This window comes from Physella acuta, unplaced genomic scaffold (genome assembly GCF_028476545.2).
Source record: "Physella acuta isolate Inbredline_101_S28 unplaced genomic scaffold, ASM2847654v3 ptg001974l, whole genome shotgun sequence".
Classification (NCBI taxonomy): Eukaryota; Metazoa; Mollusca; class Gastropoda; family Physidae; genus Physella; species Physella acuta.
This window is the reverse complement of record NW_026733479.1, coordinates 7,378-151,556: the sequence shown is the minus strand read 5'-3', so window position 1 is coordinate 151,556 and position 144,179 is coordinate 7,378. Positions and strand designations below refer to the sequence as shown.

Genomic DNA, 144,179 nt, shown 5'->3' with positions numbered 1-144,179 from the left:
TACAAAGCTACACTGAATAAGCAAATAGAGCTAAATAGGTACCCTATACCTAACATTGAGGAAATTTCTTTGAATTTGGCAGGAGGAGACAAATTCACTGAATTAGACTTTAGTCATGCTTACACTCAACTAGAACTGCATCCAGATTCAAAAGTCTATACGACAATAAACACACATAAAAGACTCTACCAATATGAAAGACTATGTTTTGGCATATCATCTAGCCCTGGAATTTTCCAAGCTGTCATGGACAGTATTTTTAAGGATATTCCAAATGTTTGTGTGTACTTTGACAATGTGTACATAACTGGTAAGAATGACACTGAACATCTTAAAACACTTGATAAAGTATTGAAAATTGTTGGTGAAAAAGGTTTAAAGATTAACAAAGATAAATGTCAATTCATGCTGACAGAAATTAGTTTTCTTGGTTATATATTGAGCAAACAAGGCATCAGACCTCAACCTGAGAAAACAAAAGCTATTAAAGAAGCACCCAAACCTGAAAATACCCAACAACTAAGAGCTTTTTTGGGCTTGATAAATTACTATGCAAAGTTCATAGGAAATCTGTCTGGTAAACTATCACCACTGTACAAGCTGCTACAGAAAAATGCAACTTGGCACTGGGGTAAACAACAAGATACTGCTTTTAATACAGCAAAAGAGGCTTTGTCTGCTGACACCTTACTAACTCACTATGACCCAGGGAAAAGACTTGTATTGACATGTGATGCTTCACCAGATGGTGTAGGAGCAGTCTTGTCCCACATGGATGAGAAGGGTGACAGACCCATTGCTTTTGCCAGTAGATCTTTGAACCAGGCTGAGAAAAATTATTCTCAGTTAGATAGGGAAGGCTTAGGCATCATTTTTGGTGTTAAGAAATTTCATAAGTTTCTGTTTGGTAGGAAGTTCACCATCTTTACAGATCATAAACCATTGCTAGGTTTATTTGGAGAAAACAAAACCCTACCTGAGCATGCCTCACCAAGGATTCAAAGATGGGCTATCACACTAACTGCATACAATTATGAATTGAAATACAAACCTGGATCTGAGAATAGTGCAGATAGTCTTAGTAGATTACCTTTAAAAAACCAAAGCCTGAGCTATGTACCAGAAGATGTATTTGTTCTCTTCACTATCATGGATAACTCCAATATAAATGTGAATGATATTAAAAGAGAAACACAAAAAGATGAGTGCTTAATAAAAGTATATGAGTACTGTAAGAATGGTTGGCCTGAAGAGTCTGTGAATGATGACTTAAGGCCATATTAAATAAGAAATAAAAACCTTTGTGAAGATAATATAAAAGATGGAGAAGATGCAGTCCATTATCAGTCAGAGTTGCCTAAACAAAGTATTTGTAACTTAATAAATGATTATGGTGATATGGCAAATTCAAATGTTTTAAAGAGAATACATTAGTAAGAAGGAATGTGATCATCAAACAACTTTGCTAACATCATTAGCACTTACAGAAACTAAAAGAAACTAAAAGGGTAACATCAAAAGAAAAAAGATTTTTGCCATTTAATACACCCTTTTCAAATACTGGATCACAGTTGCAAAGTGATATGGTCCAGAATATTACTCATAAACAGTATTTTTGGTTACCAGGAAAGCACTATCAGATTACCTGAGAAAATTGATCAAGCAAAGAAATCTATGTCAATTAAGGATCTGAATAATAGCATAATACTTTCAGATGCCAATTCAAAAAGTAAATCATGACAGAACACCCATTGAAAGAGAATTTGGTGTTAATGAGAATGTGTATCTGAGAAATTATGGGAGAAAGGAAAAATGGATACCAGGTCAAATTGTTCAATGTACAGGACCTGTGCCTTATAAAGTTAAAAATAACTTGTGCAGATAATAAGTGTGAATCTGTCAATCCCACCAAATCTGAACAGTTCACACCAACTCAGTTTGTTTCACAACCAAGTTCTGTCGATATGAGTGAACCAAGTTGTCTGGAGTCAGAAAATGTAAATTCTGGAGTTAATGATTTAAATCCTAGACCTCCTGAGATAGAGAATCCAGATGGTCAGAATATTGAGTCACCAAATCAAAAGCCACTGAGAAGGTCAAGCAGGACAATCAAGGTCCCAAATAAGTTAGACCTATGATTCTAAAGGTCAAAAGGACTTTGACATTATTGTTTTGTATTTTGATTATGTTGTAGCATATTGTGCATTGTTTGTAAGGATGTAATCTACCATAGTGTTCATGTTACAATATAATTGGTGATTTTAGGATACTATCAATTGTTCTATTGAGAGATGTGTTATTGTGTTCTAAGGGTAAAGGGATGTAATAGATTGAAATAATTGTGAGGTCAAGGGAACTCACTCTTCTGTATTAGTTATATTTATAATATTGTTATCTTGAGTGATGTCCCTTGGGTACTTCCTTCCGTCCTCTCGGTGTATTACCATCGTGGTAGTTAGACCCATTAAATGTGTTATATACAACCACAGGCTTCTGTCGTCAATCTATTATAGATTTCACCTAGTTTTGTTGCCTTTCCATATTAATAAATTGTATGGTCAGCAAAATGTCAAACAGCTTTTACTAAGTTTTACTGTCCATAACCAGTCAGGTACCAGTTAAAGCTGCTTTGAATTTGAATCAGAGACAACCTAAAGGATTAAAATTTCAACTCAAGATCTTTTGCTTTAGCAAATGTGTTCACAAATATGTAGTACCACTATAAGTCTTACATTTGCAATTATCTATCATAGCTGTAAAACATAATGATAAAGGAAGAATCAAGAATATGGGTTTTTGTCAATTCTAGCCATACCAGCATATAAATGTAGACCAGGCTTAGTGAAGCATGGCTGATAACTAACCATCAACCACAAATACACCAAACTATAATCACTTCCTGTTTCCTGGTAATGTGTTGTTATTGGCCATGCAAGTTTATGAACATGTTGTAATTGTTTATATATTACAAAAGAAAAAGACTGTTGCTGATCAGATGCATTCCAGATATTTGATGTTTTCTATAACTTTATAAGGATAGGCAGCTATAGCAAATGAGGTTAAGGGAAATGTTGAGTTAAGTAAACTATTTGATAATTGTAATGACAGAGATACCATCACAGCAACAAATGTAATTAGGTTTGTATGACAAATTAATGAATATCCTATAAATAATAGCAAAATGCTGAAGTGGTCGTCCATAAAAGACTTTGAGGTGGTGGGAGAGCTTTGGACCTTTGTGTCAAGTGGGAGGGGGTTCAGAAAGTAAGATGGCACTTCTCCATGTTCAACAAACACTCATGTTAAGAAACTGAATTTAAGCCTTTATTTGCATTATTAACAGTTGTTTTATAAATTGTTATAAAATAATTCATCAATATGCCTACATTGAATGTTGGAAAAACCCATAGGTCTAAATATTTTATGAAAATCGCTGCAACAGCGAGGGGGTGGGGGGGGCTTTGGTTTACTTTTTTGGGGAAGGGGGAGGTCTGGCATCGTTGTGACATCGTTAATAGATGACCCGATAGTCAGAGGTCGATCTAGATTGATAAGGCCTATATGAAAATGTTGATGTTAATTAAGCTTTACTTATTATTACAATGGAATATAGCCTAGTAGTTTAATTATATTAAATAATATAACATCCCCTTGCACCACAACACCCTGACTATACTAATCCAAATTAAAATTAAAATGTTTGGTAAATTACTATTATATTATTAGTAATTTTGTGTTTAAAATTCTAGCCTTAGTAAAAACCGGAAGTGATTTTTACTAATTTCACTAATGTTATAAAATATTCAATTTTGGTTCAAAAATATGCTTTCTGGCAACACAAAGTGGAACCACTTTTGGAACCACTTTTCCAGTCTAGGAAAGAAATATTCCTGAAAAACTACAAATAAGAAAAATAATCTTGACTTTAGGTAGAACAGAATGTTCAGCAAACATTTACATAAGTATTACCCCTGATTTAAACAAAAGGATCGTAGCGCACAGGCTTCTGCGATTATAGACATTTGCAAGTCTTCACATGTCTAACTATTTAGTATTTAATTCTGCTACTGTTTGTTTATTTAAATTAGTGTCAAATAGTTTTTCAGTTATCTTGGAAATATAAAGTTGACAAAGCTTTGTAAGAGTTTTGATAACTATAAAGAATTTCAGAGTTTTTTTTTTGCATTTCCTTTACTATTGAAATTCTGTCGTTTTTAAATACGTTTGAGAACTGAGCCAAACGTTATTTCCCTTGATTATTTTGATTTTTTGCAAAAGCGGAGTAACTAGCGCTAATCAATAATCAATATAAAGCTCTTTCTAATGATTTCAGTATTACAAGATTTTGTTTTTTACAAGCTTTTATTTAACTCACTTCCTCTGTCGTCAGTCTGTCGACAGTCTAGACGGAAACGCAGGAGTGAAAATTCGGACAGTTCTACTTGACCGACACGATTCACAGTTGGCACGTGGGTCAAGACATGAAGACAATGCAATCTGAAACTAAATTTGACTTAATTGGATGCCTAATTGATTTTTTATGAATTAATTAAAATTTGGACCGAATTAGTAGGCATGTCTAGCCAACCACACCACACGCGTCATCAATAGCTGCGCCATCACGACCACGTAATGGCTGCGTTCAAAAACCATTGCGCGCCTACTGAACGTGATATTCAGTAGGCGCGCAATGGTTTTTAGTCATGTAACTCTATTGTAGATAAAACATGTAAAGTACTGAAAAAAAAATTCATAAAAAACGTTTTAATAACAAGCTTTTATGTAATGATGCACTAAAAAGTAGAAAATAAATTATAGACTACTATTTAAATAACTATAAAGAAAAGCGTGGGTGTCTTCCTTAACATTAGTAAAGGTATCCAATAGATACTAAAGTGACCCACGCTTTTCTTTATAGTTATTTAAATAGTAGTCTATAATTTATTTTCTACTTTTTAGTGCATCATTACATAAAAGCTTGTTATTAAAACGTTTTTTATGAATTTTTTTTTTTAACTTACAATTGAGGATTTGTGGTATGGATATGGTACTCTAATCTTACAACTCAATTTGGGGGGGGGGGGGGGAACGTCAAATGGAGATAAGCTTTCTCACATACCGTTTGCTTTTTGTACATTTAAAAATGTATTTTTAAGTTTTATATTTGTTTTATTAAAACTCGCATTGTGTCTAAATTAGTTTTAAAAAAGTGAAAAGGTAAAATGCTTAATTATACTGGTTATCGAATGTTAAATTTTATGTAAATATAAAGTCGGCGCTTAGCGAACTATCAGTATATTTTTTGTAAAGATAGCGTCAAACGGTGATCTCGATTTCGAACATGAAATAAATGTGTTATATTTCCAACTAAAATTTAGTCGCAATAATTGTAAAAAAAGTAACAGGAAATTTTGTGATTAAGATGAATAATAAGCTGTGTTAATTAGCTAAATCTTTGTAATATGTCATATTTATTTATTCGCTTCTTTTACTTTTTTTCCCCTAAGGATTATTTATGATGTTATTAACTTAAATTGCATTACATACAACGGCCTAGCTAAATGTTGCTGCTGGTGTTCGAACCGTGTGTATTATTGCCTCTGTTTACATGTTATAATTTATATGAAAAATATATACTCTAACCAGTCCGTCCCTTGGAAATTTAATGTGCAATCCTCTCTCCTCGGGAAAAGTACCCCACCCTTAGGAGAATGTCCGAAAGATACCCTGCTTGATAAATACCCATTGTGTATTTATAGATTTAACATATTTCTGTAAGGAATTGACCATGTATCGCTCCCTCTTCGTCAGCTTCGCCCTTGATTCTATACGTTAAGATCACCACGCACACATTCAGATTTAAACACACCACTCACACATATTCAGATTTAAACACACCAATCACACACGTTCAGGTTTAAACACACCAATCACACACATTCAGATTTAAACGCGCCAATCACACACATTCAGATTTAAACACACACACACACACACAAACACACACACACACACGCAAACACATACACACATTGAGGTTTAAATCATTAAAATCAGCACGCACACATTCAGATTTAAACGCGCCAATCACACGCATTCAGATTTAATCACACACACACACACACACACGCAAACACACACACATAAACACACACAAACACACACACACACACGCAAACACACACACATAAACACACACACATAAACACACACACACACGCAAACACACACACACACACATTTAAGTTTAAATGCGCCACTCGGCTTTTAAGTGGGTAAGTCATACAATTTAAAACAACTTAATTAATAAGTAACAACCGTTTTCCTCTTTGTAGTGTAAACACGCCATGGCCATATTTAGCCTTTGGACAGTGACAAGATAACGGGCCATTTCCGTTTGGGGGTGGTCGAAAACACCTCATGGTCAGGTTGAACTAGTTTAACAGTTCAACTTTTCCCAGAAAACGGAGATATTTTTATCAGGTATTTAGTTCCTTGTCTGAAATCTGCCGGGTTTCGAACGCTAATGTAAATAGATTTTAAAAATTGTCTTATTTTTTTTTACAATTTTTTATTTAACTTGATTCCTCGTCATATGCCCCTTTAAGGGTGGTAAAGTGCGAACGTAATGTTCACCCACTTCTACGCAGACTGCTTTAAGGTCGAAATACAATTGTATGTCCAGCGCTTTTTTTTTTTTTTTTAAAGCAGAGGTTTATGAAGAGGGCGTTTAGTTAAGTTTGGACATAGTACTGAGCAACCGTAAAATCTTTCATAAGTAACGTTTCAGGAAGATAAAAAAAAAGTTCTCTAGCTGTAGTGGTAAAAACATGTATGAAAACACACGTAAAGTGGATCTTAAACTGAGTCCGACCGAACCCTAGGGGATCGTTGAAAGTCTCAGGAGCTCGGGGGAGGTCAAGACACACCAGACTCAAACGATTCACGATCGGAGTTTGTTAGCGCGGGCGATTTAACTGTTAAGAAGGGTTCGGCGAATGCGCTTATGATTATGAAACAGGTGGGGTTCGGTACATCCAAATAGACTAAGACCCACAGCTTTAGAAAAAACTTTAGAATGTTACATGTATGAAAACACCAGACTATAATTGTGGTCACTGCAGATCTTAAGTCAGCCCTGGTGCTGTTGGTCTTGCTGGAATCATGGTTCCATTTCAATAGCTGACTAATACGGATTTTTTCTCTTATAATGCACCACCCGCACCAACCTCAGCATCCTCAAAAACCGCAACAGCTACACCAACCGCAACAGCTACACCAACTGGACCAACTTTGACATTCGCAACAGTCTCAACATCGTCATCAAACGCACCAACTGCACCAACTACAACAGATATACCAACCTCACCAACCTCAGCAAATCCAGCAACATCAGCTGCAAAAACCACAACAACCGTAACAACAACACCTATCGCATCAACAGCATAAACCGCACCTACATAGCTATGCAACCGCCTCAACAATAAAAATAAAAAACCCTAAATATCGCAAACAGATCTCAATAAAGCAGTAGGGTATCACTTTTACCAGTGCCCCCCCCCCCCCCTTTCACCCCCACCCCCCAATATCTATAGCCCCCACGGAGAAAATAGTCTGGAAAAAACACTGGTCCTGAAGCCATTTTAGCTACGGTAGTTAGAACACCTGTAGCCGATGTCTCTGCGACATATTGTGCAACATAACTAATGTTGTTGTATAACAAATACATTTTAATCTAGGCTTAATTAGAACTCAATTTAATTAACCCATGCGTTTCGCCTCGTGTTCATTACGTAACTCCACGCAAACATTTAACAACGTGGATTTGTTTTTCTTTTTTTTTTAAATTAGGTCTCTCTAGGTCATTAATCACCGTAAGCCGTGAAATGATGACGCGGGCATAATGCCGTGTGAGGGCAGATGGGGTAAAAATGAAATGGGCTAGCTGTTGATGTACCTCGGGGCAGAAAAAGTGGGGTTTGTGTCGGGTCCAAAGTCCGTCCGTGTTTTCTAAACAACGGCGGGCGCTTTAGGTTTGTTTATAAACAAATTAGCGGCGGGGAGTGGATGCGCTTATTGTCAACGTCACTTGCAGCAGCGGCTCTCAAATTATTACCGCCAGTGCACGGTGAAGATAGGTGGCGAAGGTGGTTCTCTTAACTACACCACTACTCGATATTCATATGTAAGGAGAGTGTATTTATTTACATATCTAAAAGTAAAATAAAGTACCCCTTCGAACTTTACCGTCCACGAGTTCACCTGTTACTTTAACCTCGGCATATGAAAGGGATAGTGTGCTCAGCACTATGCCCAGCCGCCTTTACTCTCCCTAACATGAATCAGGTACCCATCAGAGCTGAGTGGACTCCGGACCGAGTTCCGAACCCGAGACCCACCAAGCGCCCTACCACTCGACCACGCCTTCCCTATTTCATCTGTACCCTGAACGGAATCATGACCTTAACTACAACACTACACTGCCTATCCTTGCTGGAGATAAAAGCAGTAGCCTAACTCTTTATCGATCTCTGGGATATCAATACCAACACCAATAAAACGGTAATTGTAATTCTAGAACTTAAATTGGCATAAATAATCAATAGACCTTTGGCAATTAAAAGCCTTTTATGTAGTTTTATTTCATTCGGTAATTAATACTGTAATTATATCGTAAAATTAAGTAGCTGTAAAAAGAATGTAATTGGTGTTTATCAACGTTTAGTTTTCTCGAGTTCTAGTATGAACTATTAAATTTGCATATACCTGAAACTACTTGTAAATCTTTGTTAATAATAATGATAAGGTCACTGCATGACTTTTGTCGAATTCAAAGAAAAGTCAGACCAAATTCAGATCAGTGTTCACTTTTTAAATTTCAGGTGTAGTCGTATAGACCTCCCTTCATATACCGAGGTATAAACAGGTGAACTCTACTTCACTTACCACAAAGACCGTCAGGTTCGAAAAAGGAACTTTACTGTATAATCGTGAGTGGTAAGTTCTGCGTCGTTTGTGTGTTTTATTTAACTGGCCTGGTTGTCGATGTGGAAGGGATGTCCATCTGAATATATCACCCCTACATATATGAAGGATAGTGTGGCCAGTTCTATACCTAGTCGCTTTTAGCTTCCGTAGCGTGAGCCAGGTACCCAATAGAGCTGAGTTGGACTCAGAGACGTCCTATTGACACAATTCGAGATCCGAACTCTAGATCACTGGGCTAGAAGTCTGTAATTAGCTGTCCGTGTTCTTTTTACAAAACATGATCAAAAAGGTGTGTTAGTGTAGGCGTGTGTATGTTTGTTTGTGTATGTATGAGTGTACCTGCATGTGTTTCAGTTCCTTGTGCATGTTAATGTGTGTTTGTGTGTGTGCGTGTATACTCCCATGGGTCCATGTGTTGCAAGCTGAGATCCACTGAAGCACTGTCAATCCCTTCCTCGTACTGTTTTTTGCTTGCTCATCATATTTTATTTGCATGAAGGAAGGTGTTAACCAATTGCTGATACGACAGCGGTAAATGCTTGATACAGCGACACCATCATTTCTACATTACCCCTTTTAATGACGATAAAACGACAGCACTAAATTCTTGCATTAACCTTTGACTGTATTTAACATGAATAACAAAACGACGCCCTCTTTACACTTTAGCTTATCCATTTATCTTTTAAAACAATCCTAGTTAATCTCCAAGTGTTAAATTACTTTTTGTTTAAAGTACAGAAGGTTTTAATCTAATCCTTTAGTTGCCAAAGTTACACTTAAATTCTTTTTTTTTTAAATGACCCAGATATCAGACCAAACGTCACGCAACCCATCCCATTAGGGTCAAATGTTAACGAATGTATTCCTCTAATTCAATTTTCAAATAAAACATACTGTATTAACCTATTTAAAAAACTCATTACATTTAGCACGAAAGATTTGAAATTTCTAGAAAGAATACTCCCTCCCCTTCCCTCTCTCCATTAATCTTGTGCGGCCTTGAGACACGGCAGTTGAAATCAGGGTCGGAGCTGGTTGCTTTCCCGTCCCCGGGGGGAGGGGGTTGTTCACTGGTTGACCCAGGCTATTGATAGAGACAGACAACCATTGCTCAGTGGTTGACAGCTAGGGTTGAATGAGAGCTAGCTAGAAAAACATTCAGTGTTAATCTACATCCTTGTGGCGTGTTCTTGAAGTTGTTATGGGTAGTATGTGTCGCAAATGTAGCTAGTGTTACATGTGTAGCATATGTAAAAATGTTGTATATGTAACGTCTAGCACACGGGTTCCCAACCTGGGGGTCGCGACCCCCCTGGGGGTCGCGAAGGTCTTTCTGGGGGGTCGCCAACTGGTATACTAAACCTTAGTAATTTGAAACAAAACATAAATATTTAGAAGAATTTTTTAAATTCGGCTTTATTAACACCACTGGAAATGTATTAGAGAAGAAACAAAGCGCACTGTACAAAGTTATACTCAGTCACCAATCTATGAAATCTTCAAAACTAAAACGTCATTTGAGACGAGTCATTCGGAACACACAAAAAAATATATGGAGTTCTTTCGTCCGTAAAAAGCCAGTTGCAAACGACAGAGACTTGATCGAACAGGAAGTTTTCACCAGCGTTAGTGCAAGCATCAAATGAAGTCGCGATAGAAAATGCCAAGCAAAAAAAAAAAAAACAATAGGATAAATTCTCATCAAACGCTGCATGTATGTAATAGTTAAATAACACATTTTTATTGAAATTAAGCTTTCACGATTATTTGTTATTCAAGTTGATAAATCAACAGACGTGAGTTCGTGTTCGCTGTTGCTGGTCTGTGTCTATATTCATGCGGATGATAGTAAAGAAGAGTTGCTCTTTTGTGAAGATAGCATGGAGAAAATAAATACCTTTTTTGAAACTGGATTATTAAAATGTGTTAGAACGGCTGTGGGGGATGGTGCGCCATCTATGTTTAGCTCAAAATCGGGCTTTCAGAAAACAGAAAAGATTTAGCTCCATAAACACTGCCCTAACGAATCGACATCAAGAGTCCATTGCTAGTATAAGTCGTAAATTATATAAAATCTGGAGCCTTCAAAGAACTGAGCAAAAACATTAATATAGATCACGAGGTTCTGCTCTTCTACACTACAGTACGCTGGCTGTCAAACGAAATGTTGTAAATTGTGTTTTTGAATTCAAATCTGAAATCAAATTGTTCTTGGAAGTGCAAAGGAAACAAGACTTTTTGGTATACTTAAAACGACATAGAGTGGTTGGAGAGAGTATCATACCTAGCAGATGTGTTCGAACATCAAGATAAGCTTAACCCGAAGCTTCAGGGGTATTTTTATCAAAGCTGCAAAATCGGTAAAGAAAATAAATCTTGGAAATATTGTAAATTTGAGAAACTCTGCGGTGTGGTAGATGAATTCCCGATGAATTACAAGATGAATTCTTTGATTTGCAGAATGATTCCAAGTAAGATGAAAAACTGCAGACACAATTTTGGTGTAGTATTCACCATTTATAGTACCCAAACGTAAAATTCATTGACTTTTCGAGAATATATTTTCAACACTATTCTTCGATTAAAAACAAAATTAAGATAATTATAATGACATAGGTTGGCGTTAACAAAAAATTTTTTTAATTAAAAACTTAACCACGAAGGTTTAGTGAATAGTATGCAATTTTACTCATGTCATTAAAACAGTTATCAAGAGTAGTTCATATTGAAAGTCTACTAGAAAATCTTATTTTAGTGCTTATTAATTTCCATACTAATTTCGGCTTTTTAATTCTATGGGGGTCGCGGGTCACTTACTTTTTATAAAAGAGGGTCGCCACTCAAAAAAGGTTGGGAACCACTGGTCTAGCATGTCTATCATATCTATCATGTGGCATGTCTATCGTGTGTAACATATGTAGGTTATGTGGCATATCTAGCATATGCAGCGCATTTAGCATGTGTAGCAATGTAGCATATGTAGCATATGTAGCATATGTAGTAATTGTAAAATGTGTAACCTATCTAGCATATGTAGCATATGTAGTATGTGTAACATTTGTAGCATGTGTAAAATTTGAAACATATATAGCATATGTAGCATGTTGGTGTTTATTGCCAGAGGTGATGTAGTCCAACGATGAACGCTAATACACACACACACACACACACATACGCGTACACACGCAGGCACTAGCACAAGCATATGCACACACACACACACACACACACATACACACACAGTCACACTTATGTCATTTGTAACGGTCTTCTTGTTTCCAAAAATTAAAACCCCTACACCCCCTCCCCCACATGGTTATACAACTTCCCTCTAGGTCACCTTCTTACTGCCCACGCGCGCAAAAATAAAAAACCGCTAATACAGTTCCTTGATAATTAATAAGTGCGTGATTTGTGTTTGTCGTTTGAAAATGGAACAGCGACAATGGAGAGAGAAGTGTATTTTAGTGGCTAAATAAAGAAATAAAATATAGTTAAATGTCGGTCAGAACCGTACTAAATACAGATACATTTTCTTAGAATTACTAACCTAACCTAGAATAACCAGCCTAGTCTAATATGTATTTGCGTTCTGTTTCTTTCCCTAACCTTAATACTCCATCATAATCTCATCATCTTTTTCCTTTTGTGGCATAAACACATGGGGTAGATGAAGTAGAGTCCATCTGTTTCAATGACCTGAAATACAAGGGTATCATGTGATCAGCACTATGCCTACCCACCTTTGTTTCCTTAACGTGAGTTAGATACCCATCAGAGATGGGGGACTCAGGGACGTTCTTCTGGTTTGAACCAAGGTGCGAACTTAAGACTTCTGGATTAGCAGTCTAGCACTCTATCGCTAGGCCACGCGGTCCCTCTAATTCTCCAGTACAATATTGTTTTGCCGAGCAGGAGGAAATTCAAGTAGATTCAACATCTTGTTATATACTAGCCTTACCAGATCTACTGTCACGGGTAAAACAGCTAAACTACAACAGTTAATCTGCATTGTTAAACCATAACAGTTAACTTTAACAGTTAAATCATATCGCTAAACCACGCACGTTAAACAATACATGTAAATCGATCATCAAAAAATAATTATTATCGAAAAACTCACTAATAACCGAATACATAAGTTATACTTTATACTATTTAAAACACACGTTATTAAAGTTAAATATATAGCTTGGATTCGAACCTCTCTCTTCTGAGTGGGTTAACGTCTATCTGAGTTGTATCGTTGCCCCAGTTATACAGAACCACTCGAGAAGATTCGACAAAGCACTTTGATTGTTGACGGCTTGACTGCCCTGAAGTTTTAATCTGATCGCCTCGTTTAGGCGTTTGTACTTTGTACTGAAAAGTGTGTTTTCTTTCGTTGGGAAGTATTGCAAGGCAAGCTTGTTCATTTAAAACGGTGTAGCTAGCATTCGGTGCGAGGTTTTTCATCGTGAGGCTAGATGATATACATAGCTACCTGCTTCATATAGCTAGCTACCTGCTACAAATAGCTACCTGCTATACATAGCTACATGATATAGGCCTACGTTGCTGCCTGCTATAGCTACCTGCTATACATAGCTACCTGCTATACATAGCTACCTGCTATACATAGCTACATGATATATACTGCTGCCTGCTATAGCTACCTGCTATACAAAGCTACATGATATACATTGGTGCCTGCCTTAGCTACCTGCTATACATAGCTACATGATATATACTGCTGCCTGCTATAGCTACCTGCTATACAAAGCTACATGATATACATTGGTGCCTGCCTTAGCTACCTGCTATACATAGCTACCTGCTATACATAGCTATCTTCTATACATAGCTAACTGCTTCATATAGCTACCTTCTACATATAGCTACCTGCTATACATAGAAACATCCTATATATAGCTACATGATACAAAGCCCATCGTATGCTACACAAGGCTACCTGCTATACATAGGTATAACAAAAATGAATTATATTATTAAACGATGAAATATTTTTCTTCGACGAATTCTATGTGTATTGTGTATGACATGAAAAAAATCGTAATTAATGGTCATTTGTGTAATTAGGTTAAGAGGTTAATTTGATGCTGCATATTCTCCTGACCCCGTTTACATTTTATTTGCATATTTATAAATGCATCGCCGGCTCTAAAAGTAACGAGTCTATCTGTCTTGCAAGAGTTAACCAACGAAACATACACCTGGCCAAACAAGGGTTAACAACATCAACACTGGGAGGTACGAAATGACAAGGGGAATTGGGGGGGGGGGGGTTAAAGCTTTAAAACAATAACGATAACAGTCGTTACTTCCGGACGAGGCCATAAAATCGTTTGGAACACAAAGGGTTAAAGCTCGTAAAATGTGAACCCGTACCATCAACGCGGCCCTGAATTAGCATAGTGGCTGAACGGCGGTTGGAGGGTTACCAATAAAGCAAATCACGTGTTAGGCTCATTTGATTTTTTTAGATACAAAACAGGACTGTCATGGTGGTCTGTTCACCTTTATCACGCTTCAGTGATCCTGTAGTATATTATATGACTTTTTTTTACAAAACGTTATATTATATGTCCTAACCAAGCCATACGATCGTTCTACATAGCGTTTTATTGTCTTACAGATTGTCTCGCGTATGTCCTTTAGGACATTGTATAACTGTCGCAGAAAGCTTAACGATTGTCCTCTATAATGTAGTGTGAACTGACCTACTTAGTCATACGAGTGTACGAAAGTGCGACAGCTGTCCTTATGGGAGTCCCAACACTGTGGTACAAAGCGCCCTACAGCTATTATACAGCAGAGGCGTAGCGAGGGGGGGGGGTGTGCATATGTCCCCGGGCGCCGACCTTAGGGGGCGCCAACATGGGTTGAAAAAATAAAAATAAATCGAAAGTTTGAGGGGGTGGGGCTAATCGAAAGTTTGTCCCCGGGCGCCGGGTAGGCTCGCTACGCCTCTGTTATACAGAGCGTCCTACTATTGTCGTATATAACGTTCTACAACTGTCCTACTGAGCATTCTACATTAAACTACATTTGTAATATCGAACGTCCTACAGCTTTCCTCTAGAACGTCCTACAAAGGTCTTATAAAACGTCTAACAACTGACCCAAAAGAGCGTCCTACATTTGTCCTTTAAGACGTCCTATACCAGTCTTATGTAACGTCATACAATAGTCCTCTATAACGTCCTACAACTGTCTTATAAAACTTTCTACTAATGTCCTACAGAGCATATTAAATAGTCCTACATAACAAGCTACAACTGTCACTAAATAGCCCCCCCCCACACCTACCCCCACCTCCCGCCTAACCCCCCCCTCCCACACACACCCCCACCCCCATGAATAAGTTCCCTATTGCAGCAGTCTACAGCCACATTACCACACCTAAAACCTCCCCAGATATTGCTCTTGTGTCAGCCTACAGCCCACATTACCACACCTAAAACCTCCCTCAGATATTGCTCTTGTGTCAGCCTACAGCCCACATTACCACACCTAAAACCTCCTTCAGATATTGCTCTTGTGTCAGCCTACAGCCCACATTACCACACCTAAAACCTCCCTCAGATATTGCTCTTGTGTCAGCCTACAGCCCACATTACCACACCTAAAACCTCCCTCAGATATTGCTCTTGTGTCAGCCTACAGCCCACATTACCACACCTAAAACCTCCTTCAGATATTGCTCTTGTGTCAGCCCACATTACCACACCTAAAACCTCCCTCAGATATTGCTCTTGTGTCGGCCTACAGCCCACATTACCACATTACCACACCTAAAACCTCCCTCAGATATTGCTCTTGTGTCGGCCTACAGCCCACATTACCACATTACCACACCTAAAACCTCCTCAGATATTGCTCTTGTGTCAGCCTACAGCCACATTACCACACCTAAAACCTCCCTCAGATATTACTCTTGTGTCAGCATACAGCCCACATTACCACATTACCACACCTAAAACCTCCCTCAGATATTACTCTTGTGTCAGCATACAGCCCACATTACCACATTACCACACCTAAAACCTCCCTCAGATATTGCTCTTGTGTCAGCCTACAGCCCACATTACCACATTACCACACCTAAAACCTCCTCAGATATTGCTCTTGTGTCAGCCTACAGCCCACATTACCACATTACCACACCTAAAACCTCCCTCAGATATTGCTCTTGTGTCAGCATACAGCCCACATTACCACACCTAAAACCTCCCTCAGATATTGCTCTTGTGTCGGCCTACAGCCCACATTACCACACCTAAAACCTCCCTCAGATATTGCTCTTGTGTCGGCCTACAGCCCACATTACCACACCTAAAACCTCCCTCAGATATTGCTCTTGTGTCGGCCTACAGCCCACATAACCACATTACCACACCTAAAACCTCCCTCAGATGTTGCTCTTGTGTCAGCATACAGCCCACATTACCACATTACCACACCTAAAACCTCCTCAGATGTTGCTCTTGTGTCAGCCTACAGCCCACATTACCACATTACCACACCTAAAACCTCCCTCAGATGTTGCTCTTGTGTCGGCCTACAGCCCACATTACCACACCTAAAACCTCCCTCAGATGTTGCTCTTGTGTCAGCCTACAGCCCACATTACCACACCTAAAACCTCCTCAGATATTGCTCTTGTGTCAGCCCACATTACCACACCTAAAACCTCCCTCAGATATTGCTCTTGTGTCGGCCTATAGCCCACATTACCACATTACCACATTACCACACCTAAAACCTCCCTCAGATATTGCTCTTGTGTCAGCCTACAGCCCACATTACCACATTACCACACCTAAAACCTCCCTCAGATATTGCTCTTGTGTCAGCCCACATTACCACACCTAAAACCTCCCTCAGATATTGCTCTTGTGTCAGCCTACAGCCCACATTACCACACCTAAAACCTCCCTCAGATATTGCTCTTGTGTCAGCCCACATTACCACGCCTAAAACCTCCTTCAGATATTGCTCTTGTGTCAGCCTACAGCCCACATTACCACACCTAAAACCTCCCTCAGATATTGCTCTTGTGTCAGCCTACAGCCCACATTACCACATTACCACACCTAAAACCTCCTTCAGATATTGCTCTTGTGTCAGCCCACATTACCACACCTAAAACCTCCCTCAGATATTGCTCTTGTGTCGGCCTACAGCCCACATTACCACATTACCACACCTAAAACCTCCCTCAGATATTGCTCTTGTGTCGGCCTACAGCCCACATTACCACATTACCACACCTAAAACCTCCTCAGATATTGCTCTTGTGTCAGCCTACAGCCACATTACCACACCTAAAACCTCCCTCAGATATTGCTCTTGTGTCAGCCTACAGCCCACATTACCACATTACTACACCTAAAACCTCCTCAGATATTGCTCTTGTGTCAGCCTACAGCCCACATTACCACACCTAAAACCTCCCTCAGATATTGCTCTTGTGTCGGCCTATAGCCCACATTACCACACCTAAAACCTCCCTCAGATATTGCTCTTGTGTCAGCCCACATTACCACACCTAAAACCTCCCTCAGATATTGCTCTTGTGTCAGCCCACATTACCACACCTAAAACCTCCTTCAGATATTGCTCTTGTGTCAGCCTACAGCCCACATTACCACACCTAAAACCTCCCTCAGATATTGCTCTTGTGTCAGCCTACAGCCCACATTACCACATTACCACACCTAAAACCTCCTTCAGATATTGCTCTTGTGTCAGCCCACATTACCACACCTAAAACCTCCCTCAGATATTGCTCTTGTGTCGGCCTACAGCCCACATTACCACATTACCACACCTAAAACCTCCCTCAGATATTGCTCTTGTGTCGGCCTACAGCCCACATTACCACATTACCACACCTAAAACCTCCTCAGATATTGCTCTTGTGTCAGCCTACAGCCACATTACCACACCTAAAACCTCCCTCAGATATTGCTCTTGTGTCAGCCTACAGCCCACATTACCACACCTAAAACCTCCCTCAGATATTGCTCTTGTGTCAGCCTACAGCCCACAATACCACATTACCACACCTAAAACCTCCCTCAGATATTGCTCTTGTGTCAGCATACAGCCCACATTACCACACCTAAAACCTCCCTCAGATATTGCTCTTGTGTCGGCCTACAGCCCACATTACCACACCTAAAACCTCCCTCAGATATTGCTCTTGTGTCGGCCTACAGCCCACATTACCACACCTAAAACCTCCCTCAGATATTGCTCTTGTGTCGGCCTACAGCCCACATTACCACATTACCACACCTAAAACCTCCCTCAGATGTTGCTCTTGTGTCAGCATACAGCCCACATTACCACATTACCACACCTAAAACCTCCTCAGATGTTGCTCTTGTGTCAGCCTACAGCCCACATTACCACATTACCACACCTAAAACCTCCCTCAGATGTTGCTCTTGTGTCAGCCTACAGCCCACATTACCACATTACCACACCTAAAACCTCCTCAGATGTTGCTCTTGTGTCAGCCTACAGCCCACATTACCACATTACCACACCTAAAACCTCCCTCAGATGTTGCTCTTGTGTCAGCCTACAGCCCACATTACCACATTACCACACCTTAAACCTCCTCAGATGTTGCTCTTGTGTCAGCCTACAGCCCACATTACCACATTACCACACCTAAAACCTCCCTCAGATGTTGCTCTTGTGTCGGCCTACAGCCCACATTACCACACCTAAAACCTCCCTCAGATGTTGCTCTTGTGTCAGCCTACAGCCCACATTACCACATTACCACATTACCACACCTAAAACCTCCCTCAGATATTGCTCTTGTGTCGGCCTACAGCCCACATTACCACATTACCACACCTAAAACCTCCTCAGATATTGCTCTTGTGTCAGCCTACAGCCACATTACCACACCTAAAACCTCCCTCAGATATTGCTCTTGTGTCAGCCTACAGCCCACATTACCACATTACCACACCTAAAACCTCCCTCAGATATTGCTCTTGTGTCAGCATACAGCCCACATTACCACACCTAAAACCTCCCTCAGATATTGCTCTTGTGTCGGCCTACAGCCCACATTACCACACCTAAAACCTCCCTCAGATATTGCTCTTGTGTCGGCCTACAGCCCACATTACCACACCTAAAACCTCCCTCAGATATTGCTCTTGTGTCGGCCTACAGCCCACATTACCACATTACCACACCTAAAACCTCCCTCAGATGTTGCTCTTGTGTCAGCATACAGCCCACATTACCACATTACCACACCTAAAACCTCCTCAGATGTTGCTCTTGTGTCAGCCTACAGCCCACATTACCACATTACCACACCTAAAACCTCCCTCAGATGTTGCTCTTGTGTCAGCCTACAGCCCACATTACCACATTACCACACCTAAAACCTCCTCAGATGTTGCTCTTGTGTCAGCCTACAGCCCACATTACCACATTATCACACCTAAAACCTCCCTCAGATATTGCTCTTGTGTCAGCCCACATTACCACACCTAAAACCTTCTCAGATGTTGCTCTTGTGTCAGCCTACAGCCCACATTACCACATAACCACACCTAAAACCTCCCTCAGATATTGCTCTTGTGTCAGCCCACATTACCACACCTAAAACCTCCCTCAGATGTTGCTCTTGTGTCAGCCCACATTACCACACCTAAAACCTCCCTCAGATATTGCTCTTGTGTCAGCCCACATTACCACACCTAAAACCTCCCTCAGATATTGCTCTTGTGTCAGCCCACATTACCACACCTAAAACCTCCCTCAGATGTTGCTCTTGTGTCAGCCTACAGCCCACATTACCACATTACCACACCTAAAACCTCCTCAGATATTGCTCTTGTGTCAGCCTACAGCCCACATTACCACACCTAAAACCTCCCTCAGATATTGCTCTTGTGTCGGCCTATAGCCCACATTACCACACCTAAAACCTCCCTCAGATATTGCTCTTGTGTCAGCCCACATTACCACACCTAAAACCTCCCTCAGATGTTGCTCTTGTGTCAGCCTACAGCCCACATTACCACATTACCACACCTAAAACCTCCCTCAGATATTGCTCTTGTGTCAGCCCACATTACCACACCTAAAACCTCCCTCAGATGTTGCTCTTGTGTCAGCATACAGCCCACATTACCACATTACCACACCTAAAACCTCCTCAGATGTTGCTCTTGTGTCAGCCTACAGCCCACATTACCACATTACCACACCTAAAACCTCCCTCAGATGTTGCTCTTGTGTCGGCCTACAGCCCACATTACCACACCTAAAACCTCCCTCAGATGTTGCTCTTGTGTCAGCCTACAGCCCACATTACCACATTACCACACCTAAAACCTCCTCAGATATTGCTCTTGTGTCAGCCTACAGCCCACATTACCACACCTAAAACCTCCTCAGATATTGCTCTTGTGTCAGCCCACATTACCACACCTAAAACCTCCCTCAGATATTGCTCTTGTGTCGGCCTATAGCCCACATTACCACACCTAAAACCTCCCTCAGATATTGCTCTTGTGTCAGCCCACATTACCACACCTAAAACCTCCTTCAGATATTGCTCTTGTGTCAGCCTACAGCCCACATTACCACACCTAAAACCTCCCTCAGATATTGCTCTTGTGTCAGCCCACATTACCACACCTAAAACCTCCTTCAGATATTGCTCTTGTGTCAGCCTACAGCCCACATTACCACACCTAAAACCTCCCTCAGATGTTGCTCTTGTGTCAGCCTACAGCCCACATTACCACATTACCACACCTAAAACCTCCCTCAGATGTTGCTCTTGTGTCAGCCTACAGCCCACATTACCACATTACCACACCTAAAACCTCCTCAGATATTGCTCTTGTGTCAGCCTACAGCCCACATTACCACACCTAAAACCTCCTCAGATATTGCTCTTGTGTCAGCCCACATTACCACACCTAAAACCTCCCTCAGATATTGCTCTTGTGTCGGCCTATAGCCCACATTACCACACCTAAAACCTCCCTCAGATATTGCTCTTGTGTCAGCCCACATTACCACACCTAAAACCTCCTTCAGATATTGCTCTTGTGTCAGCCTACAGCCCACATTACCACATTACCACACCTAAAACCTCCTTCAGATATTGCTCTTGTGTCAGCCCACATTACCACACCTAAAACCTCCCTCAGATATTGCTCTTTTGTCGGCCTACAGCCCACATTACCACATTACCACACCTAAAACCTCCCTCAGATATTGCTCTTGTGTCGGCCTACAGCCCACATTACCACATTACCACACCTAAAACCTCCTCAGATATTGCTCTTGTGTCAGCCTACAGCCACATTACCACACCTAAAACCTCCCTCAGATATTGCTCTTGTGTCAGCCTACAGCCCACATTACCACATTACCACACCTAAAACCTCCTCAGATATTGCTCTTGTGTCAGCCTACAGCCCACATTACCACACCTAAAACCTCCCTCAGATATTGCTCTTGTGTCGGCCTATAGCCCACATTACCACACCTAAAACCTCCCTCAGATATTGCTCTTGTGTCAGCCCACATTACCACACCTAAAACCTCCCTCAGATATTGCTCTTGTGTCAGCCCACATTACCACACCTAAAACCTCCTTCAGATATTGCTCTTGTGTCAGCCTACAGCCCACATTACCACACCTAAAACCTCCCTCAGATATTGCTCTTGTGTCAGCCTACAGCCCACATTACCACATTACCACACCTAAAACCTCCTTCAGATATTGCTCTTGTGTCAGCCCACATTACCACACCTAAAACCTCCCTCAGATATTGCTCTTGTGTCGGCCTACAGCCCACATTACCACATTACCACACCTAAAACCTCCCTCAGATATTGCTCTTGTGTCGGCCTACAGCCCACATTACCACATTACCACACCTAAAACCTCCTCAGATATTGCTCTTGTGTCAGCCTACAGCCACATTACCACACCTAAAACCTCCCTCAGATATTGCTCTTGTGTCAGCCTACAGCCCACATTACCACACCTAAAACCTCCCTCAGATATTGCTCTTGTGTCAGCCTACAGCCCACATTACCACATTACCACACCTAAAACCTCCCTCAGATATTGCTCTTGTGTCAGCATACAGCCCACATTACCACACCTAAAACCTCCCTCAGATATTGCTCTTGTGTCGGCCTACAGCCCACATTACCACACCTAAAACCTCCCTCAGATATTGCTCTTGTGTCGGCCTACAGCCCACATTACCACACCCAAAACCTCCCTCAGATATTGCTCTTGTGTCGGCCTACAGCCCACATTACCACATTACCACACCTAAAACCTCCCTCAGATGTTGCTCTTGTGTCAGCATACAGCCCACATTACCACATTACCACACCTAAAACCTCCTCAGATGTTGCTCTTGTGTCAGCCTACAGCCCACATTACCACATTACCACACCTAAAACCTCCCTCAGATGTTGCTCTTGTGTCAGCCTACAGCCCACATTACCACATTACCACACCTAAAACCTCCTCAGATGTTGCTCTTGTGTCAGCCTACAGCCCACATTACCACATTACCACACCTAAAACCTCCCTCAGATGTTGCTCTTGTGTCGGATTACAGCCCACATTACCACACCTAAAACCTCCCTCAGATGTTGCTCTTGTGTCAGCCTACAGCCCACATTACCACATTACCACATTACCACACCTAAAACCTCCCTCAGATATTGCTCTTGTGTCGGCCTACAGCCCACATTACCACATTACCACACCTAAAACCTCCTCAGATATTGCTCTTGTGTCAGCCTACAGCCACATTACCACACCTAAAACCTCCCTCAGATATTGCTCTTGTGTCAGCCTACAGCCCACATTACCACATTACCACACCTAAAACCTCCCTCAGATATTGCTCTTGTTTCAGCATACAGCCCACATTACCACACCTAAAACCTCCCTCAGATATTGCTCTTGTGTCGGCCTACAGCCCACATTACCACACCTAAAACCTCCCTCAGATATTGCTCTTGTGTCGGCCTACAGCCCACATTACCACACCTAAAACCTCCCTCAGATATTGCTCTTGTGTCGGCCTACAGCCCACTTTACCACATTACCACACCTAAAACCTCCCTCAGATGTTGCTCTTGTGTCAGCATACAGCCCACATTACCACATTACCACACCTTAAACCTCCTCAGATGTTGCTCTTGTGTCAGCCTACAGCCCACATTACCACATTACCACACCTAAAACCTCCCTCAGATGTTGCTCTTGTGTCAGCCTACAGCCCACATTACCACATTACCACACCTAAAACCTCCTCAGATGTTGCTCTTGTGTCAGCCTACAGCCCACATTACCACATTACCACACCTAAAACCTCCCTCAGATGTTGCTCTTGTGTCAGCCCACATTACCACACCTAAAACCTCCCTCAGATATTGCTCTTGTGTCAGCCCACATTACCACACCTAAAACCTCCCTCAGATATTGCTCTTGTGTCAGCCCACATTACCACACCTAAAACCTCCCTCAGATGTTGCTCTTGTGTCAGCCTACAGCCCACATTACCACATTACCACACCTAAAACCTCCTCAGATATTGCTCTTGTGTCAGCCTACAGCCCACATTACCACACCTAAAACCTCCCTCAGATATTGCTCTTGTGTCGGCCTATAGCCCACATTACCACACCTAAAACCTCCCTCAGATATTGCTCTTGTGTCAGCCCACATTACCACACCTAAAACCTCCCTCAGATGTTGCTCTTGTGTCAGCCTACAGCCCACATTACCACATTACCACACCTAAAACCTCCCTCAGATATTGCTCTTGTGTCAGCTCACATTACCACACCTAAAACCTCCCTCAGATGTTGCTCTTGTGTCAGCCTACAGCCCACATTACCACATTACCACACCTAAAACCTCCCTCAGATGTTGCTCTTGTGTCAGCATACAGCCCACATTACCACATTACCACACCTAAAACCTCCCTCAGATGTTGCTCTTGTGTCAGCCTACAGCCCACATTACCACATTACCACACCTAAAACCTCCCTCAGATATTGCTCTTGTGTCAGCATACAGCCCACATTACCACATTACCACACCTAAAACCTCCCTCAGATATTGCTCTTGTGTCAGCATACAGCCCACATTACCACATTACCACACCTAAAACCTCCCTCAGATATTGCTCTTGTGTCAGCATACAGCCCACATAACCACACCTAAAACCTCCCTCAGATATTGCTCTTGTGTCAGCCCACATTACCACACCTAAAACCTCCTCAGATATTGCTCTTGTGTCAGCCCACATTACCACACCTAAAACCTCCCTCAGATATTGCTCTTGTGTCAGCCCACATTACCACACCTAAAACCTCCTTCAGATATTGCTCTTGTGTCAGCCTACAGCCACATTACCACATTACCACACCTAAAACCTCCTCAGATATTGCTCTTGTGTCAGCCTACAGCCCACATTACCACACCTAAAACCTCCTCAGATATTGCTCTTGTGTCAGCCCACATTACCACACCTAAAACCTCCCTCAGATATTGCTCTTGTGTCGGCCTATAGCCCACATTACCACACCTAAAACCTCCCTCAGATATTGCTCTTGTGTCAGCCCACATTACCACACCTAAAACCTCCTTCAGATATTGCTCTTGTGTCAGCCTACAGCCCACATTACCACATTACCACACCTAAAACCTCCTTCAGATATTGCTCTTGTGTCAGCCCACATTACCACACCTAAAACCTCCCTCAGATATTGCTCTTTTGTCGGCCTACAGCCCACATTACCACATTACCACACCTAAAACCTCCCTCAGATATTGCTCTTGTGTCGGCCTACAGCCCACATTACCACATTACCACACCTAAAACCTCCTCAGATATTGCTCTTGTGTCAGCCTACAGCCACATTACCACACCTAAAACCTCCCTCAGATATTGCTCTTGTGTCAGCCTACAGCCCACATTACCACATTACCACACCTAAAACCTCCTCAGATATTGCTCTTGTGTCAGCCTACAGCCCACATTACCACACCTAAAACCTCCCTCAGATATTGCTCTTGTGTCGGCCTATAGCCCACATTACCACACCTAAAACCTCCCTCAGATATTGCTCTTGTGTCAGCCCACATTACCACACCTAAAACCTCCCTCAGATATTGCTCTTGTGTCAGCCCACATTACCACACCTAAAACCTCCTTCAGATATTGCTCTTGTGTCAGCCTACAGCCCACATTACCACACCTAAAACCTCCCTCAGATATTGCTCTTGTGTCAGCCTACAGCCCACATTACCACATTACCACACCTAAAACCTCCTTCAGATATTGCTCTTGTGTCAGCCCACATTACCACACCTAAAACCTCCCTCAGATATTGCTCTTGTGTCGGCCTACAGCCCACATTACCACATTACCACACCTAAAACCTCCCTCAGATATTGCTCTTGTGTCGGCCTACAGCCCACATTACCACATTACCACACCTAAAACCTCCTCAGATATTGCTCTTGTGTCAGCCTACAGCCACATTACCACACCTAAAACCTCCCTCAGATATTGCTCTTGTGTCAGCCTACAGCCCACATTACCACACCTAAAACCTCCCTCAGATATTGCTCTTGTGTCAGCCTACAGCCCACATTACCACATTACCACACCTAAAACCTCCCTCAGATATTGCTCTTGTGTCAGCATACAGCCCACATTACCACACCTAAAACCTCCCTCAGATATTGCTCTTGTGTCGGCCTACAGCCCACATTACCACACCTAAAACCTCCCTCAGATATTGCTCTTGTGTCGGCCTACAGCCCACATTACCACACCCAAAACCTCCCTCAGATATTGCTCTTGTGTCGGCCTACAGCCCACATTACCACATTACCACACCTAAAACCTCCCTCAGATGTTGCTCTTGTGTCAGCATACAGCCCACATTACCACATTACCACACCTAAAACCTCCTCAGATGTTGCTCTTGTGTCAGCCTACAGCCCACATTACCACATTACCACACCTAAAACCTCCCTCAGATGTTGCTCTTGTGTCAGCCTACAGCCCACATTACCACATTACCACACCTAAAACCTCCTCAGATGTTGCTCTTGTGTCAGCCTACAGCCCACATTACCACATTACCACACCTAAAACCTCCCTCAGATGTTGCTCTTGTGTCGGATTACAGCCCACATTACCACATTACCACATTACCACACCTAAAACCTCCCTCAGATATTGCTCTTGTGTCGGCCTACAGCCCACATTACCACATTACCACACCTAAAACCTCCTCAGATATTGCTCTTGTGTCAGCCTACAGCCACATTACCACACCTAAAACCTCCCTCAGATATTGCTCTTGTGTCAGCCTACAGCCCACATTACCACATTACCACACCTAAAACCTCCCTCAGATATTGCTCTTGTTTCAGCATACAGCCCACATTACCACACCTAAAACCTCCCTCAGATATTGCTCTTGTGTCGGCCTACAGCCCACATTACCACACCTAAAACCTCCCTCAGATATTGCTCTTGTGTCGGCCTACAGCCCACATTACCACACCTAAAACCTCCCTCAGATATTGCTCTTGTGTCGGCCTACAGCCCACTTTACCACATTACCACACCTAAAACCTCCCTCAGATGTTGCTCTTGTGTCAGCATACAGCCCACATTACCACATTACCACACCTTAAACCTCCTCAGATGTTGCTCTTGTGTCAGCCTACAGCCCACATTACCACATTACCACACCTAAAACCTCCCTCAGATGTTGCTCTTGTGTCAGCCTACAGCCCACATTACCACATTACCACACCTAAAACCTCCTCAGATGTTGCTCTTGTGTCAGCCTACAGCCCACATTACCACATTACCACACCTAAAACCTCCCTCAGATGTTGCTCTTGTGTCAGCCCACATTACCACACCTAAAACCTCCCTCAGATATTGCTCTTGTGTCAGCCCACATTACCACACCTAAAACCTCCCTCAGATATTGCTCTTGTGTCAGCCCACATTACCACACCTAAAACCTCCCTCAGATGTTGCTCTTGTGTCAGCCTACAGCCCACATTACCACATTACCACACCTAAAACCTCCTCAGATATTGCTCTTGTGTCAGCCTACAGCCCACATTACCACACCTAAAACCTCCCTCAGATATTGCTCTTGTGTCAGCCCACATTACCACACCTAAAACCTCCCTCAGATGTTGCTCTTGTGTCAGCCTACAGCCCACATTACCACATTACCACACCTAAAACCTCCCTCAGATATTGCTCTTGTGTCAGCTCACATTACCACACCTAAAACCTCCCTCAGATGTTGCTCTTGTGTCAGCCTACAGCCCACATTACCACATTACCACATTACCACACCTAAAACCTCCCTCAGATATTGCTCTTGTGTCGGCCTACAGCCCACATTACCACATTACCACACCTAAAACCTCCTCAGATATTGCTCTTGTGTCAGCCTACAGCCACATTACCACACCTAAAACCTCCCTCAGATATTGCTCTTGTGTCAGCCTACAGCCCACATTACCACATTACCACACCTAAAACCTCCCTCAGATATTGCTCTTGTTTCAGCATACAGCCCACATTACCACACCTAAAACCTCCCTCAGATATTGCTCTTGTGTCGGCCTACAGCCCACATTACCACACCTAAAACCTCCCTCAGATATTGCTCTTGTGTCGGCCTACAGCCCACATTACCACACCTAAAACCTCCCTCAGATATTGCTCTTGTGTCGGCCTACAGCCCACTTTACCACATTACCACACCTAAAACCTCCCTCAGATGTTGCTCTTGTGTCAGCATACAGCCCACATTACCACATTACCACACCTTAAACCTCCTCAGATGTTGCTCTTGTGTCAGCCTACAGCCCACATTACCACATTACCACACCTAAAACCTCCCTCAGATGTTGCTCTTGTGTCAGCCTACAGCCCACATTACCACATTACCACACCTAAAACCTCCTCAGATGTTGCTCTTGTGTCAGCCTACAGCCCACATTACCACATTACCACACCTAAAACCTCCCTCAGATGTTGCTCTTGTGTCAGCCCACATTACCACACCTAAAACCTCCCTCAGATATTGCTCTTGTGTCAGCCCACATTACCACACCTAAAACCTCCCTCAGATATTGCTCTTGTGTCAGCCCACATTACCACACCTAAAACCTCCCTCAGATGTTGCTCTTGTGTCAGCCTACAGCCCACATTACCACATTACCACACCTAAAACCTCCTCAGATATTGCTCTTGTGTCAGCCTACAGCCCACATTACCACACCTAAAACCTCCCTCAGATATTGCTCTTGTGTCGGCCTATAGCCCACATTACCACACCTAAAACCTCCCTCAGATATTGCTCTTGTGTCAGCCCACATTACCACACCTAAAACCTCCCTCAGATGTTGCTCTTGTGTCAGCCTACAGCCCACATTACCACATTACCACACCTAAAACCTCCCTCAGATATTGCTCTTGTGTCAGCTCACATTACCACACCTAAAACCTCCCTCAGATGTTGCTCTTGTGTCAGCCTACAGCCCACATTACCACATTACCACACCTAAAACCTCCCTCAGATGTTGCTCTTGTGTCAGCATACAGCCCACATTACCACATTACCACACCTAAAACCTCCCTCAGATGTTGCTCTTGTGTCAGCCTACAGCCCACATTACCACATTACCACACCTAAAACCTCCCTCAGATATTGCTCTTGTGTCAGCATACAGCCCACATTACCACATTACCACACCTAAAACCTCCCTCAGATATTGCTCTTGTGTCAGCATACAGCCCACATTACCACATTACCACACCTAAAACCTCCCTCAGATATTGCTCTTGTGTCAGCATACAGCCCACATAACCACACCTAAAACCTCCCTCAGATATTGCTCTTGTGTCAGCCCACATTACCACACCTAAAACCTCCTCAGATATTGCTCTTGTGTCAGCCCACATTACCACACCTAAAACCTCCCTCAGATATTGCTCTTGTGTCAGCCCACATTACCACACCTAAAACCTCCTTCAGATATTGCTCTTGTGTCAGCCTACAGCCACATTACCACATTACCACACCTAAAACCTCCCCAGATATTGCTCTTGTGTCAGCATACAGCCCACATTACCACACCTAAAACCTCCCTCAGATGTTGCTCTTGTGTCAGCCTACAGCCCACATTACCACATTACCACACCTAAAACCTCCCTCAGATATTGCTCTTGTGTCAGCCCACATTACTACACCTAAAACCTCCCTCAGATATTGCTCTTGTGTCAGCCCACATTACCACACCTAAAACCTCCTTCAGATATTGCTCTTGTGTCAGCCCACATTACCACACCTAAAACCTCCTCAGATATTGCTCTTGTGTCGGCCTACAGCCCACATTACCACACCTAAAACCTCCCTCAGATATTGCTCTTGTGTCGGCCTACAGCCCACATTACCACACCTAAAACCTCCCTCAGATATTGCTCTTGTGTCAGCCTACAGCCCACATTACCACACCTAAAACCTCCCTCAGATATTGCTCTTGTGTCAGCCTACAGCCCACATTACCACATTACCACACCTAAAACCTCCCTCAGATGTTGCTCTTGTGTCGGCCTACAGCCCACATTACCACATTACCACACCTAAAACCTCCTCAGATGTTGCTCTTGTGTCAGCCTACAGCCCACATTACCACACCTAAAACCTCCCTCAGATGTTGCTCTTGTGTCAGCCTACAGCCCACATTACCACACCTAAAACCTCCCTCAGATGTTGCTCTTGTGTCAGCCTACAGCCCACATTACCACACCTAAAACCTCCTCAGATATTGCTCTTGTGTCGGCCTACAGCCCACATTACCACATTACCACACCTAAAACCTCCCTCAGATGTTGCTCTTGTGTCGGCCTACAGCCCACATTACCACACCTAAAACCTCCCTCAGATGTTGCTCTTGTGTCAGCCTACAGCCCACATTACCACATTACCACACCTAAAACCTCCCTCAGATATTGCTCTTGTGTCAGCATACAGCCCACATTACCACATTACCACACCTAAAACCTCCCTCAGATATTGCTCTTGTGTCAGCATACAGCCCACATTACCACATTACCACACCTAAAACCTCCCTCAGATATTGCTCTTGTGTCAGCCTACAGCCCACATTACCACACCTAAAACCTCCTTCAGATATTGCTCTTGTGTCAGCCCACATTACCACACCTAAAACCTCCTTCAGATATTGCTCTTGTGTCAGCCCACATTACCACACCTAAAACCTCCTTCAGATATTGCTCTTGTGTCAGCCCACATTACCACACCTAAAACCTCCTTCAGATATTGCTCTTGTGTCAGCCCACATTACCACATTACCACACCTAAAACCTCCTTCAGATATTGCTCTTGTGTCAGCCTACAGCCCACATTACCACATTACCACACCTAAAACCTCCCTCAGATATTGCTCTTGTGTCAGCCTACAGCCCACATTACCATACCTAAAACCTCCCTCAGATGTTGCTATTGTATCAGCCTACAGCCCACATTACCACACCTAAAACCTCCCTCAGATATTGCTCTTGTGTCAGCCTACAGCCCACATTACCACATTACCACACCTAAAACCTCCCTCAGATATTGCTCTTGTGTCAGCCTACAGCCCACATTACCACACCTAAAACCTCCCTCAGATATTGCTATTGTATCAGCCTACAGCCACATTACCACACCTAAAACCTCCTCAGATATTGCTCTTGTGTCAGCCCACATTACCACACCTAAAACCTCCTTCAGATATTGCTCTTGTGTCAGCCTACAGCCCACATTACCACATTACCACACCTAAAACCTCCCCAGATATTGCTCTTGTGTCAGCCTACAGCCCACATTACCACACCTAAAACCTCCCTCAGATATTGCTCTTGTGTCAGCCTACAGCCACATTACCACATTACCACATTACCACACCTAAAACCTCCCTCAGATATTGCTCTTGTGTCAGCCCACATTACCACATTACCACACCTAAAACCTCCCTCAGATATTGCTCTTGTGTCAGCCCACATTACCACATTACCACACCTAAAACCTCCCTCAGATATTGCTCTTGTGTCAGCCTACAGCCCACATTACCACACCTAAAACCTCCCTCAGATATTGCTCTTGTGTCAGCCTACAGCCCACATTACCACACCTAAAACCTCCCTCAGATGTTGCTCTTGTGTCAGCCTACAGCCCACATTACCACATTACCACACCTAAAACCTCCTCAGATATTGCTCTTGTGTCGGCCTACAGCCCACATTACAACACCTAAAACCTCCCTCAGATATTGCTCTTGTGTCAGCCTACAGCCACATTACCACATTACCACATTACCACATTACCACACCTAAAACCTCCCTCAGATATTGCTCTTGTGTCGGCCTACAGCCCACATTACAACACCTAAAACCTCCCTCAGATATTGCTCTTGTGTCAGCCTACAGCCACATTACCACATTACCACATTACCACACCTAAAACCTCCCTCAGATATTGCTCTTGTGTCAGCCTACAGCCACATTATCACATTACCACATTACCACATTACCACACCTAAAACCTCCCTCAGATATTGCTCTTGTGTCGGCCTACAGCCCACATTACAACACCTAAAACCTCCCTCAGATATTGCTCTTGTGTCAGCCTACAGCCACATTACCACATTACCACATTACCACATTACCACATTACCACACCTAAAACCTCCCTCAGATATTGCTCTTGTGTCAGCCTACAGCCACATTACCACATTACCACATTACCACACCTAAAACCTCCCTCAGATGTTGCTCTTGTGTCAGCCTACAGCCCACATTACCACATTACCACACCTAAAACCTCCTCAGATATTGCTCTTGTGTCAGCCTACAGCCCACATTACCACATTACCACACCTAAAACCTCCCTCAGATATTGCTCTTGTGTCAGCATACAGCCCACATTACCACACCTAAAACCTCCTTCAGATATTGCTCTTGTGTCAGCCTACAGCCCACATTACCACACCTAAAACCTCCCTCAGATATTGCTCTTGTGTCAGCATACAGCCCACATTACCACACCTAAAACCTCCTTCAGATATTGCTCTTGTGTCAGCCTACAGCCCACATTACCACACCTAAAACCTCCCTCAGATATTGCTCTTGTGTCAGCATACAGCCCACATTACCACACCTAAAACCTCCTTCAGATATTGCTCTTGTGTCAGCATACAGCCCACATTACCACACCTAAAACCTCCCTCAGATATTGCTCTTGTGTCAGCATACAGCCCACATTACCACACCTAAAACCTCCCTCAGATATTGCTCTTGTGTCAGCCTACAGCCCACATTACCACACCTAAAACCTCCCTCAGATATTGCTCTTGTGTCAGCCTACAGCCCACATTACCACACCTAAAACCTCCCTCAGATATTGCTCTTGTGTCAGCCTACAGCCCACATTACCACACCTAAAACCTCCCTCAGATATTGCTCTTGTGTCAGCCTACAGCCCACATTACCACACCTAAAACCTCCCTCAGATATTGCTCTTGTGTCAGCCCACATTACCACACCTAAAACCTCCCTCAGATATTGCTCTTGTGTCAGCCCACATTACCACACCTAAAACCTCCCTCAGATATTGCTCTTGTGTCAGCCTACAGCCACATTACCACACCTAAAACCTCCCTCAGATATTGCTCTTGTGTCAGCCTACATCCCACATTACCACACCTAAAACCTCCCTCAGATATTGCTCTTGTGTCAGCCTACAGCCCACATTACCACACCTAAAACCTCCTTCAGATATTGCTCTTGTGTTGGGACTATGCAAAAAAAAGCGAGAAGACGTCCGGGTCACGCTGACCCAGTGTAGTGTAAGCTAAGTCTATAGTAAACACCACATCTTATCCTTTTTGTTCGATAAATAACAGGAGATTAATTTCTTCAAAAAAATTTGAGAAGGGGGCGGGGGGGTGGGGGGGGGGGAGAGAAAACATTTCACACAATTTCTTTAAAGGTAATTTTTTTTGGCTATTTCTCCCTTGAGATCAACAAACAACATATTAAATAGTTCTTGTATATTAAGTTATTTGATCGTTAATCTAATCCCGACTTCACTGTTGATTTAACCTTGAACTTTTTTGGAAACCTTCACAATACTAGAGCTGCATGTTACCAGCTTTTTAAATCTCTGGGCACACAACGATTCAGTATCTTCATCATCATCATCATCATCATCATCATCATCATCATCATCATCATCATCACCATCACCATCATCATCATCATCATCATCATCATCATCATCATCATCATCATCATCATCATCATCACCTTCACCATCACCACCACCACCACCACCACCATCATCATCACCATCATCATCATCATCGTCATATTTTCTCATTTGTGCCTAAGACACATTGGGCAGATGAAGTAGAGTAAATCTATTTCAATGACCTGGACATACTAAGGGATTATGTGGTAAGCTCAGTTAAGTACCCATTTGAGCTGGGTGGACTCAGGGAAGTTTTCCTGATTTGAACCCGGATTCGAACACGAGACTTTCTAAGTAGCAGTCTAGCTAGCTCTCGCCTGACCTCGCCGCCAGTAGCCTTATGTTAATTTTCCCAATATAATTCCCCACCCCCTCCCAAGCAAATACATAGTACATAAAGTCGCTGTATAATTTCACCATCTTGAGTCGGGGGGGGGGGGGGGGGGGGGAAGCCCTGATTTTAATATGGTATACGGGGAGGTAACTCGGTTGGTGAGTAAATTACCAGACTTCCGTTTGTCTGGGCTCTACATTATGGTGTTCGTTACACGTGATTCTCCCTAGACAGTTGGTCAAGTCTATGGTCAATGATAATTGGTCATGTATTTGGTCAATGATTGTTGGTCATATATTTGGTCAATGATTGTTGGTCATATATTTGTGGTCATTTTTAGTTGGTCATTTATTTGTGGTAATTGATAGTTGGTCATATATTTGGTCAATGATTGTTGGTCATTTTTTTGTGGTCAATGATAGTTGGTCATATATTTGTGGTCATTGTTAGTTGGTCATATATTTGTGGTCATTGATAGTTGGTCATATATTTTTGGTCATTGTTAGTTGGTCTTCCGCTTTCGCTGGGGGCCCCACTCAAGCGCCTGGAGTGTCACATTTAGGTGAGCCTTTCGCAGTATGTGCCCCACCCACTTCCTCCTTCCTATTTGCAGTGACAAAGGCTGCTGCATTGTCTTTCTCTGTATTTCAATGTCCGGGACTTTGTTCGTGGTCATTGTTAGTTGGTCACATATTTGGTCATTGATAGTTGCTCATATATTTGGTCATTGTTAGTTGGTCATATATTTGGTCATTGTTTGTTGGTCATTTTTTTGTGGTCAATGATAGTTGGTCATATATTTGTGGTCATTGATAGTAGGTCATATATTTGTGGTCATTGTTAGTTGGTCATATATTTGGTCATTGTTAGTTGGTCATATATTTGGTCATTGTTAGTTGTTCATATATTTGGTCATTGATAGTTGGTCATATACTTGGTCATTGATAGTTGGTGATATATTTGGTCATTGTTAGTTGGTCATATATTAGTGGTCATTGATAGTTGGTCTTAAATTTGGTCATTGATAGTTGCTCGTATATTTGGTCATTGATAGTTGGTCATTTATTTGGTCATTGATAGTTGGTCATATATTTGGTCATATATTTGGTCATTGATAGTTGCTCGTATATTTGGTCTTTGATAGTTAGTCATATATTTGGTCATTGATAGTTGGTAATATATTTGGTCATATATTTGATCATTGATAGTAAAGCACATTGGTCATTGATAATTGGATACATATTTTAGTCATTGAGTAATATGAAGGGCTCTAGTAATAGATGTATGGTCCCTAAATAATTATTATTTCTTTAAATAAATCGAGTAAGTTTTATTCTGTCTCTAATAGGGTCTTGTAATTATCATACAGTTGCAACAAAGTGATTGAGTTTTGAGTGAAAATATGCCACCCACCCCACCCACCCCACCCCTTAAAGTGTGACAAGGCGATATGAGGACAAATTACCTGGAGTGTTAAATGTTGACCCGGGCAACATATTACCTGCAGGCAGGTGTGTCAAGTTACCTAGGCAGGTAAACTTTCAGGCTACATTATTGGGGATCAGAGGTCAAGTTACCTGGGCAGGTAAACTTTATGACATCATCATTGTGGGGTCAGGGGTTGGTGTCACTCTAATGTCCTATTGTATGTTGGGTGGGGTGCCAACGTATGTCATTTGAAGTGTGGGAGAGGTTGTCAATATATGTCACTTGAGGGTTGTCAATGTATGTCATTTAAAGTGTTGGAGAGGTTGTCAATATATGAATGTGTATGCATGTAAACATTAATATGTCAATAAAAATGTGGACAAGGTAGCCAAAATGTTTCATCGAAATGTTATAGAGGTAGCACGTTATTGAAGTAGCCAGCCCAAAAATATATTATTATATACAAGAAACAGGAAAAATATGTATAAGTAAACAGGAGAGATAACTCCCACAAAACTTCGTTTTTCCAACTTGTTTTTTGTTTTTAACAACAGCATAGCCATTATCGCGTACTCAGCAACTTTGAAATTTTCATACATGTAAAAAAATGGGATCAAAATATGAAGATAAATATTCAAATATTTAATCTGATGACCTTGTGATTTCAAGTAATAATTTCTTTTCAAAAGAAACAAAAAAAAAATTAATGATTTTAGTAACATTACACGAAATATGATATCCGTTGTTTTCATAATAAACAATTTTATACATTACCTGTGAGCCTTTTGTTTTTATTTCCTGAACTGGTGTTTTTATAATCGTCTGTAAAACTCTTAAAAACAAAAACAATTTATTTTCGTTAACCCGAACAATTCATAATAGGTTCGGATTGTTTATCCGATGATTTATACTTACTCTCTTCCAAGTGTGTATATATATATATATATATATATATATATATATATATATATATATATATATATATATATATATATATATATATATATATATATATATATATATATATATATATATATATATATATATATATATATGTGTGTGTGTGTGTGTGTGTGTGTGTGTGTGTGTTTGTTTGTACACGAGTGTGTATGATAAATCGTCAATTTATAAATCACTAGTCTACCCTAGCCGTACAAAGCACAAAAAACATGTGACGTAACGTAACAGTCACAGGTCACACTCTGTCTTCGGGTACTTAGATCTTAGACCGGAAGTTCTTTTTCTTAGTCGTTAGACAACCCAGGGTCATTAGGAAACCAGGGTCATTAGACAACCCAGGGTCATTAGACAACCCAGGGTCATTAGACAACCCGGGGTCATTAGACAACCCGGGGTCATTAGACAACCCGGGGTCATTAGACAACCCGGGGTCATTAGGAAACCAGGGTCATTAGACAACCCAGGGTCATTAGACAACCCAGGGTCATTAGACAACACAGGGTCATTAGACAACACGGGGTCATTAGACAACACGGGGTCATTAGACAACCCGGGGTCATTAGGAAACCAGGGTCATTAGACAACACGGGGTCATTAGACAACCCGGGGTCATTAGTAAACTAGGGTCATTTATAAACCAGGGTCACTCGTAAACCAGGGTCATTAGTAAACAAAGGTCATTAGTAAGCCAGGGTCATTAGTAAACCATTGTTCTAATTTGTAATCTACTTCGCGAAATTGAAGTGTTTAAACTGAAAGCATTTACACGCGTGAACAATTAATGTATTTCAATTCCGCGAAACGCCAGCGATTCACCTAACGACAATGTGAACTACATTTCCCCTTTTTTTTTTTAAACCAACTCGTTGACGCATCTTCATGTTGCTAATGTATAAACTAAATACAGCATCTATATTTAGGAGGGCGTGAGGTTCAAAATTACATCCCCCAAGATATTATTGTTCTATTTGTGGAACAAGAAGGAAAAAAAAGAACAACTGCTTATGGCTAATGACGCAAGCTGTGCCCACCATGGCGTGCCCAGCTTCCCATTGCTAAGCCGGTAACTGGATTAATTGCTAGCGTTATCTCCAGTCAGCTGAAAGTCATACGACGTCACTGCTCATGGGATTTTCCCGATGCAAGTCGAATGACGTAGGAGAAGGTTCCTGAGTTTTGACGGGTGTGAATTATCGATGTCCATGAACCTTCGACATTTATCTCGTTGTTGGTTTTTTTTTTTGGACAAAAAGTTCACATGATAAATGAAAGCTATTTTTAGAAAATCTTTACGCAGCTGGACTATAAATAGACATGTTCCATAATAAGGTGCAGTTATGTAAGGTTTGTATAAACTGAAATATACGTTATTGATTAGAGAGCGGTATAGAAAAACGCGAGGTACAGAAGAAATTAAAATATTAGCGAGATACGGAAGAAAGTAAAAGATTTGCGAGATACGCAAGGAATTAGTAGAAAGACTTGTGACAACAAGACGGACAATATATTCTACTCAATCAGTAGGTCGATGCACACTTCCGGGTTTAGGGAATGTACAAGTCATAATAGCAAGAGGTATCTTGGTACAGGTTTTGTCATAGAGGTTTTATTGTACGGGTTTTGTAATACATGGCATAGGTTTTGTGGTGCAGGTGTCATGGTAGGTGTATAGGTTTTATGGTAAAGATTGTTTAGCATAGGTTTTGTGGTATAGGTTATATGGTACACGTTTTGTGGTACATGTTTTATGGTACAGGTTTTGTTGTAAAGGTTTTATGGTAAAGGATTTTATGGTGTAGGTTTTATGGTACAAGTATAATGGTACGGGTTTTATCAGCGATTTTCATCGGTATATGTTTTTCGAGGTTAGCCTCGCTTTAAACACACAGCATCAAAAACTTTTAAAATTAAAAATTACACGACTGAAAAATAAAAATGCATTTCCATTGTTTTCTTGAATTCATCTTTGTGTTGCTTGGATTAATGACAACATGTTTACATAATTAAAAATCAATTCACTAAATTTCAGCCAGCTTCCTATTTTAGTGTCTGTAAAATTAGAGAAACAAATTGACAGGATGTTTTTTTTTATTATTCAAATCGTAACCGCCAGCCAATCCTAGTGTGATGCAATGGGATTTTGGGATTTTCCAACCGGGGGGGTGGGGGGGGGGGGTAACAAAGACAGTTACAATGTTACAATAACGACATGGGTTAGATATACCAACAGGATAGAAGACACCACTCAGGTCATGACAAGGTGTCAAAAGTTAAACATCGTGTATTTTGTATTAGCAGAAACCCTAAGGGGACTAGACTAGTCCGCTTAGAAAACAGACGGCACGTCATAATGCTGTAGGTCAGTGGCGTCGCTAGGTCGGGTGTCACCCGGTGCGGCACTTCGTGGTGTCACCCCCACCTCCTCAAGAAACAAACTATATATCTATTTATATAAAAATTACTATATTTGTTCTCAAAACTATTAATGGGACAGGCAAAAAAGCATTTATCTTCTGAAAATTTGGTAATTTTTTTGCCTTGGTGACACCTCCCCCCCCCCTAAATGGTGTCACCCGGTGCGGCCCGCACTCCCCGCCCCGTCCTCACTACGCCTCTGTTGTAGGTAAGGGGGTCACCCATAAATGACGTCACGCTTTTTTACGATTTTTACCTCCACCTCCCCGCCGTCACACATCGTCACAAAAAGTCAGACCCCCCAACCTAAAATGACGTCACACCTCAGCCTACAACCCCCTCAAAATTGCAGTTGAATTTTTCTTAAAACATCGATATTTTTCCAAAATCTTATCTGAACTTTGTCAAAATAGAGAATTTAATCAATACCTATTGCAATTTATTAAAACAATTTTCATTTTCTAACATTCCTTTTTTATAATGTAAAAGTGTGACGTCGCACCATCTGAACCCCTACCCCCTCCCCCTCATCACACACCGTCTCAAAAGTACGGACCGTCCCCCCCTCCCCCCTACGTGACGTCATTTATGGACGACCCCTAAGCATTAGTACCCAGTTGTAGGTAACCGTTAATGAGTAGTTCTCAGCTGCAAAACACTTTGACCACGTGATCTGACGTCATGTGTTTACATCGCCTATGGAAGAACCCAGATGTTCTCCAGTGTGTGAGCGATGCTTCGTGTGTTGCTTTCCTCATCTGCACTATTAAAGGTCATCCGTAACGACGTCACGCTTTTTAAAACGACCCCCCCCCCCCTCCTCCCCTTACTATCCTCACACATCGTCACCAAAAGCCATTCTATCCCTAAAATTAAATCTCAAATTAGCATACAGCCTTCAAAAAATTGCATTTATTTATCTGAGAAAAAATAAAAACGTAATTTGTTTCTAAAAATAGTTTTTGATCTAGTTCAACAATCAGTATACTGAGAAAAAAAAAAGGATGGGGTGACACCATGAGGTACCGCATCGGGTGATACCCGACCTAGCGACGCCACAGTTGATTCTGAAAAACAGATACGCTGTATCTAATTTTTTTTAAAAATTGAACCTGTATATCTATAACTGGATAAAACATCCGTGTTTCAAGCGGATACCATTTTGATACAAAGAATAACACAAGCTACATAAAACCTGTACACATTTATTTAACAATCAAATCCGGACTAACCGTGTTCATTGAAATAATCAAAGTGTCAAAGCCACGTTCGATCTTTCATTGTGTAATTAACTTATCAGTTCATGTACCATATCCTCACGTGACCGCGTGGTCTAGTGGTAGAGTGCACGACTGCTAACTCTTACCCAGTACAGATCCTAGGAGTTCACTCAGCTGTGAAATATACCTGGCTAATGTTGGGGAAAGTAAAACCGGCTGAGCAGGTAAACCACCATAATCTTTTAAATGATGTTTTCCTGTTCGTGTCCAAGACACATATAGCAGATGAAATAGAGTTCATCTGTTTCAAGGACCTTCGCATACAAAGGGATAGTGTGGTCAGCACTATACCAAGCCGACTTTGTTTCCTTAACGTGAGTCAGGTACCCAACATAACTGAAATGGGTGGACTCAGAATCGTCCTACAGACTGTAATCTGGGATCCGAACTGGAGACCTTCGGGTTAGCTATCTAGTTCTCTACCGCTAGGCCACGCCATCCCCTCTCCTTCTAAACAATGATCTAAATAAAAAAAAATAATAAACAGCCAGGTCAACTATACTTCACTTGCCCTACAACCAATTGAATAGCTAACTACTCTGCCACTATGCCACGCCATCCCCTATCCTTCTAAATAATGATGTAAATTAATTTTTTCAAAAGCAGGTCAACTCTACTTCACCTGCCCTTCACCCATTTGAGTAGCCAACTACGGAGTTACGAAAAATATAAAAATAGCTCTCCGCGAGTTTTAAGTGCAGACAAACCATGACGCTTGCAGATCTGGCACCCCGGTACCAGACTGCCAAGATACGTATTGGCAGAGTATCAGATGAAACGGCGTTTCCAACCAGTTCTGGCTGGAACATAGCTTGCTTGACCTTAACCTAAACCCTAGCCGTAAACCTTGAATCTGACCTGGACTAGCAGTTAGAGAATGTATAAGAGGCGTAGCGAAAGGGGGGGGGGTATATATGTCACAGGGCGCCGACATAAGGGGGCGCCAAAATGAGTGCAAATTGAAAATTTGAGTGGTGGGGTGCAAATCGAAAGTTTGAAGGGGGTGGTGCAAATTGAAAATTGATAAGTTGCTCCCAAGGGGGGCGCCAAATTGAAAGTTTGTCCCCGGGCGCCGGGAAGGGTCGCTACGCCTCTGGAATGTACACCTATGTAGCAGGTACGGCGTATGAGTATTCCTGTGACTAAAGATGTGCTATAGACGCCAATCATTGGAATCTTCTGCAGGTAAAACTTGAATGTGACTTGGCCTAGCGGTCAGAGATTATACACATATGTAGCAGGCACTCTAGCGGTAGAGAGCTGGACTGCTAACCCTTAAGTCTCGAGTTCGAATCCAGGTTCAAGTCAGTAGACCGTCCCTGAGTCCACCCAACTCTGATGGGTACCTAACTCACGTTAGGGAAAGTAGAGGCGGCTGGGCATAGTGCTGACCACACTATCTCTTCATATGCCGAGGTCACAGAAACAAGTGAACTCTACTTCACTTGCCCCATAGACCGTCAGGTTTGAAAGAGGAACTTTACTTTTAGCAGGTACTATGTATACCTGCGACTACAGCTGAGCTATAGATGCCAATCACTGGAATCTTCTGCAGGTAAAACTTGAATGTGACCTGGCCTAACGGTCAAAGAATGTACACCTATGTAGCAGGTACTATGCATACCTGCGACTGAAGCTGAGCTATAGATGCCGATAACTGGAATCTTCTGCAGGTGAACTCGTCTGATTAAATTATTGCCAAATGCCAAACTCTCACATACAAGATGTACCTTCCTCTCTTTACGTTGCCAAGCAACCAAGGACGCCGTACACAAATTTAAAAAGAACATTCCCCCCCCCCCCCCCATTTGGCAGTGTTTTATCTGATTCAATCGAACTTCTTTTTACGTTGTTAATCTGTTTTCTAATATTAAGTCAAATGTATTATTGAATGGTTAAAGTAAAGTACACTAGACGCAATAAACAGCAGCCACTGGTGTAATGTGTGGAGCAGTAATTACACACTATTGTGTGTGTGTGTGTGTGTGATGCAGGCAATGTGGGGCGAGGCTGGTAGAGCGCTCTAGTGCTAGCCCAAATGTCGCGAGTTCGAATCTTAATCCGGACTCGAGATTGCAGGACGTCCGTGAGTCTACCCAGCTCTGATGAGTACCTGACTTACGTTGGGGAAAGTAAATACGGCTGGGCGACGTGGTGACCACACCTTCCCTTCATATCCCGAGCTTAAGACACATAAACTCTACTCCATCTTCCCTAAGAAACGGTAGGTCTGAAAGAAAAACTTTACTTCTATCTATAGTCAAATCAGTAGAATGTCACTGAGTCCACCCAGCTCTGATGGGTACCCAACTCACGTTAGGGAAAGTAAAGCCGGCTGGGCATAGTTCTGACCACACTATCCCTTCATATACCAAGGCCACAGAAGCAGGTGAACTCTACTTCACCTTGCCCTATGGACTGTTAGGTTCGAAATGGGAACTTAACTTTTCCTACAGTCTATCTTCTTCATTAATTAGATTCTTAATTAATTAGATTCGTCATTAACTAGAAGCCTAGTTGTACAACATGAACCGCTGTTGTTGGTTTCAAATCTTTTCTCTCCGTACAACCCACGCCACAGCCGTTACGGTGTGGCTATTTTTAGACATGAGTAACCGCAACGCCAAACTGTCGTCCTTTTCCCGGTCGTTTAAATTAAAACTGATTCGTCTCGTTACGTATTGAATGCATAAACAAGAGGGATATGGACATTGATCGATTAGCTTGATTGATTAGAACTCGAATTTGGTTGTTAAAAAAAAGAGGGGGGAGGGGGCTATAAACAGTGTTTCTTTTAGACTTTCTCCAGAGGTGGGGGTGGGGGCTTGAAACTTTCGGGGTGGGGGTGGCCTAAATTTTCCGGATTGGGGGGGGGGGGGCGGACAATGGTAAAAGCATATATTTTCTATATAAATTCAACTTAGTTTGGGACGGGTAGCGTGTTTGGGGGAAGGGGCCGGTCCTCCTTCCCTCCCCCCCCCCAGAGGCAGCCTAAAAGAAACAGTGGGGCCCAAACCACTAATAAACCTGCAGAGTTTCTTTCGGGCATTTCTTCCAGAAACCTTTCCCCATCCCTTAGCACTTTATCGAAATAACCGAGTTAACGATTTCCTGTGACGTAGTACACACGTCCAAAACTGTTGGTCGCGTCCAGTCACTCAGATGCGCATGCGTGACAAATAATACGATCTTGTCATGGAGACTGGTAGAGATGACAGTAAATTATCAAAGTACTACTGATGAAAGAACATGATATCTGTTCGTGATAATAGTTAGAGCGGTGGTTCTTAACTTTTTTTAGAAGTACCGATCCCCATCAGTTTCATATGATCATTCACCGAATCCTTCTTAATAATTATATCGCCCGCGCTGAAAAAAATCCGATCGTGAATTTAATAAGTCGGGTGCGTATCTTGACCTCTGCAAATCCCCAAGACTGACTCACCGAACCCATGGGGTTCGATTCAACACAGGTAAAGAACCGCTGTTAAGTAAATGTCGCGTCCCACTACTCAATTCCCCCCACCCCAACTATCCATCCATCTCATCCCCCTCCTCCATCCCAAACAGTCATGGGCTGATTTTTATTGAACTATGTTGATGAGTACACGTCAAGCGTGTTTTGTAAGACAGCAGTACAAACCTTAAGATTAGCTCTACCCAGCACACAAGCCAATTGTGTTACATAAGGTAGCAGTACTCACCTTAAGATTTTCCAAGAACGTAATCAAAGTGTGTTAAATAAGGGGGTGAAATCAAGAATATGTACACTGGCATTACACCGATATGGGATCCAATATCGCATTAGTATAGGAAAAAACAGACCACATCGTAGAGTAATATTGTAGGCAAGAATAAAATGCCGCCGGATTGAACATGAACAATGATAAAACAAGCACGATAAAAACAGTAACCTGTCGCCTACAAATAAAGACCGCCACTGGTTTAGACCTAGGAACTTCAAGACTTCCATACTTTGAGAACCTTTCCAGAAACACATTTGTAAAACACGCGGTACTTTACTGAGCCAGGAAATTCTGCTTCTCCCCCCCCCCCTTAAATCCCCTCCCTGGCATGACGTAACTCAACGCACCGTGACCTCCCCCTCACCCACCTGTCACGTGGGTTTCCATGGGAGCGAAACAAACAAGATAACCCCTCGTGCTATCCTGCTCCCTAATCCTGGGATTTTCCCCAAACTCCGGCGTTTACATCCACATTCCGTTACAAAATATTTTTTAAAGCCAATGAACCGAAGCATTGAGGTAATGTCTACAGTTTCATAAACTAACGTTGTCTAATATCTGTAAAAATAATCGGGGTGCTCAAAATTCCCCCCCCCCCTCCACCCTATGCACTCACTGGCTCCGGGGATGTGCGGCGAGTTTATGACGCTCCTCGTTCAAACTTAGTCAGGGACCGGTGCGGTTTCTGAACGCTTTGATGGTGAGGTGCGGTTTATTTTCTAAGCCTAACTGCGTATCAAATATCGTTCCATTTTATACATTAGGTTTTTTTTTTCCACACCAGTAGTAACTGTTTCTTTCACGCAACTGTCCTCGGGAGAGGGTCGTCTATCCCACTTTCCCCCGGGATGAAATAAAAAAACAACAACATGAAATAGAAAACAGTGGCGTAGCCAGGATCGTCTCAAGGGGGGAGGGTTCCAATTTTTACCCGGGGACAAACTTTCGATTTGCACCCCCTCCCTCAAACTTTCGATTTGCACCCCCCTTATACTTTTTATACGCCTACGCCACTGATAGAAAATATACTACGTAACCATTCTTATTTTTGCCCGCTTCAAGTGCCGCCCACCCCCGGAGAAAAAGGTTTGAAAGAAACCCTAGGCAGGATAATACACTGTTGAATCGAGGGGAATTAATGCTAGACTTCTAATTAACGAAGAATGTAGATTTTTAGAGGTTATGTAAAAGAAAGCTTCCCCTTTCAGACGGCTAATGAAGTAGAAATCAAGTTTCTTGTCCGCGGCATATGAAGGTATAGTGTGGTCAGTCGCCTTTACTTTCCTCTTTACGTGAGACAGGTACCCATCCGAGCTGGGTGGACCCAGTCCTGCAGTCTCGATCCGGACGGAGATTCAAACTCGAGACCCTAGGGCAAGCAGTCAAGCGCTCTACCATCCGACCACACCGTCCCATAACCAAACTATAACTCTAATCCAAATCCTGAAGTTGACATGACTTCTCATCCTATACCTAACAACAAGCCATCCATGGAGAAAAAAAAAACTTCTATCCTTTACCTTACTGCTGCCTCGTTTTATCTAATAGATTCTATGTACCGAAAAATGTTAACATAAAAAAAAAAAATTAAAACAACATGCCTAGATAATCCGGCACTCACATTTTTCAAATACCCCTCACACGGATTGAGCTAAGTAAGAAAAGGTCATGCTCGTGCACCTAGCAGCCGAGACACACGCCGAAAAAAAAAAAAAAAAAAAAATTCCATATCAACTTTCGGAGGACCCTTTCCACTCCGCTTGAGCGGGCTATTTTTAGACGCCGGTGACGTCACGAGTTATCGGCGGCCTAATTATGAGGCTGACTATTGACTCGACATGCAGGCCTATACAACAGGCTCGGTGCACTTTTAAAACTAAATAAACACGACCTTGAGCGGTTATCCTGGAATATATGAGGGGGTGGGGTAGGGGTAGGGGGGGGGGGGGCATAAGAGCGGGGTGGGTACTCCAAAATAACATCTGTCAGAGACGCATTAAATGAAATGGGCCACTGATGTAAATCTTTAATATCTAAACTACACAGCTATTGTTTATTGTTTTTTAGGAGTCCATAAATGACGTCTCGGAACTTTAAGCCAATTTGTTATCTAAACCCTTGAACCAAATATCAACTTGTTGCAAAAGTCAGTTCTAACCCCTCCCTCCCTACCCCACTTCCTCACTCTCAATAAAATGACGTCACACTTGTTCGTACTCACTTATGTTTTTTATTCTTTAAATTTGTCATTAAGAATTAGAAATACAAAAAAAAAAATGTTACATAAGTCTACTAAAACCCACGCTACACAGCACAAAGTAACTTAATTCTGACTCCCCCACCCCCCTTCGTCCCCGCCCCTCTAGGTATTATGACATCATTTTTATACCCAAACCCTAATCCTGACTTATTGCACGCCAAACAAATCCACCATTCAGACGATATTCGAAGGGCGAGTATCGCCGATAATCCCTAACCTAACCTAACTTAACCTTATCAGTAATCCTAACCATAACCTTAAATTTTAAAAATAAAATCAGTTCCGATAATTTATTCTATTTGAAAGCACTGCTAATCTAAAACACCTGCCCACTAAAGATTTGTAAAAACTTAATAGATCTAAATTTAACAACGTTATCACAAACAAACAAAACAAATTCTTAGAAAAACGTTACGTCCGCTAGTTCGGAAATCAACACACCGATTACCCGGATTAGATAACAGCCTTGCTAATTAACAATTGTAAACCTATACCCTTGATTCCAATACGGATACGACCCCTAACCCCCCTCCCCCCTTCTACTAATCCACGCATGTACTACTGTTCCAAGAAACGCCCCAAAACCTGTCTTGTCACGGTCGACTGAACCCAGCCAGAGAACCCAAGGCTGGAACGGCACCATAACTATTTCTGTCCTGTAACTATACCGGTCGTCAGACCAGGTTGCGAAACCCCTCCCCCCCCCCCTTCCCCCACACCCTTCCAGTCCACTACTCCCCATATACACCCCCCCCCCCCCCACACACACACACACAGGGGAAAAAGTGCGGGTGTCGACAGGTTTTCGCAAGTGTTCACAGGTACTGGGTCAGTCACGTCACAGGCCGTTACTGTCGCAGGTCATGTGATAAGGATTACGTCAAGGTCACGTGGTTCCCGTAAAGATGCTCGAATATTGTGTACCTGTGTCACAGCTGACTACTGCGCAGTTGGGTGGCACAGTGGATTGTGGTGGCACAGTGTATTGTAGTAACACAGTGGATTGTAGTGGCACAGTGGATTGTAGTGGTATAGTGGATTGTAGTGGTACAGTGGATTGTAGTGGCACAGTGGATTGTAGTGGTACAGTGGATTGTAATTGCACAGTGGATTATAGTGGTACAGTGGATTGTAGTAACACAGTGGATTGTAATGGCACAGTGGATTGTAATGGCACAGTGGATTGTAACGGCGCAGTGGGTAGTAGTGTCGCGGTGGATTGTAGTGGTATAGTGGATTGTAATGGCACAGTGGATTGTAGTAACACAGTGGATTGTAGTAACACAGTGGATTGTAGTAACACAGTGGATTGTAGTAACACAGTGGATTGTAGTAACACAGTGGATTGTAGTAACACAGTGGATTGTAGTAACACAGTGGATTGTAGTAACACAGTGGATTGTAGTAACACAGTGGATTGTAGTAACACAGTGGATTGTAGTAACACAGTGGATTGTAGTAACACAGTGGATTACAGTGGCGCGGTGGATTACAGTGCTTAAAATAGCCAAGTGGATTAAATTTGATAAACACGCAGTTCGACATATTTTGTAGTACTATTATGGATAGGACAAAAGTACATTTTTGTCACAATGTTAGGCGGGGCGATATTGTGACCGATCAATATTGTGAAAGGGAGAGGGGGTGGGGTGGGGGTCTACAATTACAGGCCCTAATGAACGCTCTACTTGTTTCTCGACTTTTCGATTTTATATATATATATATATATATATATATATATATATATATATATATATATATATATATATATATATATATATATATATATATATATATATATATATATATATATATATATATATATATATATACAGAGGCGTGTCCAGGTTTTCGTTGTAGGGGGAGCGAAATAGCAAAAAAAGGCGCCGAATATTTAACACGTTCTATATAGGTTATATATATATATATATATATATATATATATATATATATATATATATATATATATATATATATATATATATATATATATATATAGCTGTATGTCATTAATTCGCTGTGATGTAAAATAAATTGAAAGTAGCACTCTGAAGAAATAAGAAAAAACACACAATGTTGGCCGACAAAACAAAAATTGTATCAATCTAAACAATATATATCTATATATATATATATATATATATATATATATATATATATATATATATATATATATATATATATACTACAACCAAAAACAATGAACGTAACGTAACACAATCTGTTTTGTATTTCTTGGAAACAAAATTTCTTACATAATAATTCCTGGGGAATTATTTAAGACAAGGGAAATAGGGGAAATAATCACTCTCTTAATATAATATACAAATATGTATATATCTACATATTTAATTATAAATGTCAAAACAAATAAATAATTACTTTAGAATATAATGAAATTGTTTAAGACTATTCGTGTTTACAAAATATTTTTGTCTATAATCAGAATTTAATATATCGTCATCATAAATGCTAAAAAATTACAGCATAATGAAAGTTTTTAAAATCAGAGTTGGCATAAAAGAACTCTTTTCGATAACTAGAAAAACATTCGGAATAACAGCCTACATATAACTAAATATCGGTCTTTCAGTTCAGTACATACATTTTGATTAACTACTGCTTCTTTGTGTTCTTTAAAGATCATTTTTTTAAACATAGTGATAGGTATAGATTAGATCACTGTATTGATCACACACCTTTTTACTGGTAATTTCAAAAACAATATTCACAGAGTTTTACGTTTAAAAAACTAATTTTCTGGCAGCATGGTACTATGGTACATCACTACGCGTTTTTCTACATGTACTTAACAGATCAGTTCGGGTGGGTTGCGGGGGGGGGGGGGGGATGTGTTCAACTTCATTCACCACTGTCCGGTCACTTTAGGTCAATTATCCAACCCAGTGTGACGTTAATGTCGCTCTACACAATTGTGGTGGTGAGGTGTTTTTAGATGACTGTTCCTAACATACAAATATATTACACAAATATATATTACACAGATATATATTACAGAAATAGATTTAAATAAGTAGCAGTGGTATTATGACAATATTTTTTTTACAGAGGGGTCCATGGGGGAGGGGGGGGGGGTTGTAACTGTTTCATATAATTTGTAATCGTAATCACTATCGCCCAAACTGTTTCTGTATTGTTATTTTTTTTAAATTAATTACACGATTCAAACTGTATATATAAAGTAATTATGTGTGAAGTTTTTTGTATAACATTTTCTAATTCAATTATTCGTAAGCAAATACATTATACAGTTGCCTTAAACACCCCTCTTGCCAATTGGTACTACCGTTGAGGTTTTTTAAACATTGCAATACATCGTAATGGTTATTTTTAGAATGGCAAACTGATGCAGCTGTTAATACGTGTTGTAAACGTAGACACTACTAGACTAGAACAATAATGCTAAATATTGCTGCATGAAAAGAAATCTTGTGATTTACATAGATGTGCCGACCAAAAATATTTTTTTAACAAATATCATTGTTTAAAACTTTGAATTTAAAAAGTTTCCAAAAAAAGGCGCCACTTTGCTGAAAATGGCCAGAGGGGGAGCGGCGGCTCCCCCTGCTCCCCCCCCCTGCGTACGCTACTGTATATATATATATATATATATATATATATATAAAACTATATATAACTATATATAACTATATATATATATATATATATATATATATATATATATATATATATATATATATATATATATATATATATATATATATATATATATATACACACTTTGTACTGTGTGGCAATGAAGAGGGGTATGTGAAGTGGTAGTGTCACATGTGTGTGAGTGTGTGCGTGTGCGTGTGTGCGTGTGTGCGGGGGTTATGCAGTGCCCAACGTAATCGCCATGCACTACTCGACACTGCGCCAGCCGTGTGACCTTTGACTCACCGGTCACGTATCTTGTGACGTAACGCGCCCGTCCACTACGACACGGTGTTCTAATCACACACATTCCGGCTCATTACACACACAGTAGTTTGCCGTGTCCTGTACTTTGGGGTACACGGTTTCAGTACTTTTAGCTTAGCCAAACATCCCCAACCTTTTACCCCTACCCATCTAAAAATCGATTTATTATTAATTAGGTTATGTTTATAATCAACCTGAGAATGAAAATTGTTAGTCAGCTGTAAAAAAAAATTGCTTAATGGGGTAACCTAAGGCTAATCAAACCATACTTTTTTAATTTGTTTTGATACAATTAAATTACACGCAAAAAAAAGAGGGGGGGGGGGGGTTAAATTTCCGTCTAGACGACATAGCGCATAAAACCTTGAAGCTTATTTCGTCTAGCGCTTTTGAAATTTACATACACACCTCTAGAGGTAAGGCTTAGACGACTGTACCACGTCAGAGAGAAAAAAAAGGCGCATGATTAAAAAAAAAATTGTATTTGTTTTCTGTTTCGAAAAACGCTTTTCCGTTGACGGAAAACCCATTTCCGTTGACGGAAAATGCCTTTCCGTTGACGGAAAACGCCCTTCCGTTGACGGAAAACGCCTTTCCGTTAACGGAAAACGCCTTTCCATTTCGGAAAACGCCTTTCCGTTGACGGAAAACGCCTTTCCGTTGACGGAAAACGCCTTTCCGTTGACGGAACACGCCTTTCCGTTGACGGGCGTGTACGCGGTACAAGGAAACGTGTCACTATAAAGCCTGTCACATGGTGTACTTTTAAAGTCCCTGGAGCCCATTGTAGGCCAAGACACGGGCTGTGTACGGATGAATAAACAATCAACAAGTTTACGGTACCACGATGAAAACAATGACATCAACACACACCTTTAGGTTTCGGACCATGATGTACATCAATAAAACAGTTTTTTTTTTTAAAGTACCCTTATGATCCGTGGGGCAGTTGAAGTAGAGTTCACCTGTTTTATTAGCCTCGGCATATGGTCCGCACTGCAACCAGTCGCCTTTACCTTTCCCAAAACATCAGTCAGGTACCCTTTCCATCCATCGAGTAGGTGAAGTAGAGTTCATCTGTTTTATTAACCTCGGCCTATGAAAAGATAGTGTGGTCGCCTTAACCTTTCCCAAAACGTCAGTCAGGTACTCCTAGAGATGGGTGGTCAGCAGTTGAACGCTCTACTGTTTGACCACACCCACCCCACAACACGTTTGTGTATAAGTAAACGTGTAGCGTAAAAGTATGGCTAAGAATAGAAACATTTATTATCAGAATTAATTTTTTTCGTTCTTATTGCTTTACTCCTGTCAAGTACATGTAAACGTGTCTATTGCTGAGGAAGACGTTATGTAAAACCACCTTTGGGGGTATTTTCTAAAATACGATTTGAAATACAAAACATTCAACTGTATACTTATCAGTATCGTTATATCAGTATCGCTGAAAACGATACCTAACCTTAGTGTTAACCCTATAAAAGTAGAGAGTTATGTATCAGTCAGAGCTGGGTGGACTCAGGAACGTGCTACGACTCTAGTCAGGAACCCGAACACGTGACTTTCGGGTTAGCGTTCTATCGATCTACCTCTGGGCCACGTCGTCGCGTTATCCCTATACTCAACCCAAACTCAAAGTAATGAGCAGTCACTTTTTTTATTTTGGTCAGTTTTAATTAAGTGGATGGTTTCTTTTTTTTTTTGCTATTTCTATTTTGCAGTCGTCTGTAAAGTTAAGTAACCTTTCGATCTTTGAAGGTCCACAGAGTAGGTGAAGTAGAGTTCACCTGTATCTGTGACCTCGGCATATGAAAGGATAGTGTGACCAGCCTTTTTTCCTAACGCGAGTCAGCGTAGTGGATTCAGATCGGAGCCCGAGATCCGAACTCGAGACTTTTGGGTTAGCAGCGCCAACGTTACAGTCATCATTACAGCCACACAATTCCAGCTGTGTAGCTTTGGTAACCCAGATTACATCAAACCACACCAACACCAACCAAAAACGAAGGCACAACCATCTACTTTCAATCTCGTATCAACAACCAGTGATCTCGTAATCATTTTCAATACATCTAAAAATATAATCTAAAACATGTCACATCACATTATCACCTCCATCCAACGTCACATTGCATATCGTCACAAAACACCCCGCCCCCTTTTCCTTCCCGAAAGACGTCATCTATATTCATCACCCCCCCCCCCCCCACCCATTAAAACAAATAAATATTTCTCCCAGTCGTCGGTGACCACAACCTAAATTTGATTTTTTTATTCTCTTTAATCTGAGGAGGGAGGGGGCTGTATCATGTTTAATATAGGGCGGTCCCCTGACTGATTAAATCAACAAATCGTGCGACAATTTCTTTTTCATTTTTTTTATACACCCCATAGAATTTCAAGAAACCAAATCCGCTGTGACGCCCGCCCTAAAAATAACACCCCCCCCCCCCTCGCCATTAGTGTTAAAAAAGAAGGAAAAAAAAAGCCCGAACTAGGTCATCCGCCATACTGTCCTACTTTACCCTACCAGACTGAACTATCGAATTAGTGCGACCCGGATACACCACGCGCGGACTCGAGACGGCGTCCTAGTTCGGTCGATCGATCTTACGTAACACAGATGGTCTTACGAAATAGGTCAGCTGATGTCACCTACATTACATACGTGTATATATATATATATATATATATATATATATATATATATATATATATATATATATATATATATATATATATATATATATATATATATATATATATATATATATATCAGTGTTAATGTGGGGATATAATATAATAAGGTATGTATGTATAACAAACATACATGAAGGTAAAATGGTATGTACCCTCTACTAATACCCACGCTGAACACCGCATGTGTTTTCTAGGTTACCGTCTGCTGTCAGGAGACAAGGCCCGGCAATTCAATTACTGCACCGAGTGGGATTTGGTGAGGGGGGGGGGGGTAGGGAGAAAATGTGCAACACCCCCACTCCTCTCCTCACCCACCCCACACGTCATTGTCTGAACAAAACACTTGCTGGTGAGACCCAAGGTGACAGCCGGTTATATCCTGTATGTTAATTAGTTGATAAGGATGAATAATTAAGTGTATCGAATACTTAAAACTTATGTGGTATAACAATGTGTGGTGTCGTTTCAAGAGATGTTAACGTAAACTGTGTGCTAGTATTAGATCTATGTTTAATATGTACGTCATTTTGTATGATGGGTTCAATAATGTTGGGAATGTCAGGGCGCCTTTTATTAGTCACTGTCCCTTATCAATCGGTGTCACACAATTGATGAAGAAAACGGTTACACACGTCCATAAAGCAAAGCAGAAGTTAATTTTTTGTACAACTTTGTGTATAATTTAGTAATGTAGATCAGAAAGAGCATTATATTATTTTTTTTCTACCCCGTTTGGTGCCACTTTAGGGACGTCCTCCCCACTAGTCCCCACCCACCCTCTCCTAGTCACGACCAGAGTTTCCTCCAGGCATCTCTTCGGGGTGGCTCTGCCCCCCCCCCCCCAGAAGAAAGTCTACCGCCCCCCCCCCCCCCCCCCCCCCGAAAATTTCAAGTGCCCCTCCGGAGAAAGAAGTCTGGAAGAAACACTGATCACGACTCTAAAGGAAGGGCGTGGTCTAATATTGTAGAAACTATTAATAGAACCAATACCCTCGGGCGGAACGGTGATTATCACGTGACATTGGTGAACGTGTCAAAGTTGATAGTAAACACCGTCTATCCGGGACACGAGCGGAAGTTGACGTCAACCCACAGCAAGTAGACACATTTGTAGGGCAATGGATAAGTCATTTTGAAAGCCCATAGTAACATTCAAGGGCTATATGAAGTCATTTCGAAAGCCCATAGTAACTTATTTAAGGGCTATATGCAGTCATTTTGAAAGCCAAGAGTAACTCAATTGAGAGCTAGATTCTATATGAAATCATTTTGAAAGCCCAAAAACGTAAATATTTCCCATCATAGCCGTTACCATTGTGATAGTAGGGAGTATGCAAACGCTTAGAAGCGTTATATATTAAAGTCCCCATTAAGTAGATGTACATTTTCTTTCCTATACGTGTAACCAAAATCAACGAAAACTTGAACTTCTGATATGCAAATTGATAGATGTTACAAATTTATGTTAGTTTTAACTTGTATCAATTAAGTATCCAAAGTGTACACTTATTTGCATGTGTCATTAGCGTATCCTCAGTAAAAAAAAATGACAATTCTTTGTTATAACCATTCACTAGAACCACACGCAGTCACAAAGTTATAGTAAAACAAATGAATGCGATGCAAGAGTTATACATGAATATATATTTTGTAGTCTAGTAACATGAGAAATATCTGAACACAAAAGATGTATAGAAGTATTTACACAATAAACGATCATAAAAGTCAATTGTAAAAATGTTTTTTTTTCTTCTTCTACTTCATTGTGGAGAGGAAAAAATATAATCTTTAAGTCCAGCGCGTATAGGCAGGAAAGTATTATCACCATGGTAACGAATACAACACTGTTAGCAATTAAAATGTAATAACCAAGTTTTGATTTTTTTCTTTTAGTTTTTTTCTTTTTTACAATCGTAAGCACCACAAGAAACAAGTCCATATAGGTCGTTCGTATATGTTTAAAAACGCTCCAAAAACCTTATCTTGGAATTGTCGTATTACATAACCATAAAAATATACAACATAATCACAACGGAAAGAAATATATTGTTAATATCACTGTTAGGTCAGTGTGGATTTCAAAGAAATGTGTATCACGAACTGACCTATATATGACGTGTACACACGTGTAATAATCCCCTGTGTTGGGAGGGTGTGTACTGAAGATGTGTAGATTATGCTGTGTGTCGCCAGTACGAGGTAGATCCTGTGTCAACATATACATAATCACATACGGTAGTCTAGGACATAAACTGTCCTTGTAGACTGTGAAGCAATGACGTCATTTCGTCCTCGCTGAGCAGGGGGAGGTTGAGGTCTAGTGCCAGGCTATCTAGGTCAGTGGGTTCCAGAAAGTTGAACCTGGGGTTGCTGTGGTTGTCCATCGCGAGGTGGTTGCCGTTGGACATGTGGTTGTTGTTGAAGTCGCTGTCGTTATTGTTGGCGTCGATGGTGTCGCTGAGCGCGGTGTGTTTGAAAGAGGAAGGGGTAGTTGAGGATTTGGTGGGGGGCGTGGCCTCGGAGAGGAACGTGATGATGTAGTCTTGGTCTGATTTGGTCTGTATTCTCAAGGCACTGGGGACGATGACTTGGGAGGGGAAGAGATTCTGAGCATTGCTGGTGGAGTTACCGGTGGAGTGGCCGGTGGAGTTACCGGTGGAGTGACCGGTGGAGTGGCCGGTGGAGTGACCACTGAGGATGGAACTGATGGATGGCTTGAATGCTGGTTTGGATGGCGAGATGGCGGATGGGCTATACAGCGAGCTGGGTGGTATAGAGGGCAGGGGCGATGCTGGCGTGGGGAGGGGCTGGCTGGGAGAGTGGTGGAGCTCGTCACTGAGAGGAGGGGTGTTGGCCGGGGTGTCGTAGACAGACGGCGTCATTGCTTTAACATGGGGGTCAACGTCCGCCTCACGACCTGGATCTGTTGTGTTCATGATGTTTATGTTGTCAAACACGCCTACACCGGGACCGTCAACTTCTATAGGACTCAGTTGTCCAAATGCGGACTGAACCTTGCTGTAAGTATTAGAGCTGACTTCAGACTTTAAACGTTTGTCGTTCATGATTTTCAAAGTCAACATGTCTTTTATCCCTGGTTTAGAAGGCGAGTTGCACACAGCCATGGAAGCCTCATTTTGACCACGGGTCTTCTCCGAAGAACCCGCCATCCTTGTATCCGCCAGCTTCTTAGGCCGACCTATTTTTGAGTTGGCTCGACGTTTGTAGAGCTCGGAATCTTCCACGCCTCGCGTCAGCTTCTCGCGTTTTACCGTAGCTCGCATTTTGGCCCGCGTCAACGAGAGTTCCTGTTTCTCTTTAGCTTTTTGTACTTTCGTTTTGGGTTTGTACTTGTAAGCGGGGAACTCCACGTTATGAAACTGTCTTAATTTGATCTTTTCCTCTTCAAACTGTTTCTTAAACTCATCGCTCTTCTGTCTCCAGTAGTACCCTAAAGCTTCGCTGATTAAGGCGTTCTGCATTTTGGGACACAGTTCATTGATGAGCCGGCGAGCGCCTTGGGCCCAGATCATGAAAGCGTTCATGGGCCGGGGAGGTTTATCCCGGGAGGAGACCTTCTTGCAGTCGGCCACGATGGTGTAGCAGCAGGGGATGTCCCGGGGGCTCACACAGTCCCACCTGTACCGCTGGGGAATATTCTGGACGATCTTCGCGCATGCTCGGGCGGACTCGGCGTTCCGCTTGTCGAAGTTTAATATATTCTCCACGGTGAACTCCTTGCAGTCGCTTCTCGCGAGGATGTACGAGATTTTCTCCCGCTGGCTGAGTTTTGAACTCGGGACGAAGGCGATCTTCTGGAATTGCTCCTCGACGAACTTTCGAGCTTCGGCTTCAGACATTTGATGACAGATGTCATTCACCTGATGACAGGTGTCATTCGCTTGATGACAGCTGTTCTCTTCCTCGTACTCGTCATAACTCTCACCCGACGGTGTCATTGTGACGTCATAGTCATTATCCTCGATCTCTTGTTTGACATCCCGCATGGGTACGCAGCTCACCAAATCATCTACAACATCTTCTTTCATGTCCTCATTAGACACCACACACGACGAATCAGGAAAACTATCCTCCACTTCTGTTTTCACAAACGAGTTTTCCTTTCGTTCCGTTGACCAAAAATCGCCGAAAGACGACCCCTGCTCGGGGCTCAGGAGCCCCTCCACGGGCAGAGTGAAAGGGCTGGACGAACAGGGCAGCATGGCGAGCGAGGCGAATTCGTTGGGCGAATCCGTGGAGCGGGTTAACAACTTCAACCACTCTTCGTTTTGAATACTCGACAGCATCGGATCGTTTCGCGAGTCTGAGTTCATTCTTGACATTCAAATAGGAGAGCGGTATCCAGAGAATTGTAAGAAAATGTAAACAAACAGCGAATGTGTAGCTAAGGTGGTAGTTAGTCTAGTTTGGAAAAAACAACAACAATCAAACACAAGGTGTGTGTTTTATGAGGGTGAGAGTCTCCTAGCGATGACTAGAGCCAATAACGCGTTGTCGCGTTCTCCAGAGTGCTGTGCTGTGACGTCACACACCATTGCAAATCTGTGACGGGAAAATATAAAAAAAATGTTAGCCCAAGTTATTATTATTTGCATTTTAAAAAAATAATAATATTAGAGTGCATTCAACGGTATGTCAATGTGTTTGTTTCAGCCAGCAAGCAACAAGCCGTTAGATTACGTTTAAGTTATGATCATCATATTTTTTTTTCTCGTTCGTGCCCAAGACACATGGGGGGCAGATGAAGTATGGCATAAAAGAGGATAGTGTGTTCAGCACTACGCCCGACCGCCTTTTTTTCCCTAACGTGAGTCAGGTACTCATCAGAGTTGGGTGTACTCAGAGCCGTCATACAGACTCCAGCCCGGGATCCGAACTCGAGACTTTCAGGTAACCAGACACAAGCTCTACCATCCAACCACGCCATCCCATGATGGAGTATTTTTTTGTTACCGTCGTGGTATAACCTGAGATGCGGGAGTACTCATACAAGAATGGATGCCCGGATGCGCGAGGGGGTGTAAAGGTGAAAGGTGACTGCGGTGACCTTTACGTTACCCCCCCCCTTTCCGCGCGTGCTGTGAAACCAACCAATCAATGCGCCGTGAAGTCTGTAAATGACTTCAGTACTTCAGCGACTAAAGTTTTAAGACCTAGCCTGGACCGCGCTGTTCAGATCTGAACCCAAACCACCGACATCAAGCGCTGTGGGTGGTTATCAACACGACCACTCGACTCTTAACATTTGTCTAATCATTTATTTTCAAAATATTTATCAATTAAATGACCGCCGCACATTTCGTCTAGTGACTTAGTTTTCAAGGTCATGTTGACCTAACTCTAAAACCTGGACCTAAACTTAACCAAGAGGGTTAAAACATTCGTTCATGCTTATTGTTCAGCCACCTTTACTTTCCCTAACACGAGGTAGGTATCAATCAGAGCTGAACGTTATATTGACTTAAACCCGGATTCAAACTCGAGATCTTCAGGTTTGCAGTCTATCTTTACCGCTAGGCCATTCCGTCCCATTGTATGGATATATGGGTACGGTTCATCCATAATAATCCCTAACATTCGAACTCGTCATATGAAATGGTACGCTTAAGCCAATTGATCTGACTCGGTACTAGATCTATCTCGTTATACGTTACATCAGTTACCCTTTCTCTCACGGGAGGAAAAACACGCGTACACTGGTATAATGTAACATACCTTAGCCCTAATACTAAACCTAACCCTAAAAAATACAACTTTAACACTTACTCTAATGTATGGTACGGGTAAGCCTATAGTTAAAAAAAACATCAACACTGAAGTAAAAAAAAATAATTCTTGCGATTAGAAAATGAACTATTTCATTTATGAAAAATGTATTTACAATAAAACTCAATAATTAATAAACCGATTGAGTTCTACCCACCCCTTTCCCCCATCCCAACCCTGTCATCTCCCAACTTCCGTCACGCATGGCGAGAGTACTTTAAAAACATAAATATCAAACAAACCCCACCTCGCGCACACCTCATCCCACCAACTACGCCGCTGCTTCGCGTCACTACTGCGGCGCACCAAAATAAACTGCACCGCTTTCTAGACACCCCGCTCCGTCTACTGGCGGGAGTTCAACTCGCTGTCGATAAGCCGTGTCCTTGATTACACCGAGCACACGTCTGCTAGAGGGGAGAGGGGGGGGGGGGGGCGTCCCCCACCCCTCTCCAGATCCGTCCTTGTAATGTAGAGCAATAAAATTTGACGGCCAGTTTGGAGAGCAATAAAATATAACGTCAAGCTAACCACGGACTGATTGGGAAAAATAAGTCATGCATTAAAATATTTATAATTTGTTTTTAAGAATCTGAATTTCACCGAGACCGCGGGCCTGTAATATTTTATTAGTACTAAGTTGACAAAAATCTAGCAATTAACTTCGCACTTTTCATTTAGCCGTACCCTCTTGTCTTCATATAGATCTAGATTTTAGGCCTATTTGAAATTTGCGCTAATGACACTAGTTTAATTGAACCCTGGACCCAACATTACAACACCTAAACCCTTACCAAAACATTTAATGAAGAAATAAGCCCAACGCTTTAAGCAAAAAATCAGTGAAGTAGGCTTCCAACTCTTCGGAGCGCAAAAAAAAAAAAACAAAAGTAAATCCATCACTGTACACTGAAGCTTGTAAATTAATTATCTGATGGTAGGGCCTAATATACTGAGTTTACTGAGTTTGACGTAATCAACTGCATCATAGTTCTAGTACCAGAGTACACATCCCATTAAACACTAATTAAAGTTGGGCACTAAATGTAGAGTAAATAATTTTAAAATGTTTACCATTCTCACTGAAGGAAACCATCAACATAAGTCTAATATCATAATATGCGATAAGTCACAAGTCAGTTATAAAGTACAACACATAACATGTCAACACAATTTTTTACTTTCATATCATTAATTAAAAACAACAACAAGCTAGTAACCCCTTTCCCTCCCCACCCCCACAACAAAGCCACCAAAACAACAAACTAATTATTCCGATTAAATCTAACATCTAAGGCCCACAATCTGAATCAGTCTGTGAAAGTTTTTAAAAAAATGAGCATATCGTTTTAGATAACCAGTAACATTCGTACTGTAGTCTGCACTATTCTACAGTAGATCTAGCAGTCTACAGTAGGCCTAGACGTTTTTCTACACGAAATCCACCAACCATAGGGCAAAAATTAGACGTCCAGATCTAGAGTATCAAGGTAGACCACTTTACGCATTTTTACAACTGCCAGATATTCTAGATCTACGGCTTGCATAACACTGATAGCATTAGAAAAAAATATTTACTTTAAATTTAGGGCCTAAAGAAATATGCAACATCTATGTTAAAAATGTGAAAAGAATCACTATTACCTTAACAAGTTTTTATAAACAGTTCGAGGTTATAAATCCGTGCAATAATCTTCTCTATTCTACCTATTTTTAATATGCAAGAGAAAAAGGTCCGCACATAACTGAAGGCTCTATATCCTGGCCTATAAGAATAATCTTGTGCACGTGATAATATCCGTCAATTATAATCTCAAGAAATTCACTCAATTTTCAATTTATTTGAAAAATGTATTACTTTTTTTTTACAACAGGCACTAACTATTACTTTATTTTCCTCCAAGCGTTTGCAAAGTTTTATTTTATACTTCCAAAATAAAACAGTTGTTTCGCAAATTATATCCAAGGAATTATTTGATTCAGAGTTACTTCACAAGTAGAAAAGTCCATGCGCTCAATGGGAAGGTTCTGGTGAGAATGGTATAGTCCATGAACTTCGAGTTCATTTGTGCTAACCGATCAGCTGCTTGACTTGTCACTGAGCCAACGAAGGAGCATGTTTTCTCTCATACACTCGTTCATTATAGAGACGAGGGACTAGGTCAGCCAATCAGATTCGGTTTGACAAGATGTAAACATGAATGAGGCCTTGTTAGGGACATTTTATTTCGAAATATTACTATTTTAAATTTACTTTGAATTCTTGCGATAATTTAACCAAAATATTGTTATATTATACAATTATTTTATTGTTTGATTTTTATAAACGTTTAGATAAAGAAAAATATATTATATTACCCTGACAGCGCCTCAGACTTGTCTCAACGCGTGAGAAAAAAAAAGCCTCGCAGAGCGTGTCTTCACACTTGGTGGTTTTGTCACAATCCCGTCTGTGCAGCAGACAAGTTGTAAAGAGAGAGAGCTAGATTCTAGATGGGGAGGGGTGGAGAAAATTGGCCATTGTTTATAGATCACTAGGATGGGTGGAGGGGGGATGAGGTGATCAGACTTGTCTAATGCTTGTTGAAACGCCGGTCGGTAAATATTTTTCTACCGTCGTTCAGAAGTTAACTAATGTTGTCCGTTTGTTCACAGTTCACATGATCAATGAATGCCGCTGGCATTAGTGTAGGTTCGAATCCAGTCCAAATATTGGGCCCCGACTTTCAACGAAATGTTTAACCTTTTGCTACAAAGGAAAATATTATTGCAGTGAATGCAGTGTAGGTCTATAACAAAAATTAGGTTTAGGTAGACTAAAAATAACGACAAGCCAAAATGACAGATCGAAGAAAAGCATAGGCATACTCTTGTCTCCTTTTTTTTCTATTTATAAATTAGCCATTTAATCATAGTCCATCTTGATGGTTCACAATTAAACAAAAATAATTTCTAAAGCACACGTTTCAGCTTACAAGAAGGCAGGTAGCTAGTTAGTATGCCTATATCAACATGCTCAATCACATTAATATAATTTCCATGTATCTAATAACTAATTTTTTAAAAAAAAACGTGATTCTAAAATAGGTCGATGTTGGCCATTATTATTTGTAAAATGAAATTAGGTCTATGAAGGCATATTCATTAATACAAATTTCAAAAACAAAATCTACATGTTTAAATTGTAGTTTCGATTTTACACGTATTTAAATAACGCTGTTATTCAAATTACAATAACGATTATAATACAATTTTCTAAATTATCAATGTTTAAAGTTAAAAACAATTTTAATTCATTCATTTTTCTCCTCCTTACAAAGGGAAGCTATCATTGAAAATAGTTTAGAATTCTTTTTCTCAAACCTGTTTGTAAGTTACCTCCCCTGCGCGGAACTATTACTACACAATATATTATGGTGTTTGTGATGTAGGATTAGTTGGTCTACATAGAATAGGCTAACTAGTGTAAGTTGACTTTGTTGTGTGGTGTTTGTTATGTGATGTAGCTGCGTGCAGATTTTTTTGTGTTGAGTTTGTGTGGTATATTCTTGTGGTGTGGTGTAATATATGGTTTACTAAGTAGGAAACAATACATTTGATATTCTGTTTTATCATGATCACTTAAAAAATATTTCAAATTTCTATACATGTTTAAGTTATTAATTGATTCCTGTTCCAAATAATGAAGCCTATTCCATCAGTTACATCTACGCACTACCTTTTTCTGTTTTCATACAAAACTCATCTAATAAGAGACAAATCATTACAGTGCGCTAGACTGCTAACCCAAAACTCTCGAGTGAGATCAATTCCGGGTTCATGTCAGTAAAACGCCCCTGAGTCCACCCAGCTAAGATGATTACCAAACCCTTATTAGGGAAAGTAAAGGTGGCCGGACATAGTGCTAAGCACACAATACCTTCATGTGCCAAGGCCACAGAAACAGGTGAACTCTACAGTCAAAACCCACCTTTTTAATAAATATTTGTCCAGGGTCTAATGTTTGTTGAAGACTTGCCTTCACGTCATCTTCTTGGATTCCACTTAAATTTATTTAAATTGGATCAACTCTAATAGATACTTACAGATATTGGACTCAGATAATTGTTTAATATGTTGCAATGATGAATTGTTTCTTTGCTTCAACATTATTTTCATTTAATGAATTATTTCCCTTGTTAAATTTTTTTTTTCTTTTTTCTTTGTCTTTTTTTTTTTTAGAAAGGAACAGAACCAACAAATATTTTATCTTATGCCATTTAAATACTATCAAAATTTTTGTTCTAATTCTTAAAAAAAAATATACAACAACAATAACTTTCAAAGATTCAAAAGCATTTATTGTTTACTGTATATGCACGTGTACACATCTCAAGATATAATCAACCAACATTTCATCCATATAATAAAATAAAAAGGGCAATAATTTCTACTAAAACAGCTAAAATCTAACATCCTGTGTAAAATTGTTGAATAAAAATTTCACCATGCATCAAATGTGTATAGGTTACATATGCCAGTCTGTCATAATTATCTTATCACTTAACTATAAACAGCAAGGCACATCAGTTTTACAGAACATTTAAGCAGGCTAGAGGGTCAGGTACAGCAATGAGTCCCTTATAACATCAAGTTTACATTCTGAAAAATCAAATTTTAAAAATCTAACAATCAACATTATATTGATGCCGATCCATGTTTCATAAGTTAAGAGGTAACCATGGACAGAAGTCTTCTTGCCTACCCCTCCCATTCAATAAAAATTATAAAGTAAAGTTCATGAAGCAAGTGAAGTAGAGTTCACCTGTATCTGTGACATTGCATAGTGTGGTCAGCAATGTTCTCACTAAGGGGAAAAAGTAATGTGCAAGGATATATGTACTTTACAAAATGATTGCACGGCTCGTTCAAAACTACTATGCGTGCGAAAAACTTAGAGTGAACATTGGTAGTCAGCACTATGTCCAGCCACTTTTACCTTCGCTAATGTGAGCTAGGTACCCACCAGAGCTGGGTGGACTCAGGGATGTTCCCAGTCAAAAAATTACAGCTGTTTTAGTTGGCTGTCACAGTTGACTATCCCAGAATTCTTCAGGATATATATGTATTTTATATTCTCATACATATACAGATTCTTCCAATGTGTGCTTGTAAATATTTTCTATCCTTGGTTGCAATATCTACTGTATAATGGAATTTAATGAAATCAGTTTTTCCAATTAGTTTATGCACCTTATTTTTACATTTAAAAAACAACAAACACATTGGCAAGAAAGTTAGCTTATAAATGTCTAGTAAAGAAAAAAATAAAAACACATTTTATTTGTTTCAACAAAGAAGAGTTACATATGAATAGGTTTGTGGTGAGTATATGAATACAAGCTACACAGTCTAGGTTATTTAGCAGGAATTGTATAATACCATTAGATCACCTTTAACTCTAAGCGCCCCAAAAGATTATTATTCCATGTAAATGCAAAGCAGGTATCCTACCTGGGAGTCAGGAAACACCAGGTGAAATGCAAGAACCCGATAGATACAGGTGTGTTTGGATACATTCAGTTCTCAGGTACACAAGGGGTAAAAAAAATTAATTATAATTGATTAATGTGTTTATAACTTCATTATTTTAAAATGTCAGGTTTCATTAAGTTCTATGCAGTATATGTAATTTTCTTTTTTTTTTAAGGCAGGTGAAAAGATTAGTGCTGTGAGCTGAGCTCCGTTAAGAGATGTGTTATGGTAAGGTAATGATGGTGCATATTGAGATACGCTCTATATAATGATAAGATGAAAATATGAACTTAACACAATGCACATTAATAAAATTATTTCACGTCAAAATAATAATGTTCCTTATGTTACAAAGACTATATTCTAAGATAAATTTTATAATACAAATATTTAGAAATATATTTTTATGTAAAATCATATATATATTTAAACATTTGATACCTGTAATTACGCTACATTTGTGTGATAGTGTTGGTAAAAAATGATTTAATTAGCAATAAAATATAAAATTAAAACTTTATAGACACAACCTTAAATTAAAAAAAAAAAAAAACAATGTTTATGTTCATAAATTTGTACTTAAATTAGCAATTCCAAGTTTGTTATAGGGGGACAGGTATAATATGAGAAGGAACTTTAAGAAACCATGAGAGTATTAAAGTTGAGGTAGAATATGCACATAGTCCTAGGTAAGTATCCATTTAACATCCAAGAGAAATAAACTTAAGTAACTAAAAATACATCACATAACACAGAAAATAAGAAAAAAAATTGTGTATGAGAACAATGTTCATAAACCAGCAGTCATCCTAAGCATTAAAACAAAAACAAGAAATTGGTAATTTTAAGGAACAAAACAAAACAAATAAACCGGGAGTGATCTCCCCTAAACTTTCTCGAATATTTTTATATAAAATAACAGGGGATGGGAACTCGGGCTATAGACATGATTTTTAATCCATTTTAAATACTTAAAGTTTTAAAAATAGAATAAAATCTCGTAGACAAATTAATTGCACACCAAGTGAACGCCCAATAAAAAAGCGCATAATAGTGCGCAATATTATTAGTACTTTTAAAATTTACATTCGTTTTTTGAGAAATCGGAAGTAGCGTAAATTACTACTTCCGGTCAACGGAAATTACTCAAAATTTAACAGAAGGTAGAGAATTAGATCTTTTACTTACATGTGAAATTTCATTTATCTATCTGAAATAGTACTCAAGTTATAGGCTTTTGAAAAATTCAAAGTAGAAAAAGTACCACTTCCGGTTATCGGAAATCGCTCAAAAGTTGATACGGATCTACGATTTTGATAAAATACTTATATATGAAATTTCATCAACCTAGCAGTAACGGTACTCAAGTTATCGTGTTTACACACGGACACACAGACAGACACACACACACACACACAGACATACGGACAAGATTGCAAAATTATGTTTTTCCGTATCAGTGAGGTGTAAAACGTCGAGATTTGTAAAAATCTCGATTTTTTTTTTTTTGCACGATTACAATACTTTCTCTATACTACGTATATACGAGAAAGTAAAAAACAACAAAATTGCCATTTTAAGCTGCAAAACAAAAATAGTCATTCAAAATCTTTACATTTTCACACATGTGGTTTCATTAATCAATTAAAATTAAAAAAAAAACTATAAAGAAATGTAAAAACAAGATAACCTCTAAAATACAGTAGGATGTAAACCAAGAACATAGACATTAAAGTAGAATCCAAATTGTGTGGAAAGTTGAAACCCATATAGAAGGAGTAAGTTATTTCATTACACTTAGACTTCCAGAGTTATTCATTGCAGTTGCATATATCCAAGCCCATCCCACTTGCATATATCCACACCTCTTCCACTTGCATATATCCAAGCCCCTCCCACTTGCATATATCCACACCTCTTCCACTTGCATATATCCACACCTCTTCCACTTGCATATATCCAAGCCTCTCCCCCACAAGGACCTTACAATTTCCACTCAAAGCGTTCATTTGTAAAGAATAAATTATTCACCTTCCCTCAACTCAAATTGAACTCATGGAATGTCAGGAATAAAAACAACATGCATGTGATATATGTACAATGTAAACACACCAGTATAAGTCTGTTGGAAACAAGCAATTGAGAAACACAACATTAAATTGAAATATTTTATCTAAAATTACTTCTATGCTCAAACTGTTATGTAGAAATAGATTTTAAGGTGAAGTAGAGTTGATCTGTTTGTTTCTGAAGTATGTGCAAAAAATTATAGTGGCATTAAAAGTTGATTTTATGATACACTCATATGAGTGTAATGTCCCATCTCCATTTAATGACAGGTGAAGTAGAGTTTCACTGGTCATGTGACAACCAAACACAGGTGACCAGAGCACATAATGGCTAGTTGAAAGAAAATGGCCACAGGTTTTTAAGTCCAGTGCTCCTGACCATGCAGGTTACAACAGGTTTTTTTTTTCCTTGTAACATTTAATTGCAAACCACAGTTTGTTTTAGACAGGTAAAACTACTTTATTAAAAATAAAACACTGTAGTTGAATAGGTATATCTTGATTTGAACCAAGAAATTGAATCCACATCAACTTTAGAAACTAAAAAAAGGTAAAGTATTTAAAAATCTAAAACTCTCACACACTCAAAAAAAAAGAAAATATTTACTGAATGTACAGAATGGAAGATTGACAAATTAATATCTATTAGTATTTAGTGCATAGATAGATAGTTTGGAAAGTGAGGTTACAGTCAAAATTTAAACTACCAAGTGGTAGTTTCTGCATTCAAACACTGGTGACAGTTGACACCTTTATGTACACAACAAAATGGTGTGCATTATCCATTTTTCAACAAGTAGATCTACATTTAAAAAAAAAATTCAATTCTTTACATTTTTAATAAACTGTAATTAGATAATTAGATTAAAATAAAACAAACTTGTTTTGATTATTTCATCAAGCAGTAGTGTTTGGTATGTTAAAAATATTCTGTTATATTGTTAAGAAAAAGATGAAGATGTCTCTATTTGAAGTGGCAGACACTTCTCAAGGTAGTCCGACAGCGTAGACTTCCCCGATGCTCATCTTGTAATTTTAGACTCCTCTTAAGTTGGTCAAATAGTGTAGATTCTGACTGACTCCACTCCTATAGTGTAGACTCTGGCTGACTCCACTCCTATAGTGTAGACTCTGGCTGACCCCACTCTCACAGTGTAGACTCAGGTGGTTTCAGTGGATCATGTGACTATGAAAAAATAAAGAATAACCAATATTAATCTATATCAAGTTAACTGATAAACCTACTAGATCTAGTTAACTAGTCTTTTTAACCCACATAAAGTAAACCTACATGATTAACTTCACAATAAATCACTTGAAATATTTAACCCCAATTTAGTTAATTGACCAATTTTTGTTAACTGGGGTAATTTGTGTTAGAAGATCCTAACTTTAAACAAAATGACCTATTGAAAAAAAAAATGACTGAGTATAATGAAGCTTTATGATTAAAACAAAATACATTATGCTGCATAATTGTTAATTTTAAACTGCTTTAGCTGATGTACAGGTGAGTATTCACATATGATGATTTCTGTTTTTGGCAGCAAATTTGCTAAACTTAATTATAGCTTTAACTTTGTTAGTTTAAACTTGAGAATGATGCATGGATTAGGTATAAATTTAAAAATGTATATGTAAATAAAATTTCTTAAGTACATATCTAACTTTTGTATGGCTGTTCAGAGAGGCTACTGTCAGAGAAATGTGACATATCTAGCTTCTATACATGGCGTTGTTACTATAATAACTACACTTTGAATTGGATTTCATTTAATTAATATTCAAAGACTTAAGCTCAAGTTAAGTAACACTTAAATATTTAAATTTATGTTTCTGGTTATGTGATGAAAATAAATGCTAAGTAAAACCTTATTTTTCTTCACTATGTTCAAATTATGGTGTATGGGGAAGGGATGTGTTTGGTTTCTAGGTGAAGTAAATGGATCTCTATATACACTGTACAGAGAAGTAATAAAACAGATTAGTAAAAAAAAAATAGCTGTAGTGATAATGGGTGGCCGTGATAAAACATTCATCTGTGTAGCTTAAGTATAGTAGATTAAATATGGATAACATAGTTTATTCTATGGTATTCATACACATACATACACACACAACACATTTCCAAAACCACACATGATATTAAGCACTGCAAGAAACACAACTGAGATTATAAAGTTAATAGTGTATTTAAAAAATAATATTTTAAAATTCTTTTAATATAAATTTTCAAAAATCATAATATAAAAAAAACTCTACACCCATGATTACATTATTTTAAAATGGAAGAATTTTAAAAGCAAGATATGTTTATAAGAATTAAAGTTTTAAGATTGTATTATTTATAAAGTTTTAAATAATTATAAAATATTGTGTACTTAAATTATTAATTTTTAAATTTTCTAATTAAGGTAGTAGATACTATATTATGTAAAAATATATAAGGTGAAAGTAATGGCATGCTTTGTACAATAAATAAACTTGGATCATTTAAACATGGGAATTAAAAATAAATTAGTTAAATAGAAAACACTCAAAAATATTTAATTGCGGCAAAATAAAGCAAAGGTTGGGTTTAAAAATTTGGAAAGGGAAACTAGATGGGCAAGAAAAACTAACTAGGCAAGGAAAACTAGCTAGGCAAAGCCGCAAACCTCAGCTCTCTGCAGCCATTTAAAGACTGAAACATCAAGTTCAACAAAAATAATTTTATAAAAATTTGATTTGTGGAGATTTTATGGTTGTTAGCATGATTAGCAGTGTCATGAGTAATGTGGTTTGTCTTAGATAACCTCAATCAATTATTTTAACAGGTGAAACTCTCAATTTCATGTGTAAACAAAACATTTTAAAATTCATTTTTAATTTGTGAAAGTTCTTTATTTTATGCTACCTATATAAACCTACAAAAATTAATAAGAATTATTTGTTATTTCACTAGTACACTTTTCTTTTCTTTAAACTTTCTCTAATTTACATGGCTTTTTTTTATACATTATTATTTTCTATAATTTCAGCTTAATTATATTAAACATACAAAAATTGCATTGCTGTACTCTGATTGGTTTCTAATAATAGCTAAAACACATTTTGATGTATCTGTATGTTCTACAACTAATACAGTGTGATGCATATCAGACAGCACTATCTCAATGCTAACAATCATGCAGCAGAAATAATAAAACCTTAGATACCAAACAGTTCAATGGCTTCAAAATCAGGATTAAGTAATGAAAGAAAGTTTTAAAAAAAATCATAATTAAATATTTTCACACTTGTTGCTGTTATTGAAAAATGCAGCAAAAAATCTATGTGATTAATTTGAATTATTGCTAATTAGAAGGGAAATCATTCAATGTAGTGTCTAAAAATAATATATGTCATGTGTGAAGGGCAACATTGGTATGGTACACTTGCTGCTTGAGGTGTCTTATTGCGAATTCTGGAATTTCTGGATTTCTGAGGTATTTTTATCATATTTTTCTGGTGCTTCTTTCTGAATACTTCATTGCTGATTCATTAGTAAAGTAAGGTCATTCCTGATTAGTAATGTGTATATCTTCATGGTTGTGTGGTACTTTTTGGTTGGTAATGTTTGCAACTCTCTAATTTGGTGAAGTATTTTTTGCTTTCTTATGTATGTAACTTTATATTTAAGAGAGTTACTTTCTATTTTGGTAACGTGTATATCTCTCTGGTTTACCAAGGCACTTTCTGTTTAGCCGTGTGTGTATCTCTCTAGTCAAGTGAGGTACTTTGTTTAACATGTGTGTATATCTCTATTCAAGTGAGTTATTTTCTGTTTGATAATTAACTCTCTAGTAACGTGAGGTAATATGTGTGTAACTCTCTAGTCAAGTGAGGGACTGGTTACAAACACAACAATGACAATTTACCTGGGGGTAGGTGAACTGGAACTCTTCCTCTTCTTGTGGTAGCCCTACAGGGAATAAGTAGATAGGCAAGCATGCAAAAGGAACAAAAAATATATTGACATATACAGTTGGTATTCATCAACAACCCTCTGGATTTCTTCTGTTCCCTTCATTGGTTAAATGCATTTTGTGAACTAGCTGCAATTTAAGTTTTCAAAAGCATGAAATCCCAAGGGTTTAAATGATGGAATACCAACCTAGGCTGTGTAAAATGACTGCAGTAATATGTAAAGCATGGGTAATGAATAGGTAAACAATGAACATGGGTTTGTTGATATGAGTGGTCCAATATACTAAAAATATCAACTTTATTAAAAAACAAAACAAATAAATAATATATTAATTTTTTCTCTATTTAGTGCTATGATGAGGTATTATAAAAATAAATTTCACTGGCCCATACATTTCTAATTTTTTTTTTTACCTATCCATCAACGGTGAAACAGCAAAAAAAAAAACAACAACAAAAATAATTAAATATTTTTTTTTTGGTGAGAATGAATGATAAAGAAACTGTGTAAGCGCCAACATCTTTTCAACTAACTAAATGCCTAATCTAAGCCACTATACTAAATGGCAGATATCAAAGCAAAATAAAAACTTAAGGAATGAAATTGAAAATGGGCGTGGCTCTAAACCAAAAGGATGTTAAAATGGTAGTTTTACCCTCGACATATGCTGCGTAATGTTAGAAGAAAGGCATATTAATAATTTATAAATTTTAATTATTTTCATTTTTTAAAACAATGGTTTAAAATACCTAGTCAAATACCCAGAACAATAAATTACATTCAAGACCAAATTCATCTAATGAACTCCAATACAAGAAATAGAACAGACATTTAAAAACACAATACAAAAGTATGCAAGCAACAGCATAAAGTTAAATTACGAAAAATAAAAAAAGCACAAAATCAATTGCTGCGAGTGTTTTGATTTTAAATTAAAAAGAAGAAAAATGGCTGTGCATGGTCACTTAAAAAAATGACAACCATAGAAGAGCTGAACTTAAAAGACAAGCAACAAAACAAACGAAACATTGAAACATCTTATTTAAAAGAGATCACATACCGTAATGGAATCAAAAGAAAATTAAAAGATTAAACTGAAATAAATTAATATGCATATAGGAAATAAACTTTAAACTAGAAATTTCCAATCCTATTTTTTAATATTACACTGCAAAACTTAAGTGCCCTAGACCTACAACACGTTGAATGTAGTTTTTAAAATACCAATGTTCTCTGGCCATCAAATTCCTCAAGACAAATAACAAATATCATTCATTACATGGGGAAAATAAATAAATTAATTTACATTCTTTCAGCGGTTATTTGATATAATTTTTAGACTTGCTAATCAATAAGCATTGAGATTTGTTAAGCAGAATATAATGGTAATAATTTAAAAAAAAAATAAATCATTTCATGCAGTGACTTACAGGTGAAGAAGGTTTAGAAAAATTGAGGTGTTTGTATAGGATAACACCCAGGTCTTTGTGGCCTGCCTCCATGGCTATGGTCAGGGCACTGCTGTTCTCCTGGATGGTGCCAAGGTCAAAGGTCAAAAACAAAAGTTTTAAAATTACAGCATCAAATCAGGACAGGAGAGGTGAAAGATGTTGATTATGAGGTACAAGAAAACAAAAGGTTATGCAAGAATGTGATGGTGACAGAAGTTCAACAAAATAAATGTGATGAAAAAATGTAATCATGTAAAAAAAAAAACACCAAGAAAAGATATGAATGATGCAAGATTGTGTTCATGACAAAAATATAAGACAATAGGGAAATGATGCAACAATGAAGTCATACAAAGAAAGAAAGTAAACATATGAATAATGCAAGAATGTGGTCATGATACACAGAAAGAAAAAAAATGGCTTTTAGAAAAGTTAAAAAATGTTGAAATAATTTTGAAAACAATACAGACATCAATGTCTATTGTTATTATTTATTCATAAATAGCAATCAATGCATGTAACTTTAAAACTAAAATGTCATTATGATGAATATCACATAATTTATCTTCTGTCCTTTAGGAGATTCACTTAAATCAGGTTGCGTATGTAATAATTACAAATGTTAATTATAAATAGCTTTTACTGGACTAGAAATTAAAGTAATTAAAATAAAGTAAAAAGTGAATTTAACATGCATGTAATGAATTTGAAATATAAATAGATGTGAGGATAAATTTTTAAACCATATAAAATTTCTTACGTTATCTGTGATAGTGGCATTAATGTTAGGCTGGGACAACAGGAAGTTGACAATCTCTATGCTGCCATGCTCGCAGGCGCACATCAGCGCAGTGGAGCCGTCCACATCCTGCAGGTTGATGTCTGCACCTTCCTCCACCAGGAGCTTGACCATCTCCACCCTGCCGTGGCTGGCGGCAAGCATCAGCGCTGTCTGCTGGGTCTAATGAGAGAACAGTGACGTTTTAAAACATGGCGATAAAACTTGGCAATATCAGCAACATCTGCTGGGTCTAACATGAGAACAGCAAAATTTTAAAACATGGCTATAAACTTGGCAAAATCAGCAACATCTGCTGGGTCTAACATGAGAACAGCAAAATTTTAAAACATGGCTATAAACTTGGCAAAATCAGCAACATCTGCTGGGTCTAACATGAGAACAGCAAAATTTTAAAACATGGCTATAAACTTGGCAAAATCAGCAACATCTGCTGGGTCTAACATGAGAACAGCAAAATTTTAAAACATGGCTATAAACTTGGCAAAATCAGCAACATCTGCTGGGTCTAACATGAGAACAGCAAAATTTTAAAACATGGCTATAAACTTGGCAAAATCAGCAACATCTGCTGGGTCTAACATGAGAACAGCAAAATTTTAAAACATGAGGTATTGGTGCTAGCCATCTGCTGAATTTAATAACAGAACGACAAAAACATTTTTAAAATTCTTAAAAAGGTCATAATTGCAGATTAAATAAAATACTTAAAAAAAACTTTTTAAAAAACCACGTTTTTCTTGTGGACTAAAAAGTAGAAAATAACTATTTACATACATTTGATGACAAAAAACGTGGGTACGTTCACCATCAAATTTCCCGACCCATCTGCCCGACCCACGTTTTTTGTCATCAAATGTATGTAAATAGTTATTTTCTACTTTTTAGTCCACAAGAAAAACGTGGTTTTTTAAAAAGTTTTTTTTAAGTATTTTATTTTCTCCTTTTTAGTCCGTTGCTACACATGAAAAACGTGGTTTTTAAAAAGTTTTTTATATAGTTTATTTTCTACTTTATCTAATCACTTGATTAAGTATGACTTGACTAAGTGTTTTTAAATACACGGACTAAAAAAATCTTGAGCGACCGATACGCTTTAAACAGAGAAAGGGTGTAATTTACGTTGCTGGCGTGGAGATCTACTCACGAATCACGTGATCAAATCTCCCATAAACAAACAAAAAAACGCGAAGCTGAGTTAAGGAAAAACGTGTTTATGTGTATTTTAGCATGCCCAGCGTACCAACCGTGTCACCGTTAACAATGTGTTACCGTGTCCGTTCTCCTTTTTAGTCCGTTGCTACACATGAAAAACGTGGTTTTTAAAAAAGTGTTTATAAATACACGGACTAAAAATCTTGAGCGACCAGGATTCGAACCTGGGTTGTCGCGGCCACAACGCGAAGTACTAACCACTATACGATCACGGCCAGCGCGCTCACATCGATTGGGGCCGAAGTAACTGTGTCAATAGGCTTCAAGTCTTGTCGGTATCTTTAGAAATCATGTCCTCAATTTTATGGTCCTTGGGGCGTAATTAAATTAAGCTAATTACGGTCACTAATTGCTAGTTTTTATGATTGCATCTGAAATTGTTAGGCGAAAGTAGCATGCATGCCAAATTTCAGGTCTGTAGAGCAATCAGAAGTGGGCTAATTTTCGATGTCAATTTTAACAACAAACATCCAAACAAACAAACGCGAAGCTGAGTTAAGAAAAACGTTTTAAAATACACAAACATTGAATAGTTTCAAACAGAATAATTGGACATATAAACATAGAACCTATCAGGGATATGGATGACTGCTTACATAAATGTACAAAGTTATCAAACTACTGGGTTTGTCAATTAGATTGCCCTTAATAACTAAATTTGCAAGTCTTCTTTATCTGACTCTGTAGAATAAGAGCTTCCGAATACAAAAATACAATATCTTTTTATCCAGTCACAACGAAAAATTTCCCATTTTAATCACAAAGACCTATTCCCCACATAAGCAACACATATAATACATTCTAGAAGTAAAAAAAAAAATAAGCCCGCCTAATCAGATGGTAAAGCATTAAAATACTAGCATGAAGGTATTAAGTTTAAAACCATATGATAAGTCAGTGATAAGCTCTTTTGTTGTTGAAAGCACAGGATTAGTATTGTACATAGTACTGGTCACCCAATCCCTACACATGTCATGGCCTCAGAAACAGATAAACTCTACTTCACCTCCCTAATTTAAAAAGAAAAAGCAACCTACAGCCGCAGCTCTGGCGTTGATGTCCCCCGTAGAGAAGATTCTCCTGACTTAACAGGCATTGATGTTGAAAGTATACACTTCCATTGTTTTCAGTACTGGTCACATAAACTCTACTTCAACTACCAAACTGAAAAAAACCAACTTACAGCCGCAGCTCTTGCGTTGATGTCCCCCGTAGAGAAGATTCTCCTGACTTAACAGGCATTGATGTTGAAAGTATACACAGCATTTTTTCAGAACTGGTCACATAAACTCTACTTCAACTACCAAACTGAAAAAAACCAACTTACAGCCGCAGCTCTTGCGTTGATGTCCCCCGTAGAGAAGATTCTCCTGACTTAACAGGCATTGATGTTGAAAGTATACACAGCATTTTTTCAGAACTGGTCACATAAACTCTACTTCAACTACCAAACTGAAAAAAACAACTTACAGCCGCAGCTCTGGCGTTGATGTCCCCCGTAGAGAAGATTCTCCTGACCACCTCCAGCTGGTCGTACCTCTGTATACTGGCCAGGCCAGCCAACATGATGGGGGTGTAGCCTGCCTTGTTGAGTTTGTTGATGTCACACACCTCTGAGTCTAGCAGCAGGCTGGCGATCTCAAAGTTACTGTGGGAGATGCAGTAGTGGATGGCTGTGTTGCCCTGTGGGTGGAGACAACAGTTTTGTTAGAGGGTTTGAAATAGGGCAATTTTGTTGGAAGTTTTAAACTACAGCAGTTTTATTGGAGGGTTTGAAATAAAGAAGTATTGTAAGTGGGTTTGTAAGTCTTTTATTTTCATATGAATTGTATATGTGCCTCATCAATGGCTTGCATACTTAAAAATAAGAAAGAACCATACTGTTCTTCAGCTGTACACAAATCTTATGAAACAGCAAAATAACAGTTTAATAAATTCAAGCCTATTTTAAATCTTAAAAAGGAAAGCTTTTTTCCTAACATACTTTTCTTGTAAATCCAATATTTTAAAGTTTTTTTATAAGTCAAATGTGATCAAATATTAATTTTTTTCCCCTTCAACCATTGAAAATACAAGTGAAATCATTTAAAAAGAGACACGACTAGTTGATGATAGAATATTCATTCTTTTCCCCCTCATCAACCATCAATAATAAAAGTAGAATCCTGTGAGTAGAGTGAGAAGGGACACAACTGCTTGAAGCTTGTGAACCAACTCACATTAGCATCTGTCATGTTGACGATGTACTTGAGCAGAAGCTTGGAGATCTCATTGACAGAGGACAGGAAGTCTTCCACCTGGTGTGGGCTGGACAGTTTCAGGCTGGACACCTGGAACCATTCCTGCTGGAGAACATTCTGGCTGGCATTCTGTGGGGGGTAGGGGGGGGGAGGGAAATGAGAACAAGAGTAGGTCAAAACTATATCCAAAAGTAAACTAGTTCAATATCAAAAGATACAAACCTATTTTTATTGTTAAGGGATACAAATTGTTTTACAAATTAAGTACTTGAATTGATGAATTGAAATTTTACTGTAGCACTATCCAGTTTCAAACAGTTCTTAGGTTTAGTAAATAAAAAAAACCCGAGAAAATTATTAGCTATATGTGTAAAAGTTTCATTTAGGTCATTTACACCTATGAAGAATTATGATTGGGTGATTTAGTTTCAATGAATACAGAGCTAACTAGAAAAAAATAAAATGAATAGAATTGATGAAACCTAAAACTTGTTAATTTTTTAAAGCAGCCTCACCATATAAATAGCACCAGCTCAGGATTAATAAACATGTGACATAGTTCAGCTAACAACAGCATAGAAACTAACCAATTCAACAGAATTTATCAATTATAGTAACAATCTGACAGAGCTTAGTTATGATACTAACAATTTGATAAAATTTATCAATTATACTAACTATCTGACAGAGCTGAGCTATGATTCTAACGATTTGACAGAATTTATCAATGATACTAACAATCTGACAGCTTTTAAAAACAATTTGACAGAATTTAACAATGATACTAACAACCAGATAGAATTTAACTTACATTTTAACAATTATCAGACAAAAATGGCATCTACAACCATAAATAAAGCAGATTTTGTGAGCTATGAAGGAAACCAACTTACCAGTTGTTTTGTCTGTACCTCTGTTGAGTCCATGAGGTAGGTCGCCACAACATTACACGCCTCCTTCAGCTCCTCTGTTAGTTCGTATCTGAGGTCAAACCAAGTTTTTTTACATCGTAAACATTCTTTATGCTACAATTTAAAAAAAAACAACTAGAAATTGTTTATTCAGCCGAAACAAAAAAAAATAGTTACAGGTATTCTGTTTTCTTTATTTAGCAAGAAAATATTTGTTTGATAAGCTAATTTTCTGCTCTATGATGCTTTTGTTTGTTTATAGTTTTAAAATAAATAAATACCCATGAATTTTAAGAACAATTTTTTTAAAAGAATTGAGCAAATTATGTTATGATCAGCACTTAAAAATTCCAATAAAACATTATATTCCTTAGGGTGCAGATATATTTGTTTGAGAGCCCTTTAAATAATCTATCAACTATAGATGACAAATCTCTTGACATTCTAGACACACATTTCAGTGATGAGGGTACAAGCAGCTGTACTAAGAAATGGATGCACATTGTTGCACATAGATTTTTTTTGTGTTTGTGTACAATGTTAGTCATCAGGGTACATGTAATTTTTTTTAGAAATATTGCTGTATCCAGTGATCAAGTACATTTAGAAATTTTTTTAGAAGTACTACTGTACCCAATGATCAGGGTACATGTAGTAATTTTTTGAAATACTGCTGAATCTTGTGATCAGGGTACATGTAGCTTTCAAGCAACACGAGACCCTCTACACTTAATCAGCAAATGTAAGATAGATTTACCTTCTTGAATACCTTCTCTATATTCTGGCCTAAGAGAGTGATCAGGGTATAGGTACTTAAAGTTGAGAACCATTTGATTAGTGTACATGTAACTATACTTGAGATTTACTAATGTCACCATACAATACAGGAGTGTACGTCTAACCATACTTGAAACTTACTAACATCACCATGCAGCCCCAGGAGTGTACGTCTAACCACACTCGAGACTTACTAACGTCACTCACCATACAGCAGCACACAAACTTACGTTTCTCTAATGTTCTGGTCAAACATCTGGGCACCGGGCAGTCCTTGAGCCACGGCCTCGTCATCCTTACACCTGTAGGTGATCTCTCCCTGCTGACTGTCATACGTGCCCTCCTCGAAACTTGTGGTTGAGTCGGAGTCAGACGTATCATCATCCTCTTCTGAACTGGACCCAGTCCTGTGAATGGAATAAAGAATTGGTTGAGTCGGAGTCAGACGTATCATCATCCTCTTCTGAACTGGACCCAGTCCTGTAGTTGGAATAAAGAATAATCTAGAATTTTTTTTACCAGTCCTGCGGTTGGAATAAAGAATAATCTAGAATTTTTTTTTACCAGTCCTGCGGTTGGAATAAAGAATAATCTAGAATTTTTTTTTACCAGTCCTGCGGTTGGAATAAAGAATAATCTAGAATTTTTTTTTTACCAGTCCTGCGGTTGGAATAAAGAATAATCTAGAATTTTTTTTTACCAGTCCTGCGGTTGGAATAAAGAATAATCTAGAATTTTTTTTTACCAGTCCTGCGGTTGGAATAAAGAATAATCTAGAATTTTTTTTTACCAGTCCTGCGGTTGGAATAAAGAATAATCTAGAATTTTTTTTTTACCAGTCCTGCGGTTGGAATAAAGAATAATCTAGAATTTATTTTTTACCAGTCCTGCGGTTGGAATAAAGAATAATCTAGAATTTTTTTTTTACCAGTCCTGCGGTTGGAATAAAGAATAATCTAGAATTTTTTTTTTACCAGTCCTGCGGTTGGAATAAAGAATAATCTAGAATTTTTTTTACCAGTCCTGCGGTTGGAATAAAGAATAATCTAGAATTTTTTTTTACCAGTCCTGCGGTTGGAATAAAGAATAATCTAGAATTTTTTTTTAGCAGTCCTGTGGTTGGAATAAAGAATAATCTAGAATTTTTTTTTTACCAGTCCTGTGGATGGAATAAAGAATAATCTAGAATTTTTTTTACCAGTCCTGCGGTTGGAATAAAAATATTCTAGAATTTCTTTTTAAAGGACTGAACAGAGCAGCTCGCTTATCACAACTTTAAATTATTAATGAGTTCATAGTATGTTTAAATTTGAAAGAAGAGGCACCAGCACAATCTATTTTTGCAATGCTTCTGTAATCACACATAATCATAATAATAATAATATAATACTATACTCTAAGTTATTTACTTCAAATATAATTCATAGCTAACAGTAAGTAACTTGTATTATATAATTATATACACTTACATTAGTGCTGATAGAGATAAACTTCTTTTAAAAAGAAAATAGTTTGATATTTTATAAAATGTAGCCTGTATGTGTTTTTATGAATGTATTTACTATCGCCAATAAAAGACTGATACAATGTTATGTGATAAAAATTCAAAATTCTTCACTTACAATCATTTAACAGCCTACATTTGAATTTACATGCAGAAGCTACACTAGATTAACCCAAAAGCTTAGTTTCAAGTCCAGAGTTAGGCTATGGCTTACAGATAAGGACATTTATTTTTTTCCAACAGTTTTCTAGTTGACATTTAAAAAAAAGAATGGAATACATCAATGATAATAAGATGATAGGCTTTTTGCAATAAGCCCATGACTGTAGATGCACCTTACAAATTTGGTCATTTTTATTAGCAAACCATCATCAGATCAACTCATTCATTTCTGTTCCCCCCCCCCCCCCCCCAACATAGCACCTCCCAGGCTACTTGTGTAATACATTACTTTTATAAACCTGACAGATTTGTTGCAAACAATCCAGAGAGTCAGGTAGGAATGAGGGGGTGGGGGGCGGCTGACTAACTAACTGCTCCCAGGGGAGTTTGATTACATACATTCAACTTCTTTAAACAGCGGTAGAATAACATAAACAACAGCGGGAAAGATGTTGACATACACAACAGCAGGAAACATATGTTGACAAGAAAATGCCCCTCTCTAGGAAAATAAATCTGTTGTACATTGTGATAAATTTTCTTTTTTTACCTGTTGTGGGGAGGGAGTGGGGGGAAGGGGGGGGGAGGTGATAGGTAAAGTGTTTACAAATGGTAGGTGGATAGGATTTCTTACTGTATCATATCAATGTACGTCAGGTAGAAATATTCATAAATATATAAGTATATAAATAACTGTATAGAATTTATGCATGTGTATTTATAAATATTTTATCTATATGTATTTCAATTTGTATTAACCTAGACTAGATATTAAAAAAACCTGTTAAATAGAATTGTAAGTTCTAGGGCCTAGATCAGCCTTAACCCACTTTACAAAATTGACCAACTACTGCAATATGCTGACAAGACTGTAACAAAAATAAGGTTTTGTTTATAAAAACAGCCCCGGGAGCCTTAAAATAAACACAGGCCTGCCTTGTTCCTCCCAGACTATGTACCACATTGTGCTACAAGATTTTTTTTTATGATAGAAGGCTTAATATTTCCTGCTCTTATCAAAAGCTCCTGCCATTTTTTAGCCTGCCTATCATTTCTATTTATCTCTGTTTAATATACAACTCCCCTCATTTTTGGGTGGGTTTTGGAAGAAATTCTATTCCATAATTATTTCTAAAATCTATAAAAAGGCATGCCAGAAGAAACAGCGCTGTTTGTATATTTTAATAATAAAAGTTTTACATTATTTATTTAATTAAAACCGTGCACCTGTACAGAACAGACTAAATCCCAGAGGATGCCATGTCAATACGGCTTATTTGAACATCAAACAGAAAGAGAATGTATCACACTACTGTGAATATCAAAGGCTGTCAATAGATGTTTGAGCTACAATAGCACAAGCACATAAAGATGTCAAGCTAATACCAGAGGGCTATCTGTCTTACTGTTAATGTTTTTTTCTGGTTTTAATTGTGTGACATTTTATTTACTATATTCTTTTCCATTATAAATTAAAACTATGCAATTATTATTTCAAATATTTCTTATTTTCAAGTTTTTAATGACTAATATGATTTTATATTTAATTGCAATGCTAAAATTTTGTTTTACTTTTAAATGAAGAATGTGAAAAAAGGCCCCTGTGCCTACTGCTGCTACCAATATAAAATTAAATTTATTGTTATTATTATTTTTATTACATTTTTGGGTCAAAGCCACAGATTTTTTTAATGCCCTAGGTCTGCCCCTGAACATAAAGCAATGTTTGACAAAATGCTGAGGTATTTCTATAATCTGGCCAATGTCTTAGAAAAAAAATATGCACGACTTACCCACCAATCACCGTCTCAGCGAATCTAATGCCAGTTTTTTTATCCTTTTTATCCGGGTCATTTGAATTCTGCTTCATGATGGACTTCAGCTTGCCAGTTTTCCTATCCAAAGATCCGTAGGACTTGAGCTGCGCCCCCTCTTCCCCCACCGTTGTGATGGTGGACTCACTGTAGCTCAGGGTGCCTGGGTCCAAGTGCTCGGCCACCTTCAGGAGGTTCGAGTCCGAACTAGTCTGGTTGATGCCGCTGTGGGTGGTATACAACGACGTGAACCTGGACGTGTCCATGTTATCCAACGCCTGAGATACGGAACTCTGTTCGTCGCCATCGTCCTCAATTTGTCTAACAATTGTCTGTCCGTCTTTTAATGTTTCTGTAATGGTTGTAATAGATTTCCCATCCGGTGTAACGACAGTTTGCTTTTCACAGGTGATGACCGAGTCTCCGCTTTGAGATGTGGTTTTGGTGGTGATTGTTTTAGACACGCTGACAGACCTCATGGCGGCGTCGTGCTCGGCAGACAGCCCAGATAACAGGTGGGAGACTAACGTGGAGGAGGAGGATTCCCCTGAAAACCTGTGCTGTAGGTCTTCACCAAAGCCGGAATCTTTGGATGTACTGGGGTCAATAGACATGTACTTCCTGATATCATCAGGCATGAAGTCTTCCACAGACCCCGCCCTACGCATGTCGTAGATTGTGTCCAAAGATTTGGTTTTCTCCTTGCGTGCCGCCTTCTTGTCCTTGTACAAATTTCCTTCGCTCGAGGTTTTAGAAATCCGCTGAACCGAGTCGTTATCCACATAATCTGATTCCTCCAGCGCTGAGGCCTGGGCTAAATTCTCCACAGTTTTGTAAGGGTTGGTCACCACGGTGATGTGTCCTCGCTCAATTTTGGAGCCGCCAGTGACCTTGAAGGTGTGTGAGCTGCCGTTGCTGTGGTGGTCGGGTACATCATCAGTGGAGTAACTGTGTACTGAGGAATGGTCACCAAGGGAGGACTGATGAGACCGTGGGTCACCATGAGAAGTCTGACGGGACCACGAGTCACCATGAGAAGATTGATAGGATCCCGAGTCACCAACAGAAGACTGATGAGACCTTAACTCACCAAAAGAAGACTGATAGGATCCTGTATCACCGTGAGAAGACTGATGTGATCCTGTGTCAGTGTCACCATGAGAAGACTGATGTGATCCTGTGTCACCATGAGAAGATTGACAGGACCGGGATTCACTTTGAGAAGACTGAAAAGAACCAGAGTCACCATAAGAAGACTGGTGAGACCGCCCATCACCATTGGTGTACTGGGTGACAACACCACTCTTGGAGGAGGTGGTTGTCTTCTCCTCCGACACCAACCTCGTGCCGTCCTTTGTTATGATATAATGCTCCACCACCGTCTCTTGAAAACTGTCCTCCCCTTTTGTGGGGGAAACCCTATCAGCTGCTGAATATCTTGTGGCCAAGTCCCTGTACCCAGTACTCTGATACTCAGTGCTCTCCCTTCCTGTGTTGACATGCTCCGTGGCTGGGGCTGAGCTTCTCCTGGTCAGCTCGTAGCTGGTGAAATGGTTGTCCCCATCTTCCATGCTCGATGTCTTCATCGACTCGGTTTGGTTGTGGTGTAAAGACGTTTTGGACTGGTGCGAGCTGTGCTGAACTGTTTCGAGATTCTGGACCACCTTCATGGGGGTGATGATTTCTGTGGTTTCGCTAAATGAGTACGGCTCCTCCTCTACGGCACTTTCTACAACACCTTTATCAATAGTTGAGTTAGTTTTCTTGAGGATAGATTTAAGCACAGGCGGCGAGGTCTTGGTCACAGTGGACTGCGACTGCTGGAATAGTTCCGTGACTTTTTCCGTTGTGTTGACGCCAGCGTCCGACTTCGACATGACGACAGTGACCTTTTCCGTTGTGTTGACGCCAGCGTCCGACTTCGACATGACGACAGTGACCTTTTCCGTGGTGTTGACCCCTACATCAGATCTAGGGATGATGTCAGTGGACGTAAAGACGGAGCTCCCCGCCTGTTTTTCCGTGTTTGTGGCCGAATGCTTGAGTTGGTCCGTGTTGACAAACATGCTGTGTTCGGTCTGAATGTTAGCCGTGTGCCTGCGAGGAGGGTCGGTGTTGGTGGAGGCGAAAATCTGCTTGAGTTTATCCGTCATGCAGGCTTTGTGGTACTGTTCCGGTGTGATGGTGTTGGTACTGGCGTCGAAGATCCAATCCTTCTCCGTGGCCACGCATTTCGGAACCGTTTCCGGTTTGGCGACCATGCCGAAAGATTTTTTCACAGAAGCTGGCCGCACCTCAACATCCACTCTCTGTTCCTCATCACCACACCCAACGCTAACACCACTCTTGGAGTCTGTCAAGGTGGAGCTGTCAGTGGTAGAAGATTTAAAGTTACAATTAGTGGCAACACTACGCACACTCCTCTGTAGTACATCTCGTAAGGCCAGCCGCAGCTGTGTTTCACCTTTGAAATCCAAAGACGTCATTATATTACTGGTGTCATAATTGACATTCACCCCAATCGTTCTTGTTGTCGGTTTCTCCTCATCGCACATAAACGAAACCCCCACGTCTCGTGTGGGGACCCTACAATCAATCCCAACATTCCTTTTAGCGACGGGAGAATTCTGCCCAATGATGACTGTTCTCAGCTCTTTCTCATGAACATGAAGACCTGAACCGTCATTGACGTTGCCATCACCGACACCGACTGTTCGCGTCAAAGCTTTAGGGGTGCTTCGTTGAATTTGGTTGATGGTGAAATTGGGCTGCGTTGGTGTTCGCGGATCTCTGTCCATGATGTCGTGTGTAGAGGTGTGTTGGAAGGAGAGGTTTAACGACGGTGGTTGTATGATGTTCTTGACGAGCTTCTCTCGTTCAACCAGCGTGGTGGTGTGAATCTCCGTGTGGGTCTGGTTATTGTGGGTGGTGTAACCGGTGGGGAGGTCCGGCTGGATGTTGTAGGGCTCAATGACGCTGTGGTCACCCACGCCCACGGTTGCTGTCTTCACAGGTTTGGGGAATGTGGCGGGTGGGCTTTTCACCACGGGTGATTTCTGAGGGGTGGTATCGCCATCCATGGAGAAAGATTTGGGTAGCTCGAACTGCCGTACAGGGTAGATGGACTTGTCAATGACTTCCTGGACGTCAACCCTGCCATCACCCACCCCCACAGAACTGGTCAGGGGTTTGGTGCTGGGTTTGTTTGCCTTAAGCTGTAAGTTCAAAAGGCGTTTCTCTTCTTTCAGCACAGAAATACGCACCTGAGGAACAGAAAGATTTTTAGAATTTAAAACAGGCATAAACAACCTCAAGACAATAAAAACTTAAGTCTAAAAATAGGTGAAAAAATGCATGTGCTATTTTTAATTCTAATGACCAGAAGTTAACATTTTTTTTACATAATAATGTCTATCACTTCTCATTTACAGGTTATCACATAGTTAAGAAATTATGTCCTGTAACTGTGCATAGTAGCCAAGTTTTTTAACACATCTTTTCTATAAATATATACATAGAAAAATGGTGTCTAAAAACAAATGTCCAGCTACAAATTCTGGAACAAGTTCTGCAACACAGTAAAATTGTAGTCCATGCACAGCAGTTACCAGCCATAGCCTAATACAAACAGATACATATACAAAATTGCCTGAAGAAAAAGAAAACAAGGAAGGCCAAGGGAGACATGGACAAGCACAGTGAGGAAACAGCTGGCAGAAGCAGCACAGTCATGGGGGACTGCCAGGAAAATTACATGAGACCAACAAAAGTTGAAAGAGCTTTCTGTGGCGGCCCCATGTGTCTTGAGCACAAACAGCAAAAATTGACATCTACAAAATGTACCCAACAATAAAAATAAACCATGAGCCAGACTGGCTTGAGATGGACAAGATTAGACCAGCCCCCTTACCTGCAAGATTGGAATAGTTTTCACTTGCTCCTCCAGCTCACGGATCCGCTGCTGGTTGAGGGCCAGGGTTTCCCTCACAGACGGGTCATTGTTGGACGGGGGGCGTGGCCTGCTGGGACTGTGCAGCTGGGGAAGGCAAAAAACAAATTAAAAATCCATGTTTAAAAATAAACTGGGCAGATTCTGAGGAAATTTAAAGTGGAGTTCACTAGATCTGAGATACAGCAGGAGGGCTGGGTTTTCTGGATAACAGGAATAAAACTTGAATATGTGCCCAGTGTTGGGGTGATAAAAAATGTAGCTTAACAAAACTTGTTTGAAGTTTTAAGAAGTTGTGTTTAGTTAACACTTGTAAAGATACAAGTAACATGTTTGTTTTCAAGCATTAAATTAATTACTATCAGGTTTTGATGATGTGACAAATTAATTTTATAAGAACACATGATAATTTATTTTAGCCAACATTTTAACACAATAAATGTTTGTGTTGTTTATTGGGTAGCTTAAATATATTAACATTAAGATTAAATGTAATTAAACAAGAGAGTCTATGTTGAGGTTTTATTAAAGAGCTCAAAACAAACAAATCTTGTCTTACTTGGGCTTTGAGAGTCTATGTTGTGGTTTTATTAAAGAGCTCAAAACAAACAAATCTTGTCTTACTTGGGCTTTGAGAGTCTATGTTATGGTTTTATTAAAGAGCTCAAAACAAACAAATCTTGTCTTACTTGGGCTTTGAGAGTCTATGTTGTGGTTTTATTAAAGAGCACAAAACAAACAAATCTTGTCTTACTTGGGCTTTGAGAGTCTATGTTGTGGTTTTATTAAAGAGCACAAAACAAACAAATCTTGTCTTACTTGGGCTTTGAGAGTCTATGTTGTGGTTTTATTAAAGAGCTCAAAACAAAACAAATCTTGTCTTACTTGGGCTTTGACCTCTGGTTCAATGACCTCTGGACTTTGGTCAGCCAGCTGGGCAGATGATGTGGTGGAGTAGTGTTTCATCTCAGCTGTTGCCATCTCCAGGACCGGGGTCTCAAAAATCTGTCCAATCAAATGTTTGAGTTGCATTATGTTTTTTTATTGTTGTCAAGAGAGTCATATCAAATGTTTGAGTTGCATTGTTTTTTTTTTTTATCATTGTAAAGGGAGTCATATCAAATGTTTCAGTTTTGTTTTTTTATTATAAGAGTCATGGTAAGAGTTTTAAAAACAAATAGAAAGGTTATTAGATCTAATGTGCTAACAATACAAACACATGTGGGTTACACATTTGGTTAAACTTGTATCATAGGCCAAATATGACCCAGTAACATGGGTCACACATGACCCAGTAACATAGATCAATCATGACCCAGTGGGTACCTGTAACATTGATCAAATACAGCCTAAACTCAACAGTTTTTGGCTAGAACCCAAAAATGTTATTACTACCTAATGGAAAAACAGACAATTAACTATGAAAGCCTTCAATTTGTTAAATATTTAACAAAATACACCACAAAAATAAACTCAATTTAGACATAAACATGACAAGTGGGTTTACTGCTTAGGTGCAATTGTTGAGAACACTTGTCATGTTTCTACTTTGACTGCCAGGAAGTCAAACTTCATCAGTCTGTTTCTCTCCACCTAGCTCTGCCCCATCCACCAATTTCTCCCTACCTTTGCACCATCCACCAATTTCTCCCTACCTTTGCACCATCTACCTGTTTCTCCCTACCTTTGCACCATCTACCTGTTTCTCCCTACCTTTGCACCATCTACCTGTTTCTCCCCATCCACCAATTTCTCCCTACCTTTGCACCATCCACCTGTTTCTCCCCACCTACCTCTGCCCCATCCACCAATTTCTCCCTACCTTTGCACCATCTACCTGTTTCTCCCCACCTACCTTTGCACCATCTACCTGTTTCTCCCCACCTACCTCTGCCCCATCCACCAATTTCTCCCTACCTTTGCACCATCTACCTGTTTCTCCCCACCTACCTTTGCACCATCTACCTGTTTCTCCCCACCTACCTCTGCCCCATCCACCAATTTCTCCCTACCTTTGCACCATCTACCTGTTTCTCCCCACCTACCTTTGTACCATCTACCTGTTTCTCCTTACCTTTGTACCATCTACCTGTTTCTCCTTACCTTTGCACCATCCACCTGTTTCTCCCCATCTACCTCTGCCCCATCCACCAATTTCTCCCTACCTTTGCACCATCTACCTGTTTCTCCCCACCTACCTTTGCACCATCTACCTGTTTCTCCCCACCTACCTCTGCCCCATCTACCTTTTTTCGGTGCGCGGACCTTTGACCACAGGTGCTTTGACCATAGGGGGTTTGATCATAGGGGGTTTGACCATAGGGGGTTTGACCACATGTGTTTTCTCAGCAGAGGGTCTTTGATCACAGGTGGTCTATCAACTGGTGTTTGATCACAAGCGCTGTGTCTGGCTTTAATCATAGGTGTGATACAATTAACATGATTTTATACATGTTTCCTGAGAGTACGTTAATAGAAATTAACATGTATTTAAAAAAAAGCCAAGAACTATATTTTAGTCTCCACATAAAGGCTGGTGCTAGACCTCATAGATTTATTTTAAATATAAATGAAACACAAATAATGCGACATATAACAAGTTTCACAAATAAATAATGTAGAAGTACTTGAAAATACATAGCATATATAAAGGATAAAAAATGATATAAAACTTACCAACAATATAGTCAAAGATGTAATACATAAAATGGTTAACTAAATGACAGATGTGCTATAGCACGCAAATATGTCAGTACATATGTTTGACCATATTATTACATCATGTCGAAATTTAAAATATAATTTAGCAACTTTTAAAATAAATCCTAACCATATATGAACAGCATTGGACAAACCACCTGAGATCAAAGACCCTATGTGGACATAACACCTATGATCTCGAAAGCCGGACACAGTGCTTGTGATCAAACACCAGTTGATAGACCACCTGTGATCAAAGACCCTCTGCTGAGAAAACACCTGTGGTCAAACCCCCTATGGTCAAACCCCCTATGATCAAACCCCCTATGGTCAAAGCACCGCTATGGTCAAAGGCCCGCTATGGTCAAAGGCCCGCTGTGGTCAAACCCCCTATGGTCAAAGCCCCTATGGTCAAAGCTCCGCTGTGGTCAAACCCCTGTGGTCAAACCCCCTATGGTCAAACCCCCTATGGTCAAAGGTCCTAGGACCCTTTTTTCTCCCAATCTACCTGTTTCTCCCCAACTACCTTTGCCATATCTACCTGTTTAGCCCCACCTACCTCTTTCTCCCCATCTACCTCTTGCCTGTCTACCTGTTTCCCAGCTTACCTCTACCCCACCTACCTTTGTAGTGGTCTTGTAAGAGCTCTGATAGTTCTGGCTGGGCTGGAACTGACCCTGCTGCATCATGTGGGTCTCACTGGACATGGTGGACACTGACGACAGGGAGGTCAAGGAGTCAGTGCGACCTGAGATGGACAGGGGGTATGTCACGTGCTCATCTGCTGGGTAGGGGGCCCTGAGGTTAAAAAATAAGCATGTTGAGCTATTTTTAGTTGTGTAAAGTTTGACATTTCAAAAGTTTGCACACTATAATGGAACATTTTTAAAAGAACATGAATGTGTGATTCTCTAAATAATGTACAAAGATCTAGCCAAAAAACAATGTATATAAAAAAAATTTACTTGTTTTTTTGGGGTGTAATGTTCAACACATTTATATATAGGGGTTGGTTACATATATATTTAACATTAAGTGTAAGGGTGTAAGAGGTGTAAGGTTGGACATACCCATGTGTAGAGGTGTAAGGTAGGACATACCCATGTGTAGTGGTGTAAGGTTGGACATACCCATGTGTAGGGGTGTGGTGGTGTAAGGTTGGACATACCCATGTGTGGTGGTGTAAGGTTGTACATACCCATGTGTAGGAGTGTAAGGTTGAACACACCTACGTGTATGGGTGTAAGGTTGGACATACCCATGTGTAGGGGTGTAAGGTTGGACATACCCATGTGTAGGGGTGTAAGGTTGGACACACCCATGTATAGGGGTGTAAGGTTGGACACACCCATGTATAGGGGTGTAAGGTTGGACATACCCATGTGAAGGGGTGTAAGGTTGGACATATCCATGTGTAGGGGTGTAAGACATACCCATGTGTAGGGGTGAGGTGGAACATACCCATGTGTAGGGGTGTAAGGTCTGACATACCCATGTGTGGTGGTGTAAGGTTGAACTGTTGGTGGTATAAAGTTGGACATACCCATGTGTAGGGTGTAAGGTTAAACTGTTGGTGGTATAAGGTTGAACATACCCATGTGTAGGGGTGTAAGGTGATGCCATATCATCACTATCGGAAGACATATATCTGTTGCCCTTGACCCCGTCTATATTTGAGATGGTTGTGTTGACAGACGAGTCAATCTGGCTGAGTATCCTGTGGGTGGCCGACCTCTCGTAGTTGATCATGTGCATCAGGCGGCCTGCCTCGGTGGAGTGGATGATGTCAGGTGGAGCAGAGTTGGGGTCAGCCGCAATCCCTTCCTGCTCATCCAGCATCAACTGAAGAGAGAAATTCATCACATGAGTTGTAGAAGAGAGAAATTCATCACATGAGTTGTAGAAGAGAGAAATTCATCACATGAGTTGTAGAAGAGAGAAATTCATCACATGAGTTGTAGAAGAGAGAAATTCATCACACGAGTTGTAGAAGAGAGAAATTCATCACATGAGTTATAGAAGAGAGAAATTCATCACAAGGGTTGTAGAAGAGAGAAATTCATCACATGAGTTGTAGAAGAGAGAAATTCATCATGAGTTGTAGAAGAGAGAAATTCATCACACGAGTTGTAGAAGAGAGAAATTCATCATGAGTTGTAGAAGAGAGAAATTCATCACATGAGTTGTAGAAGAGAGAAATTCATCACATGAGTTGTAGAAGAGAGAAATTCATCACAAGGGTTGTAGAAGAGAGAAATTCATCACACATGTTGTAGAAGAGAGAAATTCATCACATGAGTTGTAGAAGAGAGAAATTCATCACATGAGTTGTGGAAGAGAGAAATTCATCACACGAGTTGTGGAAGAGAGAAATTCATCACATGAGTTGTAGAAGAGAAAAATTCATCACATGAGTTATAGAAGAGAGAAATTCATCACAAGGGTTGTAGAAGAGAGAAATTCATCACATGAGTTGTAGAAGAGAGAAATTCATCATGAGTTGTAGAAGAGAGAAATTCATCACACGAGTTGTAGAAGAGAGAAATTCATCATGAGTTGTAGAAGAGAGAAATTCATTACACGAGTTGTAGAAGAGAGAAATTCATCACACGAGTAGAAGAGAGAAATTCATCACATGAGTTGTAGAAGAGAGAAATTCATCACATGAGTTGTAGAAGAGAGAAATTCATCACACAAGTTGTAGAAGAGAGAAATTCATCACACAAGTTGTAGGAGAGAGAAATTCATCACATGAGTTGTAGAAGAGAGAAATTCATCACATGAGTTGTAGAAGAGAGAAATTAATCACACGAGTAGAAGAGAGAAATTCATCGGATGGGTTGTAGAAGAGAGAAATTCATCACATGAGTTGTAGAAGAGAGAAATTCATCACACGAGTAGAAGAGAGAAATTCATCACGTGAGTTGTAGAAGAGAGAAATTCATCACATGAGTTGTAGAAGAGAGAAATTCATCACATGGGTTGTAGAAGAGAGAAATTCATCACACAAGTTGTAGAAGAAAGATATTAACCACAAGAAGAAAATGATGAAGCTTAAATTCTACATGAGCTATACACAAAAATTCAGTAAAATACCACAAAGAAAAATACACTGCGTTTAAGGATCTATTTTTGAAATGAGTATATTAGTCTTGACAGCACCATGTCATTAATATTAAGGTTAGATTTAATATATGGAGAGGGGGGGGGTGTTTGTAGTCAGTGTCATTGGGTCCTTACAGAGATACAAGACAAAGAAGAATAAAAATAGTAACAAATCTATAGAATCAATACCAGTTTACTACCACGAGCTTTAAAAGGTACAGAAAGTTAGTGTTGGAACCCTGCAATTTTAGTAGTTTGAAGAAAATGTATGACCCTGTTTTGTGTGACGTAATAGTTAGACATTACAAATAAAAAATAAGATTCAAGTAGAACTTTAATACAGCAGTAAAATAGGCTGTCAGCAGAGAAGACTACTATAATGAATTATTTTATCCCCTCACTTCCATAGACTTCCTTAACTTGCGCTTAGTCCGCTGGATACGCTTGAGGTTCCTTAGGGTGAAGCCACTCTCCAGGTCCTTGCAGAAGTTCAGGAAGTCCAGATCTATGTGGTAGCCGTAGGGACAGCACTGGCACTTGCCGTCCACGTAGTTCACCTGTAGGGGTGTCTGCGGCTCTGTGGTCAGGTGCTGGTCACTGTGGAGCTGCTGAGGTGTCAAGGGATCTAGGGGAATAAGGGACAATAAGAAATACACTTAAACTTTCATATTAAATCATGATTTATCTGAAGAAACAGTGACTACAGAAACTTCAAAATTGTGTCAATTGCATTTATTTTAATGAAATGTATACAATAGAATTTCTAGAGTATTTGTATTACCAATATCCTAGAAGTGACTCATTCGAAAATAGGTCTGTTAGGTTTTTATTAGAACTGAAATCTCTTTATTTCAGGGTAATGGTTATGGTAGGACACGGGGTGTAGTGGTCTAGCGGTAGAGAGCTGAACTGCTAGCCGGTAAATCTCGAGTTCAAATCCGGGTTCATGTCAGTAGACCGTCGTTAGGGAAAGTAAAGGCGGCTGGACACAGTGCTAACCACACTATCTCTTCATATGCCGAGGTCACAGAAACAAGTGAACTCTACTTCACTTGCCCTATACCGTCAGGTTTGAAAGGGAACTTTACTTTTCATGGTAGGACTTGGATTAGGGTTTGGTTTAGCTTTCATATAAGTGCATTTAGTGAACACCAGTAACCTGACACGCCTCTTTTTAAGACGATACTATTATTGTCGTATTATCGGACATTGGTATAACACACTCCCTCAATTATTGATGTTAGCTTTGCAACTATCGTAACACTGATATACCGGCTCAGGAGTTGGACTCCAATTAGCCAGGCAGGCCTCGACGTAGTGAACTCCAACTAACTGGCAAATTGTGGATTGAACCGGTCTCACTTTGAAACTACCATGTTAAACAACGACAAGAACGAATGAAGATAGAAACTTTGATTTAACATGGTTTGACATAACCAGCATGTCTTTTGATCAACTGTCTCGACAAATCCCAAGTTTGACAACAATTGTACCTTACGATAACATGGACGGAGTAGTCGAACGGTAAAGCCTACGACTGAAGCGCACGACCGAAAGCACTCGACCGAAAGCGTACGACCGAAAAGTCGAGTTTGGATTCCGGGATTGTGAGTCTGTAAGCACATCTTTGAGTTCACCCAGTTTAAGTTCAAAGCATAGCACTGGTCAAATTATCTCTTTACATGCAGAGGTCACAAAATCGAGTGAATTCTACTTCACCTACCATACTAACCGCCGGTTCCGGTAAATTTTTACATATAATTAACATAAACAGACTTGTACATTACGCATTGCTACAGCAGAAGGGGTTCGGTTACCTCTATACATCGTTACCGCTAAACATCGGTTACCGCAAAACATCGGTTGCCGCTAAACATCGGTTACCGCTAAACATCGGTTACCGCAAAACATCGGTTACCGCAAAACATCGGTTACCGCAAAACATCGGTTACCGCAAAACATCGGTTACCGCAAAACATCGGTTACCGCATAATATCGGTTGCCGCAAAACATCGGTTACCGCAAAACATCGGTTACCGCAAAACGTCGGTTACCGCATAATATCGGTTACCGCAAAACATCGGTTAACGCAAAATATCGGTTACCGGGAAACATAGGTTACCGCGAAACACCGAACTCATCTCAATGCGTAAGACATTGTACGATAAGAGGCCAGTAACCCGTGACCCCAGCCACGAGGTGTAAAGATGTAATTCACTTAACGATTGCCCGTGGTATCAAACCCGACCCCGTGCTGATGCAGATCTATCATAGATCCGGGCGACTAGAGTGAGGGAATGGTGAGTGCAACTTCAAACAGCGATGTTTGTGTGTGTGTGTGTGTGTGTCTGTCAGTGCATATGTGAACACTTCAACAAGTAACTATGGAAACGTTTAAACCAGTAAATATTATATTAAAAGATGTACCCGTGCATATGTGAGCAATACTACAAGTAAATATCATAACTATTAAACTAGTAAATATTATGCTAACAGCTCTACGACTGCATATATTAGTTAACATTTTAACTGTTAAAATAGTTATAAAAATTAACAATTCTACAAGCTAATATTGTGTTAACATCTCTACAAAAATATCACGCTTATCACTCTTCGGGTAAATATAACTGTTAAACCAGTAAATATTATGCTAATAGCTGTATCCGTGCATATGTCAACACTTCTACGAGTAAACACTTTAACTGAGAAATAGTAATAAAAATTAACAGTTCTGCAAGCTGATATTGTGTTAACATCTCTACGAAAATATCACGCTTACAAAACTCTACGGGTAAATATCATGTTAACAACAGTAACATTACTTGAGTTAAATACCATGTATATAAAACTTAACCGATAATTTTTATCCTTTTATATGAACGCTTTGCATAAAAACACATTCCTACAAGCAATATACCATTTTGAACATTCGTTAATAAATAGTATAAACAAATGTATCAAAAAGTATGTCTACAAAATGATTGATTTAGCTTTTAATTCTCTATAAAATAAGCTATATTACTTTTACTCATGTAGAATGAATGTAAATATTATTATTCCTACATAACTACACTTGTAACCTATTTCAAAAACTTAAAATAGTATTTCCGAAAATCAAACAACACCATCGCCGTATTTTCTTGAAATACAATCCTTAAACAATAGCATCAAACTAAAGTACCGTAGCATCAAACGAAAAATGTCCACCGCTACTAAACTTATATCCCAACTTTTGAAACAACAACAACCAAAAAAACAGGGGGTAGTAACCCGGCTTATCCCAAATCTCGAAACACGGGCAGCAGGTAAAGACAGGGGGAGCGTGAATACCTGCCTCTTTAGTTGCCCGTACACTCACACCGACACTAAAAGACGAGATTGGTCTGCAGGATCATGACGCACCTCTATGCGATATCTCATAGTTACCATGGCAACGGGAAGTTTTAAAAAAAATTTTTTTGACTCACCGCTGGCTAGGTAAAAAAAAAAAATTTCGACCTCTCCCCCACATCCCTCTTTTATCGTCGGCTCGTCTTTCTTTCAAAATTTCGTTTTTATTATCAAAAGTTTAATCCACGGTTATCATCAGCTGTGATCTGCGGTTGTAAATCTACCCACATTTGTGGCTACTTACACGATCTAAAGAAAATCTACCCACATTTTTAGCTACTTACACGGTCAAAAGTAAATCTACCCACATTTTAGCTACTTACACGATCAAAAGTAAATCTACCCACATTTGTAGCTACTTACACGGTCAAAAGTAAATCTACCCACATTTTAGCTACTTATAGGGTCAAAAGTAAATCTACCCACATTTTTAGCTGCTTTCACGATCAAAAGTAAATCTACCCACATTTTAGCTACCTCCCGATCATAAGAAAATCTAACCAAGATAAGTTGCTAATATGACTAATGTAAATCTACCTATATTCTGCTGCTTCCACGACTAAAAAAATCTACTAAAAATTAAAACACCCTCGCAACCAATCTAATTATACCCAAGATTTAAGCTACTCGTCCAAAAAAAATTTAAACTACGATACCAATTTTAGCTAATCATTTTACAAAGTAAATCTCAACCCACACTTTTTGTAACTCACTTGTGGAACGCCGAAAAAAATTCAAAAGATAAGGTTAATATATTTATCGATGTATAGAACTATCAATCCAACCGAAAATTTAAGATACAATTTTAGATACACGACAGACATTTAGTTGTAAGCTAATTAAAGACCATATCATTTCTACTGCTAAAACATCTATTAAGTTAAACATTTCCCCTTTTAAAAATAATGTTTTAGGATAAGTACATTAAACCGAGAGTATGTTGGGGACTGAAAGTTATTATTTAAGTAACTCTGTATGACAATGCACCTCAAATAAACCTAACCGCTATAAATCATCGGTGAGAAAAATTACAGCCGTTTTGGTCAGCTCTAAAAATAATTGCTGCTGTTATTATTTTCGTTTCCAAATCTGTTTTGTTATCAAATTTATTTCCTAAACAATTTCAACAGCGCATTTTTCCCATCGCAGTAAACCAATCTAAATATAGCAAAAAAATCCATACACAAAAACATACGATTTTTGATAACATTTTAAACAGAACAAATCCAAGGCCCGCCACCCGTGAACCTATATCGCGGGTTATTTCCCTGTAATCTCCAATCCTATATCTCCCCTCCGCCCATCTTGGAGCTGTAAATCCACTTTAAACACGGCGCTCAAGTTTTATAAAATCACGCTAAAAATGATAAGACATTTGATGAAAACAGTACAAACCAGCCTAGACAAATACTTGAGGCTGTATCACCCCAACTCTTACACAATTCTAATTACATTAGAGCCGATTACTTCTTACAAATTTCTAATTACATTAGAGCCGATAAATATCTTATTTTCTCATTAACTTAGAGTCGCTTACTCCCTTCCACATTACTAATTACCTTACCGCCTATTACTCTATATATTTCTAATTACATTAGAGCCTATTACTCTTACACATTTCTAATTAACTTACAGCAGATTTCCTTACATGTTTTTAATTTACTTTTAACTATTCTCTTTTTACAAACACCATTTTTATGTCTCAGTAGACCCACTTTAATCTTTGATATTCTCTTATATTCTTTCTCTTGTAGTTTATGATATATACATTTAAAATTTCAAAACTATCTACGTGACATATGTTAGTTAAAATACACGAACATTTGTTTTTGTTCAAAAGGCGGGAATTAACATAGTACACTCACAAGACAACTAAAAAGTACAGAAAAAGCTGGGGATGGGGAATGACAATTAATGTGTTATTTAAAATGCTTAAGTTCATTCATTTATTAATGATAAGCCCAGTTCAAACAAACTAAATCTTTTCGGTTAAATCAATAAACCAAGACAATATGTAGAATCAGATAATAACAACACCGTTTTAAAGAGATCCGTAATGTCCAATAGACGGAACGCGGCTTCGTTTATTTAATGAGGTATCGTCTCCACCTTGATAAGAGCACAAGGTAAATACGTCTTAACCCTCATTAACTGTCCCCCTTATCGAGTCACCTGCTCATAAACTAGTACAGGTAACGCTGATCGCTTAAAAAAAAAAAAAAAAAAAAAAAGATAAACCTTCGCCGTGTTTAATTTATGCATGAGTCATAGGTTGGATAAGAAATAGCCCCGAACCCAAACAGTCGGGTGAATCTATTTGAAACGTAATCTCCGCCTACAAACAACAAATATAAATACGTGATAGGACTCCCCCGCACATTCGTGGCGTAACTTATTTTATAACATAACTTCCTGTTATAAATCCTTTTCTCCAGTAATATGCAGACGTTTCATTTTTTTTGCTGTCTGCCTCTACCCCAATTATTACTCTAATGCTAACTTTAACAGAAACACTTGTATAAAAAATACGTACTCTACAAAGTACTCTTCTTCTTCTTCTTAGTTCTTAATATTTTAGTTCGAAGGGATCCCCTGCAACACAATTAAGTATACGTGTCAACTGGTTATGCGCCATTGAGGCCACTGACTCCGATTTCAGCCTGCATTTCAGATGCATTTCTTTTTGGATTTGCTTCCATAGCCTTTGTCCAACCAAGAACAAACTACAAGGCAGCAGTTGTTTAATTTTGGAGTTGTCTCTACTAGAAGAGTATCTGAACCTCATCTGCCCACAAAGTACGATATTAGGGTTCTATTATCGGCGGCCTTTTGAGCCAGGCATGTACTGACAAGGTCCTTGTGTCGAAGATCATACTAGAATACCTGATTAGTCGTGGGTTCATATGCCGTGACGCGGGCCGATTTGCCGTGTCGCAGGCCGATTTGTCGTGTCAATTACCTGACAAGAAACATTAACTACCTCGCAATGTTTTCCCCGGGTAAACCTCATAGCAATCAATCACATAAGTGTAACAGCTAGATTAATCTATAATCAATTCATCGGTAACGTACTAGCAGTCTGCGCGATTTTTTTTTGTTAGGTTTTGTTTCGAAAATTTCCGCTGTGCATTTTTGTACGCCTACAATACAAATATGAAACTATTCCCCCCAAAAAAATATGATGGTTCTAAATAACGCAGGGGCTTGTTCCACAAACACACAAAAATAGCTTAAAGTAAACAGGACTGTTTACTCGCATACAAAGACAAGCATTCATTATCATAGCACCACATTTTTCCCCCTCCACTTTTGACGTTGGACTGAGAAAGGGCGATAACTCCGCATGGAATCAGCTAGTGTCAACACACTGACAACAAAAGCCGTGTGTGTACGTCTGTCTGTGGATCGCGTAAGTAAGTTACCTCAAACATGTTGTGTAAGCAGTCACGTGATGCGTGTAATTTGGTAGTTTACAGGAAGGATTTATAGGGAGGTGCACAGGTAATATGAAATAATATAACGCGGACCCCGCGGAAAACAAGACGGTTCTTTTCACAACAACACAGGAAATGGAAAACTGCATCGTGTCGAGATTTTTAAGGGTGAGGTGAAGGCCGGTTAGGTGAAGGCCGGTTAGGTATCGAACAGTTAGATAAATGTCGGTTAGCTAAAGCGTACATGTAGATTAGGTAAAAGCCGGTTCAGGTACAGGGCGGCTAGCTAAAGGCCGGCTAGGTACCGGCCGGTTAGCTAAAGGCAAATTAGCTATACCGGTAAGTTATAGGCCGATTATGTACAGGTCGGTATGTACAGGCCGGTTAGCTAAAGACCGGTTGGGTACCGGCCGGTTAGCGAAAGGCCGGTAAGTTATAGGCCGGTGATGTACAGGCCGGTTAGCTTAAAGCCGGTAAGTTATAGGCCGGTAAGTTATAGGCCGGTTATGTACAGGACGGTTATGTACAGGACGGTTAGATAAAGGCCGGTGAGATACAGGCCGATTAGCTAACGACTAGTTATGTACAGGCCGATTAGGTGTAGTTTGGGTCAGGGCTCAATAATTAATCCTAGTCAGGGCTCAATAATTAATCCTAGTCAGGGCTCAATAATTAATCCTAGTCAGGGCTCAATAATTAATCCTACATTAGACTCAAACCCCTAAGACATCAGCCAGTGTCACCACCCGACCTACTACCGTAAAACAAAACCCACTCACAGCATTAAAACCACCATTCTAACACCCTATCTCCATATTCTGGCCATTTACACACACGCCCCCACCCCCACCCTTATATTAATCGGCACGTGAAAGAAGCAACCAGCAATTTAATAACGCGGTCTCCATTTTTAATACGGCGGCTTTAGAATTTTAATACCTCGTTAAAAAGACTAATTAAATTTTAAATCGTTTGAGAAATGGTTGTCAGCACCTAGACAAGACGCCGCACAAACAACCTACAAACGGGCCTGTAATTTACACACATATTGGTGACTATCACTTAAACAAATCTACGAACATTTTTGTGACGCAGGCATTCAACGTTTTAAAACATAATTCGTATAGCAGCTGCAACGTACAACTCCCGCATATAATCTTACAGCTCCCACATACAAGTAAGTTATCTTACAGCTCCCACATACAAGTGAGTTTATCTTACAGGTGTCACATATCACTCATTTTATTTTTTTTTTAATTTTCAGAGTTAAACATTTCTAAAATGAATGAGTGAAACAAAACCATATCACCATTAATCAAATAACCAAAATTAAGTCATTAACACACCAAGCTACTTAAATGACACACATCTTATAATTTATCTCATTTCTTCATAATAATCTGAGGTTGTGTTTTAGTATCTCAACATAAAAAAAACTCATTTCGACACTTGATGTTCCACCTGAAAGAACCGATTCTTTGTACTAAGTCCCCTTAACGAATGGCTATTTACTATAAGGGGAGACAACACAACTTGTTCTAAACAAAAACTACTGCGTAACGTTCTTATTTTTCTCTCCGCACTAGCAGTAATAAAAATAAATCAATAGCTTGACAGAACACGCAAGTAATGTTAAAGCATTAAAAAAAAATTAAAATTATCTAAGCTGTTAATATATATTTAACTTACAATGAGATGCATTTAACCTTAAACTTTGATCGAGAAAAATTTAATATTGAACATTAAGGAAATTTCTGGAATGATTCGGTTAATATAATATGGAGTTTTTTGAAGTTGAACTTATTAGATTGTCATAAGTGTCCAAATTTTCATCTTTGGTTTTATTTCCTAGAAATGAAAAAAAAAAAAAAAAGAACTTATTAGCTAGTACAAGTTTGAAAGCCTATAGCACTTGCAGGAAAGCACACCTGTCTGCTTGTACACGCAACACAAGCAGGAAACAGGTAAAGATATAAACCTTTTAGGTTCGAACCCGTATTCTGTTTACAGAACAACAAAAACTATCACTGGACCACACTATACCAGTAAATTGCTTTGCGTTTGTAAACTTTAGATAAGGAAGAAGTAATGAAGGTCCTATAATGTAAGTAATGAGGGGGTATGGTCAAGTGGTAGATCACGCGCTTGCTAATTTGTATGTCCAGAGTTCGATATCACATACAGCGAAAATATCGTATGTGTTATGATGTTCGACCCACTTCAACGAAGACAAGCACATCTTACATCAGACAAGGACGTCTTACATCAGACAAGAACGTCTCACATCAGAAAAGGACGTCTCACATCAGACAAGGACGTCTTACAAAAGGACGTCTTACATCAGACAAGGACGTCTTACAAAAGGACGTCTTACATCAGACAATCACGTCTTACGCCAGATATTGACGTCTTACACCAGACAAGGACACCTTACACCAGACAAGCACGCCTTACACCAGACAAGCACGCCTTACACCAGAGAAGGACGCCTTAGACCAGAGAAGGACGTCTTACACCAGAGAAGGACGTCTTACACCAGTGAAGGACGTCTTGCACCAGTGAAGGACGTCTTACACCAGAGAAGGACGTCTTACACCAGACAAGGACGTCTTACACCAGACAAGGACGTCTTACACTAGAGAAGGACGTCTTACACCAGACAAGCACGCCTTACATCAGAGAAGGACGTCTTACACCAGAGAAGGACGTCTTACACCAGTGAAGGACGTCTTGCACCAGTGAAGGACGTCTTACACCAGAGAAGGACGTCTTACACCAGAGGACGTCTTACACCAGACAAGGACGTCTTACACCAGAGAAGGACGTCTTACACCAGAGAAGGACGTCTTACACCAGACAAGCACGCCTTACACCAGTGAAGGACGTCTTGCACCAGTGAAGGACGTCTTACACCAGTGAAGGACGTCTTACACCAGACAAGCACGCCTTACACCAGACAAGGACGTCTTGCACCAGTGAAGGACGCCTTACGCCAGACAAGCACGCCTTACACCAGAGAAGGACGTCTTGCACCAGACATTAACGTCGCACACCCTGTTAATGACGCTTTACGCCAAACACCGTTGGCGTCCGAAATACACCTCCCCACTCCCCCGCAGTGACTGTCAAAACAATTCTTCAACTGGATTCGAACCCACGAGTTCCCGCATCACGTCCACGAGTCAAGCGATCACTCACCTCGTCTTCGGACCTCGGCTGTGCCTGTTACGAAGGTGACTTTGGTGGACGCCATGTTGGATCAATGCAGACAGGTGAAAGGTGGGCGGTTCTACAGGTGGTGGTCACGAAAGTTGAACGACTCGGTCAGCTGCCTGTGGTCAGTATGGTGGTCACAAGACGGACACTGGGATGCAGCATGGCTCGACTACCTGCACATACAATATAGAAAACATATATTATACACAATCATCAAGTATTTTATCAACAAATAGAGTAATACGAAAATAAATAAAAAACAATCACTTAATAGAGATAGTTCTAAATGATTCAAAATCCAACGGTCCTATACTGAAGTACTTCGTAGAATCAAAAAAATAGGCCAATAGGCTTAATATAACTTAAACCCGTATGCAGAAAAATAGATGCAAATACAACTAATAAAGAGGAAGTTCAAATCCAATAATTTAAATATAACTACAATGTCACGGGGTGGGGGGTGGGGGGATAAGGAGGATCAGCAGCATATATATAAAAAAACTAGGGGAACGTGAGAAGAAATGTTTAAAAAAAACTTTAAAACCAGTGATGTGTGTCGACATATGGCTTATCCAGCTTTTAGTGATTTTTAAAGAAAATCTATATTTCACACGAATATAAAACGTGCAATCGATCACAACAAAGTTTTCTTTCCCCCCCCCCCCCCCCTGTGTTCACAAGTTGAAAATTGAATGGGTCAGCGAAATTTTAAACCGCAGCAATAAACTAACAACGAGCGAATTCGAATGCAGTTTTTCTACACATAACTCATATAACTATAGGTTTGAGATACGAAAAAATGGGTCTCAAAAAATTTCTTTACGCCCCAAACTGCCCGATTGACCACCAGGTCCTAAGGGTAACTTACTTTATACTTAATATAAGTGGGCTTTGGATTATAGGATAATGTTTTAGACACATAATTTCGGGTCGACCCAGAAGATAACTCGAGTTAAGAACGGCGCTTCGACATGTTGCATTTCATTTGTGGACAAGAAGCTCAGCACATATGCAATACGTTTGTAAAATAGTTATCACAACAGTCGCCGATGTAGTGCATATCAAATACTCCAACGCTGATAGCTTGTTAGGGAGATCAAAAGAGAAATGGTTGGTAGGCGTTTCAGTTGTTATTTTTTGACCACTTGCTTAGAAATTGTGGGCATTTGATTATCCATCCCTATGGCTCTAGAGCAGGGGTTCCCAACCTCGTGCCCGCGGGCGCCATGGCGCACGCCGAATGATTCGTATGTGCCCGCCTCTCACTATTCGACAGAGACAGAATTTTTTTCATAAACATTATTGAAAGGTTGAAGGGGATGGAAACCAAAAGTTTAGGGGGGATGGGTGCAAATAAAAAATTTGAGGGGGGGGGGGGGGGGGTGCAAATCGAAAATTTCAGGGGGGGGGTGCAAATCGAAAGTTTAAGATTTGTACCCGGGTGACGGGAAGAGTCGCTACGCCTCTGGATGGAGTTTGTCGATTTAAAATAGGTGGTGCCCGCCACCCTACCGATATTTTAGAATGTGCTCTAGAGTAAAAAAAATGTTGGGAACCCCTGCTCTAGAGCCATTGAGCTCTTTGGTCTGATTCACCTCGTTCTTCAACTTAAACTTTTCCATGTCGGGACACTAAGCTGTCGTATGGCTGTCTCGTAGGTCTGTCTCGTAGACCTGTCTCGTAGGTGTATCCCGTACACCTGTCTCGTAGGTTTGTCTGTCTGTCTCGTAGGTATGTCTCTACATCATCTATCTGAGCCTATGTCTGCCTTTTAGTGGTTTTGAATTTTGCACGCTCTGTACAAACCCTAAAGATACCACGAGCCAAATAAGAGGACTAAAGAGACAAGAACAGACTTCTTAGTGAATGGTTAATTTTAAATTCGGCTGAAAACAATTTTAATTACGTTATACAATTATTTTAGAGAAAAAACAAACGCATATTTGAATGTAGCTGACTTTTCAATTTGATTCTATTTTTAGCATGGAAGCGGATTAAAATAACATCTTAAAAAGCGACAAGAGTAGAACTAATCCAGGTTATGAACTTTGTCAGAACAAGGATTAAGTTCGCAGTCCAGAAAGTCATTATTTTCGTGTTTTAAATTAATTCAGTTTTACACCTGCTGAATCAACTTTTAAAATTTAATTTTGCATCTGGACGGGGTTTTTTTTTCACAATCTAGTGGCCGAGACATGACTTTCTCAACACGACGGCCAAACACGAAGGCCCAGATCCGACATACATGATGGCCAAGTTCTAACAGCTCAAACACGATGGCCCAGATCCGACATACGTGATGGCCAAGTTCTAACAGCTCAAACACGATGGCCCAGATCCGACATACATGATGGCCAAGTTCTAACAGCTCAAAACACGATGGCCCAGATCCGACATACATGATGGCCAAGTTCTAACAGATCAAACACGATGGCCCAGATCCGACATACATGATGGCCAAGTTCTAACAGCTCAAACACGATGGCCCAGATCCGACATACATGTTGGCCAAGTTCTAACAGCTCAAACACGATGGCCCAGATCCGACATACATGATGGCCAAGTTCTAACAGCTCAAAACACGATGGCCCAGATCCGACATACATGATGGCCAAGTTCTAACAGCTCAAACACGATGGCCCAGATCCGACATACATGATGGCCAAGTTCTAACAGCTCAAAACACGATGGCCCAGATCCGACATACATGATGGCCAAGTTCTAACAGCTCAAACACGATGGCCCAGATCCGACATACATGATGGCCAAGTTCTAACAGCTCAAACACGATGGCCCAGATCAGACATACATGATGGCCAAGTTCTAACAGCTCAAACACGATGGCCCAGATCCGACATACATGTTGGCCAAGTTCTAACAGCTCAAACACGATGGCCCAGATCCGACATACATGATGGCCAAGTTCTAACAGCTCAAAACACGATGGCCCAGATCCGACATACATGATGGCCAAGTTCTAACAGCTCAAACACGATGGCCCAGATCCGACATACATGATGGCCAAGTTCTAACAGCTCAAAACACGATGGCCCAGATCCGACATACATGATGGCCAAGTTCTAACAGCTCAAACACGATGGCCCAGATCCGACATACATGATGGCCAAGTTCTAACAGCTCAAACACGATGGCCCAGATCAGACATACATGATGGCCAAGTTCTAACAGCTCAAACACGATGGCCCAGATCAGACATACATGTTGGCCAAGTTCTAACAGCTCAAACACGATGGCCCAGATCCGACATACATGATGGCCAAGTTCTAACAGCTCAAACACGATGGCCCAGATCCGACATACATGATGGCCAAGTTCTAACAGCTCAAACACGATGGCCCAGATCAGACATACATGATGGCCAAGTTCTAACAGCTCAAACACGATGGCCCAGTCCCCAGATCAGACAGCCACATACAACACTACCCGTCAACACATACCCGCCGATGCCAAATAATGGGGAAGGGGGGGGGGGGCAACAAAAGTTCATACAATCCCTCAATCAAACGGCCACACAATGCCACAATCAAACGGTCTGACAGTAACACAATCTGTCTCATAATGCCACAACCGGCCCAACAACCCAACAATCCCGCGGTCCCACAATCAATGAAACAGTCCGACTATCTTACAATCCAACAGTCCCACACGCAAACGGCCAACACAATCAAACGGTCCCACAACCCCACCTCCACCCCCAGGTCTTGGTCCGCCGGGGCAAGAGTTCGTACGGTATGAAAACACCTTTGATGCCACAGGTAGAGACGGGTCGCTCACCCTCTACCTGCATACCATCATGGGCTGAATCAAATGGCTCACCCTCTACCTGCATACCATCACACATCATGGACGGAATCAAACGGGGCTTAATGTTGCGAAACACGAGCGGTCTGTGTCTATGGGTGTGTCAGGTCTGGTGTGTGTGTGTGAGGAGGGGGGGGGGGGGGGGGAATTTGTGAATATATATTCCTGGGGGGGGGGGTATGGGCGAGGGGCGCGGAGGGCAACTATTCGAACAATACATTGATAAGAATATCAAACAACAGTACAACATTTTACGACATTTTAATTTCTTACTGATAATTATATATTTTTTTTTAAATCCATAGAAAGTACACATGATTTGGAAATTAAAATTAATTATAAAATTATATTATTAGTTTTTTTTTTAATTATATGGTAATACTTTCTGGATATACTTTGAAAAAATAATGGACACGGAAACAGGCAAACTCTACTTCACTTACCCCCATGGACCTTCAGGTTCGAAAGGAAACTTTATATACGTAAAATTAAAAAGCAGATTCAAGTCCAATATTTGCTGCATCTTCCGTTCCGAAGTTAATTCAGAGTAGATATTACAAAACATGCAGTTTATTATTTATCGTTTAGCATTCGCAGGCCGAACCACGAGCGAGGGGAGAGAATGCAAGCGAACGAGAGCTACAGTAGCGGCGCCAAGCGAAACAACAAAGGGAAATAATATGCTTACACCAAAAACAAGGGAAGTAATGTCAATGAGAAACAGAACAAAAGGCAGTGACTTTGTGTCGATGTGGAGGTAAGGGGAACAACCGAGCAGGGATATGTTGTTCGAGTAGTGGCAACTGTTCTTATGTCGGCGGTTACGTCCCCTGGCCCACATAACCAAATATCACTCTACAGGTGAATCCTGATACAGGTGTGGTACCAGACAGGTATACTGGGGTACAGGAGAAGGAGACGTGTGAACAAGATACCAATTAATTATTTATGAACACCAACAAGAAGTTTTACAAGACATTTTAATATAAATATTCGACGTGGTGATTGTCATTTTTGTAGATTAGGAGAAGTAGACTAGAGTAACCTCCCTCTAGTCTATAGTGTAGGCCCGGTCACTAGTTTTTATTTAACTTACATAGCTAATAAAGAGCAATCTGACTACATGTAAATATCGAACAAGTAATTATTAGTTAGAGAACAAAGATCAGGGTTTCTTTCAAACCTTTTCCGCCTGGGGGGGGGGGGACACTTAAAACTTCTGAGGGGGGGGGGGGTGGCTGGGGATGGGGGCGGACACCACCAGTAAAAAACAAGTTCTAAATATATATAAATGTATATAAATATATATATATATATATATATATATATATATATATATATATATATATATATATATATATATATATATATATATATATATATTCTGCTTTGATTGGGGGGGGGGGGCATTGAGTGTACTCTCTATGATTGGGTCGGGGGGTGGGGGGGGGGGCACAGCCAACCGTAGAATTACTAAAAAGAAACAATTACAACAATATTCAAGAGGCCAATATGAAACGTCAGTTTTGCTCGGAGTCACGTTACATCTGTTTTGAGCTGTTGTTTATCACTCAATTAAATACTTGTGAAGTAAAACAAAATATTCCATCAAGATCTATCTAGTACTTTGTGTTACCGTAGCAGTTGTCATTACTTTCTTCCACGTCATCCATCTTCCTAACGTTACACCACATCCTTCACCAATTACGTTTTGATTTTTTCCAACTTTATTTCCCTTTTTAGCCAAAAACTCTATAGCCTTGAATGGTATGTAACACAATACTTCGCCTTTAGGCAATGTGTTTTCAAGCCGTCAATATAATATTTGCTCAAGATCCCCTGTCATTAGGAGCGACCGTCACAATGGATCATCCATCTAACACCAAGTCGAAGTATTATAGCCAGCTCGGCGATAGACGTGGGTGGTCCCCTATTACAGAATACGAAGGGTTTCCTCTAACCACACAAGGGACACGCCCATGGCAATTTTATTACCCGACCCCATCTGATTTTAGCACGAAGCAATTAAAAAGAATAAAATATAATAGGTATAATAATATTCGCCCCCCCCCCCCCTCATTCAATATTGTTTACGGTGACAATAGAGGAACAAAACGTAGAAAGAAATGAGAATCCATGCCGAGGACAGGTAAAATTGTCACGCTCCAGTGAACAACATTTATCAACCTCCTGTTACCTGACAAGATGAAATTAATCAGCACAAGATGGAGGTTCAAGTCAAGCGCGGGGGCGAAGTCAAGTCACACTTTGTTGTGGTGGTTAAACAAGGGATTTTGTAGCCAAAAGTCTACTAAAACAATGATTTTGTAGCCAAAAGTCTACTAAAACAATGATTTTGTAGCCGAAAATCTACTAAAACAATGATTTTGTAGTCAAAAGTCTACTAAAACAATGCTTTTGTAGCAAAACGTCTAGTAAAACAATAATTTGGTAGCCACAAGTCTAGTAAGACAATAATTTGGTAGCCACAAGTCTAGTAAAACAATGATATTGTAGCCAAACTTGTACCACAAGTCAAATCAAACGAGGATATCGTGGCCAGGATTCTGGCAAATGTCAAATCAAACGAGTGTTATCGTGATCACAGGGCCGGGTTGGCCTGTTGAGCTGTCTACACCAAATCAAAGAGAAACTCAACACTGAACTAGACGGATATAGGAGTATTCTAGACGGATACAGAAGCAATTTAGACGGATACAGAAGTATTCTATAAGTCTCAATTAAGATAGTACATTTTGTTGCTGGGTTAGTAAAGTGTGGGCGATCTTTTTTAAATGGAAATATCTACAGGCTGGTTGAGATGTCACAAGTTAAAATGACTGGTGTCAAGGGATTGGGATAATACTATAACAATGAAAGACGGGGTGGGAGTGTATGTGTGAGGTGGATGGGGGCGTATGTGGGGGTGGATGGGGGTGTATGTATGGGGCGGAGAGGGGGTGTTTGGGTAGGTGGAGAGGGAAGTATGTGTGATGCAGAGTGGGGTTGAATGTGTGAGGTAGAAAAGGGTGTATGGGTGAAGTGGAAAGGGTGTGTGTGTGAGGCGGGATGTGACGTGTCTTTCAATATCAAACCAGTAATCATTCACAATTCAGCGAGAGTAAACAAAATTTAAGTGAAATGAATTAGTAGACTACAAATGATGTCCACCCAATCAACGAATCAATCGTCTCTTTACCCATGTTACGGTCGTTGGGGCACCTCAGTTGATTTTCTCACAATCTTCTCCCAACTGTCTCGGTCCGCTACTGCTGTGAGTAATTATACAACGGGCAGCCCAGTCCCATCTTTGATATCCTCCATCACATGATGTGTTAACCCTCCCCCTTCATCTCCCTCCTGGCACAGTGCCCTGTATTATTGTTGTGTACAGACCGTTGGTTCGCGTGACATGCCCATAACATAACTCAGTTTTCAATTAATGTTAAATAGGCCTAGAGAAGTAAGTAACTGTTGACAGGTGAGAGATTCACCTTGATAGATCAAACTAATTGTTATCACGTGACGTTAATAGAAAACAGTCTACACGTGAAAAAGGTGGAAAGGGGGCGACATCATTGAAGAGAACCACCATTATGTTGTTTGTTTCAGCTTTACGTGTATAGAAGTTTTCTGATTGTGTTAATCGGGGCGGTTAACAGGGGCCTGCCAGTAATGTAATTTTCTTGTCGTAATCTGATTTGTTAAAAAAAATTCAAACCGATTGTACAAACCAACGGCGTGAATGACGAAACAGAAAAAAAACTGAACTTTAAGGTAAAAGTGTCATAGAGGGGCGGTAAAGGATTAGCTAGTCTAAGTACTGTGTGTGTGTGGGGGGGGGGGGGGGGGGGGTTGTGGTTGCGAGGGTATTTAGAGCTAGATTGGGTTTCTGGAGTGGATGTTGAGTTAGTGCTAAAACTTATGTTAGGATTAGTGCTGAGATTGTGCTAGATAGAGTGCTAGCGTTGATGTTTAGTTGGTGCTAAAACTTATGTTGAGTGCTGAGATTGTGCTAGATAGAGTGCTAGCGTTGGTGTTGAGTTGGTGCTAAAACTTATGTTAGGATTAGTGCTGAGATTGTGCTAGATAGAGTGCTAGCGTTGATGTTTAGTTGGTGCTAAAACTTATGTTGAGTGCTGAGATTGTGCTAGATAGAGTGCTAGCGTTGGTGTTGAGTTGGTGCTAAAACTTATGTTGAGTGCTGAGATTGTGCTAGATAGAGTGCTAGCGTTGGTGTTGAGTTGGTGCTAAAACTAGAGAGTGTCGAGTTAGTACTAAAGTGTTTGCTAGAGTATGTGCTAGATTGAGTACTAATCTTAAGGGTAAATGTGTGCTTAGGATAAAGTAGTAGGATGCGTGCTAGAGAGAGGGAGAGAACGAGAGAGATAGAGAGTGCTAAAGTGATAACCGTGTTGGTGCTTAAGAATGTGCTAGAGTGAGTACTACAGAAAGTGCTATAATGGCAATCTCTATGCATCGTCACACGGAGATGCCAGTAATAAATACAAAATTAATCTTTCTTTTCACGGCGTTTACCATTCACATACCATTACCCCACAGTTGAATATTCAAGTTAAAAACTTCAAATCCCCATGTCCCAGCCTCCATTATTTAAAACCCTGTCATGTCCCACTTAGTCTCTGATCCTCCCTGCACTGGAGACACCAGCAGAAACAGCACGCGGGATCACGCGGAGAATGTGACAAAACTGGTTTCCACTCGCACCTGTTGCGCCGGGTTAGGAAGACCAGTAAACAAGAAAGGTCAATGTCAAGGATGCCGCTGCTTGTCTGGCCAGTGACGGTTAATGTGGGAGGGGGGGGGGGTGTAACATCTCGGCCGTAGAGTCAGCTATGCTAAATGGCGTGTAATTAAAACACACATACTGGAAGATAGCGGGAATGGTTGTCATCGCTGGGATGTAAGTCAGATGATGGCGGCAAACTTCAAAGTCAGGTCGCCTGGTAGGTTAACGTCAGTTAACGATCACAGTTACGGTTGGGTAGGTGTGCAAGGTTTTTAATGAAACTTTTCCACAAAATATCTTCCAACTTACGGGTTAATTAAATGAATATAAAAATAGGACGCTATTATAAAATGTCCCTGTAGCTGTTTACGTGTTGTATAGTCTACATAAGGCCGCAGAAAAAAAACCTTCTGATGAGTACCTCGGACTAAGTAAGATACGTTTTAAACAGCTTCGTGCTTTTGGTGCATGGCATGAATACCATCAGGCTACACAGCACCGCAACAAATTTGATACATCACATCACTACTATCAGCACAACATCGTAACCACGACGATACACATAGTACCACAACCACCATCACAGTACCAAGACCAACATCACAATACCATAACCAACAGTACACTACCACAACTATCATCACAGTACCACAACCAACATCACAGTACCACAACCAACATTACACCACCACAACCATCATCACAATACCAAAACCAACACAGTACAGCAAGCCAATGCGTTGAATTAATGAAAAGGCCGAAGTTCTTATGCCGTATATCATAGTAAAAACCATCGTAGAGTTAAAAGGCTCTTAAGTCAACAAATAAAGCACAACACACTAAGCCCATAATTCACTTTAAGACATTTCTAGCAAAACTAGAAGAATAAAGATTAAATAGCTCTTGAACAGATTTAAGAGATGTGTAGTTTCTATAGAATTCACAAGCGGACTGTTGATACATTTATATAAGCGTTGTGAAGTTATAAGGGTGTAGTGGGGAAGTCACATTAATGTGGTTCTATGTACACAATATGTAGAATCCGCCTCTATAAATACTTTATGGGAGAATCTCTAAAGTTCGATATTCGTCCATATCACCGAAAATGTATTTCTCTGATGAAGGTGGGGTGAATACATAGATCTAGCTTGTGACAATTAAAGTTGTGACAGCTATATGGCTGCAGCTACTGGTGGCACTAGACTACACAGACGGCAAGAGATAAATGGTGACCTTCTTATCTTGTCTCGCTTACGTGAACACGGCGCCGAGTGTACGTGTGTGTTAGGTCACAGTCGACTACACACTTTTGGTGACGGGGGCTTCGTTTGGTGACGGTTGGTTTAGCTGGGTTTCTGCTGGGGGGGGGGGGGGGTATAGAAGACATTACTAATAAGTGGGTTATCAAAGTACTTATTCGTGGGTGTGCGTTGTGCTGATACGTGTGTATGTTTAGTACTAATACGTGTGTGTGTGTGTGTGTGTGTGTGCATCATGTTAATACGTACCTGTGCAAGGTGCTCATACGTGTGTGTGTGCATAGTGCTCATAAGTGTGTGTACATAGTGCTCATACGTGTGTGTGTGTGCAGAGTACTAAAACGTGGATGTGCGAAGTACTCACACATTGATGCACTTGGTACCTGTACTTGGATGGGCAGAGGTCTACTATGTGGGTATGAAATCACTACAACATGTGTATACTTGGACATCGTGTGTTGATGTTTGTATGGACACCTGAGCTGAGAGACGACAGCATACGGTTGAGAATGGAACCGGGTCAGGATTGTGGTCATGGTCAAGATTAGAGGGATACGGTTTATGGATTAAGCCCAGAGAGTAAATATGAATTAAAACCAGGGTGAGGGTCAGACTTAGAGCATGGGGCATTGTTGAAATAATATCCAACTTTCCGTTTCTTCCGACAGTGTTGACAGGTACAACTATCAACACGGCAGTGCGTATTGAAGCTGGTATCGATATCCTAACACTGGCCATAACCGTAGTCCTGAATGTCTTACCCTTACCAACATAAACGCCTGACCGATACACCATGGTCCAATGTTACAGTTAACGAAAAACTAGACGATTCGGTAGCGATCAAACGAGTATAAAAACAAAAAAACAACCTTTTCTCGTTACAATGTCATGTTACGTTAATGTAGGCGGCCGGCACTTTGATGTTAGCCTGCAAATTCCCCCCCCCCCCCCCCCCCAGTAGGCAATATCGGCCATAGTAAATAATTAGGTCAGTGACAAATGGCCTCCTCTGGCCGGAAGTCAGGTCTATGAACAACATAATTACAACGACACAGGGGTAGTTGTTGTTGGGGGAGGGGACGGGGGGAAATTACCGAAATGGATATGGTGGGATTGCACATTTTTTACGCAACTCCATTTGCAAAAATGTAGGCAGTTGTGCATTTGGTCGAGGTATAGGAGGGTTACAAAAAATGTATACCCAACCCATGTGCAAGGCCATATTATAGTGTTCATGATGGGGGTCTCGTATAAAATTATTCATATCTTGTTGTTGATGGCAAAGAAGAAAAAAACCTGTCAAAGCTTTATTAATGAAGTTAAGATACCCTTTTACACGTAACCATCCACTTGGGCTCAATGTCAGCCTATACGATATAACACTAACTCAGCATGTCCCAGCTTAGCCAGATCAAGGATGAAACGATTTATCGGGAATTTTATGTGAGTGAACACAAAGTGGGTGAGGATGTGGATGGGGGGAGGGGGCGTGAGGGTGGAAAAGCCATTTCACGTGTGGGCAGAAATAAATCAACAAGGCAAAGGTCGTGAACCAACAGAGAGCGTGTCGTTAATTTAACTCACGTCACAGATAATTACAATTAACCGGCTGAGGTCGATGACGAAAATGCTTTCCCATAGCAGCACGTAGGCTTTAGGATAGAGTAGAGGCAAGTAGGCTATTGGATAGAGTAGAGGCACGTAGGCTGTAGGATAGAGTGTAGGCACGTTGGCTGCAGGATAGAGTACAGGCAAGTAGGCTGTGTAGGCCACGAATCAACAGCTACAGTTAATGGCAGAAGTCATTGGCAGTAATCGGGACAACAGATGTTATGGCAGGGGCAAAAACAGTAAAGACAGGAATAAACACAGAAAAGACAAGTATAACAGTATTAAAGGCAGGTATTTGATTGGAAAACAGTAAAAATGATAGGACATTACTAGAAATAACAGATTTAAGACAGCGCCATCGCTATGACGTAAACAATAACTATGCCAAGAATACAGATGTTTTCCTTACAGTTTAAAATCGTATTTACATTTCAACACTCCCACTTACAACTGACGAGGGAGAGTGTGGGTGGGTTGTAGTGTAAAACCGAGAGTCACGCGAGGGCACGACGACACCGACACTTCGCATGTGACTCAATCGTGAATTTATGACAGGAACTTAAGCCTGTTTACACATGCGCTATCTGGCACTTGAGCTCTATGACAGGTACTGATCCACTGCCTAGAACAATTCATTCTTGATTACACATCATAATCTAGAGACTAGTACTGAGAATATAAGCATGAAGTAGTTGCTTGAGCATCCTATAACCCCAATTTAAGATGTATGATATAAACGGATATCCTATAACCCATATATAAGACGTATGATATAAACGGATATCATATAACCTATATTTAAGATGTATGATATCATCCCTATATCCTATAACCTATATTTAAGACGTATGATATCAACGGATATCCTATAAAAATAACCTACATTTAAGATGTATGATATCAACTGATATCCTATAAAAATAACCTACATTTAAGATGTATGATATCAACTGATATCCTATAACCTACATTTAAGATGTATGTTATCAACGAAAATTTAACAAATCATGTTTACATACAAGTAAGCAAAAAATAAATAATACTCACCTTAAAACACTCAGTTAAATGTATCTGATATAATCCTTACGAAATAACCACAATGCAATCAAAAGCCGGATAAACTCCACCAAATAGAAATGAACAGTCAACACGTCCTCGGCTACACACCACTAAACACACAACAGCTTGTACAAGCTTGTCCTGTTATAGCTACCGTAACGTAACGAATTAGGGCCCATAACTCAAGCGTTCAGCCCACGTACATTTACATAGCGGCATGAAATGGACGCTTGAAAATGTTATTCATATTTTATTTATCACCGGCGTTTACCAGCACGAAGAAGGTCAGGGGGGGATAACTCTAAAACTTCAGAATAGTCTCCCTTCGCACTGATTGAAGAAACCTTGAAAATCGGCGGCTAAGACAAATTGCGTCTATAGCCGTAGGACAACTACGTCGCTGAAAACAGTAATTACGTTATTAATGGGAATTTATTTTACTTTAAACCCCTGCTGCAATTTCTCACAGGTAGAAGGTAGTCTATCAAAGGTAACTAATGAGTTTGAAGCTGTAAGGATTAGGGATTGGTTTTAAAAAAAAAATGTTGGTAATTCTGGCCCAACAGGTTTTGAAAAACAAAATGCTGACGTCCCGGATTAATACGGTCGACGCTACAAACACCGAGTTGATTAAAAGCTGGTGTTAATTATTCACGAGAGGTGCACGTGAGGAGGTAAACGAGGGGGCGGCGAGTGAGAGAAATGTGTACCACGTGACGATGGCAAGAAGCTGCACACACCATCATGCTACGTCGATGGATGATGTTTTTATATGTGTTTATGTAACACATGTGCTGTTGCTCAACACATCAAAGTACGGACGATGTTTTTATATGTGTTTATGTAAAACATGTGCTGTTGCTCAATACATCAAAAGTACTCACGTCGAAAACAAGAATCAGCCACAATCTATGAGATTGAGGCAGCATATTTAAGAGACCTTAGGAATAAAGTATGTATCTAGCTTACACCCCTTTACAATGTTCACATTTAGCAGGTGATTTCCCGTCCACTGTCAAAATACAAAGATTGTGGTTTACTCACAAAGTTATCCATAATTTAGCTTCTAATAAACAGGCACTGAGTAGACACAAACAGGGGCTGAGTAGACACAAACAGGCGCTGTGTAGACACAAACAGGGTTCTGAGTAGACACAAACAGGAACTAGGTAGAAACAAACAAGCGCTGAGTAGAAAAAACAGGCGCTGAGTAGACACAAACAGGCGCTGAGTAAACACAAACAGGAACTAGGTAGAAACAAACAAGCGCTGAGCAGAAAAAAACATGCGATGAGTAGACACAAACAGGGTCTGAGTAGACACAAACAGGGGCTGAGTAGACACAAACAGACGCTGATGTAGCCCAGTACAAGGCAGATCAAGCAGCACTCCATCACGCTACATATGAATGCTACAACCCTAGCAATGAAGCTTTAACTAGATATAATTATGTAAATGCTACACAGAACGATCACTTATCACAGGGATCAATAACAGATCAATAATTCACAACGAGCTGATTCGATGAATAAACATAAACCTCCTCAGTCCCGGGCTAATCAGCGCTAATGAGCAGCTATGGGAGTTCTTAATTATGTACGGCAGCCTTTGAACTATGAACATGAAACAGCATCACATAATGAGGTCGGTTGGCGACTCTATGAGAAAAACCGACGTGACGACAGACGTGACAAACATTCACCATAAAGAACTACCGTGAAATGATGCGACCTTTTAGAACTGACGTGATAGACAATACCACTTTACTTTTGAGACAATTTACTACTGACCACTCAACTTAGAAGACAACTACTGACCACTCAACTTTTGAGACAGCTACTGACCAATCAACTTTTGAGACAACTACTGACCACTCAACTTTTGAGACAGCTACTGACCAATCAACTTTTGAGACAACTACTGACCAATCAACTTTTGAGACAGCTACTGACCACACCACTTAGGAGACAGCTACTGACCACACCACTTGTGAGACAACTACTGACCACTAAACTAAGGAGACAGCTACTGACCACACCACTTAGGAGAGAGCTACTCGTTAACTTCTGACCAGACAATTTAGGACAACTACTGACTGCTTTCAACCAGTAACAAGAAACATGACACAAATTGTACTAAGCAGGACAGTACAGTTAGGTCACTCCCACCATCACCACATAATTGGTTGGTCTGCCAGAACACACCCCACCATCTCCCCCACCCCTAGGGCATACCACCTCAATCATCCATCCCACCAGGGTGGTCTAGCACTAGAATCAGCAGCACAATTAGACGGGAGAAAAGGGGGTGTGTCACTTGACAGTCACATGACCCTTCCTGTACAGCATGAGTAACGAGACCTAGCACATGTGAGCTTGTATACATCATCACGTGACTGCCACAGAATAATTGCCACACGGACAGACCCGGTTACCATCAGCTGTTTTAATCAACTCACCAAGTGGTATCTTTGTATGCACCAATGTTTCATTATCCATATCCTATATATATATATATATATATATATATATATATATATATATATATATATGACAGACAAACAGATAGGCAGACAGACAGACAAATAGGCAGACAGACAGACGGATGAATGGATAGATAGATAACGCCCTACTATTTGAATCGTATGTATACTCCTAACTTAAACCTTAAATCACGCAGCAAGTTTGAGACAACTTTTAGTGTAACGTTATCGAGACAGCTGATGTCCAGTGACAAAGAAACCCCCGCTGGTCTGGGTCTATCGATCTCATTAATTAATCGATAAGGTCAGTATTTAACAACATGACCTGCTTTAACAAGACAGCTCTAAACATACCACAAGTACCACGCTTATATAAGTGAAGTGACTTATTGGTTACATAATTATTATTTATTAACACATTTCTAAGTATTAAAATTGTACTCCGTGTATGCGAAAAAAAAAGTCTAACATGCTATATTGGAATTAAGTAAAACACTTTTAAAATCTCCAATGTAATGAACATTTCACAAATTAATTAAAACCTCGAGTTAATTAATTGAGCAGTTAGAACCGAGTCCTGTAAAGAACACAACTTGCAGATAGGGAGAACACAGCGACACGAACATGTTGTCACGAGAAGCGCAAATGATAAGCTTTGGGCGGCATCCACACAAACCAGTTCGTTTTTCTCTTGTTTTTTTTTCTTTCGTTCTCCGCTAGACGAAACGCGCAGTCGAGTTCGATAAATTGCCTGAGTGCTCGCTAGGCCCCGGCAATTTTTCAGCACTGTCGCAGAAGTTGGCGAGTCCATTGGACGAAATGATGCAGGTTTTGTGCATGCGCACATGGCACACTGCAGATCTGCATTCAATTTGGTTTGGGGGAGATGGGGGGGGGGGGGGGGGTAACTATAAAATAATTAACTTTTACTGCTGGTTCGTGTGTGTTAACGTGTGGGTTTAAACAGATGTTCGTTTATAATGATTAAACCTCAATCAAAATACACAGGTGATAGCGGAGTGTGTCTAGGGCCCATTTTTAAATCAATTTATAGTAGGGACTTAATTATTTCTAAATAATGTTATACATTACATTTAACACCGTAACTGTCTAGGTCTTAACCAATGACTTGCACACCAAGACATGTTTTTTCCGCTAGGATTTCATCCTACATGCTACCATTTATTCAACACCAAAGGCATTAGGATGCCATGAAAGCGAACCACGATACTATTTCACAATCAACCAGCTAAGGAATAGTAGCCTACTAATCACAAGAGAGATAAGAAACAGCGAAATGTTTTGTGAGTTATCTACTCACACCATCCACAACACACAATGAAGGAAGTAATTTATTAATTACACCACTTAGCGAATGTTGGTAAACATATCGAGAGGGGTGATTGGGCACCATGGTGGTATTGATGTGTCATTTCGCGAGAGGTGTATTTTTTTTTCATAGTTCATGAAGTCTAAACAAAAATTCTAAAAATATGCCAACCAAAAACAAAACCGACAGAATTATTAAAGAGGCGTTTAATTAGTGTGACAAATTTACGACATCACCGGAGTAAAAATAGCTATAACCTGCGATTACACATGCACCATAACTACCGTGAGAATGGGACAATTACAGCGACTAACAGCAAACCCTACGAGAACATTTTAGCCCACGTTATGACAAGCCCATACGTAATTTTTTTTTTCACGTAATTTTTTCACGCATGACCCCTAAAGCATGCAGAGTATGCTAATTATTCTTCTTCGCGCAGACACACAAAACCACCGACTGGAAACCTGCAGACAGCTACATATTATGATGGCCCTGGTGGGGTGTTAAATTTATACAGGGATCTATGCGTCAAACTAGGGAAGTGTGTGCTTTATAATTAATGGTGTCACATTTTAAAGCAAGCAGATCACGCCCAAAGAACACATTGGAGTCAGCAATTGCTGGGGTAAGACACAGCTGTTAATTCAGACCATAACACACCTGTATAACAGATCAAAGAATCTGCTAACTACTAAAATATATGGATAAAACATTAAACTGTCTATATACAACTAAAATATCTGTATTAACTATAAAAAAACACCTGCTAACTACTAAAATATATGGATGAAACATTGAATAATCCATAAAAGATTAAAATAACTGTATGAACCATCAAAGAACCTGCTAACAAGACTTCAAATATCTGCGCTAAACACCAAATTTCCTTGAATACTGAGATTTTAAAGCATACAAAGTTAGCCTGCCTCCATGGCCAAAACATGCAAAGAGAACTTGAAGATATTTAGTCCTAAGTCAAAAACATCCAGATCAAGATATTAATTAGCCACAACCCTAAGCTAGACTGGACAATAAAATAGACTGGACGTGAACCTAGGACAACCGACCGCTACCCCCATTTATCATCAATGTTGACCTATTATGTACATTTTACAATGAGCCATTCAGAGAAGTTATTCTTCACACCCACCTACCCCCCCCCCCTTACCCAACACTTCCCACAATTCCACATTAGCTTATCAGAAACAGGCGCACCGCTATCAAATCCTTGCATGTCAAATTTGTCAGACACGTCTAGAGAGGAAAAAACAAACAGCACTTAAAACGGTAAACGGAAAAAAAGTCACAGGAAAAAAAAACACAGAAAAAAAGTCACAGTTTTTGCTAGGAAAAAAAGTCACAGAAAAAAAGTCACAGTGGAAAAATTTTATCGGAAAAAAAGTCACAGAAATAAAGTCACAGAAAAAAAGTCACAAAAATCTTTTTAGAAATATTTTTATTAATTTGTTAAGAATTGTAAAATTGTGTATGTTTGTTGTTGTGGGCTGTATTTTTTTATAGCATAAATTGTTTATAGACGTTAAAAGCATTATGATGTATAACAATTGTAAGTAAAAATAGTCTAAGATAATTAACACAACAATCTCAACTTTTGTTACGTATTTAGTTAAATACGCGGTAGAAAAGTTAATTATAAAAGAAATTTAGGCACATTTTGCCGTAGGCTATTCTCTGGTCGGCCTCTCCTCAGTAGGCATTGTCCGAACATATTGTGTGTTGTTGACGTTAAGCGTCAATTACAGCCTTTGAACCTTGTCGGCTTTCTGTTTTGATCCTAAGTTTTGTTATGTAATGAGCGTGATAAATGTGGGCAGTAAAGGTGGTTGAACTAAACATAACTATTGTTGCCATGAGTTGAGGGCAGCAAGTCAGATGAACTTACCATTTCACGGTAATTTAATATTGGTATTTAAAAAAAAACAAGATGAAAAAAAACGTGGACTTTGGAGCATTCTATTAAATGCTACTAATCTTAAGTTTAAAATAATTACAATCTACATACTTCATAATAAATAATTTTAGATGAATTATAAAAATTCCCATGCGTATACAGCCTACACACATTACATTACATTTAATTAATCCTAAGTTAATTTGCACTCTCTAAATATTTAATACATAAAAGTATTAACAAATATCATGCAAATATATATTTGTGACTTTTTTTCCTGTGACTTTTTTTCCTGTGACTTTTTTTCCTGTGACTTTTTTTCTGTGTTTTTTTTTCCTGTGTTTTTTTTTTCCTGTGACTTTTTTTCCTACAATCCTTAAAACAATGGTTGTCTGCGTTCCTACTAAAGTGCTGAGATGTTCCAACTCTGGTATGCACTGACTGGTGGTAGGATAACACATAAAGGGGGGGGGGGGGAATAGACGGTGGGTTAATACGTAAATTGGAGGGTGGGGGGAGGTGAAAGACTGGGAGGTAGGCCCGGCGTTGGATGAGATAATGGGTGAGATAATGGGTGAGATAATGGCTAGCAGCGCTGACAGACAAAAGAGGTTTTGTAGCCCCGCGACACCGCTGCCGAATAACGCCATTTTGATTACACGGGCGCGTGTCACTTGTCATTGCATAACGATGACATTCTCGGCGGGGCTATAAATAGCCGAGGCAGGATCGAGGGCATCTGAGTGCTTGTTTTGGCTTGAATTTACCTGTGGCAATATTTGAAGCAGTGGGAGCAGGGGGGGGGGGCTGTTACCTTTGGTAAATGTGAGCCTTAAATGTTTCTTCTTGTAACTTTCTTAAGCCTTAATGTTATTTAAAGTAAACGCCAGAATAAACAAAGTAGTAATCCAATATATGGAATGTTTAAACTAAACAGTAACACTCTATATGGGCCGTGTATTAAGGCTCTATGTTCACAGACATACATAAAATTTGCTGAGCTTTTCGTTATGACGGAACACGAGTCGTCAAATACCAGACTAGAGACGTTACATGATATTCTGACTCTCGCCCCCTAGTCTCGTTCCTTGCCAGATATGTAGCGTCTAATGCGCCGCAACTCGTGACTAGACGACGAGCATGTGGCGAGAATAAGTGCCGCTGTGGGGAGGTGAGTACTTTGCTGGAGGGTCGCCCGGAATGTGCTTTTAGTACAGTGAGCATCAGCTGGACTTTACCTGACACTGTAGACAGGTGGGAGACAGTACCTTGACCGTGGAATCTTACTTAATTACTGCCAAGATCACGAGTGGGTAGTTAACCTCACTCTTTAGTTGAATTTAACGCTAAAGCAGTATCTCGCATGAGGGAGGGGGAGCGAGGAGGTAGGGTGCGGAAAGCACCAGAAAAAATTATGTATGGGGGCGATACCAAGGAAATAAACTGCAGAGGCGTAGCGATGGGGGGGGGGGGGGGGGGGGGCAGGGGGGTACATATGTCCCCGGGCGCCGACCTTAGGTGGCGCCAAAATGGATTGGAAAACAAATTAAAATGTAATTTTAGCTGGATTTTTGCCTTATAAACAGTTTGAGGGGGGGGGGGTGCAAATCGAAAATTTACTCAGAAGGGGGCGCCAAATTGAAAGTTTGTCCCCGGGCGCCGGGAAGGGTCGCTACGCCTCTGATAAACTGCAAAGTATTCATTAAAATAACGTAGCTTTTTCAAGTTAGATTAATGATTTAACAGAGTTATATACTCTCTTGAAAAGTACAATCAGACTTTCAGACCTAACTACCTACAGGGCAGATATAGTGTTTATCTGCTCTTTGTTGTTGTTTTTTAAAACTTAACATACGACTCTAATAAATTACAGGTCAGTTATATTGATTTTAATTCTAGAGGTGAAAGGTCACAATGGTGTTGTCCTGTTAGAGCTGACATGTCCCTTCCATCGAGTGGTAGGTGAAACAAATAGCCAGCCCTTTCCTGGGAGATGTCAGGCCAATTTATGACCCACAGCTTGTAAGGTAATTGCTAATCAAAGCCGTGTAATAAATGGCGTGTTATGATTTACCAGGTAAAAGGCTGAGGCATATCAGATTTAATTGAACGATGTTGTATTATAGAGATCAAGATCATGATTAGTTAGCAGGGGTCTCCAAACTACGGCCCGCGGGCCGGATGCGGCCCGCGAGGTCATTTCATCCGGCCCGCGACGATCTTTTTGTCCACTAAATAAATGTTTGTTGGAGGTGACTGGGGAACTTTGCACAGAAAATTCAAAATAATTTGAAAATGTAGCTTAGGGTGTAAATACCATTGCCGCCGTGTTGCAGACATCGTGAATCAAATAGCGAAAAATGCAAGCAAGCTTCGCCATTCTTCATTTGCAATGGATGAGTCGCTTGACAGTTGTTCCACCTCAACTTCTTGTGTTCATTTGCGGTGTGGATAAAGACATGAACATAACACAAGAGCCGGCTTCCCTACATAGAATGTATGACACTGTTACCGGAGAGAATATCTTACCATAGATAGTTCAGAGACAAACACAAAATCGCAAGATTTACCATATTTCACATCAGTAAGATGGCTCATTTTGCGAGAAAGTTTTGAGCAGAATATTTAAATTAAGAAAAAAATAGGTGACTTCCTGGAAGTAAAGGCAAGCCACAGCCGCTATTGTATGATGAAGAGTGAACACCTTGACACACTTTCAGCAGTGCAAGTTCTTTACGGCTGAAGCAACCACTGAGTTCGCCACGTCATTTGCATGCGAGATCATCAAAGACCTCCAGCTGCAGTTTCAGTAGCGGTTCTCTTACTTGGATTCAAAGGCAGAAGAAGTGTGACTGTTGCAAAACCCATTTTTGAAACAAATGTGGCCAGTTACAAAGATGAACTGCATCGGGCGGTCATTGAATTGCAAGAAAAAAACTTCCTTAGAGACACGTTCCAAGAAGAGCGGATGGGTTTTCATAAGTTTTTGCCCAAGGAAGACTTTCCTAATATTAAAACTTCTGCATCAAAGTACCTTTTAAATTTTAGAACAAAATACCTGTGTGAACAAACATTTTCAAGAATGAAATACGTGAAGAATAATTTGAGAGCAGAGCAAACTTGGACCTCGAGTGTGTTGTCGACCCCCGAAAGTGTTTCTTCCAGACTTTTTACTACGGGGGGGGGGGGGGGGGGGAGATGGGGGTGTATACTTAAAATATATATATATATATTTCTATATAAATTATATTTTGTTGGGGGGGGGGGAGATGGGGGTGTATACTTAAAATATATATATATATTTCTATATAAATTATATTTTGTTGGGGGGGGGGGGGGGGGAGCGCCACCACCCCGAAGAGATGCCTTAATGAAACTCTGGCCCCCGAACTGATATTTGATAGTTAATGCGGCCCTCGGGCTGAAAAGTTTGGAGACCCCTGAGTTAGATGATGGGTTGTGGACTATGTTTCCTCTAAGGCAGTCTAAGCTGTGCGGTTGCGCGAACGCGCAGTAGTTTTCAACTGCCGCGAAGTCATTTTGTACAATACGCGTATGAGACTTTTAGAATACCGCGCACACAAAATACACGTTGAATCCTAGCTTTTTCTCCCTTCGACGGAATGTTCGTTGTTGGATATGGGAGTGGGTGAAGGGATGATGTGGCGAGGGAAATTAGGATGTGACAATTAGATGAGTGGACGGATGGGTGAGAAATAAAAGAATGTATAGAATGATGGATGGGCGTAGTGACATTGGGTAGGTTGTAGTAAAAGTAAGTAAAGTTCCATTTCGAACCTAACGGTCCATGGGGCGAGTGAAGTAGAGTTCACCTGATACTGTGAAATCGACAGATGAAGAGATAGTGTGATCAGCGCTATGCTCATCCGCCTTTCCCTAAAGTGAGTAAGGTACCCATGAGAGCTGGTGGACTCAGGGACGTTCTACATACTTGAACCCGGATTCGAATTCGAGACTTTCAGGTTAGCAGTCGTGTGCTCTACCATTCGACTACTTCGTCCCTAAAGGATGTAGTAATAGGGTGGTAAAGTATGGATGTGAGAAGATGATTCGATCAATGAATGGGTGAGGAGATAAGCCAGTAGATAAGTCGGATGTAGGGATGGGGGGGGGGTATGGAAGTGAATGGGTGGATATAGCAATTAGATGGAGCTAGATGCCAGTTTGATTTTTAGCCATTCCCCAAACGAAATTAGCTCAATCAGCCGTTCATTTTAGACACATTTAACCAAAATCCCCTAACTCTGACGCTATCGAAATAAGCGTCAAAACATCAAGTCGAAAAGAGCTATGAATGCCTGGAAAAGATCACTATAGTCAAAACGACGAACAACTTTATGAAAGTTTCTGTCTTCCATCTAACTAGTCTTGACATTTGTGGTGTAAATTTAAAAAAAAAAGGTGACACCAAAAAAGGTGACACTTCCCAACTCACGAACCGACTGCAAGGTAACATTAGCAGTGCGGGGTGTCGTGTTTGCTGAATGATCTCTGCTTGTGTTTCATCTCTACCTGGCCCGGTGTTTGGTTTCAAGGCTGCCCGCCAGGTGAATTAGAGGAGGGGCTCGAAAATGTGTGGGGGTGGGAGGTTTGAAATGGTGGGGGTGATTGAAAATGTGTGGCGGCGATTTAACCTTAAGAGGTTGTTGAAAATGTGTAGTCGGTTGAAAATGTGTGGGGGTGGGAGGTTTGAAATGTGTGGGGGTGGGAGGTTTGAAATGTGTGGAGGTGGGAGGTTTGAAATGTGTGGGGGTGATTGAAAATGTGTGGGGGCGATTTAAACGTAAGAGGTTGTTGAAAATGTGCAGTCGGTTGAAAATGTGTGGGGCAATTGAGAATGTGAGGGGGTGGTTGAAAACGCCGCACCTTGAAATCGTGTGTAGAAAATGTGTGGGGGTGGTCGAAATCAAGTGTAAAAATGTGTGTGTGTGGGGGGAGTGGTCGAAATCATGTGTGCTGGTTGAAAAAGTCGCCCTTATAATTGTGTGTAGAAAATGTAGGGGGGGGGTGGGATGAGAACCAACAAATCTCCCGCCCAACATAGCGTGTACGACAACTCCCAGGAGGCGCCACGCTTGGTTGACCACAGGTTTCATGCATGACTGGGTCGGTAAGAAATGAGCGACAGTAATACCCAACAACAATTGACGCGGCATACAGTAACAAAACTAAACACAAGGGTGATACATCTGAACAGACCAGGTACCAATCGACTAGGTTTATTTTATTTTCCTTAATTTGTTGTAATTTAATTTATTTTATACCAGTCTAAACTGAGTGAGAAAAATGAAAAGACTTGTAAGTTACAAAATAGATTTCTTAATAGTCTTATACATTTATCCCTTACAAGTGTTTCGTCACCACTTGAAACCGTGCGATGTACTGTTTGGAGGATGGATACTAAACGAAAAAAAACCCAGTTCTTTTGAAATTCTCGTAAAATAAAATATATTAACTTGACAAAATAATATATTAAAAATAATTTATGGGTATAGTATAACAGAAGGTAATTTTTTTTTTAAAATCGCATCCCGCACGACAACATGAACCCCAAAATCACTGATCCCCCCCCCCCTTCAAAAAAAATCACTCATCCTACACCATACACACGATTCACCATACACAAAACCACGCTCTTAACTAACACAAAAAGCGGAGTAGATTAAAAACCACACTACCACGCTCTACACCTTAACCCACACCACCTCACACAGCACGACACCACCCCGAAGCAAATCCCCACACAACCCCCGTCCACACGTCATCACACGCGCCGACACACCCGACCCAACAACCTAAATCACATTATCGCACACGCCACCCTGCAATAAAAAAAAACAAAAAACATATCACATCCCACTAATCACATGATTCACACGTAACCACTTATACCACAAATATTCAATGCACTTGGTTTACCTTAACCCCGACATCAAAAGCGAATATCGATATAAACAAAGCCTCTTACATCACTGTATTATCGAAACTGCTGATATAGCCACCAAAACCTTATCATTGAATTAATCATAATTAACTCTTATATCTAATTTAACAATCTAAGTTGGGCTTACAGCAAAATCGGTAGGTAATTTAAAAACAAGTTAATAAAAAGTCTAGTGACAATTTAAGCGCAATTTCCTTAATTAATTTTTTGTGACCGAACGAATCACCCGTAGATGTTTGCATCCCTTTTCTTTCTCTCCACACGAGCAGAGCTAGTCCCCGCCCCCTCGCGAGATCAGTGCGAGTCTGGCAGCGTGACGTTACCTCTCACTAGCGACTGCCTCAGCCGGTGTGCTTGTGGTAGAAATATTTGTATATTCTTAGTAATCTTAGCCAATACAAATTAGAAGAAATTAATTTTTTGTGACCGAACGAAAGGATATTTTTGAAAACTTTCTTTGGCAATATTGTTCTAAATTATGGCAGGAATCGATTGGTAAATGTTTCAAGTCGCTAAGTGGTCTGGTTGCCGAGATATGTGCCAAAAACTGCATTTTTTCGAGGTTTTTTGGCTTATCCGGGAAATCCAGGAAGGAATTACGGGAATTTTTTTGGCCTACAATCATCCTCGGAACTTGCTTAACATATTTGCTTTGGAACTATTCCTCGATATTGCTTCGTTGAGGAGGAGATACGATCTAAAGCTGCGCACATCCATCCATCCATCCATCTATCCATCCATCCATCCATACGGAAATGACGAGTTAATAATCGCAATTCCTGTATGGAAATTGCGCTAAAAAAATACGAATTAATCTATTTGATAATATTAAAAACTACAGAAAATTAGTATTAAACTTACATCGAATAGAATTATTTAACGTAACAATAATCAATGCGGCAAGAAAAGCAAAAAAAGATCTAAAATATATTATCATATTTAAAAAAATAATCCCCCTTACTGAAAAAAAAAACACACTAATTTAATCTGATTCTTAAACTTAAATCTAATATAACCATCTCTTGAACTAACAGCAAATTCGGCAGGATTTTTTAAAAACAAATGCGTACCAATCTTTAAGATAACACTTACAGTTACCATACAATTATGTACCGACTAAGCGGAAAATAATATAAATAATCATAACCTTTAAGGCTTTAAACTACTTCAATTAAGACTCACAATATAATATCCAATGCTGTAAGAACAAAAAAAATTGAAAATAGACCAATATATATATATATATATATATATATATATATATATATATATATATATATATATATATATATATATATATATATATATATATATATATATATATATATATATATATATATATTTATATGTGTGTGTGTATAAATATAATATTTTAACATTCATTTAATAATACACGGCAATGTCGCAAAATAGTATTGTTTAACGCTAAAAATAAAGTTACTTCCCATTACCTTTTTGTTGTAAAGGTAAGGGAGACAGCTAGCTACTTGTTTCAAAAAGTCACAAATTCACAAATAAATCAATAATAACTAAGTAATAATTAGTTTTAATTGCTTTTTAATTTAATTAATATAGCTATTTTATTTTTTTATGTACATTGTTGTCTACGTTGTACAGTTTATTTGATTTTTAAATTATGTTTTGACTGTAATACACAAGCTAAACTATGAATCGTATGAGATAAGTAATTTGTAAAGTTTTAATAGACTAATAAATCCGTGATAGCAGTAGGATATAATCTTCCATACATTTTTTTTAAACAATAACCTTTTAAAAGTCATGATCAATCTTGAAAAGTGTTGAATATGTAGAAGAATCACTGCTGTGACAGACCGGAAGGTGAAACATTCATAATAAAATTTAACAGTACAAAGTACTTAAAAAAAATACTTCACAGCCAAACCTAAATTGACTAAAGTGCTACAGCAGTCATGTCAATGCAAGTGTTTTTAGCCAGACTCAATGACTGCACAGCCTGTGGAAACTGGTCTTTCCTGCATTGCCTGCCAACATCTGTTACATGGCTGGCAAGGGTACAACAGAACAGGTCACACTGTTGTATAACAACTATGGCTAGTACAGTCTAGTACAATGTCTTACTGAGATGGATTATGGTCTCTTTGAGATGGACTGTGGTCTTACTCGGATAGACTGTTGTTTCACTTAAGGGTGACTATGGTCTCTTAGAGATAGACAATGGTCAAACTCACATCTCACTGAGATGGACGGTGGTCTCGCTGAGATGGACTGTGGTCTTACTATGATGGACTGTTGTTTCACTTAAGAGTGACTATGGTCTCTTAGAGATGGTCAAAACTAACATGGACTATGGTATCACTGAGATGGACCAAGGTTTCACTGAGTATGACTATAATCTCAGTGTATAACATAATATAACATTGTATGATACTTTAAAAACTTGCAACAAATTAGTTATACTACTGTTTTAGTTTTGTTTTTTAAATAAAGGTAAATAAATAACTATTTTCTCTATGGAGTATTTCACTCATAAAAATAAATCAAATTAGCATTTTTCAATTTTCCTGTGCGACTAAAATGTGTCAGTTACAATTCTCCCACCTAGATATTTTAAAGGGAAGTGTGATGACGCAATGTTGCGTCGAAGCCAGGTAGATAGCAGAAATAGGCTTTAGCGTGTTAGTCAGAGGTAGACCAATGAAAATTCAGAGACTGACCGGTCACGTGGTATGGTCAGCTGACCACTGAGGCGTGGGGCAGTAGAGCGATAGGCCAGAAGGGTTAGGTAGCGGCCAGAGACGGCCGAGAATGTAAATAGTTAGGAGTTGATAGGTAGATAGCGAGGAAAGAAGGTGTTAGGTGGTAGAATGTAGAGAACAGTTAGTGTTAGGATTGGTCATGGGAGTGCGTAGTAGTAGGTAGAATGTGGTATGAACAGTCAGTAGTAGAAGTAAATAGTACAGTGTGGATCAGTTAGGTAGAAACTTGAACATATATATCATTTTAATAAAGAACAATTATAGTTGAACTTGAACTGGGTGTTGTTGGATTCATTCGTTCCGCCTTCTTAAAAATCCCCACCCTCACATCTGGTGGAGCGCGGGTCGAGTAAGGGAAAGAACGTATGTCGTATATCAGCTATTCATGACGGAGTATGACTGGTGTATTGCTTTCTCTAACTCATCACAACAGCGGGTTCCTTCAGCCGGAACGAGTTTGGATTACCAACACAAGGGAACTGTCACCATGTTCAAAAAGATAAGTACCTTCCAAAATTTTTTTTTTAAACGTTAGGGTTTAGAGCCGTGCTGGATAGTTTGTACCAGTGGTTTTTCTGCCTTACACATTCTTATGTTACGCCCTGTTGCCTTAGTTTTGTTTACTTTCCTCAACACACACACACACATACACAACCATGGAGGCAGAGTTTCAATGCTATAAACAAGGCATACCATTAGACAAAACAGGAGAAGAAGTTGAAACATTTGTAGAGAATAGGTTAGAAAACAAGATAGTCAAGATAGTAAGAAATGTCAAGAACAAAAGCAGAGTTAGCGTTACAATTAGTGAATCGGAGAAACAAATAGATAACACGCAACTGCCCTAGAACATCAACCCCATGACCAGGAATTTGACCCGGACCGCCTCCATAAATGATTTTGAACAACGGACATAATTGTGAAGTCAAGTCGAGTTGTTGTTTTTTTGTTAATCTAAGTAGTCGAAGAAATCGACGTGAAGTCATACAGTCAGAAGTCAGTGTAGTCAAACTGAAGTCAATTGTGTTATTGAAGTCAGTGAAGTATAAGTCAGAACTGAAGTCAAAGAGGTTATTTGAAGTCAGTCAAGTCAGTCAATAAGTTGTTGAAGTCGTATTTGAGGTCATAGTGACGTAGTTGAAGTCATGTTGCAGTCAAAGAAAAGTCTTTGAAGTTATATTAAAGTCGTTGAGGTCATAGTGAAGAAGTGAAATCGTCGAAGTTATAGTGAAGTCTTGGAAATCAAAGTGATGTCGTTGAAATCTTTGAAGTCAAAGTTAAAGTCTTTGAAGTTGAAGTAAGGTTAATTTAAGTCAGTCGTTGAAGTCTTTGAAGTCATATTGAAATTGTTGAAGTCATATTGAAGTTGTTGAAGTCAAAGTGAAGTCTTTGAAGTCATATTGAAATTGTTGATGTCAAAGTGTAAGTCTTTGAAGCCATATTGAAGTCGTTGAAGTCAAGGAAAAGTCTTTGAAGTCAAAGTGAAGACGTTTAAGTCGTCGAAGTTTAAGTCGGTCAGTGAAGTCTTTTAAGTTGAATTGAAGTGAAGTCGTCGAGGTCAAGTTAGTCTTCAAAGTGAAGTTAGTCGTCAAGTTGAAGTAGTTGAAGTCGTCAAAGTGGAATCAGTCGTTAAATTGAAGTCAGTCAAATTACTGAAGTCAGTTAAAGTGAAATAAGTCGAGTTACTGAAGTCATAAGTGAAGTCAGTCATTAAGTCAAGCCAGCCAGTTTTTTGTCAGAAGTCAGATAGTGAGAGCTGCTCCACTATATGATTACGTATTCAAATGTTGATTTGAAATGGCACGATTAATTATATACACTTACATGTCTATTCTTTTTGTGAAGCTATTTCTAAGCTCTAGTAGTGTTTACGTCTATTGAGTTTATTAGGCTTTACAGATTGTTGTTAGATTAGAGTGTACTATTTTTTATTTGGTTATTTTTGTAATGTTATATTTGTAATGTTATTTTTTTAATGTTGTTATGCCGCCAGACAAATGTTCAGCACGTTTAAATTTGGGATTGAGGTTTTTTTTAATGGAAGGTACCTCTGTCTGAATACTTGTCTGCGCGGGCACTAAGATAGTCACGTAAAGCCATTGCTCATGGTCTCGTAATACAATTTCAGACCCACTACGCTTATTCAGAATGAGACGAGATGAAGCAGACACTTCAAAGAATGCCGCCACATGAAGCCCTGATTACGTTGAATTACCTGGACAGCGAACGGCCCTGCTTAACAGAGAATTGCCCTGGTCAAGACAGCGGACGCATCACCACCGCTTCGCCCCAACCTGTGGTTGAATAACAGACCGCCAGCTACGTACACCTACGTCGGCACATACAAAGGGTAGACGACCCATCGTCCAAGTTCCCAGCGTCGGAATGTTACGTCATTGTTCGCCACCGCATCAGACAGCTCCAGTTCATCGTATAACCACTCTACGTGGACGTCTCAACCAGCGTTGAGTTTGTTGCGTCATCACATTGACCAACGAAAGTTACGCCTACACCCGCCTCACGGGAATTTACATCAAAACTCGCCACAACCCACCCACCACAGAGGAACGCCAAACATTACATAACTTACACATACACTTACATTCCTCGCTGAGCCCGTTCAACCAGTTACACATTACCACTAAGATTCACTCAAGGCCAGTACACGACAACCTAGCCAGAACTGAGTTTCACATGATTGGATTCACACATACCATAACATAGACACACATTATCAAGCAGAGACACCACAAGATTTCAGGAACTAGAACAATGACATTTCTTTCAAGAACACAGACACAAGATTTTATGTTTTTGTAAACTGTGCTGTCCCATTTTGTATTTGATTTATATGATTGATGTTAGGGATAGAATAGAGTAGTAAGACAGATAGTTGTTGATGTATTAGATTAGTAGCAGACGCTGAAAAATATAATTTGTCAGCTACAGAAAGGGAGGGAGATATGTGATGACGCAATGTTGCGTCGAAGCCAGGTAGATAGCAGAAATAGGCTTTAGCGTGTTAGTCAGAGGTAGACCAATGAAAATTCAGAGACTGACCGGTCACGTGGTATGGTCAGCTGACCACTGAGGCGTGGGGCAGTAGAGCGATAGGCCAGAAGGGTTAGGTAGCGGCCAGAGACGGCCGAGAATGTAAATAGTTAGGAGTTGATAGGTAGATAGCGAGGAAAGAAGGTGTTAGGTGGTAGAATGTAGAGAACAGTTAGTGTTAGGATTGGTCATGGGAGTGCGTAGTAGTAGGTAGAATGTGGTATGAACAGTCAGTAGTAGAAGTAAATAGTACAGTGTGGATCAGTTAGGTAGAAACTTGAACATATATATCATTTTAATAAAGAACAATTATAGTTGAACTTGAACTGGGTGTTGTTGGATTCATTCGTTCCGCCTTCTTAAAAATCCCCACCCTCACAATTGGTACAACTAGAAGAACCTCAAACAAAGATCCTTTCGTACCCTCACAGGAAGTTTTAAATAGAATACCCCAATAATACAATTCATACTCCCACACAAAAAGAAACAACCAACAATCCAAGAAAAGAATTTCTAGACACTCCCCATCATTATTGTTATAGATAAGACACTAGCTAGAATAAAACAGATGTGTGAAGTAGTTTTAAAAATAACTATTCTGCTTCATTTTCTAATTGCTTCCCTTTGAAAATTGAAAGCTAGTCTGTTAAAGCAAAGGCTATTTTTTATTTATTTATGTTAGTCAAGTTGAAAACCAAATGGAACATAAGCCTTGAGATGGCTTTAATGGAGGTCATTATTCAGTTTGTTAATTTGAAGGATATGATAACAAAATTTTTAAATTTTACTTTTTTTTTTAAAATGCAGAAAATTTAAAAACTAGAATATATATATATTACTAATTTTTACAAGGTCCTGCAATTTACTGTAATCAGTATGTACTGTAATCATGCCAATTTTTATCTGTGTCTGTTTATTTTATTTTAAGTACTTCTGACATTTCATTTTGATGCAATACCTGAACTGTCTTCAAACTGCTATAAAAAAAATGAATTGTACAAATATACTTGAGCAAACATTTACAAAGAGTTTTGAGTGACCATCTCCCCCTCCCCTCCAGGTATAAAAATGTATAATTTATATAGAAAATATATAGCCTAGAAAAAAAAAATAAAAGGACCCCCCCCCCCCGAAGAAATTATACCCCCCCCCCCCCAACAAAAGGAAATTAATATAGAAAATGTATACTTTTATGAGTGTCCGCCCCCACCCCCCAAGAAAGTCTACCACATCTCCAAAAATTTCAAGTGCCCCCCCCCCCCCCCCCCAGGAGAAAATAGTTTGGAAGAAACACTGGAACCAACAGTGGCATCGCTAGGTCAGGTGTCACCCGGTGCTGCGCCTCATGGTGTCACCCCCTCACACCAACAGAAAAAGTATAGGCTATATATATATATATATATATATACACATATATGCATACATAGACCTATATATATATATATATATATATATATATATATATATATATATATATCTAAATATATACTTGTAGTTGGCGGCGTCATTACCCCTCCACCCTTATTGCTAATGGCGTGAGTTTGAGAACATTATTTTAATCCACCTATTAATTCAATTGGAAAAAAGCACAAAGTTTTCAAAGTAAATTATTAGATGTGGTATCACATCACCACTGTCATCGATTGAAAATGTTAACAGTTTAAAGTAAAGAGGTTTATCTATATTTGGTTATTAACACAGGTAGATGTAGCATTATTTTCTATATAGTTACAAGTTTGTGACATGGTGTGTGTGTCCCCCCTCCCCTTGTGATCGTCAATTTGTGCTTTAAAACTCTAATTTATCATTCATTCAACAGGCAAAAACTTTGGTGTCACCCGGTGTGATCTGAACCCCTCACCCCTGCTTCGCAACGCCTCTGTCTACCACTAGCAAGCTTTAGTTTGGCAAAGGCAAATCTAATCTAGTCACATAAGTATACAGATGTTTGATAAAAGACTCTTCCAAAAATAGTGAAATAGTAGTTGTGTTAGGTTTTTAGTAGTATTGGACAGTAATTTTTATCTTATTTATGATCTTGTTTTATGGTCAGAAATTAGTAATTAGTTAATTAGGGTTAGTAGTATGGTATAATTAGGGTTAGGGATAATGACATTGACATTAAGTCATTAAGCTTAGCAAGTCAAATGTGTTTATTAGTTAAGTACTAGTAACTTGACGCCCATTCGCCCTTTTTAAAGAAAATTCTAGATCTAGATCTATTAATTAATAATTATTATGCCATTACCAGACACTGGTTTAGGAAATCCAGTGCTGAATAATAAGTTACTAGATCTAAGTCTAGATCTAGATCTAGATTTAGATCTAGAATAGATCTAGATATATTATTATATAGGCCTAACATAATAACATGAACTTTGATAGATAGATAGAAGACGGTTCGAAAACCCGTAACAACACTCGCTTAACAAGTGTCTCGAAAAAGGCTCGTTGAAAATCTAGATCTAGACTCTAGCTATACTCGTATAGTCAGACAGCGACACGCAGAAAAGAGGTCCGAGTTTGTTTCGTCATGTCAAACACACACAGCCGTTGTCTGCCGACCAAACTTCAAGAAAATGGACGTTCGCGCGAGACTTGAATCAAAACAGACTCACCTCATGCTAAATTCACTGTTGGGTTGCAGCGATGGTACACGAAGGGTTCGGCTAGGCTCGGGTCTTCAATGTGGCGGTCCGAAATTAATCTCATGTGTTGCCGTTACAACGTAACTTGCACAGGTAGGCCGCCATGAATGACAACAAAACTAACCCGGTAACACACAGAGGTGCCCGGATGACGGGATACCACGGCGTAGCGGGTCGCCGTGCTGTAGCGCAGGTGTGACAAGCGACAAGGGGAAGTCATCCAAGATCAAGGGGGGGGGGGGGGGTGGAATACTATTTTGCTGATTTGAATAAATACATTTGAAATACTATAACTAATATAACGCGGAAAAAGATAAGAGTGTAAATTACGTTTTGACTCGGGAAAAATTCAGACACGATTCGCATTTGTCAATAAACCGAATACAAACAGCTTTTTAACTGGACTTAGATCTAGTTGTCGTCTACCGCAATCTGTGTACCCTGACCTACATACTGTTCTAAAAATAGCTCTACCCAAGCAAGGGGAAACTACTCTTGCGGGTGACATTTTATCATTCAAAACGGTAAAAAAAACTGTATGCATCGAGACTCCCCATCTCCAAATAAAATAAAATACTTAAAAAAAACTTTTTAAAAAACCACGTTTTTCTTGTGGACTAAAAAGTAGAAAATAACTATTTACATACATTTGATGACAAAAAACGTGGGTACGTTCACCATCAAATTTCCCGACCCATCTGCCCGACCCACGTTTTTTGTCATCAAATGTATGTAAATAGTTATTTTCTACTTTTTAGTCCACAAGAAAAACGTGGTTTTTTAAAAAGTTTTTTTTAAGTATTTTATTTTCTCCTTTTTAGTCCGTTGCTACACATGAAAAACGTGGTTTTTAAAAAAGTTTTTTATATAGTTTATTTTCTACTTTATCTAATGACTTGATTAAGTATGAATTGACTAAGTGTTTATAAATACACGGACTAAAAAAATCTTGAGCGACCAGGATTCGAACCTGGGTTGTCGCGGCCACAACGCGAAGTACTAACCACTATACGATCACGGCCAGCGCGCTCACATCGATTGGGGCCGAAGTAACTGTGTCTATAAGCCTCCAGTCTTGTCGGTATCTTTAGAAATCATGTCCTCAATTTTATGGTCCTTGGGGCGTAATTAAATTAAGCTAATTACCGTCTCTAATTGCTAGTTTTTATGATTGCATCTGAAATTGTTAGGCGAAAGTAGCCTACATGCCAAATTTCAGATCTATTGAGCAATCAGAAGTGGGTTAATTTTCGATGTCAATTTTAACAACAAACACACGCGAAGCTGAGTTAATAAAAACGTGTTAAAAAATATGCATTCGGCCCACCTCCCATTAGATTTTTGCTTGCATGGTTAATCTACCGGATGAATGATTATGCATTTAGCGGGTAAACTTATAAAATAGTTTTGACCGAATAAAAACGTGTCTTTTTAATGCTTTGATTTTTTCTCTCACCAAAACTAATGTTTGAACTTTACATACTAAACAGGACTTAACCTGATCGTACTCGGCAGAAACATCCGCCTTGTTTGGAAGTTACGCGGTGGATCAATGCCGAAAGACGATGATGAAAATCAGGGAGTAACAAAACAGAAGCTTTGTGCAACCTGCACCCTGTTATAAAAATGTCAATGTTTTTTTTAAACGAATAACTTTTTCATCTCTACTTGGGCTCTCTAAACACGCCACCTGGGGGATCGCATGCGACCGGCTTAACTTGGTTAAGTCAAGCAAAACCTGTTTTTTTTCCATAATTTAAAACATTCAACTTGCCTCAATTAAAGGATGTTCGTAATAATGATTATTTTAGAATTTAAAATAGAAAAATTGTACCGCTTTTGTTCTCTATCCTTCAACAAACCTAGATGAAACTCATTATCTTTGGATGTTTAAAATTACGATGGTATCGACATACAACCTTGAGTGAAGACGTCAGAATATTAGATAAATGGACACAACCTTTACGGCAGACCGGTGATTTTTGGTGGTATCATCCAGCGTCACTCGGTTACCTTGTGTCATCCAGCGTCACTCGGTTACCTTGTGTCATCCAGCGTCACTCGGTTACCTTGTGTCATCCAGCGTCACTCGGTTACCTTGTGCCATCCAGCGTCACTCGGTTACCTTGTGTCATCCAGCGTCACTCGGTTACCTTGTGTCATCCAGCGTCACTCGGTTACCTTGTGCCATCCAGCGTCACTCGGTTACCTTGTGTCATCCAGCGTGACTCGGTTACCTTGTGCCATCCAGCGTCACTCGGTTACCTTGTGTCATCCAGCGTGACTCGGTTACCTTGTGTCATCCAGCGTCACTCGGTTACCTTGTGTCATCCAGCGTCACTCGGTTACCTTGTGTCATCCAGCGTCACTCGGTTACCTTGTGTCATCCAGCGTCACTCGGTTACCTTGTGTCATCCAGCGTCACTCGGTTACCTTGTGTCATCCAGCGTCACTCGGTTACCTTGTGTCATCCAGCGTGACTCGGTTACCTTGTGTCATCCAGCGTGACTCGGTTACCTTGTGTCATCCAGCGTCACTCGGTTACCTTGTGTCATCCAGCGTGACTCGGTTACCTTGTGTCATCCAGCGTCACTCGGTTACCTTGTGTCATCCAGCGTCACTCGGTTACCTTGTGTCATCAATTCACACATGTTTTGCTTGTATTATCCACTCACATATGTTTTGCTTGTATCATCCACTCACATATGTTTTGCTTTTATCATCCACTCACACAGGTTTTGCTTGTATCATACAATTAACGTGTTTTGCTTGTATCATACACTCACACAGGTTTTGCTGGTATCATACAATTAACGTGTTTTGCTTGTATCATACACTCACACAGGTTTTGCTTGTATCATACAATTAACGTGTTTTGCTTGTATCATCCACTCATACATGTTTTGCTTGTATCATCTAGTGAGTTTTGCTTGTATCATCCACTCACACATGTTTTGCTTGTATCATCCACTCACACATGTTTGCTTTTATCATCCACTCACACATGTTTTGCTTGTATCATCCACTCACACGTGTTTTGCTTGTATCATCCACTCACACATGTTTGGCTTGTATCATCCACTCACACATGGTTTGCTTGTATCATCCACTCACACATGTTTTGCTTGTATCATACAATTAACGTGTTTTGCTTGTATCATCCACTCACACATGTTTTGCTTGTATCATACAATTAACGTGTTTTGCTTGTATCATACACTCACACAGGTTTGGCTTGTATCATCCACTCACACATGGTTTGCTTGTATCATCCACTCACACATGTTTTGCTTGTATCATACAATTAACGTGTTTTGCTTGTATCATACACTCACACAGGTTTTGCTTGTATCATCCACTCACACATGTTTGGCTTGTATCATCCACTCACACATGGTTTGCTTGTATCATCCACTCACACATGTTTTGCTTGTATCATACAATTAACGTGTTTTGCTTGTATCATCCACTCACACATGTTTTGCTTGTATCATACAATTAACGTGTTTTGCTTGTATCATACACTCACACAGGTTTGGCTTGTATCATCCACTCAGACATGGTTTGCTTGTATCATCCACTCACACATGTTTTGCTTGTATCATCCACTCACACATGTTTTGCTTGTATCGTCCACTCACACATGCTTTGCTTGTATCATCCAGTGAGTTTTGCTTGTATCGTCCACTCACACATGTTTTGCTTGTATCATCCACTCACACATGTTTTGCTTGTATCATTAACTCACACATGTTTTGCTTGTATCATCTACTCACACATGTTTTGCTTGTATCATCCACTCACACATGTTTTGCTTGTATCATCCACTCACACATGGTTTGCTTGTATCATCCACTCACACATGTTTTGCTTGTATCATCCACTCCACATGGTTTGCTTGTATCATCCACTCACACATGTTTTGCTTGTATCATCCACTCACATATGTTTTGCTTGTATCATCCACTCACACATGGTTTGCTTGTATCATCCACTCACACATGTTTTGCTTGTATCATCCACTCACACATGGTTTGCTTGTATCATCCACTCACACATGTTTTGCTTGTATCATCCACTCACACATGTTTTGCTTGTATCATCCACTCACACATGTTTTGCTTTTATCATCCACTCACACATGTTTTGCTTGTATCATCTAGTGCCACACATTTGTTTTATCAAGTGCCCCTAGCTAGTAGAGTTATGTCGTCATCAAAATCTTGGTTCTCTAGCACCCACCCCCTCCCCCAAAGAAAGTAACTCTCCCCGCCCCCCTCCTGAACGAAATGGAATTGATATAGGAAATGTATACTTTTAACTGTGACCACCTCCCCGGAAAATTTAGTCTGCCCACCCCCGAGAATATATCCTCCCCACCCCCGTCCCGGAAAAAAAAGTCTGAAAGAAACACTGAACCTTTTACTTTGTCAATTTCTATGTTTAAAAGCATTGGGAACAGAACTCATACTTATTTTACTCCTGTCTGCACTATAAACAGTTTCGGAATATGGCTACCACATAAAACTCTGGAGGAAAAAAAACACATTTATAGTTATTTTATTAAAAATAATAGCTAGCAATAAAGATTGCATCATAGTAATTTCTTTTTTTTAGATTTATTAGTCAATATGCAATAGGATTAGTAATCATTGAATCATAATTAATCTTGTCTCAGTTACTTCCCATATTTCTTTTTATGTTTTAAGGGGAAACAACATGTAACTGGGTTTAAAAGTCTATAAAAATACGAGTTAAATTCAATAGTATTAAAATAAACAAAGATATTTATCTTGTATTTAGTTATTAAATACACCTATCGCAACTTGTGTATAAATTTATAGTTCTCTTTTTACAGTTTAGGCGTTTTCAAACTATTATTAGATTATAATTTAAATGCAAAGCCATTAATATTATTGAATATTTAAATTTTCAAATTTGCGATAGGTCGATTTCATCATTACTAAGCACAGTGTGTATCTGGACAACTAGATATGTTTGCGAAAAATTTTATTTAAAAAAGAAATAATTTAACATTGATAAAACGAGCTTAATATGAAATTCGAGGAACCCAATCTACAGGTTACAGAGTTCGTACAGAAAAAGAACCAAGAAAATGTTACTCTTGCCCGTGCGTTGGGGCCATTTTAAGACTTGTCTAGTCTAACCCATTACCCAACTTTCTGAGAGTGAGGAAGAAAGTTTTTTTTTAACGATCTGCAGTTGATAGGTAGGAACATGAGTAAGGCGTGGTGAAAAAGGCAAAGACCAGAAAAGAGAAACGCTGTGACGTAAATTAAGCAAAAGTTTAAACAAGTTAATTAAAAAGTCTAGTGACAATTTTAGCGCAATTTCCTTATGTTATCTAAAAATAGCTCTGTCGTAGCGTAAATCAAGAGCAGGGTTAGTAAAACCATTGGTTAGTTATTAAAACGTTTTTTATTAAAAAAAAATTTCAGTATTTTACATGTTTTATTTACAATAGAGCTACATGACTAAAAACCATTGCGCGCCTAGCTACTGAACGTGATGACGAAGCCATAGAACGTGATGGTGCAGATATTGAACGTGATGACGCGTGTGGTGTGGTTGGAAAAAATGCCTACTAATTCGGTCCAAATTTTAATTAATTCAAAAATTTTTTTGTGACCGAACGAAAGGATATTTTTGAAAACTTTCTTCGGCAATATTGTTCTAAATTATGGCAGGAATCGATTGGTACATGTTTCAAGTCGCTAAGTGGTCTGGTTGCCGAGATATGGGCCGAAAACTGCTTTTTTCGAGGTTTTTTTGGCTTTTCCGGGAAATCCATGAAAGAAACCCGGAATTTTTATAGCCTATGTTCATCCTCGTAACTTGCTTAACATAATTGCTTTTGAAACTAGTCATCGATATTGCTTCGTTGAGGAGGAGATACGACTTAAAGCTGCGGACACAATCCATCCATCCATCCATCCATCCATCCATTCATACATTCATACATTCATACATCCAGAAATGACGGGTTAATAAACGCAATTCTCCAGAATGGAAATTGCGCTAAAAAAAAAAGCAATGTACAGTAGCGTTTAAGTCGACTATTTTTTGCAAAGTTCCATTACATTTAAAGATAAAGTCTAGCATTAAGAGTGTAATGTGCAAGTGAATTACAGTGACCGAATAGTTTAGCACGCGTTTTCCCAAACTTTTTCGATTGGAGTCCTCTTTTTATAACTGTTAAGTGACCCAAACTCCTCTACAACTAGAAAAGGATATTTTAATAAGGCAATTCAAAAATATCAAAATTAGATTTTCTAGTATTATTTTATTATGTTTGATAATTTTTCCAATGCCCTGAGTATAATAACCACGCATATATATATATATATATATATATATATATATATATATATATATATATATATATATATATATATATATATATATATATATATATCTAATATATAAAGCTCAGTTCTGTAACGTGTGGCAAAAAACAAAAAAGTTTGTCGTTGACACTTCTACGGATTTAAGTGTTAGATTTTTTATCGTGCTCAAAGTCTAAATTTACGAGTCGAAAAATTACCATTGAAAGTCTTTAAAAACAATTTTCATTCTATTTACTTAGAAGAATAATTTTCAATTATGAACGCGACATAAAATTTTTAAAAAGTGTATCGACGTTTATAAAATTTCTAAAATTGTGTCGGAAATGTATTGACTGCAAAGTTACTTCCCTTTAATGAAAAATAAATCCTTAAGAAGAGAGAATTAACATTTTATTACTTTGTTTTTGGTGTTAAGAAAAAAAAAATAATTACACAATTAGCGGGGATTGATTAAGTGCAATGTCGTTAGGTATTTTTAACACTGCCTTTTATTTATTCTATACACTGAACATACTGTTCAATAATTTTTTTTTTTTTTTAAATCAATAACATTTAATAAGCCAGGTCCTACAAATCATATACGTTTATTTCTTTCCATTTACGGATAAGCTTGGAGTATTATCATTTTTGTTCACTAAATTGAAACAGGCGCGTCCGCCGGCGCCCCTGCACGGTTTGATTTGGCACCCTGGGCTATCATGTGAGCGCTATGCTGCATAATTTTGTTTTAAACAGTGCGATAGACTATGGATAAGAAAGGTTACTATAGTCTTTAAGTGAATCAAATCCGGGCGTCATCCGGCACCCCGACAGGGTGCTATTTGGCGCCCCGGGCCTTCCGGTGTACGCTATGGTATCTACGTTCGCGTGAGTTCAAAAGACTATAAATAAGTTATGCACTATAGGCGTTTACTAAGTTCAATCAGGCGGTGACGTCATGGTGCGTCCTCTGGCGCCCAGACAGGGTGCTTTTTGGGGTCCCGGGCCTCCCGTGTTCGGTTTCGCGCCTACGTTCATTAAAGTGAGTGCAAAAGACTATGAATAAGTTGGGGTACTATAGTCGTTTATTAAGTTGAAGTAGGCGATTCAGCCCCGTGAGCACTTTGCGTTTATATTCGCGTTAGTGTTTTCTTTGTGTTTAGGTTGGGTTTGCGTTAGTGGTTGCGTTTTGATTTGGTTCGTTTTTGTTCTTTCTTTTTTCGTTTTCGTTTGTGTTTTATTTTCATTGGGTTTGTGTTTGTATTTGTGTTTGAGGTTGGTTTTGCGTTTGGATTTGGTTTGTTTTCGTTTGTTTTTTCTTTTGTGTTTTTTTTTCTTTGGGTTTGTGGTTGGTTTTGCGTTTGTATTTGGTTTGTTTTCGTTTGCTTTTTCGTTTGTTTTTTTCTTTGGGTTTGTGTTTGTGGTTGGTTTTGTGTTTGGATTTGGTTTGTTTTCGTTTGCTTTTTTCTTTGTGTTCGTATTGGTGTTTGTGGTTGTGGTTGGTTTGTTGTAAGTTTTTGTTTTCGTTTGTATTTGTAATTGTGTTAGCGTTATGTTTGCGTTTTGTTGTTTTGGTTTTGGTTGGTTGTGGTTTGGGTGGGCAATGCCGGGTTTATGATGATTACTAAACACACAGGTGATGGTCTTTAACAGAAGGGTTTTTCACAGAAGCCAGAGCAGGGCCTGGCCGGGACGGCTAGTATATATATAATCGTACTTATGTAGCTTGGCTGCGTCACTGCGCATTGTTCTTCAACGAACTTTTTCACTCATTAGTCACTGCGCTTTTTTTAATTTGGCGCCAAGTTTTTTTTTATTTCTAATTAAAATAACTCAACTTATACAACAATATCCGATAGACAATTTCTATCATATACAAAATATAATCACAAAGAGAGCGATAAAACTGCAGTTGTATGAATAAAATAGAGAATGGCAATCAACGCCAAAAAAAAAAACAATTATTCGCGCCAGCGTTTCTAAAAAGCCGACAAAGAGTCTAGGAACTCCCCTTGTGCTATTTTTAACCATAGAGGCGGCGGCTCCGTTTAAATTTAACCACCAATGGGATTTTCCCGTTTCTCCCAGTCATCCTTTGTGAGCTGCCTCAAGCGGTTTCTCTACCTGTGTTTTTTTCTCTCGGCAAATTGCACGTGATTTTCGTCGTGAGGGGATTTTACGCTTAAAAATAGACGTACCGTCAGTCAGACGGTTGAGTTGTAGCGTATTTTAAAACTGCGCAGCCGTGGATAAATAACGTGGATAACATTTCAGGATATATGTCTGTCCGGCGTGGATGATTTTTCCTGGGATTAAAAAAAATATTGTATTGTGTAGTGTGCTGTTGGATTTCAAGAGCTACTGGAAAAAAATATTTCATGGATTATTCCGTATGTTTTTAGTTAATTGATTGTGTTTTGTTGATTTCAAATGGATTATATATTTTTTTTTTCGTTTATTAATCAAGCCGGATTAACTTTGAGTGAGTAAAGTAGCATTTCTCTTCGCTGCTTTGCTACCAGATCTAGCGGAATGCATGTTCAGGTAAATTCAACGCCATCATTATACGTAAAACTTAATAGTAATTCTTTATTTAAAAATCTCACAGGGATTAAGTTTTTTTTAATTTAAAATAGGCATATTATTTTATTTTTGGTAAGATTTGTTTTTTCTTCTTAAAACCGGTGTGTGGTTTTTGTTTTCTTTTAAATGTTTGGAGCCCGGTACCAACCCGTTATTTTTAACAAAGAAGAATCGGCATGGTGATGATGAAAAAGAAAAAAAAGAAAGTTAAAAACTAATTATTTTTAGGTTTAGTTTAGTCCGTTTTTAGTCTAATATCTTGTGTTCATCATTACACAAATGCGTGTCGATAATTACATTTATCCAAGGTTGTTATCAATACACGAATTACAATTCAACGTTTAAAAAATGTATATTAACTTGACCCGGTTGTAATTAGGTCAGGGAAACCCCCTCGTGTTTTCCTTTCTTCCATAGGGCACCGTGAGAACACGCCTCGCTTTATTTGGCGCCCTCGGTGAGCGCATGCTTGTGCGCGATCTTTGTTTCACTCACGGGACACACGCGCAAGGGACGGCTTTGTCTTTTGTGGGTGGGGGTATGGGGGAGTGGGGATGGGGGGGGGGGGGGGGCTGAAAAAGAAAGGTAAGACCTTGGACGGGACGTTTAATACATTTTACGTCGATAACCTTTTGACCCCTCGCCGGTAATTATGCCGACTAGTCGAAGGTGTGCTTTTTTAAATATTAACGTAGAAAGACAACCGAATTCTGTAATTAATTGATACTTTTAGTGCAATGAGGGAAAAGGTTATCATAAAATATCGCACACGCCTTTCTATAAGAATATATATATATATATATATATATATATATATATATATATATATATATATATATATATATATATATATATATATATATATATATATATACATATATGGCGTATATATATAAAGACACAGAGTAATCACCGAAGCAAATAACTTATTGTCATATTGAAAATAAACATAAGACCAATGTAAACATTTCATTCTAGACGTTTCTTTTAATGCTCCAGGCGTCCTTGTCCTTGAATGTCCCATTCTCTACTCACGTCCTCATTCAACCCGCTCCCCCCCCCCCCCCCGCTCCCCCCCCCCCCCACCCGTCCTCTCCCACATGTGTTTCCCCATCCTTTCCCCCACTCTCTTTGTCATCGGTCTCCTCAAATTCGGCGCCATGTTTGCAACATGTGCGCCGTGCAGGAAACGCATGTTCTAAAAAACGCACACGCAAGTTTAAAACAAAACGGAAACTTAAATTCAAATTTAAAACCGCAATATACTAATAGTTTATTTTAAAAAAATTACATATTTTGTCCTAAAACTTATCGGTTTTTTTTTTTTAAAACAAAAAATCATTTACTGTTTTGATAGTTAGACTCGAATAATTGGTTTTAGTTTTTTTTTTATATATAATTAGTTTTATTTTTTTTCTTCGTTCTTAATTGTAATGTTGGATGGAATTTTCTTCAAAACAATAAAGTATTCGTATTAACTTTGTCAGCGCTATATAGGCCCTATATACTCTAATTGCAGGCAGTTTCTTCCAGGAATCTCTTCGGGGGGGGGGGGGGGGGGGGGGGACGACGACTCCCCGGAGAAAACAGAAACACTGATTGCAGCCTGCTTTTTGGATTCTCTTCTGGAGCCTTTGTCAACCCGAGATCAAACTAGAAGGCAACACGTTTTTACTTTCTCGTGTATACGAAGTATAGAGAAAATCTTGTTTTATGGAGTTTTCTCTCCCAGATGAGTTGCTTTCCCTAGCTATCGAGCCTTATTTGCCTGGGGATTCGAACTTGTGACTTTACCGACCTGACCACGCCGACTCTCAAGAGTATGACAATATATTCTGTATTTACATTGTACTCCTTCAGTTTTAGCCTGATCCATCAAAGGCGTAGAGAGGGGGGGGGGATGCGGACCGCACCGGATGGCACCATTTAGGGGGGGGGGGTGACACCAAGGCAAAAAATATCAAAATATATAGAGAAAAATGATAATTCCACTTAATTAAGTGATTAATTCGTGTGTTAACTAGTGTTTTAAGAGGTGCAAATCGAAAGTTTAAGAAGGGGGGAGGGTGCAAATCGAAAATTGAAAATTTGTCCGCGGGAAGGGTCGCTACGCCGACACCCGACCTCGCTACGCCACTGTGATCCATACTATTGTTTCGATCGTAT

At 39.6% G+C, this 144,179-nt stretch overlaps 2 protein-coding genes across 7 annotated transcripts; both read right to left on the bottom strand.

Annotated features, from left to right (window-relative positions):
• Nucleotides 1-54,090: 54,090 nt before the first annotated feature.
• Nucleotides 54,091-60,348, bottom strand: LOC131931459 (uncharacterized). The gene is made up of 2 exons (XM_059288261.1): nucleotides 59,899-60,348; nucleotides 54,091-57,030 (listed from the first exon to the last, which is right to left on the bottom strand). Exon 2 carries the CDS (start codon nucleotides 56,808-56,810, stop codon nucleotides 54,708-54,710), a length of 2,103 nt encoding a protein of 700 aa, XP_059144244.1. The 5' UTR covers nucleotides 56,811-57,030; nucleotides 59,899-60,348; the 3' UTR covers nucleotides 54,091-54,707.
• Nucleotides 60,349-62,572: 2,224 nt separating this feature from the next.
• On the bottom strand, nucleotides 62,573-133,205 carry LOC131931458 (uncharacterized). Of its 6 annotated transcripts, none has more exons than XM_059288256.1 (17): nucleotides 133,054-133,205; nucleotides 100,436-100,626; nucleotides 90,815-91,038; nucleotides 88,903-89,150; nucleotides 87,932-88,106; nucleotides 85,494-85,613; nucleotides 84,570-84,695; nucleotides 80,639-83,922; nucleotides 77,410-77,586; nucleotides 76,385-76,472; nucleotides 75,471-75,620; nucleotides 74,722-74,934; nucleotides 71,998-72,198; nucleotides 71,217-71,315; nucleotides 69,737-69,780; nucleotides 68,495-68,520; nucleotides 62,573-67,023 (listed from the first exon to the last, which is right to left on the bottom strand). In XM_059288256.1, exons 2-16 carry the CDS (start codon nucleotides 100,488-100,490, stop codon nucleotides 68,514-68,516), a joined length of 5,211 nt encoding a protein of 1,736 aa, XP_059144239.1. In that variant the 5' UTR covers nucleotides 100,491-100,626; nucleotides 133,054-133,205; the 3' UTR covers nucleotides 62,573-67,023; nucleotides 68,495-68,513. The 6 variants fall into 6 exon arrangements, with proteins under 6 accessions (XP_059144239.1, XP_059144243.1, XP_059144238.1 ...); XM_059288260.1 differs by lacking the exon at nucleotides 68,495-68,520 and having other exon boundaries at nucleotides 80,639-82,548; nucleotides 82,600-83,922; XM_059288255.1 differs by lacking the exons at nucleotides 68,495-68,520; nucleotides 133,054-133,205 and adding exons at nucleotides 112,943-113,354; nucleotides 115,979-116,153.
• Between the last annotated feature and the right edge of the window lie 10,974 nt (nucleotides 133,206-144,179).

Coding starts and splice junctions, on each gene's coding strand:
- LOC131931459 (XM_059288261.1), bottom strand. CDS start 56,810: ATGTCAAGAATGAACTCAGACTCGCGAAACGATCCGATGCTGTCGAGT.
- LOC131931458 (XM_059288254.1), bottom strand. CDS start 100,490: ATGGCGTCCACCAAAGTCACCTTCGTAACAGGCACAGCCGAGGTCCGA. Junction 89,151..90,814: donor AGTTAAGGAAGTCTATGGAA/GTGAGGGGATAA, acceptor TTCTCTCTTCAG/TTGATGCTGGATGAGCAGGA. Junction 71,316..71,997: donor ATGCCACTATCACAGATAAC/GTAAGAAATTTT, acceptor GGCACCATCCAG/GAGAACAGCAGTGCCCTGAC.